This window comes from Pararge aegeria, chromosome 2, assembly GCF_905163445.1.
Source record: "Pararge aegeria chromosome 2, ilParAegt1.1, whole genome shotgun sequence".
In the NCBI taxonomy this organism is placed as follows: Eukaryota; Metazoa; Arthropoda; class Insecta; order Lepidoptera; family Nymphalidae; genus Pararge; species Pararge aegeria.
This window is the reverse complement of record NC_053181.1, coordinates 12860927-13005105: the sequence shown is the minus strand read 5'-3', so window position 1 is coordinate 13005105 and position 144179 is coordinate 12860927. Positions and strand designations below refer to the sequence as shown.

The window sequence follows — 144179 nt, the reverse complement described above, 5'->3', positions numbered from 1 at the left end:
TGATATTTATGGAGTTTAAGCTAATAAAAAAGTTTAATTGAACTGTTAATAATCTGGTAAAAAGCTAGCAAACTATCCCGATTTTAAATAAACCAAAGATGTAGTAGGTTAATATAGTATGACGTAGCATAATTCTGTCTGATAAGTTAAAAAAGTTTTCAATATAACCCATAAGTTTGTTGCGTCGATATTTCTGCGTAGCTTCATCTATACTTATAATTAAACTGTAACTGGAAGATCTCTGTAGATTTAATATATTTTGAAATGTTTGACCGTGGGTGCTTTATAATTGATACTGAGTCCAAAACAGATTTTTATTTAATTACAATACATCCTGCTAATATTATAAATGCGAATGTTTGTGAGGATGGATGTATGAATGGGTGTATGTATGTATGTATCAACTAAAATAATTACATCTTACTAACTCAGTATACCACGTAAAATGATAGTAGCCACGATGATTATGTTTTGATCTATTCCAGCTTCTCGATCGACTTATACGCAGAAGAAGTCGCGTGGCTTTTTATAAAAATAAATATCATCTGTTGGAGATTTTTGGAAATGGAGAACGGATCTTCTTAACAGTCAGCAGCAAACCATTTGCAATAGGCTCGAGACGAGGCTAAATTCGAATTAAATCGAAAAGTTTATAAATCGCTAAAAAACAAATGTGGCAGTTTGCATTCAATAATGGAAGACATTAACATCTACAGATTTTTAGTATTAGAATTTAATAATAAAATTCACTCGGTCCCAGTGACACTGTAGCGTCCGTATCAAATAAATGAGGTCACAAAGGTTCACGCATAAAATAAATTGATATATCATTCTTTATAGTCGGCCTCTAATCTCAACTAGACTGAATTATGGTGTAGAAAATATCCTCTCATTCTTTGCATAACCCATAAATCACCGAGCCACCGGAATCCCTTGAGGCGTTATGGAGGGAAAAATAAGCAATATAATATTAAGTAGTAAATGATACGTAGATTTGTATAGACTCACTTTGTTTAAAAAAAAAAAGTAAATGTTCGTCGTTAAATAATATATTCATAATGATTTGTCAACCACTTTCATGTAGGTATGTTTACCATAACGTAGTATATTTTTCTTAAATCATAAAGGAAAGTAGAGTTTTCTTTATATGTGGAAGATATTTCATATCAAAATAAAGAGCTGACAACAGCAGTTCACTATAATAAGCAGGCCAGTACAGTATTATACGAGTAAAGTTATACGATCAGATAAAACAAGTAGGTATTATGTATTTAAATATTATCTGATTTTATGAGTTAGTAAAAGTCTGTTTTTTAACTTGTTTCTTGGTTACCTTCGTTTGCCTAAACCACTGTATCAATCTTGATGCAAAGCGGTACATAATAAAATTATATGCCTTGAATTTTTCAGATAGATATAGGAAACATTTTATCCTGGAAAAGCTAACGGTTTCGCGGTATTTCAAAAAACTTTGCAAGCGTTCGTGGGCAATAGTATCTATATAATAAACTAAATTTGCCCTGCAGTTTATGGGACGCAGCGGAATGCTCCACCTACCTCTAAGTCATATACCAAACGTAAAGTTTCTTCAATAGTACTTGAAGTGCCAAATATACAAATATAAAAAACTATGATATAAAGTATTTTAAGTATTAATGTTGAGGTGCGGGCGAATAATATATCTGTTCTCGCTCTTGGAGGTTTGACTGACTAACTGACTGACTGACGGACTATCAGATATAATATGACGCGGATAACTTGAAAAAACATTCACAAAAATTGGAGGCAATAATTTTGTTATAATATACTTAAAATAAATAATGTGAAATAACTGTTTACACAAAGCAAATTGAAAATAGCCGTTGCAACTCGTATGAAATATAAAATACACTTACTCAAAAGGGCGATTCAGCAAACACAAAATTTATTTCGTGCACTTCGTACGACCCACATAACGAAATTGCGAGCTCTGGCGGGGGATACTTGGAAAACCAGAACCGTGACGATAAATCGCTTAATTCCACCCAAGCAACTTGAATAAGAGGTGTCATATTACCATCATAATTATTCCTATACATCTAGATTATGCGGAGATTATAACAATGGCCTCGATGTTCTAAAACAGTGTTTTATAAACTTCGGGTCATGAGAAAAAAAAAGAATTATTGTATCCAGTACATTGTGTCAGAAAACAGATAAAACGCCCCCCGTACATCTTACTTTACATCCGCGGAATAAATAAATATAAATAAATAAATATACCTACTACGACAATACACACATCGCCACCTAGCCCCAAAGTAAGCGTAGCTTGTGTTATTGGTACTAAGATGACTGATGAATATTTTTATGAATTATATATACATAAATACTTAGAAAATACATATAAACACCCAGACACTGAAAAACATTTATTGCTCATCACACAAACATTTTCCAGTTGTGGGAATCTAACTCAAGGCCATGGACTCAGAAAGCAGAGTCGCTGCCTACTGCGCCAGTCTGCCGTCAAATGTTGCTAACTCACAAACTTTTTTGTATTTTTACATTTTATGGTGAACGCTTATTTGAGGTACAATAAATACTGTCATTACCTAAATGGTATGAAGTGACTAATTGTTAGTTCGAGAAAATCATTTTAAAGTGGAGTGGTTTTTGATGCTTTGATGCTAGTCGTATACACGTTTTCTGTTTATTCTAAATTCAGTGTCTGTAAACTACGTTTGAGTGAGTTATTACCGAAAAGAAAATATTAGTAGAGACAATTACCTACATAAGAAGCTCTGGTGCTCTCAGTTTAGTGGAACATATTTATTGACTAAAAGATTAAATTGTTAGAATGATAGAAATCTATGTTTGATTGCGTATGACAAGGTTCTGAGATTACTTCCCAGGCCCAGCTAAAAGTTATGAAATATTAATTTTTTTTGTCCAGAAAGTAAATGGACGAGGAGGTTGTTACAAAGAAATTAATAGCATAGTTTTGATTAAATCCCTCACGAAGGCTCTACGTATTAGATCCATGTCCCACGCAGGCTTAAATGGGGCGAGCCTTTTTGATGCCTAAAACTACAAACAACGCCAGTAATTACATGTTTATGTAAATAATATGTTTAGCTGTAAATTCATTGCGACCATCGTTGTAGGCGAGACTGCAGACTTAGTTTAGTTTGAAATGTTACAAGAACTTTGCCTAAGTCTTATTTAAGTTGTGTGAGCACAGTTTGTGCTGTAGCCGCATATCAAGAAATTTTGACAGTGCATACTTAACAACAATTCAAGACTGATGCTGTACTTAAAAGACAGTGGGTTTAAATTACTACAAGCGCTTGATTTAGGAAAATGATTTCATTTCTTAGCGCAAAAAATTAGTACTTATAAATGTTGTTTAGAGTACAAAATATGTCTGAAATAATAAATAAATATTAATATACTACGACAATACACACATCGCCATCTAGCCCCAAATGATATGCATAAATACTTATATTATACATATAAACACCCAGACACTGAAAAAACGTTCATGTTCATCACACAAACATTTTCCAGTTGTGGGAATGGAACCCACAGCTTTGGACTCAGAAAGCAGGGGACCACTGCGCCAATCGGCCGTCACAAACATTTTTCGAGAAAATATTTTTAGCCAGACTTAAGTAAGCTTTTTCCCATATTAAAAGTAATAGGTACTGGTTAGCCACAGACAAAAGGATGGACATATTTTTGTTGAACAGACAAACCCCCTCAACCGACTATAATACTAAATATTGAAATGTTTTTTAAAAAGTTATTGCGACTGCATAATAAACTTTTTGTTGTACACGTATTTACAGTTGGTCAATAGTCCGGTGCAAAATCTTTGTCCAACAAGAAATATATATAAGTGTCTTACTTGAAGCTTCACTTATTTAAATAAATAAGAAGCGTGATTAGAGAAAAAGTGCTGACAAAAAGAAAAATAATCCTCTCCGTACCTAATCCTTCAGTTAGCTTGAGTTGCAAAGTGGTAGAGAGTAAGTCACGGTGTATAGCTTTCTTCGACGACAAAATGCACTTACCAAGCTGCAGCGCCTAGCCTGTTTGGACTAGCAAACGCATTTACATATTGAAATCTCGAAACCCCGCTTGCTGTTTGATTTTTAAGGTTTTGTACCTCATATTAGAAGATAAACGGAAAACCCTTGGGATCTGCTTGACACAAACTGACTGGACGAAAGATATTACTTTTAGTACCTAATATTATATTACCCGTGAACCCATAAATAATAGCGTAATAAACTAGTTCTGATTTTTGGGGTGGTAAAATGTAAGCTAAGTACATTTTTTTATATTATAATTAAAAAGATAACTGCACATGTACATGATACTTCAATAGTATCTAAAGTTACTATAAAGTTTAAATTGTCGAAATGATACCAGATCCACTTCAAGTGCGAGAAAAGAACAATAAAATTGTCTTCAAGAGTCGAAATATCTGTACTGCTGAGTGAACGAAACGTGTCTGAACAACCCCAAGGGATGCAAGTGCAGTTAACTGGCTACATTCCTTTAATATTTCGCTTTCTATTCGCAAGATGTTTATTCGCTGACATAACTGAAACTCTATTGACTACTGTACCGATTTATCTGTTTATTTAAATAAAAAAATTCGAAATTCAAAATTCATTCATTTCAAGTAAGTCTACGTTATACGCACTTTTGCTACGTCAAGTATGTTTGTTTATAGTGACTTTACCAACGGTTCGGAAAGCAGATTCTGCCAAAAGAGCCGGCAAGAAACTCAGTACTTAGTTACTATTTTCATACATCAACATTTACAATCCATTTTCTTTCTTGAGGGAGATGAGAGCGAAGCCGGCTGTTTCCAATCTATCATGTCATTAAGAAATTCATCAAATGTATAGTAACCTCGCTGTATTCGAAGGGTTTTTATACATTGTTTAAATGTATGCATTAGTAGGTCCAGAATACGTTAGGAACCATGTTGTAAAAGCATATACTCAACCCCACAAAGAGTCCGGCACCTTTCGCAAGCGATAAGCAGATATAACTAATTAATGTTCGTTTCTAGTAAGTTGATTGCTAGTCCCAGCTTTTTGTTTATAAAGATTAACATTTGGTCTCACAACGACAAAATTAATATAAATATATTGCGAAGCTACTGTACCTAGTTTAAATAATAAACTACCAGTAATGATACGTAAATGGTACGGAGCTAAGCTGTCTGGCATGGGGTACGCTGGCAAAATAATAAAGCCATACAACTAATCGGTTTCTACGCTAGCTGGTACCGAAATAATAAATCCCATCGAGGTATTTCTGTCGGTATTGGCTAGCTAATACCAGTAGCTAGCCATGCTCAGAGAGAGCCTTACATGAGATTAACACATTTGGCTTTGTCTACTTGTGACTACTTTATAATCAGCGTTATTAATATCACTGACCCTACTTGTTTTATGGTTTTTCTACACATTTCTTTATCTATTTTAACTTATATTACGTATGTTTTATATGAATATATATATATGTTTATATTTATTATATATTATGCATATTTTATATTTAAATAGTACGTTTATTTATTTAAATTATCTATGTACTTGTACCCATACATTTTGGTATTTATGTTTATATTAAAACACTCTTGGCACTATCCCGTTCTCTTGTTTCTTTTCTACAAAGGTTGCCTCTAATAGATAACTTGCAGCAATATGGCCGCCTTTGCATTGTTTACTGTATACTACTTAATGTTTCTTTTCCTGTATGTTATACGTGCAATAAAGTGTTTCTTCTTCTTACTTAATTATTATCAGCATGATAAATACTTATTTCATTGTTGCGCCTTCTCACTTAAAAAAGGATATGTTATTAGATAGGTATTATTTAGATAGTGAATAATTTGTCATTATTTAAATTTCTATACTTGTTAATGTTAATTCACTATTAGCATGATTGATGCCGCGCTGCTGTACAAGCCTCCTCTATTATAGAAAAAAAGGTTATATGATGTTAGTGATACTACTAGGATGCTACAATACAAAAGATTGCGATTAAGTAATCCACGGTTCTTCAAACTTATAGTTGCTTTGAAAACGCTCAGGTAATTTTTAATAATATTGATTTTACAATGTGTATGAATAATGCGTAGCAGAACCATAATTGTCTATCTCGATCAGAAAGAAATAAAAAGAAGTGAAACTTCAATTACGTCTCTCATTGTACAGTTTTTACATTAACCCTCTATTTATATTTATATTGCATGAACAGCTGTTGCTAATCCAATAATAATAGAAGAAAATAATTATCGGAGCACTTGGCTTAAAGAAGGTTTAAAAAATTGTAATTTTCTTTCAAATGGTAACCGTCAATAGTGACGATTTTAATACAAGTTTTTTTTTAAATAGTGACGAATTCTTTACTTGCCATGATGTTTTTAGAAATAAGGCGAGTAACAACGGATACTTGTGAATAATATGTAGCAAAGTTGCATCTTCGCCGAAACTGGCATCTTAGCTTACAATGTCACAGAAACTTCCACTAACTTGTTTAAGCACAGCTTGTCTTGAAACCGCATACCAACAAATTGTGACAGGAACAGCGTAAGTACAATTCAAGAACTGAGAACACTTAAGACAAATCGTCAGACTGCTACTGGTTCTTAAATTCGTCAAAATCGTTTCGTTTAAGTTACGATTAAGCTGATTGGTTTTAATTCGGTAGCTGTACAAGCGAACGCACTTGTCTCGACTATAGGGACTAAATATTATGTAGGTACTTACATATGTTTTAACTATTTATGTAATGAAGAGTAAGTAACTGACGTAGATCAACGAGTCGCAAATTCTTACTCTGAGTTAAGTATAATCTCTATCGGAACATACTCCAAACCATGAGATGGATACAAGGTCATAACGGAAACATGGGAAATGACACAGCCGACGAACTAGCGCGGCTGGCCAAATCACTGAAAGTGGTAGGACCGGAACCAATCATACCAATACCTTTCAGTGAATTTAAAACATGGCTACATAAACAATCCACACACTCAGAGCTATGGATTAACGCAAATGAGTGTAAACACACAAATGAGACCATTCCAGACTTCGACACACGATTAACAACCAAACTACTAAAACTAAGTGGATGAGCATTGCCAATTAAACAAACATCTTTTCATTTTAGGTCGGTTATACCTATGTGTCAGTCCTCTGTGCAGAGCATGCATGGAGGCAGATAAAACACCGACACACGTAATGCTCGATGTAGATGAATAGCACCTTCAGTTTCAAGTAGGAATGTAATAATTATAACGATACTTCATTCAGCAATATATGAGGAGGCATTTAAAAATTATATTGGAATAAAGAATCTTTCATAAGTACATACATACATGAACCCTAAAATCGTTGCATGCATTTCGTGAGGTGTTATGATTTCAATAGCAAAGATAATCATGGCCCAGACCTGAGCAACAACGGAACGTAATAACTTAGTAAACAATAAATGACAGGGCACAGATCTCGAAAGTATTGATAGTAGGTAGGGTTTCAATGTTCTGTAATAGCTACCCCAAATCTAAACACGCAAAATTTTATTTCATAAACATGTTTTATCTCACTTCAACTGGCAGAACCTTTCAAAACCTGCGTTACTATTCTAACGTTATACCACGTTTATAAATAAGGACGACAGCTTTTTTTACACTACTATTAGGTGGACAGATGACATTATTTAGTGCTCAAATACAGTTCATTATGAGTCCCGTAAAAATGGAGAAACACATATTTAAATAAACAAAGAATGTCGTTAAACGAAACGGATCTAACTTAGATCAATCCTTCATTTAGATACTTAGGGCCTTAAAAAACTAGTCTAGAGGTTGATTTGCGGCACAAGACCGTGGACTATGGAATAGTAGCAAGACCATCTGCAGCGATGACAAGATGTCTACGCAAAATATATAAACACGCTTTTTTATGTTCAAAAAAACAAAGATAATCTTCGCTACGAAAAAGAAAAATACTAAGAATTAAAGTAAAAAGAATCCCCCACAAAGTACGACGTCATCAGTCTAACGTAAAAAGTTAAAACTTTCTTTAGAATTCCGCTAAGAGCTCGTGGATGACATGCAAAACTTTTCAAAGTTATGTTATAAATCATACGAACCCACCATACCGAGTGAAATATTAGGTATAAGGAGAAAAACTTAATCCACCTTTTTTTTGCAAAACCGCCGCCGATGTTTAACTTTGTTATCTTGAAAGAGTTTGATAATAAAGAAGAAAGATATTTACTTTCTAAAGTCTTACGATTACAACAAAAAGTGCTAACTTCCACAGCAAATTAATGTCCCACTGCTGGGCACAGGCCGTCTTTCTCTAGGAGAGAGCGTATCATAGCATAGTTCCACCACACTGCTCCAATGCTGATCAACGGGCTTTCACTAGTTAGTGATGATAACATAGTCTTATTATGCTCTTTGAGTATAGGGTTGTCACCATTTATTTCTTAACTCCAAGCTGGAACCGAAGTTTTTCACAGTAAATCCACGTGCTCTTCGAGGCACATGGTGAACCCCACAAATTCCCTTCCCCCTGGGTGGAACTGAAAATTTCTGGAAAGAAAACTAAATTATTGCTTCGACCCGGGAATCTAACTCAGGACCTAGTGATCTATAGTTGATCATACTAACCGCAACACTGGACTAACGGGACAGTTAGTTTTTTAATCTTTATTTTATAATAACATCTTTTCTAAAGCATGTATAACTTTGTTAAAGTATTTAAATATGTAAGTGTTGTTATTATATATATTAGTTTATTTTTATATTTATTTATTAATAATATTATTTACTTTTTATCTATTTGTGTACACTAGTTTATGTATAAGCATGTAGTTATTCGCATGTATGTATTTTAATATTTGTACCACCAGCAGTCTATTCTCCTCTACTTTTTTTTTTCCTAATTCAAAGGTTGCCTGGCAGAGATCGCTATTAAACGATAAGGCCGCCATTTGTATTACTACTTCTTTCGATATGTTTCTGTTTTTGTTATATTTTATATATGTTAATGTTGTGGTATACAAATAAAGAGTTTAATAATAATAATAATACCCATAAAATCTGAGCGAACTTTTAAAATTTGAATTTTTGTTGAAACTTTAAGGAACTTTTTTTTTTGATCTATTAAAATATACCGTAAAGAGAAAAAAATTAAAAAAAAAATCGATTTTTGATGATTTTTGAAACATCAAAAAATTTTGAGCGACCTTTTAAAAATTTTTTTCGAGCTATCCTTTAAAGACAGCTCATTAAACATCGAAAACCGATATTTTTTCACGTGAGACAAAAAAAAAATAGTCTGTTTTTTTGCGGCACCCTAATATATATTATATGTTCAATCACATATCTAAAACAATTGCCGTGCATATGGCCGCAAGAACTCAATTTCGATAGTAGTTCCTACTTAGTTACAATCTTATCAATTTCACCGGGTCATCTAGTACAGACAAATATTCTCTTCGTCGAAACTTTCAACGGGACAACTTGTCTAACAGCGAGTTTATTAGAATTTCAGCCTCAAACCTTTTTTATTTCATTAATGTAAATACCAGCGCTTCACTGTAATCTCATCTGATGGTATGTAGATGTGGCCTAAGATGGAGCGTGTTTGCCTAGAAAATGCCTCCTTACTTTTGATTTGTAGGAAACCCAAATTATAAGTACAAAGAACGGTGATGGAAGCTGGAAGGGATTTTAAGATATTTGCGGAGTCTATTAGAAAGGATAAAGCTTAGCCCTTTTTACATTACCAAACATCTAAATTAGTACACAAAAAAATTGTCAAATAACAGCAACACAACACACAATGCCCTAGTGTCCTTTAGTATGAGCTCACACAAGACGCTGCTGGCACTATTTAATGAACTCCGCCTGTCATTGCCGTAGCACTTAATAAGTTAGCAACAAAGAAATAAAATGAGGAAATATTATCTATGATTCTGTAATCAGGGCGTTAGTAAAGACAAATCCTTTCAGTAATATTGCTCGTTCTAATTGCAGCATTAGGGGAGCGAAATGAGCTATTGTGTACTGCACGCCGCTGCCTGTCGGATCTGTTTTATTTTAAACGTTTCCTGGGAACACAATGGCGGGGTTTTAAGCCCGTAAAGGTTAACTTTTGTTGGGAAATACAATGTTGAAATCTTGCGAAAAAGTTTCAAGAACAAAAATGGGTTACCTTCAACTTAACTTTTACGGAGTGATTCGTTTTTATTTTGATCAGAATATTTCTGGCGGTAGATACATATGTAATTTAAAAAATGTTTGCTAGAAATTGATAAAGAACTACCCACCAGAAACAAAAAATATATACAAAATTACATGCCTCGCAACGCATTTCTATCACCGTAAAAAGTTTTGAGATCTCATGTAAAACCAAGTCAGTTATTTTAATTAGTCTCTAAAGAACGCATTAGTTTTCAATAACTTTGTCATAGATTATTTCATGATAATGAGAAACCTACCAACATTAGTTACACGGGCCATATAAATATTAGATATTTTGAGAGCGGACGCCCTCGACCATATAGAATTTCTAAATTCGTGTGAGTAAGAAGTTAAAATAGGCCTTGCCACCCTGCACGCCAGCGTACTCTACGTCAGCGGGACAAGCTAAAGATAATTTTCGAAAACTTTTAAACATTTAATCCTAACTACTTACTGCAAAGGACAATGTTTATCTTTCTTAAAAACCAGAAGTGTTAAAAGTATTTAATTTCAACCGCCTTAAAAAAAGACGAGATTTTCTATTCGTCTGTAGGTTTTTTATATAAATTTGTTACTCGATTACTTCGCCAATTATAAACCGATTTGTATGATTCTTACATAAATAAGGTGATGATAAAAAGGCAATATCCTGTAAAGGGTTATGAGCAGTTGACATTTGGCTATTATAGATTTTATTGATAATTGCAAAACTCCCCACTACAAAGTGACGAAAAAAATGCGTATAATTGCGATCTATTGTAATTTAACATTTTTAAAATGTTATAAATACATATATAAATATATATCTTTCATTAATGTATAAACGTCTATGGAGGGCAGGATTTTTTTAACCAGCTATTTCTAAAAAGGAAATATATAAACGACCTTGAGACTGTTTAATGTTATGCCATAATGTAACGTCTCTAATTTGAAGATAATAACTTCCTAAAGTTCGTGAAAACATAACTGACAGGTCTTCGAAGACGAAAGTTAATTTCACGGGCTGTGGAGGCTGCCTCAGAGCGCTCGAACAATTCTTGGAAAGTTACCATTAATCACCAGCAGACAAATAACGTTACTTACTTTTCTCTCACTGTGCTGCAAACTGCATACTGATATGTGAATGTAGGAATGTTTCATTAGGATTTACCTGCACGGCTCCTATTTAAATTTCAATATATTCTAGTTTCGTCCTTTATCAAAAATAATTGAATTGATTTATATTACAGTATATCTAATTACTAATTATTATATATTATATTAAATATTATACCTATAACATAAATTAATTCAACTAATTATGATTATAATTGTTAAAGTCAAGTAAAATACGAAAAGTCAGTAAAAATCTTTAAATTCCAAGAGTTGTTTAATAACCCAAACCATGGCACTAGCTTCTTAATGTATTATTTTGTAGTTTAAACGGGAACTTTTCTTTCACTTTGCCTTGTTTAAATTTGTTCCTTAAAAAAAACTATTATACATAGCAATAGTATATTGTACAACATGTGCATAAAACAAGCCATTGACCTTGACCATGTATAACATAAAATAACATAAGCCAAGTTAAGGATACCATAACATAACATAAGCAAATAAGACAATACACTTGTTTTAAATAAGTGTGACAACTTTGAAAATGGAAATGGTATCTATGAAATACTTCCATGAACATTCTTTTAAAATTATGCAGGTATAAAATATTTCTTTGCATTCCATCATGCAGAATATTCTGCATTGAGACGCAGGTAAATAATGCAAAGGTGAATATGAATGTATGCGCTGCAAACAGATTCTTTATATCTCGAAGAATTTGTATCTTGCATACCCGCAACATGAGACGTGATTTGAATACACTAAAAACGCTCGCATAGTTATCTGCAGACTACCTGAGATATTCTACAAAGAAAATAGTACTGATATAGAAACTTTATGTTGAACGGAAGTGCGATTGTATAGGAAATTGGTAAGGAAGGATTCCATATCAAGGCGCAGTATGAAACGCTACGTAGTATCAACATTATTAAGATCGCCCAAATAAAAAAAAAATAAAAAAAAAAAAGAAGTAAAGCTTTTATAATTTTTAAATATTTCTTTAAATATTATTATGTTATATAATGTTTATTGCTACTAACTAACGACTGATTGCTACGTATTATCCGCGTATCTCTTTTATCGCATTTTTAAATCAACTAGAAATAAATTTTATCTTTCTTTTTGAGGTAAAATTCAGCAGAATTTAGTTATACGTAAAAATTCCACAGAAAAGTGATCATTGCTATCGTAATTTTTAATTGAACAACTTCAACAAAGGCTCCATTAAAGCTGCGGCGTTATTGACAGAGCCTTGTGACGTGTACTGCATATCCATTAGTGGCTAGACCGCAATACAGAAATTACTATTGCATAGTCCGTTATCAAAGGCAAACTCCACACATTAACATTATAAACATATGTTTAATAAGCGCTTTATACCCTTTATAAATAAAATTAGAAAAATTAAAATAAACTATATACAACGTGTAAGCGAATTACGAAAAATTTTGAAGGTTGTATAAGTATATTTTACAAGGAATAACCCTGTAAAAATATTAAATAAAAAGAAGTATATTTATTTTTCAATACAAACAAATTCAAAACATTTCAATTGTTTACTTATGACATCCCTGTTGAAGTTAAAAGATAACGAGACTACTGAAGCCAAAATTGTATTTTTTTTCATTTTTCTGTCCGTCTATCTGTTTATCTGCCTGTATCTTGGCCGCGCATGACATTGAACCTACTGAATCAATTTAAATGAATCTTGGCATGTTTGAGTTCATACTACGAGGTACGATAGAATACTTTCTATCCCTAAATTCAGTACGGTGCCTTCGGGAGAGTGGGTATAAGTGTTTGCTGATTTTAAAACATAACTCCGCCAAATGTAAACTGTGCACTGATTAAAAATCTGGTTGACTGATTAAAAAGCTGATTTCCTGGTTAACCTCTAGCATACGAAACAATCAAATTGCGATTTAGATTCCCCCTTAGCATCAGAGGTTTTGCACTACAGTGTTAGAAAAGATCTGTACTTTAGGTTTCTGATTTATTGAATTGAGGCAGGTTGTAGACTATGTAACACTACGCAGCGTACCGTATTTTGCGCGGTTGATGTCACAGGGCACAGCTAGTTAATAATATAAGCCTTAATTTATTAGCATAGGCATATTTTTTCAGTACATTTCTTATTTTTATTATATCCTTAGATTTGCCCTGCGTACCTACTCGCTAGAGTTTATTACGGGACGCAGCGTACTGCTTTACAAACTACACATACATCAATAAATAAAATACAAACGTTAAGTTTTTTCAATCGTTCTGGTAGTGCATACTATACAAACCTATTAGTGCATCAGAAATGTTTGCGAGGGCTCATACTGATGACTTTTTTGCCATCAGAAGAAAACGAATATCATCCTTGATGGAAAGAACGTGGGTAAGCAGTAACGGCATTCTGAAAGCACTAATAAATCGATACGACTCTCCAATTTACAACTTGTATATTAAACTCCACGTAGGGCTGCCTGGACGCAGAAATTTTAATTTGTAACTTTTTTTTAGTATTTAATGTAAGTTTTTTTTTTTATTAATTTTAGTTTTTAATTATTCTATTTATGTTATAGTGTAGTGCGTAGTGATGGGTCATAGATACCAAATAAATAAATAAAATAAATTAAGTACAGATAGAAATTCAACATATTGAAACACACGTCTGAAGTATGGGCGAGTTATATACTTGTTCTTGTTCTTGGAGCTTTAATCACCTACTATTTGAGACTTTCAATCACGTTAACATTGCCAAACGCAAATATCAATGTACAGAATTTGACTCGTTACAGTTTCATTATAAATACAGATATATTGGGGTAGTAGACTATAATAATATGTTACTATGTAGGTACTATAACACAGTTGCCCAGATCAATGAGAGACTCAGAACCGTGCAAACTTTCGTTATAAGTACAATGTTGCAACAAGTGATGATGTGTAGCTACTACGAAAAACATTCAAACCTTTTTCTTCACTAAACTTTATTTTACACCGATACTTAATGTCTTTATGATTTAGCACTATCAAGCTTTGGGTCCAGCATAAAGAGCGAAAATTAATCTTAACAGGAAGATAGATACAACAACCGGATCTAATCCTTCAATACATTGATAAGTTGAACTAAACGGTAATCCGGTGGGAGTTGTACTGTTACTAGGAATGGCCATTGGGCACTAACTTATTTAATTGCGCTATTGGTTGTAATTCTGTAGATCGGATACTAGGGTTTCGAGTTAGAAGGATGTGCGTCATTTTTATTCTCATATATCCCTATCCCTATCCCTACAAAAACTACTTAACCGATCCTCATGAAACTTTGAACACATATTTTTTAAAGTGTGGGAAGTAATATAGAATACTTTTTATCCCGACATTAAGCTCGGTTCCTTTGGGAGAGGGGATGAAAGTGTTTGACGATTTTACACCATAACTCCGACAAATTAAAACCGATTTAAATAATTATTTTTGTACTATAGAGGTTATAATATGTGTCTTATTTTGCCCAAACTGTGGTTGGAGATAGAGGACAGAACTCTTCAGCGGACAACAGCAAACCCCTCTTTTAGGGCTTAGCGACACTGAATACTTTAATTTTTTTAGAACTTCAACTAAATTGAACGCCAAATCAAAAAACAAAATCAAACGCAGACGAAGTCGCGGGCAACAGCTAGTATTTTATATAATGTACAAAATTATTTGATCGGGCGAATAGAACACAAGGACTTATTCTATTTACCACGACACGTACTTATATTTAAATTATTGAATCAATCAATCACGTATTTTAGATTCTAAATAAATGATATTTGGCTCATCCGATGGTTAGTAGAAAACTATCGCCTATAAACAGAGCAACACTACACAGGGCATGAAAGGAACACGTCCAAAATATTATCCTGTTTCTATCGCCCTCATGTGCTGCTTGGAGGCTAAACTAAGCATGACCATGTGACAATAATCGTTGAATCCCTAATAGCAGCATTACAGCAGAGTAAAAGATCGAAGCTATAATCCCACTTTCCTACGAAGAAATGATAATGATAATAAATGACAATTTTATTTTAAGAAACAGTAAACGCAATCACATTTTGCGCATGTCTTAATTAGCAAAGAGAAATAAATTCTTTCAGTATTATTCCTCGTTCTAATTGTAACATTAGAGAGCAAGAGCCCAGAATGAGCTATTATGTACTGTGCGCCCACTGTCTGTCGGATCTGTTTTATTTTAAACGTTTCCCGGGAACACAATGGCATGCCTGTAAAAGGTTAACTTTTCTTGAAATACAATGATTTTGATAGCGTAAAAAACCATGAAAGTACAAAAACATTTTTAACTATTTCAAGTGTTCTGAACTGCAATGCACTCTTAGCTCATTATATTATTATTGCGGATTCAAAAATAAATACCATTTACGGCCTCTAAACTTTCGATTGCTAAACAGCTCGTGTTATTGAAAAGATTCCTAAAAACTTGAATACATAATATATAGAATGAAGTCCAAGAGGTTTTCATTAAATATGTGATACCACATTCGTTTACTTATATTAGACAAGATGACAGAAAATGCGAGGTTATGAAAGGTTACTAAAGAAAATAAATTGGGGTTGATATATTGTCCGTGGAGACCCGCACGGAATGAGCCACATTGAAATATGATTGCTGAGAGGTTGATACTCGAAATCCAAGCGAGATAAATAATTTTTGCGAGTAAATAACATACGCATTTATCGGATGTAATAAAAATACGATCAAGTTATGAGTTTGGTTTCCTTTTATTACATCCCTGGTTTGTGTGTTATCATTTAAAAAAATACCTACCTCATTAATTGGCGTTACTATGTTCTTATAATGTAGCTCTAGTTGCATTTATGAATTTTTACGTCACTTAGTAGTTACGTAAAAAGTTACTTTAGTTTTTTCCAATAATATCGATAACTAATCCATACTAATATGATAAATGCAACAGTAACTCTGTATGTCTGTCTGTCTGCTTGTTACCTTTACAAGATTCTATCCTGGAAATGGACACAGGCTATCTTTTGTCTCAAAAAATAATCTTGAACGGGGAAAAAAAAAAGTTAAAATAGGGGATGAAATTTGTATAAAAGTCCTATGTTTTCATGTTTGGGTATCACCTTTTAAGGGTGGTAAAATAGGGGATGAAAGTTCCAACTAATTTTGTTATAACTAAGTCTACTAACCTTAAATATAGAAAATAGGTTTATTTAATAAAAAAATATAGGGGTTGGAAGTGAGAGACACCGAAATGCGCATTTAATTTAATAATTATACATAGTTATATTATAATAATTATGTTAATAGGACAGAGATGCGTACGAACAACACATGATGTGTGAAATGCGGAAACTGGCCCAGTAGAAGAAGGAAAAGAAAGTCATGCCGACTTAAGATGGTCGAATTAGTACTGCAGAACATGGTATGAACGGATCCTTTTAAACTTCGGTTGTAGTAATTACCCTATAAATAATATATTAAAATAACTATAAACGCCAAAGTGTGCATTTCTGTCTATGTGTAGCCATCTACCGTATAAACTTTTGAACTGATCTTAGGGACATTTTAAATAGGTAGCGGTAGCTTTCTTTATGTAGAACCACGGGGAATCTTCTCATGCCCACGGAAAATCAGAAATTCTAGGCCTACGAAGTCGCATGCATCTGCTCTGATCACCTGAGGTGCACACCAGATGAAGTATTATAAACTTGAGAGTATGTATTTCAGTCTGAGTGTGACCTGATAACGTATATATCATTGAACAGATTTTTAGGTGCTACTGAAGATACGTGGTCCCGTTATTACTTTTAATTTAAGGCAATTCAAAATTTTGTCTCGGTCGATGTCGCGGTCATCAGCTACTTATACTAGGAGAAAATTTAGTTTTTGGGGGGCTGGGCCAGACCATGGCTACCACTCTACTGACAATTACGAGCCACCAAGCGATTTTGCGGTCTGATATACCGCCCATTAGGAACCAATTTGGAGTTATGGTCTACATATAACTGCCATATATACCTTCAACAGGGAGGGCCGCTACCATCTTAGATGCATTATAGTAAAATAGTAGAAATTAAAATTAAAAACCTAAATGGAGCTAACGAAAAAGGTTTAAGCATGTGCCTTTTGATATTATACTTCACCCTTTCTCCACCCTCCGCAATAATTGAGACTTGTTTATTAAGCTCGAAGGAAGTATGCTGTGTATAAAGCAAATTGTACCTAATGTAAAAAAAAACATTAAATCTACGTGCACAGGGAATTAAATATAAAAACGCCGCAGTCCAAAAGGGCAAAGGAATTTATGCAAAAGCATTCCGACGCGGTGAAAAGTAGAAAAAAGTGTTTGAAGTTTTCTTTATTTAAATCCTTTAAAGGCCGCAATGCCAGTACGGTGGTAGTCTGCTAGCTGCTTTCGTCGACAGAATGTAGAGGACCCTACCGTTTTCTTATAAATGGGTTTTTGCTTGGCGATCACGCTTGATGAAAAGCAATAATGATGTCTATGGTCTAATCGGGATGCATTGCCATCATCACTACAAGGCACGGGTCTTTTTCCAGAATGAGAAAGGCTTAGAACTAAGGAAAGCAGATTGGTACGGTGCCTACTTCCTTTAAACAACATCAATTTTTATACTGAAGAAATTCAAGAAATTAACCTTTTATGTACTATTTAAAGTTTGTTAAAGTTACTTATCTGGTATGTATTAGTACATCTGTACATCGATAAAAAGCATTGACAGAAAAGTACATAATTAATTAAAAATAATAAGAGCATTGACAGAACAGATTAAGAACATTCATTAGGTAATAATAAAGGCACGTATTCAAAACCAAAAAAACATTTCTGTTAGTGCTTCTTCGAAATCAGAGACAGCCAGTTTTTTTATTTTTTTATTCACCTGGTCAGTAAACCTTAAAGTTAAGATTATACCCACCTCGCACGGTGATTACCTAGTGTTATCTTAGCTGGTGTAGGAATTTTAGCCAAGTAATTAGTATTAATGCAACTTCCACTCATCTTGCTTGAAATTTGCACAAATGACACTGCAACATCAAGGTAAATAATTCTAATGCTGCAAACAGGATACATGGGGGTGTTATATGTTAAATATAAAACTGTACTCATAATTATCGTTACGTTGCGTCAGTAAAAAAAACACACAAAACTTTTGCTATATTATCTACTACAAGCTTTCTTGAAATGCTCATTTTATTGTTACATCACTTACCTTCAATATCTCGCAGATCCTTAAATCCTTTAGTTTAATAATATCTTCCCACTATGACAATAAATTTCTCGCAGAGAATCCTATTACTGCATGAGACAATTGCTCAGGCTTCCCATTTATCGGAATGAGGTATGAGCGAAGACATTTGTGAAAATTTAATACCCGAAAGTTGTTTTTTTTGCTAATTTTGATTAAGAATAATTTTGAGATTACCGAGCCCGTCAAAGTATAAACGTTTTATTAGTATATCAATGCATAAGTATCAACGGTTTTGGAATATTCTGAGTTCATTGCTAAGTAACTTATAAAAGGCTTATCGATGTATCTTTCATAGAAAACCAGATGGCACGATAGAGGAGATACGAAACATTAACATGTGGAGCTAAATTCAGAGCTCTTTTTTATTTATATCATAGCTTAATATTAAGTAATAGATACGTCTCATTATTATTTACATGATTACTGTAAATAATAAGATAACATTAAATATTTATTAATAAATAGTAGATACTAATTTTTTTTTATGCAAGAAATGTTGTAAAACTCTTTTTTGGCACTTAAGAAAAACTTTTTTGGCTGGATTAATTAAAAAGGCTTCGTTTGTCTACAGAAATAAAAATGTAGTACAAACTTAACTTAATCAGGATAATAATAATTGAACACAGTATGTGTGGTGATGTCAAAATAAAACACGAGCGTTTTATATCTTTAATTATGAGCTTTAACTTACTGTGTTTGTTGACTCAGCGGGCGATTTCAGGAATCAGGAGATCCGTAGATACCAAAGTAAGAGTGGCAATGGGCAGGGCACCTAGCTCGTTGATCCGATAGACGTTGGGGTCCCAAGGTGCTGGAATGGTGAACTCACGATGGTTAAAGCAGCGTCGGTAATCCCCCGACGAGGTAGACGGATGACATCACGTGAGTCGCAAGGAGCCGCTAAACCCAAGCGGCACAAGACCGTGCTATTTGAAACTTCCCACAAAAAACCTATTGCTTGACACGATGATGATGATAATTAATGTTTTTCTTCTGAATATGTTTAATGTTATTAAGTATAATGCATATTCCAAGTAATATTGCTTCCCTCTCTATAAGAACGGGATGGGGCCTATCAAATGTAAGAAAGAGTTTACTAATCCCACTGGTAGTTCCAGAGAAATGCGTATTCAAACAAACAAAAACATTTAAATTTTTATAGTATTAGAAATAAGATCCTGTAGTATAAAACTTTCTGAGTTTTTAATGAATCTACTCAGGTACTAGGTTTAACAAATCAACAAAATAAAAAATCTTAAATGAAGGCCAATAAAAGTATACATGAATCGTTAAAGTGGGTACTCGGTATATTACTTACTTGTTGATAGCTGATATATATAATATAAGCAGGCAAAAAAGGTAAGTACCTTCGTCAAGATTGAAATTTCGTCAAATTAAGAGCTAGCAGTGCTTAAATATTCCCTTTTTCTGTGTGCCGTGACTTTAATGAAACTTAGCATAGTATAACGTATTTATCTACAACGTGTAATTAGTTTCACAGAAATAACTTCGTTGCATGTTTTTCTGACATTTTATTCGCTACTGCAGGGTATTTAAACAGTCATTAAGCTACAGCAGAGCGTGCTTGTAGAATCTTACATGGCTTGTATCTTACATGGGATAAACATTTATTGCTCATTTGTTTTGATTAAAAGTATAATAACACTAACTTAAATTTTACAATTTTCAGCTACATTTATTTTATTGTGCTATTATGACCCTCTTATAATAAACTCGTGTATTTTGGATTTACTTAAACTTTCACAATATGTTTCATTTATCTGTAAATTTACATTATTTACTTATATTGTTCACAATTTATATTTATAACTCTTACTATCTGTGGTTAATTCGTGAAAGGATAAATAGCTATGACTGATTGTGGGTTAAGAAGTATCTATCTATCCTGTATATAGTGGACTCTTGTAAAATATTTGGGTATTATAACTCAACATTTTTTATGTGAAAATAATTTCTACATCAAACAACAATATACAACCTCCACATAATTACTCAGACACAAATATATAATTTTAAAATCAAAAAACTAGCCATTAAACCAAAAAAAGACTTATTTTGGTGAGAGTGCATTGAGGAATCCAACTTTCTTTGGTGAATTCGTATAACCTTGACTGATTTTTTGAGAAATTTTTATTATTATTGAGCATGTTGCTTATCTCGGAAATAACTCCCAATTTAGCTTATTTTTAGGAAAAAATGTTCTCACGACAGATCCAAGACAGAAGACCAAACTGGTAGAATAGGACTTAAATCTGTCAGAGAATTTATGTCTACCTTCTTTAACTATAACTGTGATTTGGATCCAAGTTCCATTTCGCCCCTCTGAGCAGAAAGAAGCTAGGCTGAAAAAAGTGAAACAATACTTCTTTCCGACACTTTCTTATTTTGTAACTAGATAATATTGTGTCATTATAATTATTGATCGTACATAAAAACAATAAAGTAGCTGCTTACTTATTCGCAACAAGAGGTAATGAATATAATAAGACTATCTTAATCAAATTTGAGAGCATATTATAGATGTAAAATACACGCGTACGTAGAATACCAATACATCCAAGATCTGATTTTGGAACTTCGTTACAACCGGGGAATCCTTGACCCCTCACGTGTTTTTTATTTAACTTGGCCATCACAGTACTTAGTTTTATATATCAACGAAATAAAACGCCAAACCATGTACTTTGCATTGAATTACTTTGCTGTCTCAACAGGCACATATTCAGAGTGGATAGCAGTAAATTGTGACAGTACCCTGACCCTTCACAATTGCCGAGTCACCGGGGTGGAATTAAACGATTTATTGTCACAGATTTGGATTTTCGATCGAGGACCGTGTCATGGGTTGCTTTGTTAACAACTGACTGTGCAACTGATTGCACATTCTAGAAACAAAATAAACATTTCTACAAATTATTTATTCGTGTTAGTTTTGCTCTTTGCCGTGATGGTAATTTAAAAGATGGCCTCGTTAATTGATACATATATAAATAACGTTACAAGAAAAACTACAAAAAATATTAAGATTATCTTAATCCACAGATTTAGCTTAATTCGTACCACTTGAATTTTTCCTGGTAAAAGGGTAAGGTAAAATTGGCTGTAATAATAATTTTTAACCGAATAAAACTGGAGAAAATAAATATGTGTTATTATTGTACAAACTTTATCTATATAAGCCGTTGATCCGTCCCAATAATACCATCTCTTTACGTTTTCTGAGAACCGTAGATCCTATGTGATCCGGATCACTGAGATGATTCGCAGTATTTCCTCATCAACGGTCAATTTATAAACACATTGTATATCGAAAAATACCGATGTTTATTTTCTTGAAATGTTAAATAGGCTATATCGGTAACTCCTACGGATCCACTCATTTCTGATTTGATAACGTAGAGATCCCCCTTGGATAGCTACATATAAAGTTATACGTTGTTATTTAGGTATTTACGTATGAATAATTATTAGAAATACTATAGTTTTATCTTTTTTTTACTGAAATAAATTGTTGATTGGTTCAATAGTTTCGGTTATAAATAAACAAACATATTATCTTTTCTCTTTAAAATATCAGTAAAGAAGTATAAATAAAGCGGAATACCAATCCTATTCAGGGATTTTATAATTCTACAGTAGAATATCAGACGGTTCCTTATCTTGTGATACGCTTGAAAATGAAAAACAAATTGCTTTTGCAAGAGTTTTGTTTACAAGATATCTATTACTTATTACCCTTCCTAATGCCTCAAGCGTTGCCAGTTTTCCGCGATTTATGAGTTTTGCGGTAATCCATTGTCTTTTAACAGTTCAGATAAGCAACGTACTCATTTGATGTGCGAAAAGTAGAAGCTAACAAATCTGGTGTTGGAAAAATTCTGACATCTGAATATACTCGTATAAACTTCTTTAATATCGATCTATAAACTAACAAAACTGTTAAAGATTTGGCATTAAATATGCTATTGTAAGCGAGAACCGCCAGTGACTGTAATTTAATTTTAATTGTGACGTATAACTGTGTCATTGGTTCTCATAACTGTTATATCTGTTGTTATGTTGTTGTCATAACTGTTGTTTTCTCATAAAAGCTTTGAGCTTTTAAAAGCACTATAGCTCATACTATAACTAACCAATACAGTAAAGCTTATGACTTGTAACGGAAGTTATGAATATTTCAAGCAATACTGCAAGCAAGTCAGAATGATGAAGCCTGATAGGCTAAACATACCTCCCCTCCGCACTTCTTGTTAACTCCGCACTTCTGTTCTATCTTGATTGGATGCTTCTATTGATCTTGAATTTGAATTCTTTTACAGTGGAAGACTTTTACAATGGAAATTCCTAGGGTACCTAAATTACCAGGGCATAACAGTGCTGGAACCGATCTTTCCAAAATTTGGCACGGATTTTTCCGACAAAGGCTGGCTTCAAACCAAAAGTTATACGAAAAATTGTAAGTGGAATCGTCATTGTATATCATTCGTCACTGCCTGACTTTAAATGCGTTGCGATAGCTTATATTTGTCCCATATTTCCAACTAAAAAGTATTACGTACATCATATTATGATGATCGTATTAATTAATATATCAGGCCCTGTAAAGCGATTTCTCCAAGATGATGGTGCACTATTTATTGGCAATTGGGCAACTAACATTTTGCCTCAACCGGGACTTCCGTGTTTGACGTGCTCTTCAAGGCTTGGAGTTTGACGCCAATTTCGTAATTCCAGGCTAGTGCTGAATTTTCTTAAAATAAATATTTAATACTTTATATTGGCTGGGAATCGAACCTAAAACATAGTAACCCGTAGTGGAACACGCTTATTACTGTACAAAAATGAGTGTTGAATTAAGTAGTAGAAAACGATGTTTTACAGGTATTAGTGAAAATTTATAAAACCTACAGTTTATCGACCTCTTCGATGCACGATGGATGGTAAAAACCAAATTCTGACATCGGATGGATGTGTCAGACAGCAGCACAATAAACTCATTCAAACTGTACCTTGTGTAAGACTTACCTGCGTGACATTTCTTAAATTTCAAATCAGGTAATATTAACGAATAGCATAGAAACACGATGTTTTCCGATAGCGAACACGAAAACTATTAAACCAATATTTATTTCCTCCGATTCATTAGTAAACGAAACGCTGAATAGATTTACATTTTCTTTAGTTATCAATTAAAGCTTTCGTGATTGAAGGTTGTAACCGAAGGTATTATTTGTGCCCCTGTAGCTTTGTTGAGTCAAGGGCACGAATGGTGGAGCAGACGAAAAATTAACTGTCTATAAATTTTAGATTAAGACGTTGATAAAAAATTATGGTAGGTTTTCTTTGATCGAAAGGTTCCATCGAATTAGTGTGATAGAATTAAGCTGTTTTTAACCGCTATCAAAGGAGATGTTATTTCATTCTTCAGTTTTTTTTTATATAGTTGTATGTTCGGGCGTAACTCTTTCATATAGAGACGATTGGAAGCTAGTAGCACATTGTAGTCACCTTTGTTTTACTTAAAATAATTTTCTTTTTAGTTGGTAGGCATACATTCATTTCAGAAGTCGAATGTATTTGATAAAAATATTCTATTGTTATTAAAATAAATGATTGTTTTAAAACCATAACTTGTTATTTAATAAACATGTAGTGTCTTTGAAATAAAGTTATAGCGTAAATGATGACAAAACATGTAATTGATGTTAAGAAATGTATGCGATGCCTCTACGAGCTACTTCAAAGAAAGATTCTTTGTGCTAGATATAGAGAGTCGTTCCACACCTCTCACAAACTGATCATAAGTAACGTGTGCTAACAATATTACTTTTTTTACTACTATTACCCAAAGGAGTATTACTTTTTTATTTAAAAGCCATGAAATCTCATGTTTAAGTTATGAAAAATTCTTATATAGTAGCGGGCTAACGTGTTAGGGGAATGGCAGTTATATGAAACCCATATCCTTCATTGTTTTCTACGTGACATCGTACTGGACCACTAAAACGCTTGGTAACGTATCTCTGGGCACGGTATTTAATAATTTATTCTCGTTAGAAATGGAAGGTACGGGGTTTGATCTCCGGCTCACATCGCTATCGCTTTACCTTACTACTGGGCTCGCCACTGCGCCTGTAGAGCGGTGACGAAACTTATTATGTGTTAACATACTTTCGGAAACACGCAATTCTTATTGTTAAAGAAGCGATGATTTTTTTATAACTTGGTAACTATATGAAATTTTATTTAGTTAAAATATAAATAAAACACAAAATATATGCAGTCTCATTTAATTTATCATCTGTATTTTAAAGTAATATAGGTACATCAAAACACACATGCGTAACAAATTAGATCGGAAGATATGTAAAGAACGAGTGATACAACGAACTACAACAGTTTATTTATTTCCTGCACTCCCACAAACCACCCGCGGACGAAAACCTTCACAGCGGTTAACACCCCTTGCATGGAGAGTAAGCAAATATCTACAAATTGATTTTCCATCGAGTGAAATGTTTTCCGAATCATCGGTAGGATGTCTTACCTAAATCTAGGATTGAAACGATAATCGTTCCACCATGGACAGGGTCGTAGCCAAGGTAAGTAAAGGGGGGATTTTACTCCCCCTAAGATGTAATATTTTCATTTGATTTTATACTGAGAGATGTAACATAGCTAGGTTGTTATGTTACATCTGTCAAACCTTGAAATTTTTACCGTTGCGTGAGTTTATTTTAATATTAGCTATGAAAAATAAATAAAAAATAAAGAAACTTCATGAATCTTACAATTTTAAAACTTTTATGATTGCCACAAATAAAAATAAGCCCAATATTATATAAACTATTTATGATAATTTATTTAATCAGTATAAATATTAATGCTGTTCCTTATTTTTTTTGGCTACGGCCTTGACCACATAGCGCTAATATATTGTAAAAGTAAGTCTAGATGCCATGTAGATATATTAATATTGTCATAGTTTACTTTAAATTAGCATTTACGTATAATATTTTACAAGTACATCGCTAGAGTAGAAAAGACGTATTAGATTACAAAAGCAATTGTCAACAATAAAAGTACCAAAAATCCTTTTCTATTTTTTCATTAATTGGTTAGTAAATGCTGTAGAAATAAAATAATTAAGTTTAAATATCTAACAAATACACGATGTCCAGTATAAATTCGTGTTTGCTAATTTTATTTCAAATAAATAAGTTTCAGACTCAAAAATACCCTTTTGTATATAATTGATAAAGCAGTTTAAAACATAAGTTAATTTATGGACATATTTTTGAAGTAAACTACGCAGCAATCAATCATTGTAAAAATTCTATTCTATAGCCTATGTACATTATATTACAAAATAGAGTTGATTCAGGTAAAATAAAATGCACTTCCCATATTTTTGAAACTAAATGATCATGACCACAAATTATTTCTAAACAGTGAACTACTTACGTTCCGTAAAGTGAAATGTATTTCAAACAAGAAAGCTAAACAAGGACTACTTTGAGGAAATTCTTTTATTTGCTTTAATTTTCAAAGCATAAAAACTCTGCACTGGCTACTCTGGCTACTGGCGACTCATCAAACACGTCAGAGAGTCTGATCTATACAATATTACTATTTCTAGAATTTTTTGTAGAAAAAATTCTAGAAATCAATCTTATCTAGAAATTCTTAAAAATTCTAGAAATCGTAGATTTACAATCTTCTTTTTTGATAAGAAGATTGTAAATCTTCTTATCAAAAAAGCACGGCAAGCGCTTGTTTATGTTGAATTTCGAATTTGATTAATAGTATTTATTATTACTATCCATATAGCCCTCCAAAAACATAAATCGACGTTTTGAATTATATTAGCTAAAGAATAAAGAGCGATTAAATGAAGTTGGGTATTTATGCAACAATTATGTGGGCTTCATAAAAATATTTAAATGATTTTACTTTGCCTTAACAATTTTGCGTAAAAAGATTAACGTTATCATTAATTATACACGTTTTATAAATATTTTGAGTATTATTAATCTGAGTGTGGGACAATAATGTATTCTATAGCTATCATAACGTTAATCTTAATAACGATATATTCCTTAGAAATAAGTCTACTAATAAACTCATGATAAAATACCATAGGAGAGAGTTCAAAAGTATTACATTAAACAAATGAAGATGGGTTTTATATTTTTAAATGTTCAATTCCTCCATTTGATTTTTGTTATCTTTAAGTTCTTATTGCACTATTAAAAAAAATCCGGTGTACTTTTAACTCCCATTATAATTTATCATCAATTTCATTAAAAATATAATATTTTAGCTGGGACACTCCAATTAAAATGAGTCCATTTTATTATCGACAAAACTAAGAATCCGGCAAAAAATGGACTTTCTCCTTTAAAACGTTTATATAATCCAGAATGGGTATGGTAAATACCTTGAGTTGTGACAAAAAAAAAAGATTAAGAAATATTTTGTTAATAAATTGAACTTACTACAATAGCTTTTTAATTATGCTATACCTATTATCTAGTAAAATCATCTACTGTACAACTATGGCACTGTTTAAAGTATATTATTCATTATAACTATGTATCTTATTCAACATGGAATGATAACAATGGAATCGCTAAATTATAAATTTGAGGGTAGGTAGGTTGGCGGCCCTGGCGTACAATTATAGCGCTTGTGCAGTAGTCCGATCCGATTTTATCTAGTTGTAGTGATAAGAAGACGTGTTTCTTCGGATTCAATGCCCTTAGGGCTAATGTCCTAGGAGCACTGAATCCTGGGGCACATTGATTCCTAAGGCATACTGAATCATGGGGCATACTCAGTGGCGTGCACTTCACACATGCACAAAAGCACTGCATACCCAAATTATTACATATAGCTCGCATTGGAGGGGATTTCGAGTTTGGCCGCAATCAAAGGCGAGTCGGAGAGTGTTTTTCAATAGATCGCACTAATGTACAAGCGTTTATATTTTAGTAATTAGACTTAGCGGTCTATAATTCAATATCGGCGATACCCAATTAAATATATATTAATAATTAAAAGCGTTACATTTATAATACGGAATGTTAATATTAAAGCCTTTTCAACATTATAATATTAATCTCAATACCCTTTCTAACATTCAATATTTATTTTCATCTAGAATTTCCAGATGTCCCTGGTTGATAAAGAGACTGTTCTCATTTCAAAAACCAATATTATAATATTAATACAATATTTGCATTCAATAACAATACATTCTCTTTCAGTTTTTTTGTATTTAAGAAATTTTATTCATAATATTAAACCTCTGATGTGTAAACCGAGCACCGATGTAAGTTTTTTTTTAAATACCCTACAATATCTTAAACTATAAACATAAATTATTATGGCAACATTATCTTTTGGTTATAGATATGAATACGTGATTACCTATAATGGAGTAAACAGACAGCTTATAAACCTGTGCGATTAAAGTTGATTTTACATAGGAAATGTATGTATTTTTGATAACCTGTGATTTTCATGCAAACTTGTCAATGATAGACATTCGCCAAGTGTATCCACATTAAAGTTCTTAGTCAAGTCTACGTTGATGACATAAGTGTATGCTGCATAAAACTGCGGGATCAGCTACGTTGAACGTTTCAGAAATGCCTGTGAATTTACCAATTTAAATAAAGAAAGTTTTAACTTTAACTTTTGGCTATACCCATAGTCGTGTGCGTTCAGAACTATCTTGCATCTTCCTTAAATATATCGGAATGTAAGTAGGTGTAGATTGAGCGCCCAAACCTATATTTATTAATCGAGATAGCGAAAGATTAAAGTAACTACTGTCTGATGTATAAATGCATTGATCGTATGTATACGCGCGACGTAAGATGAAAGAGCACGAGAAATAGCTCAAGTCCCACTATTAAACGCACAGTTTCATGGCAGTATTGATTACTACAAAGGTAATAAAACGAGCATGAGCAGGATACGTATCGGTAGGTGTGTTTTTTAGGGCGACTGAATCTATGTTGCAGCGGCAGGTTTGTCGTGAATATGTTCGAAATTTCAAATACGAAACACTTTTTCAGTTTACATAACCTATAAAGTAAACAATTTTATGATTGTTATAATAAATACAAATTTTAATTTGAATCAACAAGCTATCAAACAAATTATATCTTGAACCGTAAAATATTATGGAAACAAAAGAACATCTTCCAAAGATTAATTAACTTACAAACTGTTTTGAGGAAATATTTAGGAAAGTTCTCATGGAAGCGGTTTCGTGTTCTGTTTAAATCAAAACAATATAAATTTCGTACTTTGAAAAAAGATGTTCATAGTGAGATTGTCTGAAGTTATTCCTATAACTAAAGTTTGTACAGACCGACCATCAATCTGTTCCAGAATGCCCACAGATGAAATTTGTGTTGTTAAATAGTTATAGATCTTCCTTTTTATAGGATCACTAAGTTACATGTAACTATGCAGCCACAGATTCATTATTTTGTTCACTTTTTGCCATGTTGATAGCCTTACTCTATTAACTTACTGATTAAACCTTAGAACCATCAGTAGGTGGGTCTATTTATTATTGACTGGCAACATTAAAGTAATAGGTTTTATCAGCATAAATATAAAATAAAAATGACTACATACTATTATGTTTATAATAATTTTAAGGCATTGTATATAACGTTGGCTTCCTAAATAAATAAATACATCATGTCTAAAGTATATTCAACAAAGGTCAAGTTACTTAGAACAAAAGATATTGCTTGTAATTCATCTCTTTTCAGTTTTTTTTCAGCGACTGATATGAAACATAAATAGCTGTTTAAATTTCATTGTGTATTATAATTGCATTTTTAAATATGCTCATATGTTTGGGCAGCCTGGGGCAAATTTCGGCCATGTCCTTTAAATAGAGTTGGTAATTGTAGTGAAATAGAAATTTCAATCATATTCCATTTGCGTTATTCATATTTACAATACTAATAAATACCCATTTCCGTATAAATTGGAAATTATGTTTAGTTAAAGCAGAACACGCAACCATTTTATCTCCTTATCAATAGATACAAGTTAAGATAAAACATATTAATCTCTAAAGCTTTTCAAATAGGTCTGGATATTATATAAACTAAATATATTGTATTTTTATAATTTTCAATTATCATTAGCAGTATGATGAACCTTATTGCCAGTAATGTATTGACGATTGTCAGTTTTACAAAAAAATAAACCCTATCGCTGTAATACAGATACAGGGGAAACAACGCCAAACAGGTACTCTTAGACTATTTATACACAAAAAATAATACTTTCATATTTCACTTTTAATAATCCTCTGAAGATATGGATTGATATTCGTTCTCCGTTTACATACACGAAACCATTTTTAATCCAAGGTCGTAGCATGCGTAATGGGATACACAAATAATCGTTCCCACACCTTTGCGAGTTCATCTTCATCACGGCGTTCCACAAATCCTAGGTCAAGAAAATAGCTTAATAGAGCCCGAACAGCAAAATACCATACAAAATTTGACCCATTACGGCTCATGACATACAGCCCGTTGACGACTAGACGATTGGACAGCTTAGGATAAGGAATAGGGTCCTGTTAGCCCCTTCGGTAAGGAATCCAAAAATGAAGATAAAGTGCAAAGATGTGGGCAACGCTTTAAATTGTTTGTAACATTATTAAAAATTACTAACAAGGAATATCCCTTTACGTATGGTCCGAAAGAAGTTTCATTACATTTGCGTCTTGTACTTTAGCACTTGAAAAACTAAAGCCAGGGTGGGAGCTGTGCGATTTTTTTAATACTTACATTTTGTATGAAACGTGCCTACAGTATGAAGCGTACACAGTATCGCCCCTAGGCCGTGGTTCTCTGAAGTATTTTGTCTAGTATTGCCACAGAACATCATCGCCCTACTTCCACCCTGTGTTTTTAAGCTTTAATCGCAATATCGTATCGTAGTCATTGGACGTATCGGTGCAGTAACGTCTATGTGCCTGCCGCTTGATTTCACGCTCGCTATACAGCCTCGAAACCCCGTATAAAGGGCCGCTGGTAATCCCAATGGCAACGACGGTGATCCGCCTATCGTTGGAACGTCAAATTAATTCACTTCATAAAACAGAATAGAGGGTAGAGCAGAAAAATTCCAGCCGAAATGGGATTTTTGCGCCAGCTTAAGGAAGACTACGATAGGAATATTTTGGTATCTACTTGTTCCTTTGTTGTAAATGAAATAGGTACAATATTTTAGCTTGCTTAAGTTGTATAATAACAGTGGTATTCTACTTTGATGTTTGATGCAAAGAACTTTGCTGTTATTAAAAAATAGCGCACCATTTTCAAAGTTTAATTTTATGTTTTGTTCTAAGCTATGGATTTGTAAAAGACCTAATCTTTATAAGGATAAGTCTTTAGGTTATTTACCAAAATAAAATATAGTTATTAAGCTGACGCTGAAGCTGACTCTAGAAAAATGAATTTGTACAGGAACTCCTTACATGTCTTAACAAAATTTGGATTATCAAAATATAATAAATAACTTGTTTATCTGTTGTATCATTGACTGATAATATTTTAAACTATTTTTAATATTACAGACAACACAATCATTCAACACTTAATAAATTAGGACCTGATTTTTCGAAGAAAAGGGTGAAATCGTGTTAGAATAGACATGACATCATACTTAAATATGGATAAGAAACCTTATAAAGTAAATGCAAACTTACCGATCCATAATTTGGGATTCGCTTTCGAGGGTACAAGCAATGACTGCGAGTAACCTCTCACTGGGGATAAGTCATCAACTTGGAGCATTGCAAGCCTTTTACGTCTCCTCACAGTAGCCGTATGCCAAAGTCCGTCGTCCACTCTGTCTTTAGATTCAACACATTGAAACCAGTCCTCATTTTTAGCTAAGTTCACTTCCTTTGCATCAGTATCTGTGTATATAAGCTGTAGTTTCCCACCACTCAGGCCAAGTCCGATAAAGTCTCGGGGCCGTATACCGATCTTCCGTCTCCACATCAATAGGCCAGAATCGTTATGAGTCCGGAACTTTATTTCATATCTTATACCACGAGGGCCTCGATTCCTAGAAGGAGGCAAAATGCTAAAGTAATTCGCAATAACAAGTTGGAAACGGTAACTATGGAAGTTGTTCTGGAACAGGGGTGATAAATTTGTCATTTTAATAAAAAAAAACCTTTAATTTGTCTTTGACTTGCCACCAAACCATAGTAACCGGTTTGTAAGTTGTAAATGGGTGCTGGAATTTTCAACCCGTCATATACCAACATCAACCAAAATAGATGTACACGTGCGATAGCAAAATTTATTGGGGTAACAAAATTACTAAGATTAAAAAAATTCGTGCCACGAATTTTTTTGTATTTGTATTTTACTATTTTAAATTTCATAAATAATATAATGAGTAATTATTGGCACGAATACGATTATGGTTTACCATCCCTGCTCTAGAAGTCAGTAGTAATGAATAAAATGTAACTTGAACTGCCGCTAGTTTATAACATAGCGTAGGAGGAAAGTAAATGTTTTTTTTAGCGTCATCGAAAACTATAAATACTTTATGCGAGTCATTTCTTAAAACATAATGCACGATACTGAAATCAAAAACCAAATACACTTCTTGTCACAGATATGTTTTTTATGCCGCGATAAAAAATGTATTGTGTTTTATTACTAAACCTATTCTCGAGAACTACAACGAAAACATCTGTATGCAAATAATTAGCTTTATGTATATAAATTATGGCATGCAATACAACCACGTCTAACAGCAAGCAGCAGTTTGAATTTATGCTATTATGTAAATGGATAACATCAGTTCAACTTTTATATGGCGCCCGCTGCGATTCCGCACGGTAGTGTAGGTAAGAATATCAAAGTAGAGTTATGAAATGGATGCTATTTAAAAATGGACGCAGGAAATAAAAGACAATGTGCCTAATAGAAATTCAGAATTGTATAAAAGAACAATCCCAGCGTTATTTACGGAATTTTTAGGCTCCCATATTGCAATGCTATGGAACTTTTAGAGTCCCAGATTGCAGTGAGTTTTGCACATCCCGTTCGTGAAAAATACCCGATTATAAAACTTCCGAGTGGAACAGAGCAACAAACCGCGTCATATAAAATGCATGCAAAATCCGAATGGATTTTGGCAGCGCGTCACATTCCTGCCGCTTCGTTAATAATATACGCACCACTTAACTAAAAGACTAATGGATGTATTGCGACTACGTGCAACTCAATAAAGTGACTATATAGATAAAATAATTGATTCCTCCCATCAATAGTGCAAACAGACTTTATAGTACCTTCGTGTCTTATTCCAAGACTGCAGATTATCGAGGAGTGCGCTATAGATTTTATTGATAAAGACACTGATTTCTGTAGTCGATTTCATTACAAATTTCTATAAGAGATTTAAGGCTTTCTAAAACCTATTAATTTTTTAATGTTTCTTTTAAATTTTGTACTTAGTTCTACTTTCGTACCTAGTATCAAGTTAACAGATGACAAGACTAAACTTGGCTTTATGACCAATAATATTAAACCACTAGTACCAATAGTATTTCCATAACAAACGTGTAATCAAAGATTATATGATGTGATTGAAAACTAGTATAGAAAAAAACAACCCGTGCTATCAAATATAATCCATTAACTGAGAACACTACAGTGCAGGTGGCGAGAGGAAAGCGTGCTTAGAGTCATAGAGATAACAAGTATTGTGTATACCAGTGTTGTTTTCCTTTATGTATTAAAGTGGGGGAGAAGTAACAACTATTATATTGATGTTACTTAGGTACGGAGTTCGAGCTCCCCCAATCAAACTATACATTTAAAGCATATTCCAAGTAGTGAAACTTCATTAGCCTTTGTAAATTGAGTTGAATTTATCAGATCACGCCAAAGTGCTCGTACGTGACTTGTTTGAACCGATGGTTTATGCGCAACTCGTAACGTCCTTTCAATGACGTCAACGAGTGTCAAACTGTTATTTCCTAACTTCTCAATTTATATTAATGATATTACAATTTCAGTTGATCAAATAAATTGAGTCCTTCGGTAATACTTTTTTCAAACAAAGGGAATATTAAGAATAATAGTTCAGGTGAACCATTGACAGTTACAAAGAAGATGGTGAGAAACTGGCTTAAATGGAATAGACAGTTTATAAAATGAAAATAAGGCATTGACGTTAATGAAATAATGTTATTTATTGTTTGACGGAAGAACAGAAGAATAAAGAAACAAATCAAAAAGGAGATGATAGATTGCATGGAAAATGATAACATAATATGTAAAAATAGTGGATCCAGAAATGAGTGGCTGATGAGGACATGTTTGTTTAATTGTTTGAAATCTTTATTGAACACACACATTTTATACAAAAAAGACACATATACAGAGAAACTTAGAATAGAAAATAGAACGTGCAAAGGCGGTCTTATCACTAAAGCGACATGCTGTATTGTCCCTAAAAACCATAACTTTAACAGGTTACTATCGTAACCTAAAAAGCATTTGAGAGAGGCAAAAACAAATATAGGTACAAGAGAAGACAAAAATTTTTTTTTGAAACACAATAAACATGCAACTAACAGATTTTGTTAATATGTTTACCTAATCTATCTTAACACGACGGTAGTTTTATTAAAACTTATATCTAAAGGCTTTACTGATGGCCTTTAAATGCTATCTTACATCATAATGTCCTTCACCAACATCAGTGTTAGTTTGTAAGCTAGAAAAACATAAAATTAGTTAATTAAATTCATTTAAAATATTTTTTTGAAGTCAAAGAAAAGAAATTTTGTTTACAAAGTAAGGATAATTACTTAAAGCAATAGCTGTTTTTGCATTTAATTATCAAAAGCTATTATTCGCTACAAAAATGTAAGAGAAATCTGTATTTTTCGGAGGAAAATCGGATGCCGTAGATCGTCAGCATTTTTCGCTAAAAAAAACTCAGATATTTAGACACGTATATTTTATGTTTGTGTGTTCAACAGCAAGATGTCATACTCCATAAATCAATAGGCTTACTATAAGATTTGTACATTCTTAAAAGAAGGTCGATTTGGACTAGCGATTCTCTGAAACCTTGGAGTAAAATGGTACGATCTTACCTAGTTTTAAAGTTCAAATTCAGCTTGACTTCTACAGCAAGTGGCCAAATAAAAGACAGGATCACAATTAGTGACACTCGAGTGGTATTAGGTTCATTTTGTTGTAACGTTTTGTTTTTTCGATGCTCCAAAATGACTTCACAATTGCGAGCGTTCAAATCTTATACGAGCTTAAGTGCATCAAACATGACAGAACCAGCGCAGATTTAGGGCACATTTCGAGAACAAAAGATCCTGAGGTGTCAAAGTGCATCCGCTGAAGCGGGTCCCACCACAAGATATAAGGGGCACATTTGAAGCACAAACAACCAAACCCAAAAAATTTTTTTTTACGCATTGTTATATTTGATAAATAGTATTATTCCCAGAGCTCAGTATTCAAACCAAGTCGGTAATATAACCAAATCAGGACTTGTGAAACGTTGCTGAGTCTAGAGGTAATCAGATTACACAAAATCGATTGAATTCACAGCTTCAAAAGCTATCTTTTTGGTTAACATTTTTAATTGTTAATTAGCATTTTAATAAGAGATACATAAAAAGCAATTTTAGTTAAAACATTCTATTACAATATGAATTTAACATAATTTAGTCCCACTTACCTACGGCCACCCCGGCTTCTGTACGAGTAGTAATTATTTCCGTCGAACTTAATAGGCGCGCCGTCGTTTAACATCTCTACTTTTAATTGCACCTCGCAGTTCCTTCCTTGGTAGCCGTCCGGGCATATACATTTGTATTCGTTCAGCAAAGGTATGCACGAACCATTATTTTTGCAAGGGGTGAGACCTAATGAAGTAATACCTTTTGATATATCAATTAGTTCAAATTTCCAAGTAAAGTATTTTTATTACATTACAAAAACATTGTTTGTTTTTGTAACATTTTAGTGTAAAGTTTCTATTTACTTTTTAAGAAATAACAAAAACAGACTTTCATAAAGAAAATGTAATTTTAAATTGTTCGTTTTTATTATTTTCGTCGCGCTTGTTTTTTTATATTTTTAAAGCATAGTTTTTTACACTATAAATTAATTAAAAGATTGTTTATGTTTATATTATAAGACCACTTATTAAAAATGGAGGGGAGAGATTCGTTTATACAAAAAGCTTATGAAAACTTGGCCAACCGATATATTGCGATAAGGAAATTGAAGCAAACGTGCTTTTTTATGTTTATCGACGAGCGCTTGACTGCAATCACTCCTGATGGTAAGCGATGATGCAGCCTAAGGTGGAGCGCGCTTGCCTAGAAGATGCCTATTCACTCTTGATTTGAAGGTACTCATATTGTAGGAACTGGGGAAAATGGAAGTTGGAAGAGCATTCCAGATCCTAGCGCTGCGGACCCGAAAAGAAGATGCGAAGCACTTCGTACGCGTCCGCGGTATATAGACCACGTACGGATGCTGATCCTTACGGTGCCTCGCGGTTCGATGCTTTACCATTAAATTAATTTTCTATGTACCTAAATAATGTACCTAAACAGGTTAAAGAAGTAAGGGCTAATCCGTAAGAAAATAAATCATTTGACAGCTTAAACACTGTAAGATTTACTCACTGTACATATGAAACATAATTTTATTATGGCTTGGGGTTCTAAGATGCTTATTTCGTTCGCAAACCAAGCGAGAGCGCATATGAGTTGCATACTTTATCTTTGTTATGCAACTGATGTTATCATATACTTTCGAATACTTATTCATACTTTTTCTATTTTAATATAATTTCACACAGTACCAATTGTATAAACAGTACAAAAGAAATTTGGAAGCAGCTCATCAAATTGAATGACCATTCAAATATTTCTTCTGCTGCATAAAACGACCACAATCGATTGAAATGATACCACCGCCGTACCCCGCCGCTGATATTTGATATGATGCTTCGTATACAACGAACTATAAATTTAATTTCCCTAATATTAACATATTTATTATCAAGACAGACATTTAACACATTGATTGTACGACGAAAAATTTATCCATGATCAACCTTTCACAATCAGTTCTTGGTTATAAATTAATGTAGACAATTATTGCTTTCGAAATGAAACTTTGGATAGGATTATATTATTCTGTAACAATATCACGAAAGCAATTGTCCAGGAGAACAGTACTCATACTTCCTGCACTTACCATCCCCGCAAGGCGGTCCAATGTATTTAGAAACACCGCTCGTAGCGCAAGGCAGTTGATCTTCGTCGGCTACAATGGAACACTTGGCCGTCTCTCCACCGTATAGAGTCAGTGGATTGCCGTTCACGAATACCTGTTGCACCGCGCCTATGAAACTGCTGGTCACCCCGGACATTTTGTGGGGGCGGACGTAAGCACTGAAAATATTTCTTACTTCAACGACAAGTCATATATATGTCTACGCTCGAGTTTGATAAAGATTGATGGCTTCCCGATATTTCCGATAACATTTTAGCGAATATTTTCATTTTAGTTTAGAAGTTATTTTAGAAGTGTTATGATGATCACCAGTCTTTTATAAGTCCATTATAGGTCAAAGGCTTTTACACTTTTAAACCCTTTATGTTATTGTCTTAGCAAGTTAATTTCAAGAAATATATTGTTTAGCTATAGAATTGTCAAGTAGGGAGGTTACAGATATGTCGGACAGAATATTCTGCTATAAATTTCCCATACTTACGGTAAAGATCCGATGAAGAGTGGTAAGGTTAATTCCAGATGTGTAAGGGGCGGTGCAGAATTCCCTCGTTGTGTAGCATGATGGTCTAGTTGAAGGCTGCCATGACGACCAATTCGAGTAGCTCGTGCTCTATGCCAACGGCCTTTTGTTATTGGTACAGGAGATCTATGCCAAATATCAGAAACATTTACAAATTTTAAATATTCTTTGAAGCGACTTACAAAATGGGCGCGAATTATATTTCGGCTTGAATTGAAGTTTCACTGATCATGATGACTGTGTCTGAGCAGTATTTTAACTGCCCTGAAAATGTTACTTAACCTACATGTTGAAAACATTTTAATAATAGCACCATCTTCATAGTTCGCTATATGTGACACATATTTATAAATAGGAATATTCAATGGCAGATGTAATAAACGTGCTTTGGAAATTAAAACTCATTTTCTTTAATTCAATTACTACCCGCTATTATCAAGTCTAATTAATTGTGCCTTCGACGTTTACATACAGACTATGTTATGTTTTATAATAGCAGTCTAATGAGCACAGAGGGGAAACGTATCATAGAGTTGTTTACTTGTATATGACTAATAGCTTGAGTGTATACATGTATCTCGGTCTACTTAGCAAAGGCGTGGAAACTGCTCCCTTGGCGTAATTATTATTAGGGCCGTTACTCATTACGCTGTTAAACTATTAATTTTCATCCCAACTCCTCCTAAACTGTAAACTGGGTGAAATTCTATTTGCGTTAAGAATAAATTATTGCCCGTGGGGCTTAGCTGAGTTCACTTAATTCGTTAAATTAATTCTTCGACCCGTAAGCCTTACTTACGTGATATTGGCGATTCCGCTCCCCAAATTGTACCTAAACTGTAGGTATCCATTAACTAAGTTAATCGCTATAAAATCCCCCTTGGCTTTATTGGACTGGCCGGTGTAAAGGAGCATTCCGGAAAAACGGTTCGTTAAAAACCAAATTTCAATGCGAAACGCCTTCCCTAGTCCTTCGAGTGGCTGTAATTCGATGTAACTCGTCCCATTGAACTGCGGCGACCAACTTTCTTGTATCACATTTACATCTGAAAATAAACTGGTATCTACTTACTACGAAAACTAAAATAAATAAGATTTAACTCTTATTTATAGCAACTCGTTTAATTCTGTAAGATAGGTAGTGACACTGGTACAATCTTTACTGAAGCTATGATTTTCTAGGTTTTCTAGGTATAACACTGACATTTAGGTCAGTGAGGAATAGCGATTCTAATATGACGGTGATATCAGTGATGTGAAAGCCGCTGCCGGCGAGGGTACGTCAAAAGTTTCATATACTCGTATAATTTATATAAATACGAGGAAAATAGACCTTGAACTTTTATTAAGCGTTATTAGTGTGCGTAAAAATAACAACTATCAGAAGGTAATGGAAATGAGGTGAATAAACGGCGCGTGGCGCGTTTGGAATCCTCGTAGCATTAACTTTTAGTTTACAAATTTAGTTATCACCCATTAATTCACTACCATGTAGACCTTTTTTATGTAACGTACGCATCAAAAGTGCCATCGATAAGCATATTTAAATAAAATATTTGACTTTGACTTCGAAATCATTTAAAGATTGCGTTCTATCAAAGGTGTCCAAGTAACTTACCACCATTGGAGAAACGTAAAACTTTGCGGCACGGATATTTGACACTATGTCCGTTGTCAGTGGCGTGCATAGAGAGTATACACAGGGTATGCACATGATATAAAATAAAAAAAATACTTAAGGGTAGGCTTTTTACAACTCTTACAATGCCTATCCTTAAGTTTTTTATAACTCGTAGTGGAGGTTTTCTTCATTTTATATCATCTGCATACCCTGTGCATACCATCTATGCACGACACTGTCTGTTGTATTCCATACACATTTCACTCAACGCTTACGACCACTACGCGGTAGCACCGCATTTCTAGAAAACTGTAGCTGTACCGAAAACCCAAATATCTCTTACCATCTCAATACAGAATCAAATTAGTTTATTTATAAAATGCCATCTGAAGAATTCAAATGATTACTTAGTTACAATAAAGATAAAAAATCTGAAGTATTTACCATTGTTGCAGGCATTTCCGTTGGAATCAATATCACCGCCGAACAAACAGCGACAAATGTGTCCACCATCCGGCCTAATATCGCACAATAGTCCCTCATCGTGCCCGCAGGGATTAGATTCGCACGGATCTAATCTTTCGTCGCAATTGGCTCCTTGAAATCCGATAGGACAGCTACATGTATATTCAGTCGCCGAACCTTCGACAGACCTACACGTGGCCCCGTTTCTACACGGCATACTCATACACGGATTAGATTGACACTCTCGAACGTTCTCTATAGACACCACTAATGAGTCCGGCCGACCCAATTTCTTTGTCACTTGATGGCGTATTATCCTCAGATACCTTATACAGCCAATAAAACCACTTCTCGTTCCTATATTATCGAATACCCTGTATGAATAGAAATAATCATATTAATTTTATCATGATCGTCATGTCATTCAAACGTCAATCTATTAATTTCCCTTAGATAGGAACAACCCTTATTTATCAAAGAAGAAAGGGATTGAGAGCTGAAACCATCAATTCTGCTACAATGCCGGTTGATCTTTAATGATTATAAACACATGATAGTGCCGTGAACATAATGACCCAGACGATTAGTCGGTTTTCCGAGGCACTACGGTGAACAATATAAGTTACTAAGTCCGCCCTAGTAATATTTTTTTTTACAAGAAAGAACAATTTCTAACAAGTTTTGGTCCAGCACGTGGATTTAACCCCCAACAATGTGTTTAAATTTAATTCAAATATGTATAATTTTCGATAGCGATGTGTTTAAATTGATACATTTCATAAAATCACCAGAGCTATTATTAAATTTAACAAATGACTAACTTCATTTATAACATTGTTTGTTAATTTAGTGTGACTCAAATATCGTATGATTCGATTCATACACTGCTGAAATGTTTCGATATACATAATTTTTATATCAGAGTTGTCCGTAACGTCCACGATTAACTAAATATAGTATATTCCAAACATGTGTTAACAGGTTCTCAAGACGCTGGCTTTTAACTCTTTGTATTGCAAGTTGGAGTCACCAGAAGCTTTACCAACTTTTGGTGACACGACAATTTTGTGTCTAACTTGTTCAAGTTTTGTTTGACATAATATTTCAAATAAATTAATTGTTTGTGTAATGGGCATCAGTAAATGTATTACCTTGAATAATTTGCAGGCACACTGCCAATATACGCATCTTCAGAAAGATCCAAAGCCTTTAAATTGCCGCTCGATTGTCCAGCTACATCCTCCATATCGTCCACTGATAGAATGCCATCCCGGTGATATCTTTTTGCAGATACCTTATGGTATTCATTTAGCGTAATCTTTTCGAGGGACGTTAATATTATTACACCATTGCCGAGATTGTACCTGAGAGTAAAAATATCATAGATTCTAAAAATACAGCAAAAACACGAGTGGTTTGCTGTATTTTTAACGCGCGATAACCGAAAGGTTTTCTTCGTTAAAGAGTATCCTTTTTTTTTGGCAGGATAAAAGCTATATCTATATGTTATACGCCAAGATTCGTTTAGCTGTGAAGCCATGGTAACAAATTTTTTTTTACTTTATCCCTCGAGAATGCTAACTTGGTGCTTTTCTTGGCTGAAAGTATCCTATGTCCATCTCCGTGTTGCAAACTATACAGGTTTAAATAAATAATACCAGAGCTCTTTGACTTTTCAAAATTCAGTATTAATTTATTTCATACAAAAACTTTAACAAATCATCTTATTTCGTTAAAGTGATATTGCACTGTGAAACTAACTACATGTGATACGACAATGTCGCGTCGGGTCAGTGACTGCGCGATAGAGTTGTAGTTTGCGCGCTGGTGCCGATGTTACATTACATAGAGTACAAAGTAGTTACAAGTAGAGTATTCATGAAAAATATTTAATAATTTACATACTGTCGAGCAAAGACAAAAAGTTTTAGATTTTCTTGGTTTTTCTCGGTTTCAATTTTTAATTTAAAAACTACAGGCAGAAAGCTTTCGTATATGTTTTGTTTAACATTGTAATTGGCCAAACTTTATCAAGATCACTGTAGTGTTTCAGTTGAACATAGGTAACAAATAATTGAAAGAGAGACCCATTTTCGAATTTAAAATTTAAATATGAGAGGTTGAAATTTTTATGAAAAACTAAATGTTTTTTATGCTTCTACTGCTTAACATTTTCTTTAGAAGTAAATATGTATTTATTTTAGTAATTGTCGGAATTCGTTATCAAATAATTTGCAATATTCAGTAAAATATTGTAAATTTTATTTCACCGAGCAGATCATAATAATGTACTATTTATTATTCTACTATCTCGCATCAAAGTTGAATTGGAATTGGACCCCAAATTATAATATAATACGAGAAATACGAACAAAAATAAAAATGCCTCACCTGAACTCCAAATATCCATTTACCAGGGCGAGCGAAACGAAATCACCCGTACCGTCGGGTTTCTGCTGATTGTACAATATAACCCCATTTTCGGAGAATGCCTTAAATTCGATATCGATGTTCAACTTATGGTAAGCCTTCAGTGGTTTTAGGCGAATATACGAGGTACCGTCAAACGATGGAGTTTCGATGTAAGTAATTGACGAGCCGTCTTTGATAAGAGATTCACAGTTAACACCCGTATATAGATCGGAGCACACGCAAGTGTAGGTAGAGCCGGGTAAGTCTATACATGTGCCGAAGTTATAGCATGGTTCTGATAAACATGCACTGTATTCTTCAGTTGTTTCTTGCGTTAATTGTTCTGTAACAAACGATTTTTAAATTACCGAGAACGGGCTGCAGCGTCCACTGTATCGCGTGCATGGCTGCGTGCTTGATCTGCCTAGCGTGGTGAATATGGGCAAACTATCCCTTTTGGAAGAGAACTTTGGTTCAGTAGTAGAGTCATGATTAGGCTAGGATCGCACCTGGGATATCTCATCTCAGAGATAGCTGCGCTCGCTTCTTCTTCACCCCGGAAGGACAAAAACAACTGCGGCAGAAGGGTAAGGGACGACTGATGGAAACAAAATGAGACTTGCTCTTTTTAACTACTCTATATCGTAATTAGCTTCGATTAAAAAACACTGTTTAAACATACACATGTTTTAATAACCCCTCATTATGCCAAAGTTTTACAAACTACTATTTCGATATTGTAACAATATAGTAAACTATTATCAGTTAGCAAAACTAAACTATAAGATAGCCCAAATAATAAATTTTTTAATTATAATACTCATAAGCGAGGTTACAATGTAATTGTATTGTACATGAAATTTATGAAGTCTGGTATGAAAGCTGGTACGGTTTCATCAAAAATTCAAACGCAAATAACTGTGGCAACAATAACGAATAGAAAATTATAGGATAGAAAAAAACACATTACTAAAAAATCGTGCACCGAGTTTTGTTTACTTTTAAAGGAAATGTATCATTATATTTATTACTTATTTGATTCTTCTGGTTGCTGTGGTGGGAGCACTAAGGGTTTCATCAGAGATTGGGTGCCGTTTGCGAGGAAGGTCAACTTCTAGTCTTTGGTGCATGAAAGGGAATTGGAACCTAAAAGGTATATCCCACCTTTTAGGTTTCCTTTCATACGTCAAAATATGCTCTTGGTGTCTTTTGATCGTGCTTAATTAGAAGTTTTTTTTTCCGTTTTTAGAACTTCAGAGTGTTGCATATTCAATTCTACTTATGAAAAAAGGCATTTTGTTTTGGCACAGACAGTCTGACAACTAATTGATCCTATAGTGGTTGATTTTTTCCCCTTATATGTACGGAACCCTATTTACACAATATTATATAAAATACAAAGCTAGTTGAGATAATTTTATGGGTACAGTGAAAAATAATTCGTTTTACTCAGATACTTATAACTATTAATTACTATAGAAATTACACTGAAGGCAAATTAATTTTTAATTCAAACACTAATAAGAAAAACATGGTATCATTTAACTGAATATTGACCTACATACAGGCATAATAGGGGTACCGGACCTTTCGAAATAACCTTTTCCTTATTACAATTCGGAACACGAATGGTCGACGAGCAAAATGTTTTTGTTAAGCTAACAATTTTAATTTACGAAAACGTATTAAAATTTTATTTGTATTAAGCATTGTATCGCTACATAAGATAACTTTGGTTCTGTGTTATGAATTTATTAAAAAAATTTGTTATAATAGAAGGACCACCGCTATATTAAAAATTAATTATCCAATTTCATTTATTTCTGAACTTTGTAGTGATATTAAATTCTGCTAAGTATTAAGGGCCACAGTTGTCAAATAAGACTTAAGCTGATTAATAAAATTCCAGATTCTAATCGAGCTACAGCGTGACCTGCGTACCTATACGTGCGCCACATCACGCTAATACAAAACTAATTCGGCGAAAATCCTGTTGAACTTAAGAATTCAAGAGGGTTCAAAATCCTTAGAACTAAAATAATGTTGAAAGCAGCTAACGTGCTGGTTACGTGAAGCAACCGGCGTGTTTGTTAATAATGGATGGAAATATCCAAAAGATCCCATTGAGCAACAGTGATCGGTTACGCGAATATCCGTACATTTATTGCAATTCGTCCCGTGCTAATGTGCGTGCACGTTAATCATGAATGTCCTTTTTATTGTACATCACATAGAAAATTCACAAAATGCAATAAATAGAGCGTTAAGGTAAAAGGTATAATTTGGCGGCCTATTCGCTACGTATAAATTCCAGGCAACAAAAGGCGTAAAAACTATAGATGCTAGGTGGTACACATATAAGTGTATGTTTACATATTATATACTTCTCAGAACTAAAATAACAAAGAACCAATATAAACAGATAAATCTCAAACTTACCAATGCAAGCTTTTCTGTGTACAGTGGGAGTGTACCCCACTCGACATACGCAACCTCCTCGCGCGCAGTACGCGCCCGGTAAGGCAGCGCAATCGGCGTCTTCTGTACAAAGATCCCCCAATAGTGCACCCACTGCTCCTACGGTAGCCGTTGTTGCCGTTTGTGAACCTGGTATAAAGGCGGTCTGATCTAATATATGAATAACACAACAAAATAATCCTTTGGGCCTTATTAATAAACGTGGCATAACGTCGGAATACTTTTTCAGTGTTTTGCCACATTTCCACTGAAAACCCTTCCTGCTCGTTCAGTTTAATGATAAAGGTCGATGAATTTTCTAATCGCACCAAATTATGCATACCATTAATTGTTATACGTTAGTACCTACAACTTGTAGTATCACTCATCAAAATATGAAACAATACAACTGTACATACAGATTTACATTACACATAAGGTAAGTTTGATAAATTGAAGAGTTATACTATTAGGACAGAAGTAAATCACGATTATCTGCGTAATAATATAGTTTTTATGAATTCAATGGGGATTTTTTACAATATCCAAATGTACATGGTATAAGGTTGGTAATAAGTTACAATGAGAAGATGTGTAAACATGTACGGTGTCTTGTCAAAGTATTGTTATAATTTCATGTTTATAACTGATTTTCTCCAAGGCAACACTACCTAAGAAGAATCAGTTTTAACAAATTATATATAATTATGTTGGACCAACAAATAAGTAAGATAAATCGGCAACTAAGTTAAGGATACGAGGAACAGTGTCACGCAGTGACAAGGGAAACAGCTCACACTACAAGCCAAACTGTAATCTCCTACAAAATTAACGTGATTAAGATGAATTGAGACTTTACCGAAATACGCTGGATTACAGTGTAACTAATTAAGTCAAACAACATTTAAAACTTTATTCAGCTAAGTAGGATTCAGTATTAGAAATGAGTTAGTATTGTCTACAAATAAACAAACGAATATAAAAAAAACATTTCTACTAAATATTCTTAACAGTATAAAATGTCAAAACTAGGCAGTCGACTGTAGTACTGTCGTGAGTAAAATAAGGAGATATATTCATAGACTAATTGCGTATCTATACCAGCAAGCGAGGTATGTTAACTCCGTCCAAACGAGATTCAGCCAGAGCTAGTGATCCTTTGCAGTTTTCCAGAGGTTCACTAGCAGGCTACGATCAGCAATTGTTTGACGTCGTACAGACTTCCATAGTACTTTTGAAGCTATAGTTTAAAGTTTTACATGATTCTTTTGATACAAATGCTTCAATGTGCTCTTTTGAGATTCACAACGTCGTAAAAGCATCCACATCTGTCGCGCGGAAAAAATACCTAACTAACCATGCGTACGGAGTACTGGCGATCGAAAATTTCATGAGTTTTAACCAGTACTGCTCGTGATTTTTTACTGGGATAATATGTGTACCATTCACTGCCTTATTACATTAAGCCCAAAAGCCTTAAGAACTTAAGAGCTACACTACGGGCATAGAAACATATAGTAAATAACAAGTAAGTGCGTATAAGAATGCAGTGTAGTACATGGAATATGGAAATGGATGTACATGGAATAAGGTCATGGGATTTGCACCATTTGCTTATTGAGAAAATGTGTAAAAGAAGAGTGGCATGTCAATGATAGAAAAGTAAAAAACCCATTTTCCTACAACTTTCGAGACCTTATAACTGTAGCAATAGTATAAGGCTTCGACGCTCGCAATAGTGCAGTTGTTTTCGAGTATCGAAACGTTACGTTGCCCAAATAAAGTGGACTTTATTCAACTCGTTTTGGAGTCGCTAATTATGTCATCTCTGTTTAGTAAACTGCCTGAGGAAACATGTAATTTAAGTTTAAACACAAGTTTAAACTTAAATTACATGTGCCATTTTACTCTGTCGTTACCATGTTTCAATCATTACGAGCGTGTAAATCTACGACTATTGAAAACTATAATATATAAAAAATACTAAACGCTGATTGAATCTTGGCAATCTAAATAAACTTCAACTGTATAAATAGGGACAATTAAATTAAAATATCAATTAAGGCGATAGAGCACGAAATTGCTTTACTGGGTACCCATTGTCTTAACTCGATCCCCCACTTACCTTTTAATTTCTGTCCCAATAGAATGTTGTCGAAATCACTGGGCGTCTCCTTCCTCGTCCAATCATACTTATTGTAGTACTTATCGGGATTTAGTAAGTGTCTTGTTGATTTAGAAGCCGCTCCATCATCCTGTTGTGTGAATTGTATTGGAGACGAGGGTCTAGGTGGGCCGGCTGTACCAGGTACTTCAGATAACTTGCAAGGACCAAATGCTTGTACCACTATATCCTCCTGCGTGCGACACGCCTGCAGTTTCAAATGACACTCCGACTCATAAGTCTTTCCGTCGCTACCGCATACCTGTTGATTTTCATTGCATTTACCAAAGTTAAAGAGCATTTCGTTTAACTGCAGTAAAGTTTTAATGAGTTCCTTAAGGAGCACCAATAAACTAACGACACTTGTTGCATTTCAAGATGTTTCTCACGTCCATGGCATTACGAGATCGAGAGTTTTAATTTTGTACAGAGTTCGAAAGCGGGCCAGTTTTTTAATGTTATTTAATATCTTATAACTCCATATAATTGTACATCTACTACCATCACCATTATAAATTCATATACGGCCTACTATAGGGAACGTGGCAACTTTTAAATGTAAAGGGGTTAGGTCGTGGGCAACTAGGCTAGCCAAGTGCAATCCCTTTCAACATTTTGAAGAACTCTCAGGCCTGCAGGTTTCCTCACAATGTTTTCCTTCACCATAAATCAAGTGACAGTTAATTGCTTAAAACGCATAACATTTTGAAATCTAAGAGTAGCGAAACGGGGATTGAACTCGGTCAACCCTAAAGCGAGTACAAACTCCTTTTTAATGGTAATAATTAGCGAACCGAGCAGATGGCTTACTTCAAGCTTACTGAAAAACCTTCGCAAGGTATACAAGGAACACGTCCTTAAAAGTGCTGCTATGTAACTATCGCGATCAGGAGTGCTTTTTAACCTCATAGTCCTGTTATTGCACCGTTAAATCCTGACCGAAAAGCAATAATGCTTCTTTGCAGCAGACTTAAGCTTGGTGGTAACACTTTCTCAGGCGAGCTCTCACAACTCCTACCAATCACAAAGGGCATCGCCGCTTCCAATTGTATTGTACATTTTTTAATACTCACCAGCATATTGAGGTCGTTATCAGGACATGGTGCAGCAGCACACTCGCAAAGTGCGCCGCCAGTTCGCTCAGTGCATACCGCTCCAAAATAGCAAGACAAATCTGCGCATGATTCTAATATGCCACCAATTTCCGCTAGAATAAAAAAGCTATTTTAAAGACGCTCTTATTAAAGAAGTCGAGAAGCTTCTCGGCATTCTTAGGCTATTCATGTCCCATTGCTGAGTACATGCCTCATGTAGAATAAAGTGATGTAGAGCTAAATCCAAGCACGCTGCCTAAATGTGGATTGGTGGGTTCTATATTATCACATTACTTAGTAGTTTAGTGACTATAAAATAGACTTAAACTTTACGTGCTTTTCAAGGCATGGGGGTAGAAATTGGCAATGTACATTCTCCGGTCTAGTATAATGAGAACTTTTTGACAATCTACAACCGATGCTAAATAATTATTTTATCATAGTCGAACATGTGTACGACTAGACCGATAAGGCAGTTATATTGACGTTAACACACTAAAACTATTGATTTTCTATAACGATTCCATAAGAAGTCCATAACAAGCACAAACTACTCCATAAAATCATGAAACCGCATATAATATTACAATTTTTTTATTTATAGAGATTATACTGCTATTTTGTGATGTGTAGCAGAAGTGATGCAATAAATTTTAATAAACGCTAACGTCTTTATTCCTTACGAAGCTATATAAGAGGAAATAAAAGGAATAAAAAGTGGGTTCGTAGAGGGTCGATATCCCAATATAAAAACCAATATATCAGGATTATCGGGTACTTACGATCTGAGCAGCCGTTAGGGCCTAAGCGGCGGCGGTGGTCGGCGCACACAGTACACTTCTGGCCTTGTACGCCAGTTCGGCATACACAGCGGCCAGTCATTTGTTCACAATCTTCTCTCACTGAACCGAAAGCTGAACAGCCACAGGCTAAATAAATAAATAAAAAAAATATTCAAATTTCAAAAAACACCGACTTTAATTAAATGTACATTATTCTGTTAGTGAAGCACTTCCATTTGACATTTATATTAAGGGAGTTGTTATAAAAATTGCAATTCGCTACTTTATGATGGTGACAATCTGGGATTTGAAATTTGTCGTAGTGTATAGTATTCTACTAGTCAAGCCCTTTTATTTGAAGTCATTATTGAGGGAGTAAAATATGTAATCTGCCATGTTAATTTTTAAAAATATAGCTAAGAACACTCCCGGCTAGTTCACCTTTCAAACAAAAAAAGGGTTTACCGGTTTATCCATTCGCTAAATATACACCAAAACACAGACACGCACACATACACACGTCGGACTTCTAACATTCTGTCGTTTTTCGTTGAGAGTCAGATTCAAGACTTCTTGAAACAGTAAAACCCTTTATATAATTATTTCGCGAGTACACTAAACATAAATGAAGTTACAATGTTAATTATTAATATTTCAAACCTATAATATTTAGACCATTTCTAATACCTCCCTTAACTTTTCCACGATAAATATAACTGTTACTATGCGGGACTTCGCAAACTGTGGAGATTTGGTGCTGCTGTATTTCAAATGCTAAATTAGTAATTGCCATTTTATAATGAGCTACATGAGATATTTTAAAACAGTTATATATAAAATCACCCTAGAAAACAAATCTTAAACATGTCATATTATATTCGTTCTTTGTTGATCGTAATTTTAAAATATTGCCTATATATATATTATAGAATATAGAATTTCAATTTTTCAAGCTTAGGCTGGTTTTCGAGATGGTCTAGATATACCCTTTAGAAGGTTACAGAATATTTATATCGCGGAGAAATAATAGTAATTGAACTAATCAATTTATATAATAGTAGGCATATAAAAGATAGAGACAGTATGTTAGCAAGTGGGTGTGATACCTATAATCATAAATTTATAAACATACAGAACCCTCTTTGAGCCGTTATTGCATTGTCCAAAAACAGTGAAAACGCCGTTTGCCGTCGCACACGTCTGACTTCACAACCGCGGAAAATTGCTAGCTCACAAACTTTTTTCTCATTCTCACATTTCTAAAATAATTTCTGTCAACTCCTAAATGGAACTAACTACATGTTCGAGAAACACGAGTGGAGTGGTTTTTGATGCTTCAATATGAGTCATGTACACGGTTTCTATACGTTCTTTATTATGTACCTATATTATATATTTAATAAGCTAGTAACATAGTAATTGTACACATAATGACGGCAGTACTTACGAATGCATCCCGTGTGACCAGATCCTATCCGAGGCAGTCCCCAATATCCGGGCTCGCATCTATCGCACTTAAGCCCTCCCACCCCCGGACGACAAACACACTGGCCACTGTCATCGCAACGATCCGACACCGATCCCAGACGATTGCAACCGCAAGTCGAAGTTGTAATTGGGCAGCCCTCTTCGCCCGGGCCCGATGCGGCGGTCGATCCGTCCGAACAACAACCATAAGCACTCTCAGAGCAGTGTACAATCTTCCTTTCATCCACTTGTTTTGTATCGTCTGTATAAAATTCAAGTGCATAAAAAACAAACTCCGTGTATTTTGAACAGTCTTGGAATAAAGCGGTGTACCCATTTGAGCAGCCTCGGGTCTAGCAGGTTCAACTTGAGCCATATTGTGGCTGTTAACCTCGAGGCTAACGCGAACTATTTAAGAGCAAAAGCGTGATGGCTGCAGACGTTCGTAGTGTCGATTTTTAAGAGCAAACTGAGGTGATCGGTAGGTCCATCCATATCTACGCACGGCTCTGCTTTTGAGCGCACTAATAAAGTGACATATTACAACGTACAAATTTGCCTCATTGCGTGGCGTGCCTTAGATTTGAGGCAGCTGCTCCACTTGCGATGCCGCGGCTCGAGGCAGACCTGAGGCTGTCTCTAGTGGATATAAAGCTTTTAACTGAAGTTCCCAACTCAACCCGAAGAAATATTATATTTTATAGGTTATAATTTAGAAACAAAAATACAAGCACATTTCAACATTAAAATTTCTTGTGCTTTCAGATAGTTCTTGTCTAAAATAGAAGGAAATATGGTAAATATTATGTTATTAGTTGGTGGTGTCAGCTATACAACTTCCAATGTATTAAATACCTTTTTCTACAAACGTAGAATAAGGCAAAAGACAAAATTTTTGCTTGTTACGCCAAAGGAGTATAACTTCTAACGCGTGTAGATCAGTACACACACTTTTTTCTTTTATTTTTTGTTTTCTGAGTCGATATAATTTGAATGTAGAAAAAGTTTTAAACGAAGCAAATAGCATCATCCTAAAGTAATAAGAGGAACTATAATTACATGACACCAAATTGTCAATAAAGAATTTAAACTAAAATTTTCCTAAATGTAGAAAAAGTTTTAAACGAAGCAAATAGCATCATCCTAAAGTAATAAGAGGAACTATAATTACATGACACCAAATTGTCAATAAAGAATTTAAACTAAAAATCTATATTATTATGGCCATAACATGTCATCAGGTTATTTACAACGTAACATAATAAGTTTGTTTTAAGTATTTTTAACAGAATCAATTTTATTTTATTTGTCACTTTCTGTACTCAGCAATTTGTGGATGTCAAATTGCGTAAGTATACAACTACTTTATGACATTTACATTTTACAAGGAGATAGATTGTACATTAATTCTTAGGTAAGAGAGTGAAGCGGACCGATGTTATCGATAAATAAATATACTGACTATGCAATGCAGTAAATTTTATGAGATGCGAAGAAAGGACTCAAAGCGGTAACAGCTAGCGTGATTGTATCCAATTTAGAAACAGCGTCTTGCAACTTTACCATCCTTACTACGGAATTTCATAAATAAGTAGTTCGTTGTATATAGAATGTAGTATTTTGCTGTATAGAATACAAGACCTTCATTAAAAATTTACATAACATGCTACGCTACGTTCGGAGGAGTATTTCCACGAAATACGAAATGTTCTTAGTAAATTAGGCGAAGTGATTATACATGCCCACAAACTTAAAGTACTATAATTTTGTTCGACGATAATTTTACAAATTTAGACAAAATTAATACCACAAAGAAACGCCTTTTTATTTGATTAAAATCCGCTGAAGCTGGGTTTTATTCTTTAAATTTCATTAAGGTGCAGCTAAAATAGAGCTTGAAAGTACCTACACTATTTATAAAATCTTAGTTGAACTTCATAGCGTAAAACATATAGTTCTCGATCAAAGAGGGCTTAGTTACATATTAAAGTTGTTAGAATGAATTATAAAAATACTATAAAATATGTAATGAAAAAAAAATATGAAAAATTATTTATTTGTTATCTAAATTTCATTACAATACAATAGACCTCCATTTAAGTTTGGAAAAAACCTGTATTTGGAGGTCTCGCTCTTTCCGATATAAAGTTTACACATATACTAATAACATGACTTAACCAATTTATTACATTTTATAATTTTATACTTTTTTTTTTGTTTAGAATTTTTCAAAATCAATCAACCAAGCATGCAAATATGTGAGTGTGTGTGTGTAAGTGTTTGAGTGTGTGTGTGCGTGTTTATGTGTGTGCTTTTACTTTATAATCAGGAAGAGAGATTCTGTCTCATCGTACGTTATGTATACGTAATGTAGACATTGACATAAGTATTTTGGTTTCTTAAATTTTTTTTAATTACTAATTTGTTCTGTTATTTGCAAGTGTAGGTTAAAATACTGTAATGTATATTATATAACAACCGGAATCCAAACTCTTAGTAGTGTGTCTGGGGCACCTAGCGGACAACGCCCGTGTCTCTAACTCCGGGCTGAAAATTTGTTGCAAGAAATATCCAAGTGCGATCAAATCTCCGGAAATCGAACCAAGGGCCACATAGCATACAAGAATTTACATAATATTTTTTTATAAATTTAAAATGCATATAAAAAATTTCGGAACCGACAGGATTTGAACCTGCGACTCTCGGGCAATCGGTGCCTGAGCGCTTTCACCAATTAAGCTACGGCTCTCCTACTGTCGATGCCGAAATATAATATGCCTTTCACATAAGTCTGTAGCGTCATCTAGTAGGAAACGTTGCATTACATAATAATATGTAAAAATAAACGTTATTTGAAAATAAGTATAAAACAAGTAATCGCTATTTTAAAACCAACAAGCTCAAAGTACACTATCAGTTACTTAAACCGTTCAGTTAATAGACCCTCATGAATTTGAATGTTAGTATAAACTCACTTTTCGGGCAACATCTTGCGGCAGTTAACGTTATATGGCAGTAACTCCCCGGCGGGCAGTCCTGGCGATGTGGCCCGTTACCGCAGTCAATTTCGAGCCCCGTTGACATATCTATCATTGCCTTGTTATTACCGCAAGGCCTCACTTCCATACCTGCGTGAGAATATAAAGTTATTATATAAAAGCTTTATAAAAGCATATTTTATAATTATTCTTAACACCTTTATTTCAAGTTAAATAACAAGATACAAAACATTTAAAAAAAATAGTACATTTCTAAGCTTGGTATTTTATTAATCAATAGTGGATACAATATTGATTATCTATACTTAGTTTTCACACATCCGCTAAAATTACATTATTAAAATATGTTCACCGAACGACGAAAGTTCGGTTGTGTGTTCGTATGTAGGTTTATAAGCTGTTTTACGCTCGTATTTTTGCAATATTTTGTTCAATGATGCCATATCCACATAGCTGCTTATGCATCGTAAATATTTCTTATATATATATTTCTTATGTGCGATTTTATGTCACTGAACTCCTCCTAGACGGCTGGACCGATTTGAATGAATTTTTTGGTATACGTTTGGGTGGCACCCTGGATTGTTTATATTCACAAATTAGCCTGACAGATGACGCGGGGGTCCGATAGTACACATATATATTTTTTTAAAGTACATTTGGTAATCAAAGATATACAGTGACCCACCTTTACACAGATCCAAGGGCCTTAATCTAAGCTCCAGTTGCTTTTGACAGCCTTCCTTTCGCATGGCGCATAAACTTGGGTAAAGTCGAAAGTCAGACGCGCACACCGGAAAATATTCATCATCGGTCGGACACTCGAATAGGCAAGAGCAACGTGGGTAACCGTCGAAACCAATCTCACAGCTGGCGTCGAAATCGCAGCGGATATCACGGCAAGCCGATGGACTCGTGGTACCACCATCAGTTGCGCCCAAGGAATCCGTTGAGCCTTCTTCCGCCTCAGTTGTAGTCATAGCGGTCGTAGCTACCCAGACGGAGCCAAATATTTGCGAGTTAGTCAAGCGTAAAGCGGAAAGTTAGTTAATTATACTACCATGTGTAAGGGTTATCGGACTTATACCCGTTTTCACTAAACCTAGGAAACTCTTAAATTGGTTGCCTAATGATTTGGGCGTAGATAAAAAAAAAGTTTAACAAAGTTAGGTGCCATCTAAAGTTACGACACCAATGCGGAGGTGCGTTTAAATAATACGTAAGGCGTTCTTTATGTTTATGGAACTCGTAAATTGACACTTGACATACAAAAAAATGAATTCGTTTTTTAATAACTTAATAACCATATGAAAAATGAAAAATATGATGATTCAAACACAAAATACCACACCTTGAGGCAAGAATCACAGACAAGTCAGGTTATATGAGTTGCCTAGTAGAAATCGATTTGTGAAAGGTAAATGTATGCCTAAAATTTTTCTTTGATGAGCTTGTTCGTCGTTAGTCAAAACGGGCATTAGTATGTAAATAATAATATTTTGTTAAGATCTGCATGTCGTTAGGAAATCTTACCATATGTAAATATTAAGCAAGGTGACTTTTTTTCGTCTAACATTAGGGACCCAGTTAAAGTGACCATTATCTAAATTAGTAAAATAAAATTAAATCAATTAATAAAAACAACTCACGACAAATATAAAAAAAATAATAATAAAAGTTCTGTACGTAATATGCTTGCTATGAAAAAAGCGAGCGATGTATTGCGGCGGTATCAATTACTCTTTAGTGAATAATTATTATAGTAGGAACTTAATTCGATCAGCTGTTGTAAAACTGCATTTAATGCCTCCATTTTTATCACTGGTTCAGAAGCATACTAAATTCATTTTAAATATTGCCTAGAGATACTAAAAACCGAAAAGGGGCTGCTGAAGAGATAAGACGATAAAAAGTAGCCGGGTATATATAAAGTTAGGACATTTTAATTATATTAGTTTAAAAACTGAATATTAAGCAATCTTCACTCCAAAACCGCCAGCCCGCCGGACTAAGCCGAAGGCTTTCAATTATTATGTAAACGTTGAGTTTGCTGCCTTGAGCCGTTGACTTTGGTGTGTAGTCTGCTTTATATAATATTGGGAGTGTATGTTCTTGGATGTTAATATAGATATTAAGTTTGGCTACAGGTTAATACTCAATATTATGAAATACGTACTCATTGCGATTGGTGGAACCACGGCAAGCCTGTCTTTGCAGTCTCCGTAAAAGATAACGTGAAGTTTGCTTGGTGGCTGAAGCTTACAAGCTGCTTTTTGCAATTCGCACTCGTTGGGGTATGTCTGCATAGTGCTTCCGCAGACTGGCTCGCGCAGCGCACTGGTGCAATCGGACGGGCACACGCATTCACCAGCCACGCAATGCGCTCCGTGTGCACATTGGACAGGTTCACAGAGGGCTGCAACAAAGACTGGATTGAATACCTAAAGCAATAGCCAACAAAAAAGTATACTATTATAAACGCTTAAATATGTTGTTGGTTTGTCCGTCTTCACGCAACAACAGAACAACAAACCGTAGCCACTTTGGACCCAACTTTAGATAATATAGTATATTTCGTTTCATCTTTCATCACTAACAACGAATAGTAACCATAAACTAAGGAGAGAAGATACTAAAATACGAATTCTGTGAATAGCATTCAATTTGGGTTGTTCTAGAGATATTTTTAAGAAGTGTATTATTGTAAAATCGGGTGTATTGTTTAAAAAGAACTATTTCAATAAAGAGTAGCTCTAAACAAAACGCTTTGGCTAGGTGTGGTTGGCTTACATTTTATGAATTCTAGATAACTTTGAAATTAAAAGTCCAATGTTAAAGAAATAAGAAGTGTTTCGCTGCATAAATGTCCTTGATAAAAAAAATATTTATTTGAATAAGAATTAATAATACGACTCAACTGTAAACAAATTTGTTTCTACCCGCGGTCTAATAAAATTCAAGATGGCAAAAGCTGCTATGGCGACCTAAATATTATAGTTAGATATACTTACTCCTTTCGGACTTTTTGTAGGTAATAATTACTTTAATCGTGTACTACATCATTTCTATGTATCACCAACAGTTTTCTCAGCGCAAGCCAGAAATGCAATTCATCGGCAAAATTTTGCTACTTAACTTTAAAAAAAAAAAAGTATAGCCTATGCTACTTCTGGATGGTTAAGCTTTCTTTTGTTGAAGAAATGGCTAAAATCGGTCCAGTACTTTTGGGGCCTATTCGGTACAAACAAATAAATCTCTACAGAGGTTAAAAAGGGGATGAAAATTCATTTGTTAAAATGTGTTGATCTCTAAAACAGGCTATTGGATGTGAACATTCTTTTGAATGAGAAGCATTTGATATATATAGATTTAATTAATGAGGTATGTTATATTATAGCCGGCTTTATACATATCTCGGCAACTCAGCGAGTCGCGAAGCTAAGGTGGCAATGGTTGGGGCAAATAGCTCTGAGAACTGATAGACGTTGGAGTCTTAAGGTGCTGGAAAGGTGACCCCGCACCGGTAAACGCAGCGTAGGTTGGCCCCCATCGAGGTTGACAAACGACATCAGGCGAGTCGCTGGGAGCCGCTGGAGGCAAGCGGTCCAGGACTGTGAATTGTCGACATCAATTGGTTTAATTGATGATGATGATGATATTATAGCCTATTAAATATCACGCCTGGACTTTTACAAGTAATCGAAGTAATAGCTCGGGCGAGTGACGACACACGATGTTGGACCATATATGTAGGGAAGTAGGCATAAAACAAACGGGCGAACAAAGACCCAGGCCATATCTAGATAACGATAAAAACAGTTCCTGTTATTTAATATATTTTAAGTAGCAGAAATTAAACAATAAAAATAATCATTACACTCAGTCTGTGTTTGAATATCTAAAGGGAAGTAATTGTTACAAACATAATATTTCCATTCAATTTGAACGGAGAAACAATACTTTTGTATAAAGATAAGGACCAGATCCTTCAGTTTAATAACGTCCAATAGAACGATAAATTTCTAGCACACAATCCTATTACTGCATGAGACATGTTCTTGTTCAGGCTTTCCATTTAACGGAATGAGGGATGAGAGAAGACATCCGTGAAAATTTAATAACGATTGTTTACCACTTCTGCGCAATATGAAAGCCTCGTGAACGCGGTCGATTACTAGCCACTGAGAAAATGGGTGGCTGAAAGAAAAATACGTTTTTGCTTGGGGGCAACAAAATAAAAAGAAAAGAAGAGTAGATACGGCGGCTAATTAAAAAGTTTCAGTAAAAATATGCATACAGAGACTTGATTCCAGTTTGTAATTAAGAAATGTGATTAATGATTTCTGTGGAATAGTTTACAATTTCATTATGCCCCAAATATCTTCACGTACCGTTTGCTGAATTAAGAAATTAGGGGCTTCGTCAAAGAACCAGACTTGCACACAAAACTCAGCGAGCTGAGAAGCAGAGTGGTAAGCAGTATGGCGACAAGTGAAAAAGACACAGGGAGACACGTGAAATTTGATAATCCCTACATTATTAGTTAGACGTCCAACGGTTGGTATGATAATGACCGTGTGCCCTACACATTGACCAATCAAAGCCTAACCTAACCAGCAATTTATAAACGACCAAGCTCTAGATCGTTCGTTCGTTCGTTATATTATACGTTCATAGTCCAATCATTTATGGCTTTAACTTGGTGATGCCAAGTAAAAGCTCGATAATAGATTGCCTTATTAAAAAATGTTTACCAATCTTTGTCGCTACAAGACTTATAACAGTACATAACAATTACGTCATCGTTAGAACGAGAAACGTGGCGGAGTAAGCAAAGCACGCAGACCGCGATTGTCGGTGAGATGCGGGGTCAAGTCCAGTCGGTTCATTTTTTTCTTCTACAAGGTAAAAATACTTTGGTAGAAATATAGGATACGAAGAGACTAAAGAAGGAGGTCACATGCCTCTCAGTGTTTAAAAGGCATTATTTTGGAGAGTGCATCCAAGAACTAATCGATTTAGCTACTCGCCTTTCTACTATCGACCGTATGACATTGTAAAGGTGTACACTAGTACTTTGCTTCCACGACTCAAGTTCTCCGCTTTCGATACTGGAATTTAAACCCTAAAATCAAGAGTGAATAAAAAGGAATCTTGTAAGCGTTCACCTAAAGTGACTCAAAATGGCTCCTATCTTTAATCCAAAGACACTAAAAATATTGGGCTGATAGATTAGAGATTTTTCTTATTATACTGGCTTATATACATACAAGTAAGTACAGTGGAGACATGGTGACGTTTGCCCAGACATTAAAGGATACAAAAGAAAACCAACAAAATGCCACAGAATAAAAGTTGTTTACTCTAAAGACACATTGTGACACTCAACTAAATTATCTTAGCATTTGATACATACTGTACGATTCTGCGAAAAATAGCTCGCGCGACGTCAAAGAGCCGACTTACTTTATCTGGCTTGGTTTTGGGGACTCCGATGTGGGGAGCACTTAAATCCTTTATCGATCTGAAGCCCCGTCGTCGCAAAGGAGCAGACGTCACGCTTTTAAGGGAAACACGAAACATTAGGTTGGCAAAAACGTCTTTGAAAAGAGCCTTTTTATACAGCAAAACATAGAAAACGGATGAGAAGGCGATACATGAACTTCCTAATATAAATTAACGACCTTTAGTCTCACCCCCCACACCCACGGTATTATTAGGTCGAACTTTAATAAAACAATTAAAAAAGAATCCTAACACCCTGCCTTTTTTTTGCATGCTTAGCAAGCAAAAAAACACACATACGAATTCATTACTATCAATAGAGAAATTTTGGCTGGATGGATGTTAGCTAGTTTTAGTCATTATAAGTGAAACATCATGAAATTTTATAATAGATACTTATCAAAAGGTCCAGAAGCTGTAAGCAACATTCGTTTTTTGCGCGAGCGTTTGCCACGTAAGCAAATTAATTCGCTAACCCAAACATTTTTTTGTGAGCACAACTTCAGGAATTTGCTTCTAAGTAAGTACATCGAACTGTGTTATTTGCGAATACCACTTACTTGCTTGATAAAAGCAAGCGCAACAAATGCTCTCAAACGATTGTTTGCAAAACGAATGCTCGCGTTTAGTATTAAACATTAATGTACTTTTGTGATTTCGTTTTGATTCTTTAGTTTTGTCAATGTTCTAGTTAAATATACGATGGTTCAATAATAATAATGTTATGTAGTTAATAAATACATTATATTATAAATGTAAAAATTAGGAAAGACCATAAACTGAATAACAAACAATACTTTCTATGCAAAATGTTTTACTCCGCCGTATACCAAAACTCTACGCGAATAAAGTCACGAGCGGAAATTTTAAATGCTCTACAAAAATCTAAAATGTCAAACATAATATTTCAGCTAGGCACCTCAAAAATAACGTTTCAATATAGAACACTATCCTCACAAGCAAATCTAAATAAGCTGTTATATATGAGAACTGCAAAGCAAATAATAAAAGTAATTAGTGTAGTACGATATTACTGTATGTTTTCAGACATTTATCCGCTGATGCAGGTTATTTATAGGCCATTAAGCGACTACGGAGCACGCTTGCTTAACTGTACTGGAATCTTATACGAAATAAACAGTTGTAATACAATTTTCAATTAAAATAAATCGCATCCCTGCATAGAAAAAATAATTATACTTTTACCTCGAAAATGGTTATAATAAAGATCGAAAGAAAGATAACAAGAAAAATTACACAAAAATCACGTTAATATTTTTGTTATACATGCTTTACAAATAAAATAATAGTAGAGGAATCACTCAGCAGTATAAGATTCAATCACTTATATCAATCTACATAAAGAAAATTTCTAAGCATATTAAGTCGTGTAATAAAATGGTAAAATATTATGTTTCATATTAAATGTAAGTTCTACGAAACGCTACGCCTTGCTACGAGTAGGTAAACTGTGCTACAGATTAAAACGTTCGAGCGTTACTGCGTATTGACTAAATATGATAAAATCTGTAGCTACCTCATTTGATTTCTATATTTCAGAGCTCGAAAAGTAAATATTACCGAAAGGGATACAACATACCGAAATTTAACACTAAACACCCACGTCAAATTTTATGTGAATCTCTTTGTTCACATTGCAAATTAATATGTGATCAAGTGTATGTTTTTAGCCGTTCAATAAATTATGGCTCTTATTAAAGTAACTTAAAGTGTTTACTTGAAGGCTAATTTGATACTTTGTACCTCTTACGTCATCTGTCCTCAATCAGGGATTACTACAATATGTCAATAGTCTTTTGTCTCAGACATTTTAGTAAACCACTAACGAAAATTTTATGTTTGGTTTTGGATATTATTGTAATATTCGAAGCTAGAGCGCACCCATTTGACTGACCACAAGACGAGTATATCGGACTTATCCAGCCATTGAAAAAAAAATCAAGCTGTGCTTTCCGGTCCGTGCAGGTTTCCTCACGATGTTTTCTTTCAGCTTTCAAGCAAGTGATATTTTACTTACCTAATTATTTTACATGTCAAAGGTTACATGTGTGACAATGATGACATTTTTAGTAGTTCTTTGACCTCATTCAAAAAACATGTCAAACATTTACTTACATAACTTAAATTAATTTATTTTCCGTTTTAATTTTATATCATCACTATTCTTTGCATAGTATTTATTGCAGGTGTTAAGTTTTAAATTTTGCTTTATTTGATTAGCTTTTAGATTATCTTAATTAAGCATGCTGTGGTCATTTCTAGAAGGTTTTAATATCCTGTATTTCTCTTTTATTTATGTTATTCTTATGATAACGTCATTAGTTGTTACCAGTTTAATGATCCAATAAAAAAAAAAAAAAATGGTATAATTAAATCGTTATTCTGTGGTCCATTTGATTTCTTTAGTGATTCGTAGTCAGATTGGCATTTTGACATTGATTTATTTGAAATTATGTGATAGAGCAAAGATCTTGGGCAGAGACTACTGAAAAATATGTCGATTGTAACTCAGTTAACTAGAAATTGTAGCTCAAAAATATATTACTTAGCGTTTTCATCACGGTATATTATTACTCACACAACAAAAATCTTATTGATGATTTTTGTGTTTTACTTTATTCAGTATTTTTAGTTAGTTTGTCTCGTTATCTTGATACAAAATATTCTAATGAATAAAAATATGATACCATAGTACCTATGGCAAAAGCTTATAGTTCTTGAGTACAGTAAAAAATCTAACACACTGGTTGCTAGCTAAAATTGCACATGGAATAGCTAAATACGCAAACCATTTCACTAGGATTTGCACAACTTCGTGCTCGAATGCAATGTAATCACACAATAACGTAAGGTGAATCCAATTGTTTCTGTGGAATTATTCCGAGTGCTCATAATTTGTTCCCAGCATTGTGAACTAACAGAAATTTTAATGTCTCTATAATTTGAGCTGCAGATTTCAAAACAGAATTATTTTTGCTTACGAAAATATAATACGAAAGTTAATCCTTTAGTGAGTTACATTTTTGTTCCATAAAATGTAATGCGTTTTGGCGATTATTAAGGTTTCACAGAAGAGAAAAGATAAACAACAAAACATTCCTTAATTAAACTAATATTTATGCGAATGGTTGCACATACATTTTTAAACAAAACTAAATTGGCAGGTCTAGTAAATAGTAGTACAAGTAGTGCTCTATTTTTCACAATATTTGTAATGAAAAAGGATTTGTTGACATGTCAATTTAGTTTATTTACAGATTTAGTTATTAGTAATATATTTTATTTACTAATAATATTGTGATAATCCTTAAAGTGCAGGTATGATACAACTGGAGTTTTGCGTTTTTTCTGTCTGGATGGAGTTAAATTATTACTGCCATACAACAGGTTAGCCTACCCTAAACTGCATTATCTCTTACCATCGAGTGAGATTACCTTTAAGGGTTTTCTTGTAGTGGAACAAAAAAATAACTGAAAATAAATGTCAACGTACTATTTAAAAAATACTATGTGACTTATCTGAACGTGCTGTCACCTTTTCTAATAAATCAACTGTAAATCAATGACATTAACCAAGCACACATATTTAACAATGTATCTATGGGATTGGACATTGGACATATTTTGCATATTGCTAGAGTGTGTAATCTTAAACGATATTTTAATTTTAATGAGTCGTCCTAAAAATTGTATGAGACATAATAGCGTAGGGTCCAGTTTCCGAAACATAAGCTATCAAAGTTGTACTAAAATTAAACAATTCTAGATTCAGATTAAAACCCATAGAGAAAAAACGTACCTTAAAAAAATTAAAAGTACGTTGATCCAGGCTTTGATCACTATACAGCATTCAAAGCTAATTCATTCGTTAATTTTATGTTTTAGTGTATATTTAATAAATAAAACAGAAAGTCATTGATTTCTTAGAAAACTGCCTTTTAGGAATATATTTTTCTATGTCATTTTGCCAGCTATTTGCTTGCTACCTGGTAGTATCGTTTCACTTTGAAATATTCACCGTACCACCAGAGGGATGGGCTGTGGTAGATCAACAGTATACAGATTCCATGCGAGTCTACAATTAAAAAAAATATATAATGGCTGATAGGCAGGCTCCGTACTAAAATATTCTCATAAAACTTATGCTAAGTTTAAAAATATAAGTAAAGCTTTAAATTGTGACGAGGTGACGTCGCAACTATATAAATTTTTAAATTTGCTCTAATCTGGTCAGGTGGTTTAATGAGTTTAAAAAACACTGCCGTACAAGGCCCAATCCGAGGACGTTCGTAAAGAAGGCAGGAAATTTTCAATTATATCTCGTAGGACAAATTTGTCTTTCAATCACTACTCAACTCACAACAACATTTTGTCTTTACCTCATTTCATTTTCCGTTAACCTATGATTTTAAGGTCGACTTTTTTTAGCTAAACATGCTTCAAGTATAAAATAAAGTCGTAGCTTATTCATACTATATACTATTGGTTTTATTAATTGGTTCTAATTTAATTAAAGAAATGATGAGCTAGACTTTATGTTTAAAATATAATTCATTTATTTCGTATCACTGACTAAATTTGTGCAGGTTTGCTCTAATGTGCATTAGGCATTACTCCTACAATGTCGGCTACGAGCAATCTGTAACATAATAATATGGATTTACTACCGGCCTATTCTGTCGATGGGCAGTGGAGCGTATATTATTAGGTTCAGCATGACATGAGTTGTTAGACTTAGCTAAGCTTAAACACATACACCGATCGCTATGTTATTATATAGCCAGAAATGGGAAATGGAATAGTTTCATTATCTACTTTATATTAAAATTAGATAATGAAACTGGTATTTATTTTTTCGTGTTTCAATATCAAGCCTAGAGTCGCATTAAATAAATGCAAATTGTGCCTACGCGTGGAGAAAGTCACGAAGAGTACTCCTCGTAAGAATTTTAAGAATAACAACTTATATAAGTCTTAGTGTGATTCAAGAATGTTTATAATAGCGTATATAATATGTTATAAGGGGGGGGAGGAAGTATTAGTTCACAGGGTTAGAGGTACATTATTTACTGTCTCTGAGACTTATTTGTGAAACCGAAACGCTAATAGTTTATGAGTAAACATAGTTATATGCCATATTTTGCCATAGTTGGTACTATGGGCGCATCGGTATTTTATCATCAATAGGTTTGTCATAAACAAATACTTAGAATGTTTTGAATTAGTTTGTATGAAAAAATAGATATAAAATAAATAAATATACTACGACACTACACACATCGCCATATAACCCGTAAAAAAGCGTAGCTTGTGTTATGCGTACTATGATGACTGATGAATAGTCAAAGTCAAAGTCAAAGTCAAAAATATCTTTATTCAAGTGGCCACAGGTGGCACTTTTGATGCGTACATAAGAACCACACGGTAGTGAGATGATGGCGATAACCACATTCGTAAACTTAAAACTAAAGCTACGAGGGTTCCAAACGCGTCCTGGTCTAAGAAGAAGCCCACAACAAACTTAGCCGAGTGTTTTTTTTTTGTTATCACCATCTCACAATGTCATTTTAAATTATTAGAAGAGCAACCTGGTTAGAGCAATAATTTACACCCAAGCTTTTTTATCGTTTACGTAGTCCTTTATACTATAATAGGACTTTTCTATAAGCTTAAGTTTAATACAAACTTTGAACTTTTTAAGAGACATATCCAACATGACAATTGGTAGTTTATTGTAGAATTGTATGCAATTTCCTTTAAACGAATTATGAATTTTATGTTACCTAGTATATTGCACTGTAAGTTTATTCTTACTTCTAATGTTTAAATTATTGCAGTCACATTTTTTCTTAAATATAGAAATGAACGTACATTAAATTTTCAAATATGTACTGACTATACACTGTCATTATTTTAAAATCTTTAAATTTATCTCTCAATGACTCTCTCGGACCCATTTTGTAGATAGAACGAACAGCCCTCTTCTGCAGCACGAAAATAGTGCTAATATCAGCAGCATTACCCCAAAGTAAAATTCCATATGACATAATGCTGTGAAAGTAACTAAAATATACCAGTCTCGCAGTTTCTACGTCGGTCATATGGCGTATCTTCTTTACCTTATAGGCAGCAGAACTAAGCCTGTTCGATAAATTATTTACATGAGGGCCCCAATGAAGTTTAGAATCTAACGTTATTCCTAGAAAAACTGTCGTATCCTCCGGTTTCAGTTCCTCATTATTAAGTAGTACAGTGGTTTTCACGTGTTTAACATTAGGTAAAGTGAATTTTATACACTTGGTTTTTTTTCCGTTATGAACCAAATTATTAGCTTCAAACCACTGTACCACTTTAGCGAGAGAGTTGTTTACGTCGTCAAAAGCTATAATTAATAATTTTATGAATAATATATATAAACACTTAAAGAATAAAGATAAACACCCAGGCACTGAAAAACATTCATGTTCATCACACAAACATTTTCCAGTTGTGGGAATCACACCCACGGCCTTGGACTCAGAAAGCAGGGACACTGCACTGCCCACTGCACCAATGGGACGTCAATATAAGCATATTGACGGCGGCTTTTGATTTAATATTTTTACAGAGTGATTTCCTTATGAAATATACTATGCATCCTTCAACAGTATTTCTTAATTCGGTTACACGTTGTACATATATCTAATATATATTTAAAAATTATTGCTTATTATAAACTACTTATGTAAATTAGTGTGTAACTGAAAGTATAAGTATTACATCTTTTTACTTGTGCACCGACTTTATATATATGTAACTTGTATTTATATATATGTAATTTGTATTGTATTAGGTTGATGTAGCATTTCCAAAGGTAGAAACGTTTTTATTTTTTACAAAGAGTTCGAACGTCTGTCATTTATTCACTACATCTAGAACTCATTAAAAATTTTACCTCATAAACATCAGAATTATTTTCGGTCAAGGTTACATTAGCTCAATTGAATAGTTTGTGATTTATAATATAGGCTCGTACTAGAAATATGTTACGTTATGATATGAGAGCGAACTAGGCATCGCAAAACATAAGAACCGAGGGCGAAAAATTGGTGTTAACTTATGTGGAAACGAGTGGTCATCTACGCGGGCGCACTTCTAAAACTGATCTTTTTTCTTTTGAGGGAACACATATGATGTCAGTGAAATTGGCTAGCATGTGTACAATTATACACGTTTTTTGGCCATTTTATCGATTCATAAAATTATAATTATTATTTATTTAAAAACTACAGCCCCAAACTCAGCCATTAGCGTCCCACAGCTGGGCGCTGGCCTCCTCCATCGTAGACAGGTAAATGTGGTTAAGCTTTGAATTCCTCTATGTTGCTACATTTCTCCAACGATGGTTGGCAAACTGCTGTTGGTGTTGGTTGGCAAATCAAAGTTGCCATACTAAAATATTGATATATAGTATGTAAATTTAGAATTAATTTATATAATAAATTATTTCACGTTGAGTCGTATTTGCTCTGCAAATGGGATAGGCGTGTGTTGCAAATGTGTTTTCTCCGAAGCTCAAAGCTGGAAAATTTTATTTTCTTGATCCATATTTGTACTAAGAAATTTGTTGACAGAAAAGGCTAATAATCTAAACAACAAAGTTAAAAATGACAATGTTAATTGTAATCATGACTAACAATTGAACCAATCACTCACCGCAATCTCCTTTGTAGGCTAGCCGCAGTTCGCTTTGGTCGCGACACGCTGTCAAATCGAGCTCGCATTGTGACGGATAAGTCTGACCATCCGTACCGCACACCACGTCTGAATCCTGCAGTAAAATGATTTAATTATCCAGTGCCCTAGTTATCTAGATATAAGTATAACTTATTTTATTACGTGGCTAGGACTTTTACAAGTACAATTCACACCGGAAAATTCACAGCATTTTTATTTGGTGTTGCATTTATTGCACAACTGTACTCTATGATAAACCATACTCTATAACTAAGAATATGCCGTTTTTTATTGTGTTACAAACAGAGTCAAGAACGTACAGAACCCTGATTCAGCAATTATGCATATATTGCATGTAGTGCATTGTGCCCAAATACAGTGAAAACGCCCCGCGCACTTGTCACTTGACACCTGCGGAATGAAGCTAACACTTTTCCCATTTTCTCCATTTTATGGTAGATATTTAGAGCATAAGAAATAAAATAATTACTGTCAACTGCTAAATGGAATAGAGTGACTTACCGCCTGTTCGAGAAAGACTACTTAAGTGGAGTTACACACGGTTTCCATATGTTCTTAGTTCTGTGGTGTGGTGTTGTGACTTAACGTTATATCAAAGACACATAGATAAACTTACGCGTGGCGTCAAGAAATTGTGGTAGGTATATAGAAGTATGTAGGTATGTAGGTAAAAGTAGAAATAATGAAAGTATGTGAAACAATAAAATTTATATGTAGCAAAAGAAGACAAAACTTAAATTTACTTAACGTAAATTCTAATTATTTTAATACTAAAGTAAAGTAAGGACAAACAATAAAAAAAAAATTGCATTTTTATTTGATTTAATAAAATATTAAATCAATATGTATTAAATAAATTAATAACATTGATTTACCACAGCCTGTAAGTTATTTATCATATGAATTGTCATATGACTGCTTAAACATTCCAAGATGTACAAGTACGTCCCTTAAAATGAAATGGAACGCCCAAGATATCTGAAGTGAGCCTTAAAAAATAAAATTTTATTATTTTATTTCAGTAGTAGCTGTTTTAAATGTCAATTGTTTAATAAAAATTTCAGTGAACTATTAAAAGAAATTTCAGAGGAGTTGTTCATAGTTCTGAAATTCCAAGATAGTTAAAACAGTGGTGGTTTACAAAATCGTTTCAGTGGAACGTGCTAAGTAGATAAAACTTTAAGAAAAGTAATTCTTCCGCGCCGCGAATTTGCGACGGGTTGTAACTTGTATTTTAACAATCTTCCGTCACGCTAACCGCTGTGCTTGTTCTACTTATCTGGTATAATTCGTTTTCTACTATTTTTTATGAACTTTAATGTGATAGTGATAATTATGTTAAAAAATTTAGAAAGGTCTTTGTTCCAAGATTTTTTAATACTAAGAACTAAAAAGGTTATAATTAATAGTATTTATATGCTTTAGTTGTTTAAGCAGTTTCAATAACAAGAATGATATTGTCTTTTGTATAATTTTCCAATTTAAAATTAATTGTATAAACTTAGCTACTTTAAGTATAAATGCAGGTGTGATAAATCATTTCGTTTAGTATTTTAAGAAAATATAAAGCATTAACAAGTATTCATAAAATTTCTCATTTAAATGAATGAATATACTTTTATTGCACACCACAAAAAGTACATAGAAAAAAAAGAAAAGTATAACAAGATGTGGTTTTCCCCTATTTATGCTGACAGCACTAGGGATAGTAGCATGGCAACCCTCACTCTCGTCCGCCTCAATCACCTTAGCGTCAAGACGCTTTCTTTTCCCTTGCTTATTGCATAACATTAAAATAGCTTGTAGAAGTCATAAGAAGAAAAATATCAATAAACAGTTTATTTGTGTTATTATTCATACACTAAGCTAATCTTGACGTAATTTTGTATGGAGATAGACCCTTGTGGATATTTATAATAAAATATAGAAAAGTTATAAACCTCCCTTAAGAGTTGGGTTATCAAATGCAAGAAAGATTTTTCGATAGCATATTGTTCAACTACGATTTATAGGGATAAATTTTCGGAAGTCATCGGTTTCAGCGGAATTTATAAAAAAAAAAGTAACGCGGGTGAAGTAACGTGGCGGAAATCAATAAAATCGTATTTTACGTACTACATTCAGGCACAGATTAAAATAAATTAGAAAATAAATAACACAAAATACAATCCAACCAACTCGTAGTATCAACAAACTAAGTAAATAAGAAAACCAATTGTACAAATTAACATTATCTATTTGTAAACAAAATAATACCTGAGCATTACAACAAATTTAATTCAGTAACATAAAATACTGTGTAATTGGTATATTTACAGGAATTGCTAACTTGTGTAAAGCGTAAATAACCGCAAAACCAAATTTTTTATGCCTTTTAAACTTAAATATGAAATCAACCATAAGTGCTCTTTATCTGTGATACTAATCTAAACCAGACTAAATTGTGAAGTCTTTAAACTTCTGAAACTTCCAATTCTCTTCTAAACGTCCAGTAGAGTGAATGGCACTTTCAGATCGGAAATATTAGGTTGGAAACAATTACAGTGAAACTCAGAGTGACTTTTATAACTATAAATAAGTAGGCACCCAAAGCCTAACTTTAGATTTATAAAAAGATTGACGAGTTACAGGTTATTCTCGTAAAAACACGTGATGGTATTCGGGATTTACTGAGCGCGTCTGAATAACATAGGAGGGGAAACCTTGCACCTAGTGAAATGTGCATAGAAACAAATCTGACAATTTGAGGGTGACATAAGGAAATTGGAGAGTGAATAAGTTGCAATCCCGAAAAACCCGCTTTGCCTCTCTAACTGTTCTTTATTTACGCAAACAAAAATGATACTTAAAACTTACTTGAACATCAGTGCAATTATGGTTGCAGTGGCAAACTGGGCGGCCGATTTCAGAGTCTACTTCACAGTTTCCTCCACCCGCGCAAATCATATCGGCACATGTTTCTGTATAGGAAAAAAAAGTATTGATGCAAAACAATTTAATAGCTTAAGACTAGAAAACAGGTTAACCTATTTACAGCATTTTTCGTAATATAATAAGTACATATTGCAAATTCGTTTACGCTCACGTAAAGGTGTCCCAATTTTAGGGTTGCTTGTATAATTTTGGTATGAAATTAAATGGTCTGTTTCTTCGCAAATACACGTTTGCACCTACCAAATGAATCCGCTAAGAAAATATTTGTATGTAATTTTTTATTCTTACTCCCAGCATCCTCGTTTAAAATTTATATTTAAAGACCGCGTGTTTAAGCAATTCTCTAGGGGATTAAAGTCAGAGAGCTTAATCTCGATCCGAGGAATACAGTTCCTACTAAATGGTTTTCTAAGTGCGAAATTGAAATTCCCTGAAAGAGATCTCATTAAAATATGAAAGCGATTATAACGAGACAGCGCTGTCCAATATTGATTCAATAACCAATAAGATTCTGTAAAATTAATCCTTTGTATACTTTCATTAATCTGCGTCTCGTTCCATTATTCACTAGAGATGTTTTAATCGACATTTCCAAAGAGGAACAGAAGTTATAAATACATTGTTAATAATTATTATAATAGCTCATTTTATTTACATAATTGGTGAATCTTTAAAACCGTAAAAGTCTTAACCCTTTTTTCGAGTAATGTTATTTTGTTTGTATATAACTATATGAAATGTGTTTATAAAATTTTGCACACTGAGTAATTAATACAAAAAATTTTATATCTGTATTTCATAAAACAGTCCTTAAAAAAGATTAAAATATTTCTTTAGTAGAATATTATATAGAAATTAAGCGGTTTTTTTATAAAGGCTTTTCACGGCAAAGGAATCTTGAGATTCTATTGACAAGTTCATAAAAGAAAAAGACTTTCATCACGGGAAATTGATAGCGATTTTCATAAAGGACGGAATTTTATAATTGATTTCATCTTTACCTTCAAATTCATTACTTTCAGACTTTTGCAGCTGATAGAAACATTCCTTGTGAGTTAAAATGTGAGGAGAACATTATTACAACTTTAATAAAAGCTCTTTTCAAAACTTTCAATAAGAGTATGACAAAAATGTTATGTACCTTGTATGGAAAATATATAATAAAATAGTAACATTATTTATAACCATCATCATCCTTCTAATGTCCCATTGTCTATGCCATAGGAACCTGTTACCAATAGGCTTTCTATATCATAGGAGCATTGACTATCTACATTACCCAACTCGGGGATTTAATAGTAGATTATGAATCAAGTAATGTCACATTGCATTTCGCAGTCGAGGCGGTATTAGGAGCATCAACTATTAGCGAATGTGCTAAGAAAGCCGAGAGTGTAACAAGTAATGTACCGTACGCGTTTCATACAACGATTTTCATCACACTTGCGAGGTAAAGAAAAAGGATAAATTCTTAAATACGTTCTCAGAAAATTACTGACCATTTATTGCTGTTCTTCCCACAGACTTTAAAACGTACAGAACCCTTATTCGGAAATTATTGCATGCAGTGCATTGTGTCCAAAAACAGTAAAAACGCCCGGCGCACATCTCACTTCACACCCGTGAACTTACTAACTAACTCACAAACTTTCCTATTTCCCCATTTTTTGGTAAATGTTCTAAACATGAGAGCTAAAAAACTGTCAACTGCTAAATGGAATGAATGTCTGAACCTGTTCGAGAAACACTACTTAAGTGGATAGGCTTTTTATACTTTAATTTTAGTTGTGTGCATGGGTCCTGTATGTTCTTAATTCTGTGGTTCGTCCACTATATGTAAGTTTCGAAGGCCACTCTCTAGATTTTGGTTGAAACAAGTTAATCACTAGTGCCACGATTTATATTCTCTGCGGAGTAAAATCTACTATTGCTCTACTTTCCAATTTAAGCTAGACATTTTCAATTATTAACAAAAGACCAAAAATCGAAAATATTAACGAGATATTAATAACGGAAAATGGCGCGCGGTTATTTTCTCGCGCGCCAAGGTAAACCGATATACAGCCAGCATCTTTCGTTGCATAAAGGCCTATATTAAAAATATAGTACAGGGAAAATCATCGTATTTAAAACATATTTAAACATGTGAATAATTTGATAAAACTTAACGTTCATTTATCATAATAATTGAGAAGGCAAAAATATTTGATCATTTAACGAAATCCCTTTTTAGGCACATAAAACTTTCTTGGTTGTGAAGTAAAATAATCTGTATTACCCGGCAAAATAAAAAAAAGGCCCATCATACATATAACTTGTAGTCAAGTACAATCTGAACTTCTTCTCCTTCTTTTGCTTTTTTTGGCTTAATCGGGTCGGCTTAATAAAGCCTTGTGCTTTATTTATGATGACTCGATTACGTGACAAGTACGGTAATTTTCAATAAAACACGTGTGTCTAATATCTTGGATTCTGAGTCTTATATCGATGTGATAAGGTCGACGTTACGAGCAAGTGTGACAAAAATTATTATCACTACATCGTCATGATAATAACCGCGCTAGTTTTCTTTTTTCAGCTTTACTAAGGAACCAAGCCCAAGACTTAGATATCCGTATATATCGCATTTAAAATGCTAAATACTTCTTGCATTATTCGTCTTAGTTTTAGTAATATATAGATAATTCCAAATGGTTCGTTCAAAGCTAGAACGTGAAGGTAATAAAAATGTTTTGTACGATGTAATAGGTACTTACGACAAGTTCCGTTATAAAGCACTCGAAGTTCACCGTCCCTAAGGCTTGCTTGGCACGCGTGCATACGCATTTTGCACTCGCTGCCATAGGTGTTGTGGTCGGAAGCACAGACCGGGGCCAGGGTAGAATCGCATACGGGGCATGAGCAATGCGCAGACCCACCGCGTGTTATACACGCGCCGCCCCACGGACAGCTTGCCCGGGCACAAGGATTTTCTACACCTACGGCAATGTATTTATAACTTACATCGGCTACTTAAAAATAAAAGTAAAAATATTAGAGACTTACTTCAGTGTACAAAACACTGCGTTAAACAAATAACTGTAACCATTTTATTACATATATTAAAAGCATACCACCAATGGTTTCTACGCGTCATCGTACCGGAAACCTAAACCGCTTGGCGTCATTGTCGTGATACCAGACCAGAGAGAGTTCAGAAATTATAAATTACCAAATAGCCCTTGCCGAGGATTGAACCCGGGAAATCCCACTTAAAGCCACAGCATTCACTGCTCCGCCAGGGAGTTCCCCTGGTTTCTTGTAGAGGCTCTCCAAGCTAAAACCAAACTAGGGCAACCAACTTCCGACCACGATGGTGTGAATAACGATTAATCACAAGCTATTTGAACAGGAGTCTTGTGATTAGTGGCAAGTTGGCAAATGCAATTAATCGCCATTGCAACCACAGGTTAGAACACTCCGGTTTTGTGTTGCCTTAATGCAAAATATTTTATTTTAATTGAGTGCCACATACCCATATAAAGCAAAAAAAAAATTGATTACGTAAAATCTTCTTTAAATGACACATTGTAAAAATCGATATTCCAAAAAAAAAGCTAAGTAAAGTTGAGATTTACTTAAACTAAAAGTTGGTACTTTTAAAGCCAACTTCTCGAAGTAGGTCATACTAAAACAACGTACCACAAGAGCCCATGTACGAGATCCGTATGTCGCGATTATCCAAACACGCTGTTCGATCTAGTAAACACGGGCTGTCGTACGTGTGGTCGTCCGAGCCACACACCGGCCGGACTACCTCTTCGCAATCTGGACCACATCCACACACGGCCACTCCGCGCGCGTCCAATGTACATCGCTCGCGAACACCACATTTTACCGACTCACAAGGGTGTTGAGCTGTAAAAAATATGACATTAAAATAGCTGTAAAATAAAAAAAATCGCAGCAACCTATCCAAATTCAATAAACGGTGAAGGTTATCGTGAGAAAACCTGCATGCCTAAGAGTTCTCCATTATATTCTCAACGGCGTGTGAATTCCACCAATCTGTAGTAGGATAGCGTGGTAGACTACGGCCTTAAGCCCTTCTCATTCTGAGAGGAGACCGATGCCCTGTACAGGGCCGGTAATTGGTTGATGGTGATGACGATAACTCACATGTTTGAAGTTTCAACTTTTTTATATAATTCTTGAATACATTTTAATCAAAACAAACACTCAGAACTGTTGCGTCTGACACTGAAAACTTACGTTGTCGCCAGACGGCTTTACCTTTAGAAATTTGAGGAAAAATCTATTAAAATATATTACATTACTCAAGTCAAGTCAAGAGCTAGGTTATACTCAATAGAGTATAAAATAGCTGTATTACCTATGCCAGGTAATAAATAACCTGGCATAGGTAATACAGCTATTTTAGGTACCTCGCTATGATCATTAAGAGTCAAACTATAATAAAATTATAGTATCCCTTTCCCCTCATGACCGTTTGCCGTGACGAATAACGTGTTTATTATAAGGATTAATTTATAATGTTTATAAAAACAACATCACAAATAATGCATTATTATAAAACTAATTTTATTAGCATAATAAAGGTTATAGATATTCAACTTTAAAAGATAAACACAATATCTTTATACATTATATCCTATTTGTTATTCATAAGAATATGTTTACCCTATATTACTGTTTAGCTTTAGCAAAATCCTTTCTGTAGTTTTTGCGTGAAAGAGTAACAAACATCCATCCATACAAACTTGCGTTATATAAATATAACTATTTATAATATTAGTAGAATTTGTGTTTGTTTAACAATTTACAACTTTTTTCCCCTTCTATTATGCGTTTATTTCTCTCTCATGTTATAAAAATGCATCTTAACGTGACCTTGCAATTTTTGTCGTATAATCCTTTTTTGAATAAAATTATTAAGTCGCGCGCTATCCGAGAAATTTCGTTTTGATAACTTTATAAAACCATAGCAACATAATATTCAACTGTTAATATTCGAGTTTTGAGTCGTTTTATTCGATTTAGTTGATAAAACTTATATATCTTGATGGATTTCTTGATGGAGTTAAATTCTACTTGAAAAGAAGGTATTGTGATCTATAAGTATAACATTTGTCATTATTACTTTGCAAACTTCAATTATATAATTTGTGCAAATAGAAGGTATTCATTTTATTGATAAAAGGATAGATAAAATGATAACAGCTCTTCGAATATTGAGTTAATAACTCTCGAAAATTGAATTATATCGTAACTGTCACAATTGCTTTTAGGAAAGACTACGCTTCGCCGCTCCTGTTCAATTACTTTCTTTAGAACAAAATGTCTCCTCAACAGGAGCCCCAATAACGGTGCCTCTGTGCGTTTCCGAATAAAGATTTAATTTTAGATTAGGAGACCAGAGATTTAGGTCACTATTTGTTATTCAAAATCGAAGACTTTTAGCATATCGTTTATTTTTATGAAGGTTTCTGTTAAAATTGCTTTAAATCTGCAACTTTATATAGCTTGTAGGTATGGATTATAAAAACTAGCTGTTGCCAACGACCTCGTCGAGTATTATCCCGGGAAGCAGTTTACAAGGGATGTAAGAGATGGAATCCTATCATCCGTCTCAAGGAAAAATTATCCATGTGAAGTTCCTCAAAGATCACAGTTTCACAGTTTAATTTAAATTACAAAAGGTATTTTAAAAAGTGGGAACATATCCTGTATTCATGCAGGATGCAAACATTTGACACGCATTTAAAATATAAGTATCAGTAACGCAATATTCAATAGACCCCATTGATTACAACTTATATTAATAGGATACTAATAAACTGTTTTTTTTTTATTTAGAAGACATCTATTTTAGTTACCCGCCTACGATAACCTGGTGGATGCCATAACGAAATATAACATCACCTGAGAAATTTACTTGCGAATTTGCTCAAGCTAAGCGGTTAACAAATAAAAGAAAGAAACCTATGAGTATATCGAATCGCCTGAGACAAAGTCAGATTTATTTGGTTCTCCAGAAACTAGTCTAGACATAATAAAAATCGATTTACAACTGTCGCTTGTCTGATAAATATTTCAGTTATTTTTTTTCGTTTTATAAAACAAACAAAAAGCTGCGGCTATAATTTTTTTGTGAGATAAATAAAAAGGCATTCGCTGACAAAGCTGTCGTTATAGAACCAAACATGTACAAACGATCAGTGCATATCCTTTGTGCGAGTCATGAAAGTACCTTTTTTTTTTTCAGACTTCATGAATATAAAACAGTACCAGTTAAATATTAAGAACGCTTTCTACCAAGAACATTAATGCATATTACTACTACTTAAAGTGTTTACTTAAGTATTTTTACTCTTTACGTAATTCTATTTGCTATTCTTACTTAGCAATAGGCGCTACGATTTTTCAGATTCTCTTAGATTTACTTACTATAACATAGTGAGATAAGCTATGAAAATAAAGCAACTCTTCCCGCTAACAAAATCACTACGCATTATTGCTTATTGGTTTGGTTATTTAAAATATTTTTTTTATGTATGTATATTGATTTATTATACTAATTACATGTAACTTTTGACTTTCATACCTGAAGCACATTCTCCCCTGTAGGCTATCGAAAGTTGTTGTCTCGTGCGGCAAGACGCTCTACGCAGCGCACATTCACTCTCGTAGTCTTTGAAATCAGAGCCGCATACCGCAGATCCTGATCGAGGTATCAGATCGCAAGGTGGGCCGCATCGGCATACTGGAGCACGTACTTCATTGAGTTGGCAGATCCCACCATCAGCACACTCGTGGTCTGCGCAAGGATCTGCGCAAAAATATAAACTGTTATCCTCTATGTTTTAACATTTTGTACAATTCCGACGAAAGAAGGATTCAATGAAAGAAAGTGGTATAGCGTTAAATCTCCAAATGTTTTCTTTTGGATAATGAACGAATAAATGCTGCATCAAGTAAAGTGTCACAAATACATGACGATAAATGCAAAAGGCTTCTTTGGCTTCTTTGCAATCTTCATCAACATCATAGCCAACTAACTTTGTTCTCTTTACCTATGCTCTAACATAAAGTGTAATATTAACAGTAGTTTCTGCATTTTAATGTTTGAACTAACAAAAAGCCGCAGAACGCAGCAGTCCAATCAGCGCACGGAAGCGATATAAAAACTTTAAAAAATAACTATTTTACTTCGCTTTAAAGTTATCCGCTGCGCCTGTTTAATAGAGAAATTCTCGCGTCAAAAATGTTTTGCCAGTATAAGGTCGCAAGTGGGGCTTTTAATATTTCAAACAGTACATACAGTAGTCTAATCTAGGTTTATAATTTTTTTTGCATATTTAATTTCCGTTTAGTATTTTTATTTCCGTAAAATTATTTTTTTAGCATTGCTGCGTTAATTTATAATTATTTTGTATCAAATATTAAAATGTACGTGTTATAATGGTATATAATCAGAGTACATAAAATGAAAATGTGTTTTTTAAAAGTCTGCTATCTTTAAACATTTTCGAATTATCATTCAACTACTACATTTCTCTCCTCATACTACACGAATTGAGTATTATTTTTTATAATTTCAAAAACGTGAATCTAAAATCCTCCCAAAATTCAATATTCTAAAAAGCTGCGTCTGTTATTAATATTTAAAAATAATTTCGAATGTTTTCCTGTTAAATTATATTTAACCCTTCTGCCACGGTTAAAATCCGCCCTGATGACAACATAGAATTTTAAAAAATCCAATTGATTCTTATATGAAACGAAAAGCAATGTTCAAGATAAACATTTAATACAAGTACGAGTAGGTATAAAAGCGAGCTAGTAAAGTAAACAGTGAAATTCACAAACGATGCTGAAATGTCCCGCACATTTGGTCTTGTACAAATTCAGTCCAGATCGAATGTTCGGGGGAAGTTTTGTGAAAAGGGTTCACAAAACGTGCACAGATAAGAGTGAAGCAGATTAAATTACTCTCTAAGAAAACAATTTCTGGAAGTTGTTTTATTTGTATTATTAAAAGACCTACTTTTGTTGGAAACCTTTTTCTTTCGGATTTTCTCGAAAGTTTATTTTTATCTAACGACAAATGAAAATAAAGGGACACTTTTTAACATACTGTTAAACAACTTTTGCGCGCTCAAAATGTAGTATATTGTATGAAGAATTGCAGTTAATTTTCAATCACGTGTAATAAGCAAGAGCTTCGTAATTGATCTTCTTAATTTTATAAGTCAGAAACAAATTTATAAACTCTCTGTATAGAATCGTTCTTATTATAGCTTTAGGTACTTAAAACCAGTTTTATATCTAGTAAATATGATGATAGTTTGATCTGCTTGTACGTTAAATATGAGAGTTCCTTATTCATAAGATATAATTTCGCACTTAACACTGAAAGAAAATGTTGACCCTTTTGTGTTCTCCGTTTCTTTTATAAGGTAACGACCCCCTCATAACGAGGTCCGTTCATATTCTTAAACTTGGGAAGAAACAATACAAAATAATTTGTTCGTATAATTTTCATTAAGATGAGTTAAAAAATAATTTGTTTTAAAATATTTTCAACTTCAAGTTCAATATTGAGTTCACTTTTTTCTTTCTTGATGTTTGAAAAAAAAACATATTGCTTACCATACCAAACTGCTATGAAATAAAATTAAATTTTACTTTAATATAAATAATTAGGACGGTATAACATTTATGATACGTACATTTGAATATTATCTTGTTACCTATTTGTTTTTTATTGCTATGATTAAATTACTGTTGCATTTTAAATTATGATCGATTTCAAAGGGTTCATTCGTAATATGTTTAATTGTATTAATAGGATGGCATTGTATTGTTCTGTCTTGTATTGTCTACACTATGAAGTGTGTTATGTAAGTGCGCCTTTGCCGAGAATTCCATAAAAACTGACAAAAATCAGTAAGAAATTTATTCGCAGTGCGTGGAATGCGAAAGTTCGTACGCCGAATATGAATCGCAAGACTATAAATCGCGTGGATTTTTTTCGCAGTGCGGGTGGGTACAATTCTTGCTGTGTGTCAGTTTGCAAGTAAACAAACACCCGTTAGCATAAATGTGTTATTTGGTTATTTTATGTGGACAATTAAGCACTTGATAGAATGACGTAACTTCCGCGTTATGTTTGTAAATTGGAAAATATGCACTAAAGTGTAGAATGGAGGTATACGTATATTGCCGGTGCGCCATTCACGATGTGCATCTACGGGATGCCAGTGAGGGTCTTTCTCGGCAGACGCAACCACTTAAGTTTTGTTGTGTGTGAAAGCGTTTTTCAGACCCATTCAAAACGTGGTTTATTAATTCATTGGTCGTGTATTACTTGGTAAAATAAGCCTATAGGCGTAGCAACAGGTAACCCTGAGATGTCCACAAAAATTAAAGGGTTGTAAAAGGTAATTGCTTTTGCTCTTCTAATAATTTAAAATGATATTGTGAGATGGTGATAACAAAAAAAAAAAAAAAAACACCCGGCTAAGTTTGTTGTGGGCTTCTTCTTAGACCAGGACGCGTTTGGAACCCTCGTAGCTTTAGTTTTAAGTTTACGAATGTGGTTATCGCCATCATCTCACTACCGTGTGGTTCTTATGTACGCATCAAAAGTGCCACCTGTGGGCCTACTTGAATAAAGATATTTTTGACTTTGAATTGAATAAAGATTGATACTGACCGCATTTGCCGTGATATTTGATAGTGATGTTTAGCAGATTTTCGCAGGCTTGTTTGTCGAGATGGCACGCAGATGGGTAATCCCGGCCGTCGCTGCCACATACTGGTTTTCGTCTTTGGCAGCTGCGGGGACATCGGCATTCAGCTTGGCCGTAGGTCACAATGCAGCGAGACCCCGTCGGGCATGTAATTCCGGAGCACGGGTCTCCGGCTTCTTTGGACAAGAAATATAAAATGAAACAATCAAAACCCTCAGCCTGTTTGTTTACTTAAGGGTCTAGCTTTAAAATCTAAGCCACTATGCCTCCAATTTACTAACTCCGGGCTGGTTGTGGTTTTTTAACAGGAAATTCCAATACGCAGCCATCTTTGTCCAACTCGGGAATCGAACCCCAGGACCTCGCAATCCGTAGTTAGACATCCTAACCGTTATGCAACCAAATAGTGCAGGCAATGATTTTAATATTAGATACATGCTTACAGCCCCGCTGGTTTATTGGTCTCTTTGGTCTCGTAGAATTTTCTACCAGGGATCACGAGGTCGTTGGTTCGATTTCCGGGTCTGAACAAAAACTAAAAAAAAAATAGGATATTAGCGGTGTCCATCCTACTGTGCAATTTTCGGTCCCATTTAGGAATTCAGGACTAGATCATGAATAATTGAACTTTATGGGAAAAATTAAATACGAAGTCAAGTTATAAAAATGCACCTTATTACATTTTTATCTATTTTACAGACGTTATGTTTAAAACTAAAACACCTCCGACTAAAAAGCGTCATTGTAGTAACTAATGGTAGCACTAACAAAACGCGTTTATTTCAAAAGCTTTCCTGTGTTACATTGTATATTCTTATAGAAAAGCTAAATATAAAACGAAGCATACAAAATGGATGCATAAACTAAACGCCCCGTCGGTGCTCCGGGAGCATTGAATTTTTTGAAAATTCACCCGAGATGTTAAATGAACTAAAACTTCAGTTCAATTTACCTTGGCAAAATACTCGCAATTGCTGTCGCGAGGCGACATATTTTATGAGATGACTTGGGGGTAAAGGGTTGTTCGTGTTGTGTTATTTACCCACCTACGCTAATTTATGTTGAATTTATGCAGGGACGTAATATACCTACTTTTGTAATTTTAACGTGAGGTGTGACTTTTCATTCAGTTAATTTTTGAGAATATGAGTGCAGTAAGCGCTGATTTAAAGGTTTTTACATTAGTTTATCTTTAAAAGATTTTAAACGAAGTGGTTAATCCAAATATTTTTTATGCTGATAAAAGCGGGTAAATTGTTTCGGTCTGTAACAACCAATCATTTTCATGTCAAGCTAATTTGTATAAAAAGAAAAAATCGGGACAGTAGATGTTGTAATATGAGGTGCATCCGGGACATACTGACAGCTCATAGCTTTCGTATTATCTGTCAGTATGTCCCGGATGAATATGATGAAGTACATCACCAAATCGCGAATTAGCGAAAAAGGCGATTTGTTTGTATAAGATATGAGTACAATGCCTCCTTCTCGCTTCTTAGTGTTCTTTTTCTTAAACTAAATATGTCATTCAACATTTCCTTTGAATTTTCATTAAAAAAATATCGAGTTGCTGCCCAATTCAATGTCATGAACACTGATTATTAATCAAATATTATTTTAATTGTATGAATTTATAGTTATCAGAAGTTTGGTTATTTACCCACTTTATAAAATCACTGTAAGATAATGATTTTTGCACGCCTATCTTGAATACGTAGATCACGAATTACGCATAACATCTATTTTATTTGTACTGTACGGGAGCTATGGGTTTGGAGATACGCTCGACCGTAACAATAGGAAGATCTTCCTCCGAGCGGGTGATCGTGCTCGGGGACCGAGGTCCGAACATTCATTTTTGGAAGTTGTATATATAGGCATTCTTCGCAAACACTTCGCTAGCGATGCAGGATTTTTGTAGCGCCATCTAGTTATGCAATGACCGCTACAGTACCATGTTCAAGCAAAATTTAATAAATAAATAAATAGATAAGGAAGCATGGCACCCGGACGCATCCAACACTGTTTAGATAACTAATATATTTGTACTCTTACCACATTCACCCTCATGCTTGACGCGTAAGTTCAGGCGTCGTTCACAAGCCTCCTTACGCAAGTGGCAATGATTTCGGTAAGTTCTTCCTGCTGTAGAGCACACAGGCGCGCTTGAGGATGGGCAGCTAGTAGGACACGCGCAATGGGCACGACCATCGCCAAGTGAGACGCACTCCGCTCCCCAGCGACAAAACGTCTTCTCACAGGCTTCTGAGAAAAATCTTAAACTATTATTCACTCAATCCAGCGGCAATAGAAACTACGAGCAAAACACTGCACTGATGTTATAACCTAAGTTTACAACTTAGGCTATAACATCAGCGCTATGGTCTTATAAGTTTGGGTCCCATGTTTGATCCCTGGAGATTTGAAAATAATATATAACTTATGTATTTTCTCTGGTCTGGTCTTAAGGAAGGCTAGGTACAAAGAATAATGTGCCACCAAGCGATTTAATATTCTAAACCTCTAACATGTGACAATACAGCCAATATGGCTGACTGGTCGTGTGATAAAAAAAAGAGTTAGGAACGATGCCGTTTGAAATGGATCGGCCAACCATATGATATACAACCTCTGTAAGTCATTTCAAGTATTCAATTGGTATATTAAGCCCATGAACTGCCTGGTTGTCTAGATAGTATGTCCGACTTGGGTCACGAAGTCCATGTTGTTGTTTATGGACCGTACTCAGCAATGTGTTTATTCAATCTTGATTAAATTGTACCTTGATAGCGGAATTAAAGGGGAACTGGAAGAGCTAGATCTTTGTTAGACAATAAAATTTCACTCCAAGTATTTCCGCATAATATTAGTGATGCAGATACCTCTATTACTCATAGACCTAAACTCCCACCCCCTAGGTATTTTAGTTGTAATTTTTTTTCTCATAAACTATCGTCGTCATAATTGCGCTATAAAGTGCAAGGTTGTCTTTATTGAGTGGGCCGGATGATAACATTATTCTTCTTTAGTAAGGACTAATATTAATATGCCTAATAATTACTAAAAATCGCCTTTAAGCTTTTTTGCTACAATAACGTAAGATACGATGAACTTATTTATAACATATAAATTTTAAGCGAATTTTTTTTTAAAATCGCTTGCTTTAAAATACTAATCGCTAATAATTTTGAATTGTTGAATATATCTATGTTCTAGCACTTTTTTTACGGCTTCCTTTACAGCTAGCATTACTTCAGGCTTACTTAAATATAGTCTTTGTTATTTCGGATAAAATAACTTTGTAAAAGTGAAAAAATTTACAAATGGATTCAATAGTTTTTAACAAAGAAACAAATCCTTCCTCTCTTAATAACGAAATAAAAGTATAGATCGTATAGATTGCAAAACAATAAATGGATGGATAAATAATGGATATTTTCTTCATTTTATATCATTTGCATACCCTGTGCATATCCTCTATGCACGACACTGGTGCCCAGCAGTAAAAAAATTTATAACCTGAGGATGATGATTTAGCAACCATTTACAGACAGTCAACTAAATTCGTATATATATCCGTTTGTATTCAACTCACCGGCCCTTTTCATTTATAGCTTTAAGGAAAAATATAAACGAAGCTAGGCACTTATCGATAATTTATACAGTTGGAGCGCGGCTGAGAGAGCGGAGAATATCCTAATTTTCTTCAATTCACGAGGCATCCGCCATCATTTTTATCGCCCCTCCTGTCTCCATTTATATCAGCCGTCTACAGCGAACCGCGTTCTAGAATTTTGTTTGTTTCTTTCGAAATTGTTATTTCCGCCTGCTTTCGTTTCTGTAAGCGGATTCGTCTACAGCCTTTATAAAAGTCGAGGAAATGAATTCTCGGCTAAATCCCGACGCTTGATCTTATTCCGTGGGAGATAAATCTAATGTATACGTCTCTGGTGTTGAGGTGATGTTTTTTCGATTTAGTTTATATACAAGCTATTTTAACCATTTTTCTTAAACTATAGCTCAGTTAGGAGTAGGTAAATATAAGTTTAATGATGCAGTATATGCAATTACCAAACTGACATGAATAAAAAATAAAACAGATTCGATTTCAAATCTTATTTGTTTCTTTATGTGATTGTCACGACGAAATTCTGATTTTCCCCTGAGACTACCATAAATTCATCTCCACATTCAACTTTTAAATACAATCATTTGAGAAGATATCGATATTGATGCCTAGACCGTCCACCTAGGTTCAATGTGGATTATTGGGCTTTCAAGGTTTTACTACATGTAAGTTATAAAAACAACTAGAGACCACGTGAGTGAACTACTCTCAGGATTTGTTCTCAACTTGCGTAGTTTAAGCTAATAAAACAGTTACTTAATTAAAAAGAATCCGCCGTTTTTATCCCAATCATGTGTTATTATATTTTTTATTAACTATTACGTGAGCCGTAATAAGTACAGAGCTGAAGTTTTCACAGAGTATGTATTTATATTAAGCGTCTGAGTGCCATTGAAGCAAAACGAATTTTGTATGGGAAGATTTGAATAAATAGGTTGAGCTTTCAGCTGTCTTTTTAATTTTAGAATGTCTGTATGGATCTAAATTACTTTGTCTTTTCTTTACATGTAAGCAAGTAACGAAATGTATAATTACGTGAACGGAAAACTTTGCTTCGAATCAAGCAAATTGTGCGGATGAAGAGAGTTTGGCTTAATTAAAGCTTATAAAAAAACAAGAGAAGAAGAAATCAAAAAGAGTGCATGTACCTCAAATTTAAAAGAATAAGTCGAATTTTAACCCGTGGCCAATTATCATAAAAGAGTTATTTCTAATCGGATAGTGAGTTTCAATGCGTTTATTTAGTTTTATTTTTGTCCTTTTCTACATAAAAATTGTGTAGGTATTATATCAATAAGTAATATGTTGAACTCTTGAAAGTCGAGTAAAGTAAACATAAGCTTGACGTATGAAATGTGTGCAATACAACCAAGAGCATTTTCAGCTTCGAAATCGAGAAGAAAATTGTAAATTAACTTTTGCTAAAGCGTTGTGTGAGTTCGCGCTCGACAATGTCTGCTCAGAATTTTAACTAGACGATAGAGATCGGTAATCCCAAAGCCAAAGCCTGCTAACACAATGCGGTGGTAAAGCGGATATTCGCGTCTTATTTAAGTCCGCCTTTAATAATTTAGTCACGGATTCAACTCCTCAGGTAGAAAATTGGGTATTGTGCGATTGTGCGAGTTTGGTTGGGTTTAATCATGCTTTCTAAGACTTGAATATTTTTATTAAAATTATAGTTTTATTGTTTTGCAATCTATACGATCTATACTTTTATTTCGTTATTAAGAGAGGAAGGATTTATGCACGCCAATGGTGCCCAGCAGTGGCGTACATAGAGGGTATGCAAATGATACAAAAGAAAATATCCAGTACGAGTTATAAGAAACTTAAGGATAGCATTGTAAGACTTATAAAAAAACTTTGAGTTATAAAAAAACTTTCCTTAAGTATTTATAACTCGAACTGGAGATTTTCTTCATTTTATATCAACTGCATACCCTGTGCATACCCTCTATGCACGCCACTGCTGAGTGGGCACAGGCCTTCTCTCTGTGTAGGCCTGTAAAAACGTGGGCTGGCTTAAACAATTTTTAGCACTACATCTTCTTTTGCAACTAAGCGTTATTACACTTAGATTCCACGTCTGTTTCCAGCAGTGTCTTGCCCACTTGGCCTAGTCTCAAGCATTACATTTTATGATTTTTTAGCCACAACTGTTTTTAGAACATGCTAGATTAATAACCACAAAAGTTGTCTTGCTTTCTGGGGAACGTGATGCCCTCATCACAAATTTGACGAGCTGGTAGTGATAAATTAAGATAAGTTCAGCTACTTTGGTTCTATTATAAGTTGTAGCTAGAGTAACAGCTGATAAATATTAAGGATTATCTAATAAGCGAGTGGACAAGGCCTATTCCCAAAAATGGGCAATGGTATGCATTGACATACAACGGTTTTTATGAATGACAACCTAAAATAACAAAAAAATAATAACAAGTAAATTATAGTACAAATTTTGACATACACCCTGACTGAGATTGTAAATTTATTAATCACTAGCTGTTGCCCGCGACTTCGTCGGCGTTTGAATTAGTTTTTTTATGTGGCAATCAATTTAGTTGAAGTTCTTAAAATATTTAAACTATTCAGTATCGCTAAGCCTTAAATAAGGGGTTTGCTGCCGTCCACTGAGAAGTTCTGTGCTCTATCTCCAACCACATTCATCAGATCTTCACAAATTTTGGGCAAAATTATACACATATTATCACCTCTATAGTACAAAAATAATTATTTAAATTGGTTATAATTTTTCGGAGTTATGGTGTACAATCGTCAAACACTTTCATCCCCTATCCCAAAAGAACCGAGCTTAATATCGGGACAAAATGTATCTTATATTACTTCTAACACTTTCAAGAATATGTGTACAAAGTTTCATGAGGATCGGTTAAGTAGTTTTTGCGTGAAAGCGTAACAAACAAACTTACATTGATATTTATGATATTAGTAGGGATAGGGAAGTAGGGATTATGTACGAGCGCATATATTGTTATGTATAAATACGAATATGAATGTTCTACAGTTGGAAATAAATTCTTTATTTATTTAATAAAGCGAGTGTACCTTGTTCAGGGTTCTACAGTCAAGCAGGGAACCCTTATAAAATATTAATCATGTCTGTTTTCATTTTTGTTACTAACATATTATTATTCAGAAGTAATCAAATATGCTGAAATTTAGCATACATAGGTAAAAAGTGGTGTCCTCGTTGAATAGGTATTCTCAAGTCGATTAATGTTTACAATAAAATCAATTTCCCTTCTTTTAACTACACTGTAATAAAAAGTTTTATTTCTCGCCAAAATTCTAGTACCACAGCACATATTACCAAATTGTATATTTTTTTATCACGATTTTCAAAGGTCAATATCATCATGAGCCTACCGGGAGGATATTATTCTACAGTTAGCGTTCCTGCTTTGCAACAACTCTTTATTTATTTCTCTTCTGAACTCTCGACGGCTAAAACAACTTTGTTTCAAATAAATCCTGATTTTAGGTTAGGTACGGTTAGATGCTTTCTTTATTACCTTTTACTTAGATTCTAATAAATTACATGTGGTTTGCTTCAAACTAAGACTTCGCATTGGAGAAAAAAAAAGAGTTCTAACTTTTATACGTAACTTCTTTTTTATCCTTCGAAGCGAATTTATACAAAAACTATATTTATTCAAAGATGGTAATATACCTACATAAACTAGTCATATGACAATGCATCGCAATTTCACACATAATGATTTCGTAAATTTGATTTACACTTTTTTGCCCTTTTCCTTTACAGGTAACCACAGAAAGACCCAATTAACTTCTCGTAATAAGGCCCAAAGGTAAAACGTACGTTTACGTTGTTACTTTGATCAGCGAAACATTTTCTGATATTGCCTGTTTTATATTTTACAATTTTAATAAAAAGACAAGAACAATATATCCCAACAACAATATATCACATTAAATGTGATGCACATTTATAAGCTACTGTTGGTCCACCTTTTTCGTGATTTATTACTCAATACTCAATATGAGGGTACATACGTGATAGAGTCGTGTTCCCTTGGGTCTGAACAATGAAACTTTTTTATAACATTTTTGCTAACCTGTGTGGTTAAGTTAGTAAAAATTAAATCAAAATAAATATAAATAGGGTGTTTTTATCATATAAAAAAACCTCTACGTATCAGTTACAACTTAAAACAAGTAGAAAATAGAATTAAGATTTTTTTGATGACTATTTTACGGTGTGGCTGTTAATTAAAATGGCTACTTTTATTTAATTGCGGTTTTGTCCATAGGATAAACGGAAAATCTCACTACAGTAAAATGTCGTATCAATTTAGCTTTGTCACTTTTACCATCTTGGCATAGAATAAAAACTATATATCTCTCGTTTTTTTTTGTTTTAAAAAAACAAAAATTTACGCAAATATATATGTTAACTAGGTACTCAAAATATTATTCAAATGGTAATCAAATAATATTGCGCCTATACGACTTAAAAGATTTCGGATTCGGATATAGTTACTACGCCCGCTACACCGCCTAGCTATTTGGTGTTCTTATATAGTACCGCGAAGGAAACGAGTAGGTTGATTAGTAAACACTTTCCAGCCTTTTTCATTTTACCTGTCAATAAACACACACATACATAGTTCGGAGGGCACATAGTTCGGAGAAAGGATGGACGTTGGGGTCTCAAGGTGCTGGAACGGCAGCCCCGAACTGGTAAGCGCAGTTATGTCGTCCGTCCACCTCGTTGGTCGACCCCCAACGAGGTGGACAGATGACATTAAGCGTAGCCGTCGCAGGTAGCCGCTAGATCCAATCAGCACAGAACCGTGGAATTTGAAACTCCCTACAAAAGACCTATGTCCAGCAGTGGACGTCTATCGGTTGATATGATAATGTTAATAAACAGGGAACAGTGAGATATATTAAGCTAAGAGGCCTTAGTCATTTCTAAGAATCTCCCATTGCCTAAGAATTTCCATTTTGGATGAAATTACACAACGATTCTCCATAACAACGGACTGGGCGTACTGAGAATTTCTTAACATAAATAATTTAATACCTAACTATTATTGGTCTGAACCAGAAATTTAAGTTCTTTTAATCTTAGATCCTAAGATCTTAGTTTGATTATTAAAGTTAGCCATGGGGCATTCGCGTTGCGGTAATTATGGCACAGTACGACTGGCAAAAACTAAGCTAAGACTTGTAAATATACTAAGCATTCCACGGGTAGTGATTTTATACTGCATTATTTCATCATATAAACTATTATTATATATATATTACTGGGCACAGCCCTCCTCCCACATTGAGAATGGTTTAGGCCATAGTGCACCGCGATGGCCTAGTTCGGATTGGTGGAATCCACATGTCTTTTAGAACATTATGGAGAACTTTCAGGTATGATAAGTGATATTTTTATGGCGTAAAACGCACATAACTTAGTAAAGTAAGAGGTGGTGCTGGAATTAGAACTCGGCACCCCTAAAATGAAGCTGAACCTATAACCACTAGGCTATCGCCACTCTTTTCTGCATTATTTACCATCAGCTCATATCGTTGCCAAGCACTAACTTGTCATCAGACTAAAACGACATACAAAGACTGGTAAAAACTACCCAGCCACTCCTTATGGCTATAATGTCGCCGTGATGTAAAATATGAGCATTTTCGGTACGTTAAATGATGTAGTATTAGATGATAAAATGTAATATGGGACGGGCTTAAGAGGTTAATGTGGGCCGCGCCCTCCCAAAGTCTGAACAAAGCAATTTTGCTGCTCTCGCAGTAGTTGGCATGTCACCCGCACTATGTACTCGTGCAGACCAAAGATAAGGCTTGTAAAGTTACAAACACACTGAACCAACCATGTGACGATGTTTAATTAGGATAGTTTGACAATTTAGAAATTTCGTTGCAGTAAATCGCATTATTTTAGCAGACTCGCTTTGAAATACATTTTAAGTTGGGTTGTATTGCATGTTTAATATCATTATTATTTTATTGACAACATCACAATTACCTATGAGGGTGGGATTTAGAGTTTAAAATTGACACTGCACCGACAGCAAAACGCGGAAAAAGCTAATTTTGTAATCTGGCTCTGGACTGGTTGCGGTTTTTAGAAATAAATAACTACCAAATTTCCGGACATTGAACCCAGGACCTTCGCTTATGAGACCATAGCTCATCACTGCTGCAGTTATCAAAACTATGTGTTTACTGTGGAAATACGATACAAATATTATTTCTATTAATGACTTTGTAGCTTATAATAAATTAAATCCACGTCACTGAAAATGATGTATTATTTATAGCTTACCTTCCGGAGCGGGCGGTCGTGGTTGATAATGTAAATCTGAAACAAATTAAAACAACATTTACTTATCATTTATTTATACAAGAAGGTAGAGACGTAGGAGCGCCGGTCTATACATTTAATAAAACTGCGTTTTCATTTGATTGTATTATTTGAATATATAAAGTAACTATATTACCTTAATACAAACAATTTAACCTTAACATAGTCAACTTAAGAAAGTTTATTTCTTAAATTAACCTATCCATATCCCGATTCTCTATTTTAAATGTTCGTTTTTATACATAGGAAACATGTGTCACAATTAAAATGTTATCATATTTTCAAGAAACTTTTCATATTATGTATATAATATGAAAAATCGGTATTTTGGCTTTAGTAACACTAATAAAAAAAGTACGATTTTCACGATTTCTTTAAATTCCATTTCCAAGGCAAAAGTTTGTATAAGAATATGTTGAGAGCTAAGGAAGATTCCATTGCTGTGAGGTATACACATAGCACGGCCCCCTTGCCTACGGTTACAGGTAGACCTAAACGTTGGAAACAGCGGAAGAGGCGAGCCCTGTTACAAAGGTGTAGTTATTGTGGGTAGCAGCGGTCTCAGTATTGGCTTGAGGACAGAACTATAGTAGTTTATAGGGTTCAAGTCAATCCGTGAGCGAAGCCAGGGTATTGCACGACAGTCACGAAGCTGCAATAGCGGAAGGCAACGGGAGACCACCAGCTCAGCTAGATCAGCTCTCATGAACAGTACAATAACAGATATTGCCCCGAGTCTCCAGCGTCCTTTTAATGGGGCAGGGGTGCGAAGAATCTCCGGAGGGAAACTTGAAACGTAAGAGACATGATGGAACACGGGAAACTTTCTAAGATTATTCTGGAGATGGAGCGTCTGAAACTTGACATTCTTGACTTAAGCGAAACAAAGTGGCCTGGTCAAATAAATATGAAAGGAAAAATTCTTCATTACTCCGGCAACAACCAGTAAACTGACTTTCTTCTTATGTTCAAAAAAATCTGTCAAATCGTGTTATGTTCTGAATGAACATAACACGATTTGACAGATTTTTTCGATAAACCATTGGTTGAAATTGAGGTTTTTTATGGCTAAGTTGTAACTTTCTTGCAACAAACGGGCTGACGATCTTTTAACCTGCTCATTATCAACATCTTTAGGGGCACAAAAAGAAGAAGAGAAGAATCGTACTAGAAAGGTAAATCGCTTGGCGACACAGCTTTATCGGAAAGTGATAACGAGTCACGACAGAAGCCACCTACTAGACAATTCTTCTAGGGGATAGCTTATAAGTAAATATAAATGATATCTAGCTAACTCTACATTTATATTGCCCTGTGAGATATGAGATATTACTTTTCTGATAATAATGAATAAACCAATTAATAAACTCAAAATTTAAGTTAAAAAAAGGCAAAAAATTCTGTTAGTATAATACAATTTGGATACAAATATAATATGAAACAATTCACAAACTCGCGAATAAAAATCATATAGACAAAATAACTCGGTTGGCTGCGCAGTTCATTTGTGAAACCCATTCGAATTGTTATTTAGAGCAGAAACCACAATAATCTAATTATTAAGCCAACCCATACACACCCCAACGTTTTAACTCAACTAGTACACAGTTCCATTAGTTTTTACTACTTTCTGGTGCTAAATGTAATGTATTTTCGTTCGGCCATGGACACAGAAACAATGCGCGTAATCGAATTCCAGGAAAAACGTTTGAGTGTACATTTTAATTGGTTGCTGTAGGCAAAAAGCATAGAATGCAGGACAATGATGCGTAAATTGCAAGCATTTTAATCAATAAATTGTTTATCAAACGAGTGTTAAAAAATAAAAATGTTAAGTAAGTGAATACCTACTAAGAAAATGCGATTACCTTAATACATATTGTGAAGACTATACACATCTTTTATTAAAAAAATATGATTTATCTGCTATTGAAAGTATATTTATACTACAGAAAAGAGCCGTACGATCAATATATAAACTTAGATCACGCGAATCGCTTCGTGAAAAATTTAAACAAATAGGTATTCTTACAGTAGCTTCGCAATACATTTATAATAATATAGTCTTTGTGATGCAAAATATTTCTCTTTATAAATCAAAAGCTGAAATTAACAATCGACATACCAGAAACGGTCATAAATTAGTGATATCTGCATATCGTCTGCGAAAGGTGCAGAACTCCTTTGTGGGGTTGAGTATACGCTTTTACAACATGATTCCTAAGGAAATTCTTGACCTACCAATGCATACATTTAAAAAATGTGTAAAAACGCATCTAGTACAGCGAGGTTACTATACATTTGATGAATTCCTCAATGACAAGGTAGAATGGAAGCAGACAGCCTCGCTCTCATCTCCCGCAAGATAGCAAAATGATTGTAAATGTTGATGTTGGAAAAGAGCAACTACTGAGTTTCTTGCCGGCTCTTCTCGGTAGAATCTGCTTTCCGAACCGGTGGTAGAGTCACACAAACATGCATACTTGACGTTTCAAAAGTGCTTATAAAGTAGGCCTACTTGAAATAAATGAATTTGAATTTTGAATTTATTAAATCCATCTTACACAGGGAATCTCAAATCGTAACTAAAAAAAGGGTATTTGAACATTCTTCTGCTTTCAAGATACATCATCCTCAATATCTAACTGATGGGCAGAAGTCCCGAAATGTATAATAAACCCAAAATATTTTGTATCACCACAATTTAAAACAAAATAAAGTACCTATAAGCACTAATTCTGTTTCTATTATTTTATGAATGGCCAACCTCTTACTGAATTGTATATTATTCCATTGTTTTATTGTTTCCATTGAAGTTATTGCTCAAAGGAAATCATTTGTTATGAAAAATTGATTTTGATTATTTTATTATAATATTGTCCTTTTTTCAATAGAATTTAAATATAGCATAGCTACTAATTTACCTATATACCTAAACTTTAACGAAAATACTTTATATTGGGCAAAATATTTTTATAGAAACAGAAAACAGTAGTTCCTGCCACGTAAAACTTAAGGCAACAGTGAATAGGCTTTCTCAACCTAGACCACATCATTGCTTTCTAACAGGCATGATTGTCGTCAAGCGCTGGCCTAACGTTCTGTTTTTTTTACACTTGATAGACTTGCGCTTGACAACTATCATGCCTGAAATAAGCAATTATGTGGTCTAGGCGCGCTTGCCTATAAAATGCCTATTCACTCTTGCCTTGAAGGCATTCAAGTTGTGTGAATCAGGAAAGAACGAAGCCTGAAGAGCGTTCCAAACTTTAGCAGTCCGTATCAGAAACGTAGATGAAAAGCGCTACGTAGATTTAACGTACTATAAATTGTTAAATTTGTTTATATAACTTAACTCAGTAATAATTATCTAAATTGAATTAAATTATGTATTTAATAAGTAAATACTTATTTTTTCTCCCAGGTAATTATGATACAAATATTAAACTTAAATAGACGTAGTAGTAGCAGTAATATGTTCAATGTATAAAAGGATCTTTATTAAAAGAAGGATTTTTTAAGTTACAATTATACCTACAGAATACACATACGTACGTATTTACGATGAAATTAACTTGGACAGAATTATTACTAGAACAAAACACAACGTACAAAAGAACCAAACATTAGCCGCGAAACTCAAAACTTAATATTTTGGTACGCGACAGCGACACAATCACGACCCACCTAATGGGTCCCACAGTACTGATAAATATAAAATACAACAAGAGGTTGGCAAAACGCGCGGTCACAGGCCGGGTTGTTCTGGGGTGCCATATTGTTTTATTGCAAATTGGTTGGACGTACCACGCCAGTCCTTTACATATACGAGGCTATTAAACTACGCTCGGTGCCCAGTCACGTGTTAAAACGAATCCGATCGCTGCAGAATGTTAGACGGACAGCAGCCATTGACTCTCATCATAGTGAACTCCACAGTATCAGTACAAAGTTTTCCAGTGAGATAAGTTTTTGTAATGACTTGAATACTTCCAGTACCGATGAAATTAGTTTGACAGCCGATTGGCGCAGTCACCAGCGACCCTGCTTTGTGAGTCTAAGGCCGTGGGTTCGATTTCCACAACTGGAAAAGGTTGCTGTGATTAACATGAATGTTTTTCAGTGTCTGGGTGTTTTTATCTATATTATTGGTATTTATGGATATAATTCATAAAAATATTCATTAGTCATCTTGGTACCCATAAAACAAGCTACGTTTAGTTTGGGGCTAGATAGCGATGTGTGTATTGTTGTAGTATATTTATTCCTTTGAGATTCGCAAGTTCATTTGCTGATGTGTCAGGACTAGAAATCTCTTAATTAGGGTATCATACCAACGCCGAATGGTTGGCTTCTTTGTTGCAAACAATCGAATCGCCTCGCTAATTTTTGCAATCGATTGCCCTATACGTGAGGACGATTATAGATGTAATATAACGCTACGAACGCTTAAGGGGTTAAAAAAACGAAGTAATATCGGTATAATTTAGGTATATTGTATAGAAAAGTTTTAATGTAATTTAGATATATTGTTCGGAAGTTTTACGTGGGCGAAGTCACGGGGAACCATTAGTCCTAATATAAGGATACCTATAGCTTAATTAAACAGTAGGTTAAAATTTCGAAATTAATTTAAGCTAAAATTTTATATCGAATTTTACATCGAGTACATATCAAGAGAATAACTTAATATTTGTGGATAGTCGGAGATATGGGTTGCCAAGTCAATTGCCACGGAACCACAATAAACTTAGGTGAGGATCACTGAAAGTAAACTATATTTAATACTAGAGTTTTTCATGGCTGGCAAGTCCTCATCACGGAGACCGTCGATAAAAATATTAGGCAAATATCCAACTCGATTCAATATCAAAACTGTAGCTATTCTGTCGAAAAAATCGTGTACGTTTGGCAAAAACTAAACGATTTAAAGCGTAACTGATGTTTTGTAGGAAGTGTACCGCTATTTACATAAAGTTTTCATATGTATTTTTTTTATATCATCAGTTATCTACGGAAAAAATTGGAACTATGAATATAAAGATATAATACTGTATACCGTTGGAATGTAAGATTGAGTTACATCATGCATATTACGTAAAAGGAAGGTTACGAGGACTATTTCAAACATGTGTTGAAGTTACATAGCATCATATAAGATTAGGCTTAAGCGCATTGGAAAATGGATGGACTAAGTAAAGTTTAAACATAACATTTTTCTAATATCATTAAATTATCGATATTTGACTAAGCAAATTCTCAGTAATCTCTTATTAAAATTAAAAACAATGTAAAAAAAATCCTAAAATATTTTTACCGATATAGCGAGTGCGATAAAAAATCGTTTAAAAGATATCGGATAGAGAATATTTCAATCGAGTCCGAGATTAAATCCGGTAGGGAGGCAACAGGAAACTGAAGTGGTATCGATTTACAAGGAATCGAGGCGGCCGGTACAGCCCGCAACAAATTGAAATTGATATCATCGGTGGGCAGCCACCGGATATTACGGGTGTCAAGCACAATCACGCACTGGCTTGCCTAGTTGCAATCTATATCGCAATTTGCTCAAACATATCTATCTGATTTAAGAATGGCATTGTACCAGGAAAAAAAGACAAAAGTAAAGTAGGTAAACCTTACTGTACACCAACTAGCGCATTCATAATAGATAACATTATCAACCCATTACCAGTATACTACAAGGGACAAGTCTGAGAAAAAGAAGGAGCCGTAGGTCGTGGCAACGGTGTGGTAGACTTCACGTGGCTTTCAGAAAATAATCGAGAACTTTTAGGTGCACACGATGTTTTCCTTTGTCGTTTCATCAAGAGATATTAAATTGCTAATAATAAATAACTAACAGGTGCGAACCGAGGATCGAACGAAAAGCCTAAGTTTCACCTGATATGATATCACCGAAAATCACATTGAATCACATTTGTACAATTGGCGGCCTTTTCAAGCTGCGAGTACAGTTCACATGTAATAGGTACCTATACGTCACGACAAATATTACCAAAGAATGACAGATTTTGGAAAATTGTTGTGTATATTACACGAAAACAATTGCTTATCCAACCTCACTAATTCGCTACTGTTAAAATTGCCCACCGCGCAAGTATAACGACAGCAAATATCTTTTTATGTGACGCTTCCTTTACTCAGTCTTTTTTTATAAACGTTCTAAACTTTTCAAGCGAAAGAGACAGCAAATCAATTAAAAATGAGGATATTTATAGGATTACAACTATTCGGTAACTTTTGCGCGACCGCAGAAAACCTTCAGCTCAATGAAGTGCGAAGCTAAAGTGACAATGGGAGGGTACAAAACTGTGAATATTTATAGACCGACGGGGGTTCAAAGGTGCTGGAATGGAGATACTGCACCGGAAAAAACAGGACCCGCAAACTAGATAAAATACATCAAGTGTGCCTTGCACTAATTAAAGTCGCTGTAACGGTATGTAAACGGCACAATACTGTTGAATTTAAAAAACTGTATAAATAACCTAGCCTAGCACTTTCATTGTTGTGCATTGCTCTCCCCATCACTATGAGGTAGATTATGCTTTAGAACCCTCCCTCATATTATGAGAGGCCTATTCCCAATTTTTATACATTAAGAAGCTAATATAATAAATAAATAATAAAATAAATATACTACGACAATACACACATTGCCATCTAGCACCAAAGTAAGCATAGCTTGTGTTATGGGTACTGAGATAGCTGATGAATATTTTTTTATGAATGTAATACACATAAATACTTATTATATACAGATAAACACCCAGACACTGAAAAACATTCATGTTCATCAAACATTTTCCAGTTGTGGGAATCGAACCCACGACCTTGGACTCAGAAAGCAGGGTCGCTGCCTACTGCGCCACTCGGCCGTCGATATATATAATTCATTAGCAAAGCTAATTTTTTCCCAAAGGATGATTCTTTTAGGACCCAAAATAATAAAAAAAATTTAAAGCAGAGATCAATATTCATTCCTTCAGCTTTCATACTTTTTTTTTTTTTTTTAAACACAAAAATTTGGAGGTATGCAAAGATGACTTCTTACAAACTACCGCCCTGTGTCCATTAACCTAAGTCGTAGATGTTTAAATTCAATCAAAAAACCGGAAGTTGTATTCATTACGTACGTACCATTACAGCCTTAGTTACTTCAGTTGCTGGGTGGTACTTATTAAGGTAAAACCTGCGTGTTTAACAACCGTTAGTCATTTTCACTATTGTATAAATTATAGCTTTATACTCAATTATTTTACTGTGCAGAACATAACCGTTGACTGTGGAGACGTGCGTGATTCAAAAAAATACCGACAAATACTAGTCGTTTAATGATCTAAAACACATAGCTCCATTATTTTTGTAATACATTACGACTGTCTATTGTAACGTGATTAATGAAAGTTACAAGACATATTTATCATCATTATCATCAATTGTTAACGACTTGGGACTTTGGGGTGCTTTATCATCATCGACCCACTACAGAGCACGGATCTCCTCTCAGATTGAGAAGGGTTGAGTAGGCTGTAGTTTACCAGATGGGCCAATCATTGATTCAATACAGCAATAGCAAATAAATAAGCAATAGAAGAGTATTCATCATCAGCGTCACTTTCTTATTTTATTTTGTTAATTCTATTATATATCTTCATACCATTGCCGGCCCACTACAGAGCAGCTACAGGTCACACACTTTTCTTTCCGAGAGTAGACCTCTCGAAAAGAGAAGTGTGTGACCGTAGTCCACCACGCTGCCAAGTGCGGATTGGTTAACTTAACCTACTCTTGAGAACATTATTTATTTATTTATTTATTTATTTAAGAGCACTAACAACATGCATATTACACGTTTTTTAAACATAGGACACACACGAACACATGGACTGATATGCACGTCAATGACAAGTGCACATAGCATTGACAAAGCGTCATATAAACTTAATTTGCAAAAAATAAAAAAAATTTAACACAAAATTTAACTCACGGATAAATGTTCGGTGAGTTTTTTTCTAAAAGCTGTGGGTGAGTCATGGAAGATATCGATGCTAGGTATCTTTTTAGATAAATCGTTGTATTTCGCACAAATAAGTATAATAGGCGCTTGTTTTCCGAGATGGGATTTAGTAAATGGTATATGAAAAAAATTTGTGGATTTGCAACTTCTGGTGTACCGGCGCGGGACAGTCAGAGATATATGATTGAGAAGGTTGTTACATTTAATTTTGTTTTGTAATATGGAGAACTAGTAGGCATGCACTATGCTTCTCGACACCTTTGAACCACGTGATAAATTCCACAAAATAAAAAACGCGTCGCTGGACTGAAATTCGGACTTCCGAAAGGGAACCTGAAGTCCACTCTCAATTAAACGCATTTATTACCACCACATTATATAATGTTTATCTAAGCAAACTGTAATACAGCTTATCTTATACAAAGTATGTTGATTTGGAAAACAATCAATGTTGCAATACACATTAAGTGTACTACATTAATTCCGAAGCATTTGTAAAAGTTTGAAAATAACATGTACATTTATTATTTAAATTTAAGTATTTGTTATATTTTGGTAAGGAAAAAAAAGGAAAACAACTTTTGAAATGTGTCATTATTGCTATTACAATAAGAGGTTTACTATTACCTATACGAGAGAATATTTTTTTAATATTGCTAAAACGTCAACCTACATTCTGATAACTGAAGTTGTATTAACTTAGAAGTATTTTATTACGGAATCCGGTCGCTGACGCGAATGCCTCTGTCAGTTAGTTACGCTAATGTGATTGAAGTTTACACAAACATTTGCCAGTTGTGCTAAATTCCCCCTGGATTTAATCCTTTTAGATTAACAACACCGCTGACGGATTGACTGAACAGTAGGATACCATAAATGATGTGACCTATGATCTCAGTATACAGGTCTCTGTAACAGTCAAAATTTGCAGTTTGAAGCAAGCCGTGTATCTTTACTTTATTTATTTCTAAAGTTTTATTCACTAGCAGGCATCAATAGTCGTCAATAGAATGAAAAGCTCCTGGGATCGATGTTTGCGTCTATTCATTTATTATGATTTTATTTCAGTGATAAGTACAAAGTTTAACTAGAATATCATAACAAATATGCCTTTGCACGATCTATTTTCTATTCTTAGTTTCTTCTGTATATGTGTATACTATGTATATTATGTGTGTGTGCAATAAAGCTTTCAAACAAACAAACAATACATAGGCACGTTCATGAGGCGGCCTTATCGCTAACAAGCTTCTGTTATACAGTTTTACGGATTTGACGACCTCTCTAGCGATGAGCGCTGTGTGAGGTCCTGGATGCGATCCTAAGCAGAGGAAGTGGGATATTGTAAAATCTGAATTTTCTCTGGTCTGGTCTTGTGAGAGGCTTAAGCCGTGGCTATTTACCACCTTATAGACAAAACCGTGCCGTTAAGAAAATTGACGTTCCAATACGATTTCGCGTAGAAACCGATTAGGTGTCCGGGTTAATAAACTGTCATACCCCTAACAGGTTAGCCCGCTACCATCTTAAACTTCATCATTCTTACCAGCAGTGAGATCGCAGTCAAGGGCTAAATTGTAGTGGAATAAAAAAAATAAGATGTGTTAGACGGTTTAAAAAAAAATACTTTGCAATATACACCACAAAAAAGTTATAGCAAGATAATGTCGCCCTTGCACCTTGACTCTAGAGAGTATTACTTGTTGTTTTCTTTGTTTTCGTGTTTTGTTGGACTAAAGTCTTTCTCCCTATCTTTGTAAATATAGTCTAGTAATACATCCTATTCGCATCTTCTTACACATTTTATGGATATAGCTCAAGCAACGTTAACGAGAATGTGATAGTATTACAAAACGTTAGGTGGAAACTCCCCATAAATTGCAAACTTGGTTCATATATTCCGCAAGAATTTTGTGCTCGAACAGCGTGAAAATTAATCGATCGATTAGCCATTTGCTCCAAAGCTAAGGTTGAACGAGACCCGTGAATCAGTCCCCACCCCCCACAGTTAGGTCACTGCTAGTCGAAATTAATTCGCTTGGCAAAAAAGCACTTGTAACGGTATCAGGTAGTACAATTGATTGACAATTAGTTTATTACGATGTTTAACTTTTGATCAGCCTATTGGAGTAGGCCAACAGGTAGAAGGTCTGCTCAATTATGCGAGAGGGTTGTGTATGATTACTTTTTGTTTTAGTTCCTGTATAGGAAGTAAAGTTTTTTCTCGTGGGTGAAACTTTTGTAGCGCCGTGTCTTGACATATATTTCTATGTTGTAGCTGTACGTACGTAAGCACCGGTTTAGCAAATATCCGCATGAGTACGGCTTCGTTACCGGTGAATCAAATGTTGTCATAACCTACTTTTATTGATCAGTTGAATTACCATACAGTTTTATACGTATTCCATCTCGTTCGGAATTTTATTTTACAACGAGTTCTGTATGGCTGTAATAAAACGATATACAAATACGTTTATATTTTGTAAATAATGTAAACTGTTTTTATTTTATACTATTTTTAAGGTTTTGCAATTTTCGGTGTTTATAACTCAAGTAAGGAACATTTCTCGAATTCAATACTTCACCTGATTAACATTTCTGAAATATTCTCATTATTAATGAGTTTCTTCTTGTCTATTAAAAAAATAAATATAGTTGTTGTAGGCATGAAGTAAAACAGCTACAAACAGCTCTTTTGAGGGGAGCGAGTTCGATTTCCGGTTGGTACAAACAATTAGATTTTCAGCGTTATGTGTGCTTAAGAAAAATATAGTAATGAAACCTGAAATTACGGATCAATTATCTCAATTCCATAGAAAGTCAGCCGTACTTGCCACGGTTGACTTGTTGTCTGACATATTTTGAAGAGTTCCGTTGCCTGTCTCTGAAATTCTTCATCATATGCAATTGAAATGGGACCGTTTCGAAATAAACCACTTTCAAACGAAAATATTTTGCAAATCCGTTTACAAATAACAGAGTTATGACCATACATAAGGAAACAACCGAATCTATAACCTCCTACTTTTTGAATTGATGAAAAACGCATTTTTTTGCTGACCGCCTACTATTCTGAGTGCGGTAAAAAAGTTGCTTATGTTTCGGATTAGCGTTTAAATTTCGTCCGATAGTTTCGTTGCAATTTGAAAATCCCCTACGTGGCGGGCAAAGTGCCACTAAAATAAATGTTCTGTCAGAGAGAAAAACGAGCGGAGCGGCGGCTCCCGCACCCACTCGCTCACCTCACTATTTCATTTCAGCAGAATCAACTGTGAATTAAGGGCGTAGGCCATACAAACAGCACTTATCATTTATATTGCTTTGGCAATGCACGATTTAAGTCCTCTGTTTATACGCCTTCGTGTTCGCCTCGTTTTATTTAACATCAAGTTGTAAATTCGACCGTACCGTTGAACTATTATATTTGTCGTATACAATGAAAGTTATGACTTTAGGGTGGTGTTGTTTATATGTGACGTTACCGAAACAAGCGATCCTTATTATTAACAAGGATTATTTTTTAGTAGATAGTAGTTTTCTTTACGATAAATTCAATCGTTTACACGTAAGATTAATTTATCATAACAGTAAGTTAGTCTAAGGAATTAGTTTTCTGTACTTTTGGTCTAGATTTATATCTATGGGTTAAATGAAACGGCATCATTGGAAGCAGTTTCTTTTTCAAAAATCTAGGACTATTGCAAAAGAGCAGATAATTGAAAAATAAACAAATTTTTCGATATCCAAAAATCTTCCGATAGTTTTGAAATAGTTATTAATTACTTTTTCAATAAAACTCCAACTTCCAATAAACATTTATGCTCTAACCCAAAATCACTTTAGACTTTGGTAACAAACTGAAGTAAGGAAGGCGAAAATCTGAATTCGTTTCAAATTTTATCCATTCAAGTTGCAATATTCTTGGGCAGGTATAATTTCTCAGAATCTATTGATTAAGCGATAAATATTTAAAAAAATGTGTTTGCTGATATGATATTTGAAAATATATAGCATTATTGGAAATATGTCGGTAATCCGTTAATCCGTTAGGGTACATTTTTAAAGTGGCGTACTGGAAATTCTTCTAAAACATAAGAGTTAAATTAATCAAAAATTGTTGACTTTTGCGTAGTGGTTATTAGAGATTCCCCCTTACCGACATATAACCAGTGATTTGGGAATTATACTGTAGAAGTAATTTAGAAAAAGTACTTACAATTATTTGTTAGTAAAAACCCTGTTGAAACGCCCAACAACACTAGAAAAAATAACAATAGAAGCACTATAAGTGTCGGTTTACAGTAGTGTATCCAACAATAGTCTTCTGAATTCGCGGCTTGGGCATTGGATGACCACGGGCAGCACTTGCTGCATGACGTATCCGTCGAACTCGCTGGACGCACTACGGCACTGTTGCCTTGCTGATTCACTATCACACCCTGTACCGGAGTTTCATTCCTTTGGCTGTAAGTGGCGTTCTTTTCCGATATGCGTGCAAATCCTGAGCTGTCATCTTCTTGAGAGTTGCCATATACGCCGTATGATGCCACCATATCAACACCCGACAGCGACCTGGTCGTTTCGTTACCTGTGCAGTCCTGCACGCCATTATTGTCTGAACTAGGCCAACACTCGCACGAACACCGGTCCTCTTTTCTCCTCTGGCGGACTTGCACTGTATCGGATCTCGCGATTTGCACATCAGCTTTTTTCTCCTCCTCCTTTTTAATTTTTGTCTCCTGAGACACGGTTTCGTGAGTGCCATTGTAGTTACTTTGCAAATTCTTATGGTTTTCTATATACCAATGTCTCTCCTCCGCTCGGAGTGTAGTATCGTTATTACCCTCATACACATCAGCGTAATTGGAGAGAGGATGTGAGGAGGGGCTGTAAAGAGGAACCGGCGCAAGCTGCCCGTATCCCCGCTCATATTGCGGAGGCCTTGAGTTTGTCGCATAATAGGTAGTAGATACAGGCACGTTGTAATCGTAGCCCGACCTGTTCATCTTCAGTCCTTATTCGCCACATTTGAATTTATTTTTTGTCAAAAACGACATTACTGATAATAAAACAGGGCACTCTAGAAACATTAAAGATATAAATAATGCTATCGACGTTGACTGTCAACTACGCACATATTAGGGAAACGTGTGTGATATAGTGAGGATACAAGGGGAGCAAGTTGGAAGATAAACTTCGTTGATTTTGTTTTGTTACATTAAGAGGCTGAAAGTTATAGAAATAAACATCTGTTTATCTCAATTACTTCTCTTGTTCAGAGACTGTATTTATCTTTTGTATTAGGACAAACGCCCGTAGCTCGCCCGCTACCGGATAACGTAGACAAGGAAGTAACAACGTGAGTAAACAAACTTTCCGTGTTTGTTTGCTCATAAATCTAATTTTCACGTGTGTCTTTATGAAAGCACAAGTGAAAGTCAAGAACACGCTTGTTAAGTAAAGACTGAATTCATTATAAATATTAGATTTTATAATTTATTTACGTTTTTGACTGTTTACGGCACAAAAGTAGAACAATTATTTAAAAGGAAAAGTTCAGCTGTCCTTTCGTAAAGTTATTAATTTAATGGAGTGTGAATCCCTGAGGTCGGTACATTCATTCGGTCACAATTAATTAAATTAAAAACAAACATGTCAACGAATTCCTAACATGAAAACAGGATTATCCCGTAGATAATAGGTAATGTGATAGTCAACACGTGGGTTTTAAATCTAATTGCTGATTGCTAAGTTGTGATTTCTCTTTTATTAATTAAATTATAAAAGTTCGGGTTTTTATTACAATAGGTAATAATAAATGTAAGTTTAAATTGTGACAAAGAGAATCAAAGTTTAATGATATGGCATTCAGTCTGTGACACTATTTTATAACATTTTCACCTCATTATGTTACAATATTTAAGCGAATCTAATTGTTTTGTCAACGCGATTATTTCATTTATGTAATTTTGTAATGATAACGTTGTTAGCTTTATTCACTGTGTTGAACGCATTTGCGAAACGTTTTTAGTGTGAATGTTCTCGTCATATCTATGCATTTAACTATTTTCTGCCATTTAGTATATTGCTAGCTGAATAATATATCAGTATGAGCTGGCACCAATGTAGGCTTCAGTATATTCAATTCATGATACATTGAGTATTTTTTATTAAAGATTGATCAACGATGGTTTAATTTTATAAGTTGCTAGCTGTGCCCTACGGCTTCACCTGCGCAAATTACGAGACGCAGATTTCTTCTACATACTTTATAATCTTCTGCAAGAAATCATATACCTAACTTAAAGATTTTTTTCAATCGCAGTGGTAGTGCAAAAAATATAACCCAACATATTAAAACAAACAACTGAGGTGTGGGCGAATAAAAATATATCTGTTCTAGTTATTGGAGCTTTAATCAACCAAAGTTATAAATTAGAATCACGTCAACATCTTCAACCACAATTAACCGTACCGGGGACCTATCCCTTTTTCGCCTTACCTAAAATATTTTTAGTTACCTTAAAAAATGTCAGCAAATAATGTGTGTGTGTAAGAGCAGCACCATATATTAGTCGGTAGCGCCAGGAAAGCAACGTTGACCAAGGTCAGTAAATGGATGGCGTGCATAAAAAACAGAATCCAAATCGTATTTTAGTTCCTTAGGTTGATATTCAGTATACGAATTTTAACCAAAAAAATTCCAAACATTTTTTTATTCAGTTCTAGCAGTGAATTAATCATATACGTTGTAAAACTTTATAATTACTATGTATTTAGGCCTTACACGAGGAGTTATTTGCTGCCCACTGAGTTCTGTATTTTGGGCAAAACTAAACTAATATTACAACCTATCCAGTCCAAAAATAATTATTTTAATCGGTTAATACTTTACGGATATGGTGTAAAATCGACTGATCTTCATGTAATTTGGGCAAAACTTAACTGATATTACAACCTATCCAGTCCAAAAATAATTATTTTAATCTTTACGGATATGGTGTAAAATCGTCTAAACACAACAACCGTCCTTTCATCGATTTATTTCAATTCATTTAGTAGTTTCCATGTGATGCACGGCTAAGGTGCAAACAGATAGACATAAAAAACACATACGTGTATATGCAATTGCCCGTTATCCAAGTGTAACGCTGCAATTGTTATAACAATACACTGCAATACCGAAACCTACCTGTCATTTCGCATTCTTTGGGTGATTACTCCTTGTTTCATTAATTAATTAATTACAAAATGATGACCCGCAGAGCCTTAGCGCGCCAGGAGCAATCCAAATTACAATTGGCCCTGAAAGAATTAAAGGCAAGCAAGGAGCTATGCACCCAATTGAATAATGAAAGAGACGAAAACGAAAAGGAATTATTAGAAGTCCTTGGGAATAATAATAGACTAAAATTAGAACTATCGGATTTGCACATAAAGTATGTAGACATTGTAGAAGAGCGGGATAGACTTCAGTTATTAGTAAATAGGTTTGATGAGTGCCGTGCTGAGTATGAGGAGGCTCTGAGCCAGATTACTACCCTGCAGCGGGAGCTAAGTGATGCCCACCACCAGATCACCGAACTGGAAGATGCAGCCCATAACACAACAGCAATACACACTCAAAGCCTTTATGAAGAATTAGTTGATAGGGCCCCGCAGTTGGTTACTGCTGCTGCTGACATGTCTACTGCTAATACCAACTTCTCTAATTTATTGAAAGTCAAATCAGATACAGTAGTCAATCCCTGCAGCAGTAGGAAACTAAAAAAGTATATCAAAGTTAACCGATATATTAAAAAAACACAGAAACTGTTAAAAGTACATAAAAATTCTGTTAAATCTCTGAAACCAAAGAAAGAACGTTTAGAATTATTGAATGAAATTAAAATGTATAGTTCACAGTTAGAAAGTAATAGATTAAGTTATGAATCTGACACACAAATCCTAGAAGCACAAATAGCCAGATTACAGACTTCTTTACGTACACTGGCAGTAAAGTTTGATATGTATCAAAGGCAAATGATATCTGAGTACACACAGACTTCAGATGAATGGCATAAGACAGAACAATCCAGTGGTAAATTAACTTCACTATCTACCCATAGTTTTGATAGTATAGGCAGTCATCCCCAGTTTGTGTCATCAGTGTCATCACCCTCTAATGTGAGAAAGGTGTGTGTCAGGTTAAGTAACTCAAAATCACAAAACATAAATATTAATAATAATTCCTTTATTGAAGCAAATGCTCATAGTAGCAGTTCAATAAAAACAATTATGTACAGCGATGAAATTGGATGTAACATGGGCTTATATCTTAACTCTCAGTTGAATGGACACACAGTTTTGAACTACTGTTTACCCAACTCAAATTTAAAAGCTATTGTAGCTGCAATTTGTAGAAATAGGAATATGTTTGACTGTAAAACTAATTTAATTATCATAATGGGAAATAGAGGGAATGTTAACAAACCTGAGCTGATTAAACTTATTGATTCTTTAAATACATTAAATGTAAATAGTATTGTATTATACACATTTCCTTATTTTCATAACTTGCCACACCAAGAAAATACTATTAGGTATAATTTAAATATGACTTTGTACAATTTATGTACATATAATAAGAAATTTCATGTTATAGACTTTAGCAAATGTGCTAATCCTACTTATAATTTGTACCGAGATAGATATTACCTATCACACTATTTTAAACAACAGATAGCTGTTTCGCTATCGTATTTTTTTACCATAACAGCCAAGAACTTGGCTAAACCAGCTGCTTTTATTGAGCAGTGTAATAGTTTTGACATGAAAACCTTGGAAATTATTCCAAGTCATTTTAGTTTAAACTAGTTAAGGAGACAACAGAGGCTTTCTCTTGCTTAGAAAAGCAGACAACTGAGTCTCCCTCAGGCATATATGAAAAAAATTATAGTAAGGGGTCGCACAATGTACTATTAAACCAAAAATATAATAAAAAATCTAATTCTAATTATATCAACTTGGTTCACCAAAATATTCAATGTATTAGAGGAAAAGACTTAGAGATTGAATTATTTTTAAATGATTTTAACATTAGCATTTTATGTATAACTGAGCACTGGTTGAAAACCCATGAATATTTGTTTAATTTTGGTAACCACCAGGTTGGTAGTTCGTTCACCAGGGTTACAGCGATTCATGGAGGCTCTTTAATTTTATTAAATAAAAATTTAAAATTTAAAAACAGAAACGATATTGTTAGCCTTTCTGTTGAACGGACAATAGAGCTAGCCTCGGTTGAACTAGAGCAATTTATAATTGTTACTGTTTATAGGCCACCCTTGTCAAACTTTGAACTTTTTGAAAAGGTAATGGATGAAGTGTTATTTAAAATATCAAAGTGTAATAAAAAGTTAATAATATGCGGAGATTTTAATGTAAACATTTTAGAAAATAACTCTTTAAGTATCAAGTTATTGAATTTATTTAAAACTTACAATCTATCAAATATGTTCATGGAGCCCACAAGAATAACTGCTACTAGCGCCACCTGTTTGGATAACATCTTTACAAATATAATTCCTATAAGCAAAAATATTATTAGTAAATTAGACTCTGATCATTGTGGTCAAATTATTCAATTTGAAAATGTGAAGAAAAATGTTTCTAAACGTAAAATAACATTTGTTCCTGTAACATCCAACCGCATAGAGAAAATGAGATATAGCCTAGTAAATGACCTCCCATTCCTACCCTCAGGGGCGACTCCAAATGCAATGTACAGCTCCTTTTTCAATACCTTTAATAGACTATTTCATTCTATATTTACTAGTAAGTCGGTTGTGATTACTGATACATTAAATTTTAGTGAGTGGGCGACAGTTGAACTTCATAAAAATAGGCAAAAGCTGTACGAATTGTATGCTGAACGTCAATTTAACACTGGTGATAAGTTTGGGGATTATGTTAAATTGTTTTCCAAGAATTTTAAACGCGCTTGCCACTTAGAAAAGACGCGATACATCAAAAATAAAATTAAAAATAGCAGCAATGCAATCAAAACTACTTGGAACATAATTAATGAGGAGACGGGAAGAGTAACACCACGAAATATTAACTTTAAACTTAATGTAGATAATAAAGCCTTAACAACAGATTTCGAGGTGGCTACTGCTTTTGAAACCTTCTTTACCAACATTCCCGTCTCCACAACAGAATCATTAAACTCTTCACCAGATATGGCTCTCTCTCTATTAAAGGAAAATGTGCCTGAGTGTAACCATTCTTTTAAATTCACGCATGTTAGTGGCTCTGACGTTATTAAAGCCTTTAAATTATTAATTAATAAAAAAACAAATGATCTGTGGGGCATTTCCGTAAACGTTGTCAAATCATTAATTGATATTGTTGCACCCGATTTAGCCTTAATATTTAATAATTGTATAGATTGTGGTGTGTTTCCTGACTTAATGAAACTTAGTAAAATAGTTCCATTGTTTAAATCGGGTAGTACTTCTGACCCCACTAACTTTAGACCAGTATCCGTACTACCCACTTTCAGTAAAATCTTTGAAAAACTCATTTTAAATCAATTACTTTACCATTTTCATAAGTATAATTTACTTCATATTAAGCAATTTGGTTTCACACGGGGTCGCTCAACAATCGACGCAGGTGTTGAGCTAATACAAAACATATTTGAAGCCTGGGAGGAGTCACGTGATGCACTTGGTGTGTTCTGTGACTTATCTAAGGCGTTTGATTGTGTTCAACACGAAACGTTAGTTAGGAAACTACACCACTATGGAATTCAGGGTGTAGCTCTAGACTTAATGAGTAACTATCTACGCGATAGAATTCAGAAAGTCGACGTGAATGGAAAACGGTCTAATGGATCAGTTATGAAAATAGGTGTCCCACAGGGGTCTATATTAGGACCATTTCTGTTCCTTATTTACATTAATGACCTTCCTTACCTTGCCAAGGATAAACACGGGGTAGTTCTGTTTGCCGATGATACATCACTGACTTTTAAAATAAATCGACGTGAACTAGCTTTTGACGACGTAAACAACTCTCTCGCTAAAGTGGTACAGTGGTTTGAAGCTAATAATTTGGTTCTTAACGGAAAAAAAACCAAGTGTATAAAATTCACTTTACCTAATGTTAAACACGTGAAAACCACTGTACTACTTAATAATGAGGAACTGAAACTGGAGGATACGACAGTTTTTCTAGGAATAACGTTAGATTCTAAACTTCAATGGGGCCCTCATGTAAATAATTTAACGAACAGGCTTAGTTCTGCTGCCTATGCGGTAAAGAAGATACGCCATATGACCGACGTAGAAACTGCTAGACTGGTATATTTTAGTTACTTTCACAGCATTATGTCATATGGAATTTTACTTTGGGGTAATGCTGCTGATATTAGCACTATTTTCGTGCTGCAGAAGAGGGCTGTTCGTTCTATCTACAAAATGGGTCCGAGAGAGTCATTGAGAGATAAATTTAAAGATTTTAAAATAATGACAGTGTATAGTCAGTACATATTTGAAAATTTAATGTACGTCCATAAAAACATTTCTAAATTTAAGAAAAAATGTGACTGCAATAATTTAAACATTAGAAGTAAGAATAAACTTACAGTGCAGTATACTAGGTTACATAAAATTCATAATTCGTTTAAAGGAAATTGCATACAATTCTACAATAAACTACCAATTGACATCTTGGAGATGTCTCTTAAAAAGTTCAAAGTTTGTATTAAACGTAAGCTTATAGAAAAGTCCTATTATAGTATAAAGGACTACGTAAACGATAAAAAAGCTTGGGTGTAAATTATTGCTCTAACCAGGTTGCTCTTCTAATAATTTAAAATGACATTGTGAGATGGCGATAACAAAAAAAAAAAAAAAACACCCGGCTAAGTTTGTTGTGGGCTTCTTCTTAGACCGGGACGCGTTTGGAACCCTCGTAGCTTTAGTTTTAAGTTTACGAATGTGGTTATCGCCATCATCTCACTACCGTGTAATTTTTATGTACGCATCAAAAGTGCCACCAGTGGGCCTACTTGAATAAAGATATTTTTGACTATGTTTTCAGATCAACCCGGGAAAGTGGCTTTGATGCCTGGCCTCTATAAAAGCACTCTAGCTCTTCTGAAAAACAAATTGAGATTTTCCGTACTTGGTTTTACCAAGAGGTGTATTATTAAATACTTACATACATAATTTAAAATATCTACATAAACCGTAGGGTAATTGTAATCGCATCAAAATATGAATCCATAAACCCTTAAATGAACCTCTTTTCCAAGTATTGACACGGATTAAAAGTGTTTCATACCCAAGTAAATTAATTGGCACAGAAACACTCCGACATAAGCCCTTCGGATTATATTCCGTTGAATATGTATTTGTTTATAATAATTTTGTCTTGCAATAAAAACACAATGTTTTGTTAGGCAATCACGCGGACAACTAAGAACCTGTTTTTTATTTGAAGATATTTTATGTATTGTTAAAATTATCCGGAGTACAGTATAATACCAAACAAACCTATTTGATTTTGATTAGATAAAAATACCAAAATAATAAAGAGGAAGTAATAATTGACGGACTAAGTAGATGGCTGGTTATTGGAAAATTAGCACTTTTATACAGAGCAACATTCACAAAAAACACGTGTTACAGAGTGCCGCACTGTGTCCAATAACCTAAAGCCTCAAATGCCTTTAATTACACCGGCAACCACGTCCTTCTGACCAGAACGCAGCTGCTACCTGCTTTGGAGGTAGTAATAACCATGGCGCAAGTACTTCTTCGGATGAGCTCTGACACAAAAAGCTCTACTACTACCTGCGAGTTAACGAAAAGAAAATTACCACCAAGTTTCATTTATTTTGTTTTTTTAGCAACTTTCATAGCAAAAATCACGTGACTGCGTGACCATTACTTTACAGAAAAGAGAGTTTAAGCACGCGTAGTATTTGTGTTAAGAGTAACAAACCTGCCTCCGAAATCATTACAGCAAAGTTAATTTATATTTGAGGTTGTATAATTTCTAGGTTACATTGATATTGTTATTATTAGGCACAACGTACTCTTAACTAGGTTTACTATTGTAGCTTTCACGAGTTAAAAGTTGAAGTCATATTATTGCAAGACCGCACGCTATACAATCCTACCATAAAAGTATCATAATAGTAGTTCACAGTTTCGAAAAAGCTGTGCAAATTCATTACGATTTAAAAGAATGTGAACAAAAATAAGTAAGATTCAAATTGTAAAAAAATTAACTAACTGTCAAAGTAAATAGATACGAAACATTGGTTTAAATAATTTACAATACCTTCACCTTGTTGCCTTTTAATATTATACGAAGAAAAAAATCCTATTCGAAATTGTAAGATGAACGTAGCTTTTTTTTTATTCGCTTTCAACGGTCTATCTTATAAAAAAAATCTTGAACAACGCTTTGAAAATCTAAAGCAGGTCAAGCAAAGGCATGCAACACTTCCAAGACTGAAGTCTCGAACGCAGAAAGACATTGAAACCGCCTTCTATTTACTGTGAGCTATTTTTTTAGCTTCTTAAGTACTTATAAGACTCCGAGCTTTATGCATTTTGCAACGTGAACACTTTCTTATGCAAGTCAAGTAGCTTTATTTATAAGTAAAACAAAAATCTTCTAACAGCTTTCTTAATATAAATAGCCTATGCTAATATACAAAGAAATTGATACCATTTTATTTAATTTTCTGTGTGCGTATATTTTTATAGTTCGACAATGAAATATCAAGGTATGTTGGTCAATAAATCTCCCTTTAAATTAACCTGGACTCATAAATTAGGTCTCGTTAGTTTGGTTTCGTATTGTTTACAACTGGAACTCTGACAATGTAGCCAACTTGAAATGCATGTATAATATAAACTTAATTTCTTGAGCCGAAAATAAAATCCTCTTCCCTCTTCAACAATCCGATTATTGAATGGATCTAGTTATAAAATCTTGATTTATATATTAAAAAGTCTCACTACCTTGTCCCCTGTATATCCCCTATATACAGGGGACAAGTATAATATATTATATTATACCCCTATTTTATTATACTCTATAATGTAGAGGACAAGTTACTACACTACAAGTAACTTGTATGTTATATTGTAGGTAATATAGATATCGAGTTATAGTGAATGGACTGTAAAATATTATTTATAAGCAGTATCACTGTCTAAATTACAAGTGCTAAATTACAAAATTAAAGTATTGTTTAACAATATACTCCTTTTTCAACCGACTTAAGTGTTTTTGTTGTGTATAGCAATGTAACACTAAACGCGATTACTCGGAAGAAAAACTGTAAAACAGCTAAAAAGCAACAAAAAATATATTTGCTACAACATTTTTAAGTACCTAAGTAAATATACTACGATGTGTGTATTACTCATCGCCATCTAGCACCAAAGTAAGCGTAGCTTGTGTTGTGGGTACTAAGTTGACTGAAGAATATTTTTATGAATAAAGAAGAACTTATGATATATAGATAAACAACCAGACACTGGAAAACATTCATGTTCATCACACAAACATTTTTTACCTTGGACTCAGAAAGCAAGGTCGCTGCCAGCTGTGCCGTCAAAATGGAATGTAAAAATTTCTAAGTATAGATATACTTTGTATACGGATTCCCTTTTATATTGGAAGAGACCTATTATTTTTCTAAAATGTTGTAGAAAATATTTCTTTCTTGATTTTTAGTTGTTTTGCAAAGTTGTTTTTGGTCAAAATTGTTTTTTAGTCTTCACTGTACTCATGTATGTTTTTTCATAACTGTATCTTTACTTTCTTTTTTTCGCTAACCGTTGCGCCAGAGAGGTCGTCAGTTCATGCGAAACCTGGTGTTTTTAACAATTACGTTTTTTTTTAACTTCAATTAGTAAAAGTATTTTGCTTCAGCTACCTTAACTAACAACCAACTTTCTGGTGTAATAACAAATAACTTTCGACAATTTGTTAAACTTGTCAATTTTATTTTGTGGCAATTAATATAAACATGCCAAGTCATTTGCGCAACCTTATTCAATGATTTTTCCATAAGGACCTTGGTGCATTGTGTTTAAAACAACTAAGGGGTTGCCGCCTCGTGCATGCTACTAGCATATTTATCACCACAAAGATAGCCATCTTTCCGAGTATTGCAAAACAATTTTGTTCCTTGCATACCTCATATGGGCGTTTTAAATATAAGATAATAAGCTATATACCACCTAAAAAATGTTACACCCACAGGTTAAATAAACGACAAGACTTGGCGAATAATAAAATTCACAGCGTGCGTTTAAAGGCTGAATTCCAAATTTTATTTGCGAAGGTCCGTTTTAAGACTAGATTATAAAAGGTAACCAATATTCGTTACCATATACAGTAATACTAGAACACTATACTACTTATATATGATAAAATATAAGGTCATTCAAAAATGGGGTTCTAGGACATCTATAAAAAACATTATCCTTATCAGTATCTACGTGTCATCGTACCGTATATCTAAATAGCTAGGCGGCACATGTTTATCGATAAGATTGTTACTAGCCCCATGGCTAGATTCCAACCAGAATAATAGAGACAATTTTAAAATTACTAATTCTGCTGCTTAAAATTGCATCATACCCGGGACCTCCGACTCATAAGACCACAGATATTTTTCCACGGCGGCAGAGAGGTTGTCAAAAATGTTTCGGTCGAAGAGTGTTTAAAGCTCCATGAAAAAGTTCATAAGTTTAAGTAGTTTTCACAACGGCTAAGCTCAGACTTTAAACGTACCGAAAAAGTTTGTGTTAAATTTATTAAAATTGAGCTCTTTTTACCCGACATCATTGTATAACAACTTCAAAATTTTAACTACGTTCAATAAAACTATCCCAGACCAAAAAGTATGTAATGATAAATAAAAAATTAGGTGGGCTCATAAACTAGAAGTGGTGTTAAAATACCTTTCATAAGCTTAATAGTACCTTACATAGGCGTAGATATAATATAGATGATAATAAACTTTTTATTTGATGGACTATTAAAGTAAATTAGAGTAAGTTCTTTCGAGGTATCACGGACGGGTTTACCTGAGTAGCTGTAGCTATTGCATGGGTTAACCGAACTATAGTTTAGCTGTAGTTTAACTATTAAAAATTATATTCATCATCATTTCAATTACCGGCCATTACCGGCCCACTACAGGGCACTGTAACGTATTTAAACATGATTGAGGAAATTTTCCGTGAGCACATTTTTGGACCGTTATGACATACACTCAACTACACTGAATATAAAGTGAGGTCTTAATATCGAGCTATCACGAGAAGATTTATTTTTATACTTTCATCGCAATTGGAAACTGTTTCTCTTTGTATCGCTGCTACAATATGATATTTTCCTACGTAAAGCTTATAATTAACTTATTAATATCTATATATTAATTAGTTAATTATAAGTTACTTAGTATATTGATAATAAATCTGTAATTGGAAGAAAATTTTGACCGGGGGATACTTTATAATCGATACTGAGTCCGGAACAGATTATTATTTAATTTTTGTCTGTCTGTCTGTCTGTCTCCCTGGGCATCAAGTGAAAAATACTGAACGGATCTAAATAAAATTTGGTATCGTTGTAGCTGATATTCCGGGTCAACATATAGGATACTTTTTATCCCGACAAACAGTAAGTTTCCTCCGCGAAATGGAATGAATTTTTTTATCAATTTTACTTCATACCTCCGTTAAATTTAAATCCATTTTATTAATTCTTTTTTTATTTCAAAGGGTATACTATTAAGCATGTATTGTCTAATTTTATTGAAGATCTGATAAATATTGTCGGAGATAAAGGACATAACTCTTCACAGATAACAGCACGTCGCAAGGCATATAGGACAACGATCGAATGCATGCGTACCATCCTGGAATATATACATAATAATTTATTTTTATCCCGGAAAAGGAAACAGCTCCTACGGGATAGCATCTATATTTTTCCCTCATTAGTCTTACAAAATCTGCACAATAGAGTTTTAGATTGACGTGGTTTTTTTAGATAGGCATAGACGAAATATTAACAATTTTTATTTCGTTTTTTTTTGGATTGTTAATATCAATTAAAGATTAAATAACGCTACGACCAATGGCTACCATAATTAATAAGAAATGTTGCAAAAACTGCAATAAATATCCTTTTTGAAAGATTCCGATGCGTGCGATGCGTGAAGGGTAAACGTTACGCCAAACGATGGAAATATGTAGTTAGTATATCGGAATTGTTTCTTTAAAGTTCTATAAAGTCCGCGACAACATACGACTACTTTTTGAAGTTGACTCATTCGCGGAAGAAGTCACGCGGGTCCGCTAGTAATAAATAAAATACTCTTATCGCATGAAAATTTACTGGCAGGTGTAGATTACCTACCAAGTGGAGAGCATCGAATCGTAACGCTAAATAACCTCCAACCAACCTAAAGATGCGTATACCTTGGCGGGTTAAGTAGATAAATAATTCTGTATTCAGACCAAGTGTACCTATCAACACAATTTGCGGTGTTAAAGGTCTCGCTCAAGTACTCTCTTTTTGATGCCCGCCTAATAAGCGAAAACACAAAGCCAGTCTTCAATCCACTTTCAGCGTCTGTCAGCAATATCTTGCGAATGTCAGTAGACGGAGAATTTAAGGTGAGTACCTACAGTTACGTTGACAAGTTACGAAGTTAATATTAAATTAAATTAAATTCCTTTATTTTAACACGTTGAACTTGTTTAAATTGTATTAAGTTGATATCGTGCTCAGTTATTGCTTAAGGTATAACTTTAACAATAAACATTTACTTCGCTGGTTGTACCTACAATATTGAAATGAATCCTTACTTGCTAAATAATTTTATTTCAGCGTCTTCTTTTATATGAGAATGAAAATAAGCATTTAACACAAAAGCTACTTATTTAACGATAGAGATAATAATATTGCTTAAACTGTAACAATTTATTAAATTTAGTACTTAAAATTATGAAATAGCCACTGAAATCCATTAGATTTTATTTGTTTTACAAAGAAATAATTAGTTATGCGCTAGCAAAAATATATATTATTATAGATTAATTGTACACCTCTTTTTCTAAGTCGGTTAAAAATCATACTTTTGAAGAAAATAACTTATGCGTAAAAAGTCAAACAATAGACGGGTAATAATTATAATGATATAATAATAAAATGTAATGTTTAACAAAAAGAACGATATACCTTAGTTAAATATAGTATAAAAGCGTAGAGGAAGTTATATATTAGAGAATATATTCAGCAGTTTGGTCAAAACGTTTTGGGTCTCAAATATTAGAACGAACGTGAAATGTATGCAAATATCCAAAACATTTAAGCCACCCAAGTTACCGTGGAAAATGCGTAGTAATAATGCGGTATAATATTCAATTGAAAAGCGTGCTTGATTCTCTTGTGTTTACTCTAATAACGTAACACCATCGAATGCCATTTGTCATCAAGGATCATACTCATTGGTATTACAAAACCTATTAATTAAATGCTAATGGATCATAAAATGTTATATTTTGGGCCAGCTAACCCGGCTATATACTCTTCGTAAGTTAATTTTTACTCACATCGGAACGGAGCCGATTGCGGTTATGTTTCTATGAGCTTGTTTATTTCAAAAGCCTTAAGTCTCGATATTTTGCGAAATCGTATTTTAATGTTTTAAAATATGCCTTCACTATTACGTCTATTTAAGTCAAAGTCAAATATTTCTTTATTCAAATAGGCACATAGACGCCACTTTTGATGCGTACATTACATGTAAAATATGACATAGGAGTGAGTTGACGGCGATTAATAAATTTGTCAATTTAAAACTAAAGCTACGAGGGTTCCAAACGCGCCCTGGTCTTAGAAGAAGCCCACAACAAACTTAGCCGATTGTTATTTTTTTTGTTATCACCATCTCACATTGTCATTTAAAAACTATTAAAGAAGCAACCTGGTTAGAGCAATAATTTACACCCAAGCATTTTTATCGTTGAAAGAGTCCTTAATACTATAATAGGACTTTTCTATAAGCTTACGTTTAATACAAACTTTGAACTTTTTCAGAGACATCTCCAAGATATTAACTGGTAATTTATTGTAAAATTGTATACAATTTCCTTTAAATGAATTACTTATTTTATGTAGTCTGCGTTATATTGCACTGCAAGTTTATTCTTGCTTCCAATGTTCAAATTATTGCAGTCACATTTAGATATATCTTTGTGAACATACATTAAATTTTCAAATATGTATGTCATTATCTTTACATCTTTAAATTTATCTCTCAATTTCTTAAAATGACTTTAAAATGGTTATCTTTATAAAATAACATGTTTCATAGCTGGCTAGCTAGACCATCTAATATTAACATACGTAAACTCTCACGAACTACCCTGTTTATTATAAAAAAAATATCCATTCGGTACTCTAGAGATAAGCGATTTCAAATATAACTTATGAGCCAGTGATACTGATAATGATACTACCATTTTACTGGCTACAGTACTCTATGAGTCAGGAATTTATGATCTATTTAAATCTATTAAAGGTACTTAGCATATGTACAGATTCTAATTAGTTGAATGAGATTTTTTTTTATAACTTACTTAGTTTCGATAGGATGTTTTTTTATAGCTTATTGTATAATTAGGGTTGTTTCGCAAAAATAGCTCAAATAAATTTATTTAAGCATACAATTCCCGTATATCGATGTGAAACTTTCATTATTTAATTATGAAACCGTTTGTTAGAAAATGTAACATTATCTTACATTCTCGATAATGTATTTCATTTTCTAACGAACTGTTAACAAAACATGATACTAGATATACTTAATTATACTTTGTTATGAGACCAAACTTCCAAGATAATGAAATTAACACATAATAATATTAAGATTATATACAAATACGTCAGTGAAGGAACAAGCGGAAAACTTTTTTGAAATGAAGCAACGTCATTTCAACCAAAAACATGTTTTAACATCATCTTTATAGGTTAACATGTTGGATTACTGATAATGAAGTCTTGCATTCAATTCACAGGGCAGCCAATAATAGTCAGGTATAGAGTTCTTGGGTCAAAACATTTTTAGTATCAGCTCGGAGTTAGGTAAATAAAGTTGTAAATCCCATTCCACGCAGAACACGTAAAGTCGTCTGTTCCAGTCACTAATATCTAATGAGCTCATTTACTATCGTCATTCTTCAAACCTGCCAACTTGTATTGAAACATCGTTGTGGGTCAATGCTATGAGAGAGAAGGCCTGCTTCCGGCGATTGGAAGTTATACAATTTAAGATGATGATGACCATGACCTGCCCTAAAAAGTTACAAGGATACCTTTATTACAGACGTACGTAGATGTACTAAGGATATTCCCTAAACGTCTATTATTGAAGTAGTGAATATGTTGACAACCACACATTTATCTCGTGGAATTGGACAAATAGAGAATATGCTTTCTATATACTAATACACACACTCACACACACGCACTAACACACACATAATTCTGACATGGACAATTATGACACGTACAAACGCAACCACGAGTACTTAGGCATACAAGTGATCTTAATTTCTAGTAGTAAGCTATGTCATCGAGCGGGTTAGCCCTGTTTTCCGAGACACAGTCTCAACTAGTTCGGAGATCAGGTACACTTTTTATCTGTGCAAAATTAAACAAAATTTGTACATATGTTATGTGTTATGTTTAGGTACTTTTGATTTTGTTTTGTTCTTCTTTATGACAATAAAGCATTTTTTAATTTTTTTTATATCCTAAGACGATTCCAAAAGAACGGACGATTGGAAACTAAGAAAGTCTACGCATGCGGTTCTTTAGTTTGTGACCACAATCTGAAGATACGTAAAGTTAGATAGAAATTAAATATTCATCATAGGCTTTATGGAATAGGTTAGGAACCCATTAGAAACTTATTTGGATGATTGCGGATGGCGAAAAACTTCTGTCGAAAAACTGGCAAAGTGTAGTGGATAATAGTCTCCTATTATCAACTAATTTGCCATCCTATCTAAACTTGAGTTTTTCAGAAAAAAAATTATGTTTCTTTATTGACCTACGACAGATATCCTCTTCAATTAATTACCGGTCCACTATACGGCACGGGTCTCCTCTCAAAAGGTCTACCACACTGGCCAAGTGCAGATTGGTAGACTCCACTCGCCCTTGAGAAAATCATGGCGAACTCTCATGCAGGTTTCCTCAAGATGTTTCCCTTTACCGTTAAAGCAAGTGATGTTTAATTACATAAAAAACGCACATAGCTCCGAAATGTTAACGATTCGAATTGGGTCCCCCCGAAAGGGAAGGCGATGCCTTACCCGCTAAGCTATTACTACTAACTATGACATATACATGTCGTAAACATGGAGTATAACAAATCTATGATTAGCAACATCATTACCATATCGAACAATAATTTATTTCTGCTAGAAATAGGTTTTTTATAGGAGTTTTCAAATTCAAGGTCCTATACCGCCTGTACTTTTGGGTCACTTTCGACTCTTCTATTGTCAACTTTTCACGATGCGAGATTTTTAAAACACTGGGTTTTTTGGACACCATAATCTTGGGTATCCATCCTTGAATAGTCTGCCAAGCTACTGGTATCTACCACGATTTAGCTTTGTAACTCACTGTGCTATTCTGGTAACTCTTGTAGTTCTACGGATTCCCTCATTTCTGATTTGATCCCGACAAGAAATTTCGAGAATTCTATCGCCTGCTGAAAGTTTTTGAGCTTTCTCATGGAGCTTATAGTTATTGGCTATGCTTAAAAGTTGGTTGTATTTGATACTTGATGTAGATTTCGTATCTAAAACTTTACAGAATGGTTAATGAATACTTTAAAAACCTGCAGCGGCTAGATTTAAAAGAAAACTCAATATTTCTTTCTACTTGTAAAACTATATCTTTCTATCTTAGCTAGAGTCGCAATAAAATTCCCTCAACTTTTACTGCAGAGTATAATATAGCACTTACATTAATAATGGCGTACGGGTACCATTCTAGAATAATGGAATTTGAAATGAAATGAATATTCTAAAATAAAACTTTTTTTAAAGTTTGTCGCACGTTATAATAATGACGCTATTAAACAGTACACTGTATCGTGAATAAGTGAAATAATTATTATTACCTTTCAGCTGAGTAATTTTTATAAAAAAAAAAAAGTAATTTTTGTTACATAACGAATATTCGCTTAATAATAAACAACAATTATCTAGAGTAGCAGCTTCACCCCGTGGTCTAAAATGCTGTTTAATTTAAAATAAATCGAGTATTATAACCTAACCGCCTGTAGCGCTAAACCCACCGCATCATATCGCCCGCCAGAGTTTTTGGCTCGACTCGTTAGTGTTGTGGCAGGGTGTTAATAAAATGATTTTGGATATGAAATTAAAAAATAAAATGATTTTAAAATCACACTGCAGACAGTTTTTCATATTAGCCTCTACCAGGTTAGCCTGTTACCATCTTAGACCGCATCATCACTTGCCACCAGGTGAGATTCCAGCCAAGGGCTTACTTGTAGTGGAATAAAAAAAACAATAAAATTTGGCGGTAACCCTTAAAGTTTAATATAATAGTAAAGATTTATCAAAATATAGAAAGAAGCTTCACTTCGGCTTAAATATTTCCCTCTCCCCTCCAACTAAGGCTACATCTTGTGTTAGAAGAGAGCAGGGCAATAGCCTAATTCTATGATACTAGATCTCCATTTTAATTTAAACCGAATAGATAGGCTTTTGGGAATTCAGTGAAACTCCTAGTGTAAATTTTTTGAACATCTTTTTTGTCAGATCTTAGGTCTCATCTTTAGCAATGTCTAGTAGCAAAACCTGAAAAGGGGTATGGAAGGCATGCCTTATTGTTTTTTATACGGCATCTTACCTGAACCCTTTATACCTAGGTTTCCTACTACTACACTCGAAGCCTTATGTTTTGATTTTGGCTTTGCTTTTTATGATGAAATTACTTTATTTTAACTGTTTTATTGCGATTGGTTATTTAAAATATTTTTAAACTTCTCCAGACAATATAACTAAAATCTGATACTTGTTTTGATAAACAGCGTTATTAGCATTGGACTCTTTTAGAATCTAAAGTAAAATTAAAAGAAGATGTACACTATTTTAGTTTTTATTATTTATTTTAAATACTCATTTTCAGAATAAGATCTTTTTGTAACTATTGTGTATTTAATTGTAAATAAGATAAGAGTAATTTAGCAAATTATATGTTTAACAATATTAGTAAGGTTCAGTTCAACGAAGATAGCATCATATTACATATATTGTATGTCATCGCGATAGTAGATATAATATAAATACCACGAACTAGGTCATGCTAATCATCGAAAGTGACTAAGGGACCGCATAGGGCGATAAACGAATGCACCCATATAAACGAAACTATCAACTTCACATACAACGAGTGGCAACACATCCGTGAACAATAAACACATATAGTCCCTCATTTTTTTCTCACTAGAGTCCTCATGTTACGGTAGGGACACCGGGTTTTCGAAATGTTAATGACATGTGGTTCGCGGACTCGATAGCCGGAGAGCGGCGTAGCACCGACGTAGCTTCGCCGTAGCGCGTCGCGGACTGGCAAAGCGGCACTACGACGATCCCCGCCCGCCCTGCCCCCCTGTCACCGCCACTTGCCCAAATCTAGACGAGTTTTCATTAATGTTGTTATCGGTGTAAAGTTCAGCCGAGTTAAACTAAGAACCTACAGCTTTAATTAACTGTCCGTAAAATAACAAACAATGATCCGATAACTTTAAGCGAGCAAATATCCGCTTCAACTTCTTGAACAAAATTGATGAACTGAGTGATTGGCTTTAATATTTATCCTCAATAAGTGTTAAAATCAAAACTTTCAATATCCATTTTTCTTCGAGGCAAGTAAAACGCAAACCGAGATCCGATAAATTTTGTCGGTCCGTATTATACAAGCTGTTTTTTGCCCGCGACATTGTCCATGCGGTATTTCTGATTTCTCCTGAGACTCAGTATTATACGGTGTTAGAAGTAGAGTATATGTTTCTTTATTATTTTGTTCAATTAAGGTTTTAATAACCTTAAATCTAAGATCACAAAAAGGTTTACCCACGGAGAGCGAGTTTACAAATTTTAAGCACTTAAACACTAAGTATTCTACAATCAAAAGATTATACAGTATAAACAGATTTCAAAATTAATCACTTTAGTAGGTAGAGTGTCACATTTTATTCATATTAGTAAACCACCTTTTAGGATTCAAAATAGATTTGTTTGTAGGATTTTCCAACAAAACATATTCCTTATTTTTCTAATTATCATGCCTCTTAGTTATACTCTCTTACTAATATTATAAATGTGAATGTAAGTTGGTTTGTTACGCTTTCACGCAAAAACTACTTAACCGATCCTCATGAAACTTTGTACACATATTTTTGGAAGTGTTAAAAGTAATATAATAGTATACTTTTTATCCCGACATTAAGCTCGGTTCTTTTGGGATAGGGGATGAGTGTTTGACGATTTTACACCATTACTCCGACAAATTATAACCGATTTAAATAATTATTTTTGTACTATAGAGGTTATAATATGTGTTTAATTTTGCCAAGACAACATATTAGTCTTTATAAACAAAAAGTATATATAAACAGTCGACTTACAAGAAATGGTCATAAATTAGTGACATCTGCATATCGTCTGCGAAAGGTGCAGAAGTCATTTGTGGGATTGAGTATACGTTTTTATAATATGATTCCTAAGGTAATTTTGGACCTACCAATCCATAAGTTTAAAGAATGTGTTAAAACACATTTATTACAGCGAGGTTATTATACTATTGATGAGTTTCTTAATGACAAGGTTGCTTGGAAGCATCAGGCTCCGCTTTCATCTCTCACAAGATAGAAAAATGAATGTTAAAATATAAAATGTAAATTTTTGATGTTGGAAAAGAGCAACTGCTGAGTTTCTTGCCGGCTTCTTCTCGGTAGAATCTGCCTTCCGAACCGGTGGTAGAGTCACTACACACGGACAGACTTGACGTTTCAAAAGTGCTTGTATTAGGCCTACTTGAAATAAATGAATTTTGAATTTTGAATTTTGAATTTTGCCCAAACTGTGGTTGGAGATAGAGGACAGAACTCCTCAGCGGACAGCAGCAAACCCCTCATTTAAGGCTTAGCGATACTGAATACTTTAAATTTTATTAGAACTACATTGCCTACATAATTAATTTAATGCCACCACAAAAAACAAAATCAAACGCAGACGAAGTCGCGGGCAACAGCTAGTATAAGATAAAGGTAAAAAATTCTAGAATCATACACTTATAACATAAACCATATAATCACAAACCAAATACTTTGTAGGTCAAAATAATAATTATACTCTGCTTCAAAATATTTTACAACACGGATGCCTACTACTAATTGAGTGACCTGAACATATTTATTAAAAAATTCTAGATTTATAGTATGCTTTATTATCATCAAGGTCGTTCTATGTAGGATGTTGGAGACGGAAATTAATAGGTATATCATGTTTAACCATTAGGAGCGCCTCTATTGATATAGTATTAGCCGAAGTAATATTTGTGGAGCCTATTGCGAGCTCACATCCCCACGCAGTATTGTCTACATAGTTACAGAACTTCAATAGATAACATAACAATAGGTAACCGATAAGACAATGTGTTTAATCTATCGTTGTTATCACTGCATTGTTTAGACTTCGTCTTTTTTATTTTTCCAATAAAATGCCCCACAAAGTAAATAACGAAATGAAAATGAATGAATGACGGATGTAAATCTTTTTAAACCACTCTAAGATTTTTTTAATTTATTTTCATTCAAGACGGTTATAGAAAATGCATTTCGTGCATTTCGTAAAAGTGTCTGTGCGTTTGTTAAGCATAAGTCTATTACCATTTACAACCAACTAAAAAAAGGAGCAGGTTCTCAATTCGACTGTATATTTTTTTGTATTATTGTTACTCGATTACTCTGCCAAAAAATTTTAAACTGATTTTGATGATTCTTTTTCTGTTTGGTACGTTATACTTCAGAGGTGGTCCCGTTTTAATTTGGCGAAGATTTATTGAAGGAGTCCTGGATAAAATTGAGTATATATATGATAATAGCAATTTGAGTAATTTTTCTCAAAGAACTTGTGTATTTTCTTTTGAAAAGCACCGCATGGTCAAGTGGGACTGAAGACCACGGATGGCAACCGGAACAATACAATAATTAGTATTACACGGGTTGCCTCGATTATGCTAAAATGTAGAAAATCACTATTTAGGTACTTTCCTTGTTAGTTTCTATAAACTTAGTAATTTTTCATTTTGCTTGGCACCGACTTAAAAATCTTATAGCAAACATATTAAATAAAAGCAAGTTTCCTCACGATGTTTTCCTTCACCATCGAAGCAAGTGATAGTTTAATTACATAACTTAGAAAAGTTAGTTTTGCGTGCTGGGATTCGAACTCTGCCCTCCTAAAGTGAAGCCGAAGTCCTTACCACCAAGCTATCACCGCTTCAAGATAATAACAAAATAACAAAACTATACCAACTTGGATAGTTTCTATAAGGATAGTAAGATGATCGTTTTGTAATATAAGGGCAGAACTTTGACTTTTAATATCGCGAAATAGGGCGACCAATATCAACTGAGACGCAGCAATAGTAAGAATTATTGATATCGCGTGGGTAGCTCATACAAAAAGTTTATAAAAGGAAGTGGAGCGAACAAACTGGCGGGGAACAAACTTTTCTGCCGGGACGCGACGCGAACGGGAACGTTACTTATCTGCCGCCGCCGAGCTGACAGCTGCAGATGAAAAATTGAAATTGTGTGAGATAAAACTACCTAACTGCCGCTGCACTGCGCGAACAATGTGACGACAACAAGAACGCAATCATTTTGTGTTGGTTATTTCCCAACTGCAATATTTTGATTTTGACAAATACATTTTAAAGAGCGTACAATACACGCAAAGTATGTTAACATTTTTATTACATTGTATTTATTTTCCTTTTGCAATATCCAGTATTATAAATAGCTATTTAGAGTCCACTGCTAGAGACTACAGGTCTCTCGCAATGGGTTGGTCTGCTTAAAACACGCACGCCGCCGAGTAGACGGGTTGGTGAATGCAGTAAATGGTAGAAGGAGCATAGGACGCTGATGCCCTGTTCTCCGTTACATTCCCTTAATGGAGTCAAACGTCACACGCTGGAATAAGAACGATCATTATATCCGTATAAACAATAATTAATCTTCATTTTATTGATAAATGTCTTTAAATAGATATTTTGTGAATATATATTAACAAAATATCTATTCCAAGATGGAAAGGTAACCAAACTACTTATACTTAGAATGTTTAAAGTAATCAAATAAAAATTTGAAGAAGACTCGTATAATAAAGCAAAAATTAGTATCCCAGGTTTTTTCTATTTCTTTTATTTTTTTGTTGAAGTTAACATTTATAAGCTATTAATAGACTCTATCTATCTTTAACAATATTCCCGAAAATAAAAAGTATAATCAAATTATATATGTCTCGCGCCTACGCTATTTTGTTATCTGTAAATAGAGTTATCTTTTTTCTGCGAGACATGGGTCGAAAAGTGAACAATATGTAAATTCACTCCCGTATTTATCCGCTTCCTATATCAAATTTGCCACGGTCGATAGAAGTTGAATAGTGACAAAAGCACTTGCCCCTAACATTCAATAATAACGGGCTACTCAAAAACTGTCAATCGGGAAACGGTTTTACTCGGGTAAGTTAACCTCCGGACCGGTTGTGATTTTAACAGTCTTTTTTATTTTTTTAATTTATTGGAAACTACCTGGGATGAGTAGATTTCGAGTTGTTCGTTGAAAAACACTCAGTTCCGAAGAGGTAACTAATGGCAGAATTCTTATCGCGTGTTGCCAATAATGACTTGACTCTAAAAGGTGGTCGTTAACTATGGGTCCTATAAAAAACTCAATGGGTGATCGAGTTATAAATGCAAGGAGCTTCTGGATACAAACGGCATAAGAGCAGGAAGTTTAAAAATACTTTAAATGAAAAATACTGATCAAAGTCCAGCAGTGGGGGCAAGGTTCCTATGTAAATATATTTATTTTATTATTTTAGCACTATATTTTCTATTGAGTGACTCAATCATATCATGACGCATTCAACATAATGCATATTATGATTGACAAACCCACTCAAATAAATCTCTTTAATTTGAAATAGGAAACTTTTTTGCTTCCACGCCAAAAACAAAATTTCTTTACAGATATTTACAACTTTTCCAATATATTTAGCTTATTCACACGGCGGTTGCGAAAACGCCAAGTGGATTCCCCTTCACCTGCGTAGATAAATCAAACACCGGTCAAGAGGTTGTGTAGTGAGGAGCGTGAAGCAGGTTGGACCCCATCGTGCAATAATAACGCAATACTCAAAAACGTCAACCTTTTTATTTACCTATCTGGCAGTCCAAAAAGGGTCACATGGAGTTTCCGTGTAAATTAAGCTACTGTCACTAGACGTCGAACACTGACAAGCGCACTGGCTCCTATCGTGCAATAATAACGAACTCAAATACGTCAATCTACGAACCTTTTCTATTTACGCAGCAGGTTTGAAAGGGCCACGCGAAAGTTTCGCGTAAATCAAACTAATAAATTCCCCTATCTTGAATGAACATTTCTCTTTCGTGTGGACGTCTACTGGCTGAATGGATAACGTCGACCCTCGCTCACGGGATCACCTCTATCGAGTCATTTGCTTTTGTTCTCGTGCAATTAATATCTAGCAGAAGGGGCGTTTTGAAGCCACCGGCTCTATCGAAATATCTAGCGAGGCTTTCCAACCAGCGTTATATTCGGAAATATCGATTTGTACACTACCTATAATATCCACATGTAAGAACGTAATAGCCTAATATAATAATATTATCATCCCTAATTTTGTCACAATGCAAATACCTACTAACCAAACAAGTAAGTATCATTAAATTTTTGATTAGCTGATAATTAAATAGTTAATCAAATACATTAGTTTAATTAATCGATATTTAGGTTCGCGTTCTTGCGCGCTTTTTTGTCTTGAATTTGTACATAGTGCTTACAACGAGTATAAATAAACACTGTTGTCTAACGAAAAACGACAAATTGTAAATCGAGATAATTTGTCAGCCATTCAACAATCTTTCATGATAAGAACCCCGCGTCATACAAAAGTTTTGTCATCTTCGAAAATCAAGAGCACACTTAAATAAAGCCAAATTTCCAACTATTTATTTACTTTGTCTAGTAAATTTAATATGACATTACAACTATCTGAAATGAAATACCAAGCAGTTGAATTGGTTAGAGTTTTTCTTTATCTTTGGCATTGAATAGTTGCGTATATGCATATCAAGTATTTCTGACAAAATGTTAACACCTCTTCATTCCAGCACGTACTGTTATATATTTTTACTTCGAGTAAAGTTTCAGGTTCATTCAACTCATCATTGCACTCCGCTTTTTCAGCCACGGAAACCTTCAGATTTTATAATACGCATTCCTAAACGCAATTTAAGTTAGAATATTATTAATAATATGTATATAATAACACAAAAGCAGTGTATATAACACGCAATCCTAAACGCAATCTAAGTTAGAATATTATTAAATACGATGTATATAGATACACAAACGCGGTGTATATAATAGCCTAGTGGTTATTATATACACCTTTCATTGGCTCCCATTTGATCCCCAGGACGCACCTTTAACTTTAGGGAGTGGTGTGTGTTTTTAATTGAAATAATTAACATAGCACTTGCTTTAATAGTGAAAGAAAACATCGCGAGGAAATTCTCAAAGGCGTGGTGGCCTTAAGCCTTCTCATTCTGGGAGACTCGTTCCGTGTGGACCGGTGATGGGTTAATAACGATTATGATATTTGAACTATTTATTCCAAGAAATTAAACAACAAAATATACAAAAATAAACTGTTTATTAGTGCCCGATTGTATGTAAGCACTTTAGTAATTAACAAGCAATTCATTAATCGCATAATCTTTATGTAACATTTATAGCAATCAAACAAAGTGCTTCTTTTGATAAATAATAAAAGTGACAAGAGCCATCGAAATACATCATCGCGTGAATATTCCGTAAAGAATTAGAATAGCTAATTGTTAAATAGCGTGTTCTGTAAAATTATGGCGTTGATTGCTACGCTAGTAATGGGTTAAATATAAAGTAACATCGGCTATACATTATGATATTTGATAAGAACATTCGTGGAATCCTCAATATATAAATAATGAATAAGTTATTAGTGAAAAGTAACAGGATGTATACAAGATATGTAATAAAATCGCAGAAGTCAGTGTTTTTTGGGTTTTTAATAAACCGACTTCAAAAAAGGAGGAGTTTCTGAATCCAACCTATGTTTTAATTTACAAATGAGTACATGTTAATCAGACGTGTAAAAAATGAGGGATGAATGAGTTATCTATGTTAAACCTCTGCATCTAGCTTAACGGACCAACCCAGATTCTTTGTTTCGTATAAGTGATGCGAACAACCCTTTAAATAACCAAAATAACACCCGATAATAATAATGCGAATAATAATCCAAGCAAAGCGAAAAATTTTATGAATACAAAAATAAGAACTGAAAATAAAACGACTTTCTGAGTCTCTCGAGTATTAGCTTAATTTATCAATAGAAAAGTTTTAAAGAACGGCGAAAAAAGTTTCATAACACGATCTTACACAAAATTTGGGAGAGTATTTTTTGTTTTCTTCAATTCAGTCTAGTAAGTACCTTACCACGTGCCAATTTGTCCATGGTTGTTTTAAAAAAACAAGGGAAAAATCATCATCAATCATCTTTAACTCATCAAATATTTCGATCAAATTAACTCATCTTAACAACGTTTCTATTTTATTTGATACGATATCGGTAGATACCTAAATAAATACCTTAACAATAATTTGGTTAGAAAAACTGGAAAATACCGGTTTTTATAAACTGTGTAAATCCTACAATACGGATTTCGGACTGTATTAAAGGTATTCTGAATAGAAAGCGTATGCTACTCGCTCAATATTTACCACGATATATGGTTCCCGCACTGGGACAACGAAAATTAAAGCCTAATTGGTTATAATACACGTCAAAGAAATCTGTAGAACAACAAACGTTACAGACATAGTAATACGACAGAATACTAACAGATGAGATGATATGCTGTGCAATTTATAGACAATTTAATCACGATATGAAATTGTATATTCCCATTTCTGACCACATTTGGTTGGAGCCCTGCGCTACAAGTTCTTTGTTTGAAATCGTTAAAATAGCCTTATATTATATGAATGAAGTAAAAAAGTTAACTCACGCCCACAAATTTTTAATATAAACAGAAAACTAAGCGACAAATTTCAAAATCCCTCGGGTAACTGTTTAATTTATCACTAGAAAAGTTTTACATAACAGCAAATAAAGTTTCATAACACGACGTTTGACAAATTTTCCGGCGCGGATTTCTTTCCATTTTTCGTGTCGCATTAGGTAGGCGCCTAAACACATGCCAAGTTGTATATTGTAGTTTGCGGTAAACTTCGAACTTAGAACGAACAGTTCAACTCATAAATTCCCTTGTAATAACAGCTTACGAGTTCCCCTAGACACTTGTAGGAGTACCGCAGTAAGGTACTGTATAATCTAGTCACAGTTTCGATACATTCCTAGTGCACATGCTGGATTAATGGGCATGCAGGAACTATATTTGAATTGGATTCCATTTTGGTAACTCCAACGGCGGCCGGCATCAACCACCGTAGTGGACAATACGTACATTATTCGGATTATTGATCGACAAATTTGCATCCAACTGCAAATTTGTTCAAAAAACCACAATGTGTTCTCCTAGTGTTATTTCTTGCTTCGTTCGATTAACTAAAGACTCAAATCAGTCTGGTTTAAAAGCGGTTTCAACTGCATATGATTGCTTACCTACTTCGAAATAGGTACCAGCAAGAAAATAAAGGGTTCCTTTACGGTTCAGTATAGAAACCGCGAAATAAGGGTTTAATATTCCTGCCACATCTGCCAAACCCCTTCCAAGTTATAATGTTATCAAACACATGGTCATCTAACATTCGGTGAGTTAGCAGTCAAGGATTAACTTACGAGTATTGTTAACAAAATATGATTTATTCTTGAATGTTATTAAAGTTTTCATCATCATCATCATCATCTCAACCAATTGACGTCCACTGCTGGACAAAGGTCATTTGTAGGGAGTTCCACAATACACGGTCCTGGGCCGCTTGCCTCCAGCGGCCTCCAGCTACTCGCCTGAAGTTATCTGTCCACCTCGTTGGGGGCCGACCTACGCTGCGTTTACCGGTGCGAGGTCGCCATTCCAGCACCTTAAGACCCCCAACGTACATCGGTTCTCCGAGCTATGTGCCCGCCCATTGCCACTTCAGCTTCGTGACTCGCTGAGCTATGTCGGTAACTCTAGTTCTTCTACGGATCTTCTCAATTTGATTTGATCACGTAACATAGCTCTCTCCATCGCACGCTGAGTGACTCTGAGCCTTCTTATGAGGTCCATAGTTAGCGACCATGTCTCTGATCCGTAACTCATCACTGGCAACACGCACTGTTCGTGGGGTGTATGGGAGAGACAAGTGCCAGTCCCAAAATGCCAACCTCACCTGCGCGTGGTGCACCCTGCCGTCTAACCGACGAGGCTCTGGCGCACGAAAAGTGGCGGTATGACCACTTTAAATTGACTGAATAAATGGCACAGACCGGTGTCGGGCAGCAGCGACGCCGGTGCGATCAGTCTAGCTCTGTGATAACCATCCCGCCTGCCCAGCGTGGTCATTACCGGGCAAATCTTTGTAAGGATTAAAGTTTTAGTTCTCTGAAATTGTGCAGATTTTAGCGACTATAGGTAAAAACAATAAAAAATCGAAGTTATACCAAAATATATACCAAAACTAAAATTCGGTATCTCTAAATTAAACAACAAAAGTTTGAACTACTTAAATACGAAGAAATGTTTTAAAATATGGGATTATATTCAGTAAACAAATTGCAAAGGAATATGTTTCTTTAATCTTCTTGAGTATCCCAAAAAAGTAATCGGAAGCCGATTACTGTTAAATAAACTTTTATTTCAGAAGCGTCTATAGCTTTTAATCATTTATTTGAAGACTGAAAACATCGCAGCGAACGCTTTAATCACTACATAAATAGAGATTAGCATTTTAAACTTGTAGACTCTTTTGAAATGCATGTTGAATAAACCTTGGCGGGCGAGTGAGCACTAAATAAATCTGTACATTTAATAATGATTACTTTTCAATTGCTGAAAACGACCTCGTAGTTATGTCAATACTAAAAATACAATTGCGAACTACTCTTAAACGATATTGTGGGAGGAGACCCGTGCCCTGTAATGGGCGTTTAAATCATAATGATGATGAAACGATATTAAAAACTAAAATCCAAATTAACTAGCTATTGCTAACGACTTCATCCGCGTATATTTATTTTACATAATAAATTTTCCCACACAAAGTTTCATTCCCTATTCTTACCCCCATTAGAGTTGTTATAAAAAGTTATCGATTTCTATGCCACCTAGAACTAACTTTACGATGTAGAATTCAGGTGTCGGTGTATACATCGACTATTGTGAAGATATTGGACTCACATGCAGTCTGACTCTAAATCCCCATTTCAACTGGTGGTAAATTTACGAAATAAAAAAAATTGTAATTTACTTCCTCTCTACTCTCCTACCTTTCTGTAAGAATTCCGGAATTGAGGTTTTTTTGTTTTGTTTTGAAAAAATAGCCTTTTTTAGAAATGTTAATAGATTATGGTATAATAATTTTATTTATATGTTAAAAAAGAGGTTGTTAATGCGAAGTCACAAACAGATTCATCAATTTTACTTATTTGTATGAGGGTAAGCTTCGCGACAGCAAAAATGAGTTTGCACTGCTTCAGAGAAGTAGATAAAAAATCCAAACACGAAAACAAAGATTTTAGAATTATTTTAGTTTCGTGGTGTTCTATACCATTTCAATTCAAGAGTGTAGCGGAATATTAAAGGTATGCTTATGAAAACTAGTATTGAATAATAAATTTGTTTTAATTCTTTGTCGGGATCATAAAATCGTGCTGCAGACATTTTAATATTATGAAACTATATACCAAACTCTATGAATATGAATATTGCCTGATACTTTTTCTATTTCCATTCTTCCTTACGTCCGCCTCATGCCAAAAGTTTCCTTTTCTGACGCTAAACAACACAAACTTTATTACAAGTTTCAGTAGTTTTATGTTGTGATATAAATATTTTCAAACGAATACAAACTTAATATATGCAACACACTGTGTGTATATCTCAACGCTTCCCTGCTTTAATTGAGTATTTTAGTAGTTTTCTACAACAGAAATCGAAGAACCGCAAGTTATTTAAATTTATTTTTAGTAGCGGACGTTTATCTCAGAATATACGGTTATACACTATTAGGTAAGATCCAGCAGCTTTCAGCAGCTAACGTCAAACTAAGATTTTTAGTTTACTGAAATAGCAATCAAAATAAAAAAAAATTACCTATAATTTATGACAGTCCATTGCTGGACTGGCCTCTCCCAGCGTGAGGGTTTGCCCATAATCACCACGTTGGTTGGACGGTTAGGTGATTTCAGTATGTAGGAGTAGCACTTATACGTACACCTATAAAAATCTTATATGCAATACACACTCCCTGGTCTCAGCGATCCTTCGAACAGTGCGTGCTATGGAACCATACAAATTGCTTGGTCCGGGGTCACGTGGGCTAAGAGGGTAACGAAGCGGCCCATGCCGCAGCCAAAAACCCGGCCGGCCTCCACTGGGCCCCGGATTTCGCTACCTGATATCTTTTGTGAAACATAACATAAGATAGCAAAATCACAACACCTGACCGAGCCGATAAGAGAGCAAGGCGCAAGGGCAGCTGCCTACATCCGCGAGCTCTTCATGCTCGGGAATATCTCATTCGCGATCACGCAGGCTCTGCATGCATATATCAAACACTACATACACCGCTTCCACATCACCACTTACGATAAGTGTCCGTCCCTGACTCCACCGGACCCTTGACCAATCTATTCCGGGAATGTCCCCGCCTCGACCGACTCTGCCTGGACTATGAGGTCCTCTGCGAGCACCTTGGGGGTCTCTAATGCAAAAAAGAACTGCCTTGCAATCTTACACCGGCATGCCAAACTCTATCCTGAGTGGTGTCAAGCGATTTAATATATATATATATATATATATATATATTTATTTATTTATTTATATATACAGCTAAAACAAAATTTAAGGCTTCCCTCATTCTCAATTAATTCCCTATTAAACAAATACAAACAATTCGAGACAAACAATTCCTCTTCCCGTCTAACTTTCACGCACTTTATTTTGACCATCAAATCATATTTAACGTTATATCAATCATTCGCTGCAACGTTAAAACGCCACACAGAATAGCTATGTTTCGCGCATACCAAAAAAAAAAGCGCTTTTTTCACATCGCGATCAATTTGTGCAATTTATTACACACGCATGGTGAAAAATGTGGCTCGCGCGGATTTTAAATGCAGGACTATAGGAGTTAAACATTTTTCCAGTGACCATTTCGAGTGGAATATTCACGCTGCGCCAGTGTCTACCGCCGGACAACGCTGGCCGCAGCATAATTAGCTAAATATGGCTTTCAAAGTAAGAGTATGCATGACAGAAGCCTTTTTTTGCACCTTTTTTACAGTATGATTTAAAGCCGTCAATTTTTTTCTGCACTCTAAGGTGGCGTTTGTCAGCAATTAAAACGGAATGAAAGTGTTGAGTTTTAATTTAAGTCATTTAAACTCGCTTTAAACGGTGAAGGAAACCTACATTCTTGAGAGTTCTCCTTAATATTTTCAACAGTGTGTGAAGTCTACCTATCTGCTCTTGGCCAGCCTGGTGTACGGATAAACCCTTCTCATTTCTCATTCTAATCCATACACTGTAGTGGGCCGGTAATGCGTTGATAACGATGGTAGTAACCGGCAATGATAATAACGGGCTTACCTGTTAGGGTACGATACGATGCCGCATACAAACCGATTGGAGATACTGCCGTAGTCCTTATCTTTTATTGCACTACAAGTTAGCCCTTGACTGCTAGCTTACTCGAGAGCATAGCACTCATATTGTAAATTCTTTGCTCGCTACCATCTCAGACTGCATCATCACTTAGCTATAAAAGTTAAGCAATACGGAAGAATCCCTACGTTTTCTACGTGGCTCGCACCGGAACGCAAAATCCTCTGCGGTACGTCTTTGTACGTAGGGTTGAAACGATCAGACTAGAGACTATAGAAATAGTCGCATTCAAAGATTTTCATAACAAAAAGAATTGCTGAACTTTCTGAGGTTAAACTTCTTAAAATAGATATTATTCTTACAAAAACTATGTTTTTTATAATGTCGACTTGAGTGGGGAAGGGAAGTTTACAAAGTAATGACTTTTACGCTCTAACCTGGTTAAATATTCCGCCCTTAATTTTTACAGAAAATAGTTGAAAACTATATAAGCGTGACCTGTATTAATAACATTATTTTAGAATATTTATTTTTATCGCAGCATAGTAGCACAGAGCACAAAAAACATCTACAAACGGACACATTTGCCTAAGGTTTACTAATATTACTGATTTCAGTTGTTAGTGGAACTGGGTGTCTGTAGATGCTGAGATCCAAGCAAAACCCAATACAATTTTTTTGCCTGACAACCCTACGATGCTACCCAATGTTACCCGTATTTGGACATTCAATCTACTAATAAGTACATAAAACTAGGTATTTAAATATTAAATGTATAACGTATTTATATAAACCTATGTATACCAGTGATGACTTACGGATGTGAGACATGGGCGATAACTATGGGCCTCAAAAGAAGGCTCAGAGGCACTCAGCGGGCGATGGAGAAAACTATGCTAGGTGTATTTTTACGTGATCAAATGACAAGTGAGGAGATCCGTAGAAGAACTAGAGTTACCGACATAGCTCAGCGAGTCACAAAGCTCAAGTGACAATGGGCAGGGCACACAGCTGGGAGAACCGATGGACGTTTGGGTCTTAAGGTGCTGGAATGGCGACCCCACACCGGTAAACGCAGCCTAGGTCGGCCCCCAACGAGGTGGACCGATGATATTCGGCGAGTCGCTGGGAGCCGCTGGAGGCAAGCGGCCCAGGACCGTGTATTGTGGAACTCCCTATAAAAGACCTAAGTCAAGCAGTGGACCTCAATTGGTTGAAATGATGATGATGATGATGATGCCTATATGTATATATATCTATAAATATACCTACTATGTATATAAATATACCTCCTCTCATCCATTTTGATTGTTGATGACAATTAATGAGAATTCTATTCAGTAAAGGTTTAAAAAATATATATATATTATAAAAAACGGGAATTTCCTGGGAATTTTATGTACGTGCTTACACTTTCAGTGCGAGCACTTTTGCTAATTTTAATGTAAAAGTAAAATATTTGGCTGCTACAGCAACTATTATAATTTGTGGTGAACGTTTTAATTTCACGTCACGTCCGCGCTGGGAGCTGACCGTAATACCCGTTCGTAAAGTCCAACTATAAATCATAACACCATTTCAATTTACTAAGCCGAACAGTAGTAATAGCCGAAAGACCTCAACCAAAAAATCGGAAGCAAAAAATTTACCTTTTAGTTTACCAATTATTTTCATTATTAAATTATTAATAATAAACCTATAACCGCCTTGTTAGTCTAGTGGTTAGTACTTTTTATTGTGATCACGAGTTCCTGGAATCAGTAACAAGGCAGTCAAAAAAAATAGGTAGTAGGTAAGTACTAAATATGTTTTTCTGTTCACAAATTCTTAGTACTATCCCAGAATCAAAAGGATGGCGCTATCCATTCCTAGATTATAAAAAAAATATATACTACGACAATACACACATCGCCATCTAGTCCCAAAGTAAGCGTAGCTTGTGTTATGGGTACTAAAATAACTGATGAATAATTTTTATGAATAATATACATAAATACTTATAATATATAGATAAACACCCAGACAGTGAAAAAACAGTTATTTTCATCACACAAATATTTTCAGTTGTGAGAATCGAACCCACGGCCTTGGACTCAGAAAGCAGGGTCGCTGCCCACTGCACAGGTCGGCCATCTTCCAATTATGATCATTGTAAATTATCCAGATTCAGAGTCCGGGTTATTTAAAAAAAAGTACACCGGGTCATCTAGAATATTAAATAACAAGCAAAACATAGTCACGCGTTTAAAACGTGTACTGTATAATATCGCTATAATATCGCCGGTATGTGAGTTTTCCACCACTTCAATGCACTGGTTGTTAATTAAAACACGGCAAAGCCTACCGGCGAACTTCGATTGCCCTGTCAAAAATCCCAAGAATTATTCCGGCAGTAAAATAACTTTAGCGATTTTAGACTTTATCGTGCAAGTTCAGGCGTATTAGCGAGTTTATACATTCGAATGCAATATCGACGCGGACCGTGCCGCTAGTTCATCGTTGTGCTTTTATTAAAAAACAGCTTTTATTTATTGACGGTTTAATCACTTTAGAGCTTTAACTAACATTTTCAGGTATCACTCAACTGAACACCTAAAATTAATAAATAATCTAATCTGAATTTTATCTCGTGGGGGGCTTCGGCCGTGGCTAGTTACCACCCTAAAGACAAACACGTGGCGCTAAGCGATTTAACGTTCGGTACGATATCGTGGAGAAACCGATAAGTAGTATGAGTTTAGTATAACTGCCATACTCCCTAACAGGTTAGCCCGGAACAATCTTCGACTGCATCATCAATTACTATCAGGGGAAACAGTTGGCTAACTTGTACTAGAATAAAAAATAAAAATCTTCGGATTGCAGGTTGAATTCAGTAGCGGTATCCTTTTCCTAATCTTAGCATAGATAAGGCAATTTAATTAGATTTATTTAGATTTAGCAATACTAAATTCAATCTGCCATCTGTAGATTTTCGATTAGATTGATTATTAGCATTGGACTATAGTTGTTTAGGCAGAACATGTGTATAATCAGTGCGGGGTGTGGAGTAGAAAAGTACACCTAAAGCATATAAACAACCAAGCGACAGCGCTTGGTTGTCAGCATTTACCACGAGAGAGATCAAAGGCGTTGAACTACTGCATCACTTCTTTATACTGCGCTGAAAATTTAAAATAAACCTTCTATCTTGTAGCTAAATAAATAACACTATAAGCTTAAGCCATGTGACCCGTTTTCCACCAAATTTTATCGTTGCGATTTGTATTCTATACTTAACAATAGGTAAAAGGACACCTGTGCCCCCTGTAACCTATAGATGTACAGCGTTTTTCATAATGTAGAAATTGTAATTTACTTTAAGTTGTAATAAAACAAGATTAGCTAGATAGGAGGCTTCGGACGAGGCTAGTCACCCTCTTACCAACATATACTTGCCGCTAAGCGATTTAGTGTGCCGGTACGCTGTCGCGTAGAAACTGATTAGGAGTATGGCTCTATATATATACTCTCTAACAGGTTGACTCGCTAAAAAGTAATGAAAAGATTATTTACATAATAAGACAAGTTAGAAAAATTAGTGAAATTAGAAATTAGATTTGTTGTAGCAGAGTAACCAAAATTCTATTACAAGTCTAGTTTTAAGCCTCTTAGATATAAGCAGGAAAGTTTGTCTCTTCGCTTTTGCTTCTGAAGTACTCATAACGCATGTTCGAAATGTGGAGTGAAATCACAAAAAAATAACCGAGCGAGCGTGCAGAAGCGGTTTAATGTTGCTTAGACAAAATTTCGTCCACCAATCCGCACGGACCCCTTCTTTTTGTGAGAGGAGGAACCCACGCCCTGTGGGCCAGTAATGGGTTGATATGATGATGATGAAACAAATATCTGAAATGTGAAATATCCATTTTTTTGTATTTAAAATTGTAAGGTATGTTTTTATTAAAGAGCAAAATATTTTTGGGACTTTCGCATAAGTTCCAAATATAGACGGTTTATTAATTCATTAGGAAAGGCACAGTAGAATATTTACCGATATAAATTAACGTGCCCGCTGGCTAAAATATTGTACCCCTAAGAAACAGTTTAACGAACAGGCACCTTCAAGATAAACCAACCCCCTTGTAGAGTGAGCTTCCTCATCCTCCTTTAAGCAATCCTTTTCGACTCGATTTTATCTTATATTTTATATGCAATCCTTCTTTCAAGTGATATATTATGTAGTAGTTAGTGGGTAAAAGTTTTTGATTAAATAATATAATTATTGTATGATAAGTACAGATTATTATCTGTCTGATCCGATCACCGTATTCATATCACCGGCGCGTATTGTGATGCGTGGACACGTTCCTACGTACGTTTCCTCGGTACGCCATTTTCATTCGATACGCAATGCGGTACGTTCGAGTCGGTTTTTCCAAACATCAAAGGAGAACTGACACAAAACTGAATTTGTTATGTGATCATGTTATGAAATGTAAAGCGCAGTGAGATAGAGTGAAAGATACTGTGATATGGAGACTCTTTGATCGAACTGGAAAATTAAACAAATATAAAAGAGAAGTGGTTGGTAGGACATTGGCTAGTACCTACAGATATATAAGCTTTTTAATGATTACATTTTTTAAGTTTATACAACCAAACAATCAGACAAACAAATATAATAGATGAATAGTCAAATATAGTCATTTATTTAAACTGACATTAATTTGTATTTTCGTTACTAGGGGTACAGAATTTATAATGAGGCTTAATGACCCTCTTCACGAATTTCAAAGTGATTGATCGAGGCGGTCTCCAAAGAGCGTATACGAGAATAAATGGCTATTCATTCCTTAAACCAAACATTATCCCAGTAGCCTGCGGATAATGATTTGTTTCCGATTCGCTCTTGATTTTGTTTACAAGCCGACTAAATTGCGCAGGTATTTTAAATATCTTTTGCAAACAAAATATCGATTTTTTCGAGGCTTGCCATGTTACTTTGAAGGAACACTTAATCGACAGAATGCAGGTCGGCAATCGTATTGAATGAATGAATGAATACACTTTTATTGTACACCAAAGAAACAAAAAGTAGTTACAAAGATATAAATACAATCAAGAGAGTACAATTTGGTGGCCTTATCGCTACATAGCGATTTCTTCCAGGCAACCAATGGCGTAAAAGGAAAAAACGTAGAAAAGAGGTAGGTGGTGCAATAAATAAGATTTAAAAATTATACAAATATATAAATATAAATAAAAAATATATATATATATATATATATATATATAAATATTGTTTGTTGTCGTATTGATATTGTTTATTCATCTTTCTTCTTTCCCTTTTTTCCCTATTGGTTGTATGCCTTCGACTTTTCTTTTTGCGTCCACCGTCTTACAAACAGGTAAAGATTTACAGTTACGCCAAAAAAAAAATGTGAAGACAGATTTTACTTGCCTGTTGTTAGATCATTAAAGGTCGACAACCGCATTGCAGCAGAGTGGTTAGTCTAAGCTCTGTATCTCTCTCTCTTCTAAAAGATCAAGCCTAATGATTGGAGAATCAATAAGCTGTTAGCTGAGGATAATTACGATGAAAGTCTCATCTTTATAATAATTTTCCACTATGATGAAGTATTAACGTGAAAGTTCGTAACCCTGATCTCTCTGAATTTTCTTAACGATTGATGACGATTGTTAAAAATGTTCGATAATATGTTGGCAATACAAATTCAATTCATTAATTACTGATTATTCGCTTTATAAATTAAACCATAGCAGCTCAATACAAATTAACATTTATAAAACGGCTCAATCAACCGGCCGACACGCTCATTAATAAGCAACACTTAATTGGACGGACCAATGTAAATTATTAAAATTATGGACAAAATTATATCTACCTACTACTCGTGCAATAATGAAGATCGCACATTACAGCACAGCCGTGCCGCTGCCGCATGTGGTGAATAGTTCACACTTTATTCAATATTCGAAATCGTGGATGACATCATTCGCAATTATATCTAGTAATGGAAATTGCATTGCTTGCAATGGAAATGCCAAGTATTGCCTATAATTTGTCACATATATTTTTCAAGTATTTTCGGAAAAAAACAGATTCACAACTACTATACAATACTTTTATTAGTTAGGTTGTCATTTTAAACTGTCGGTTGAAGATAGCAACTGGGTCCAGTCAAATAAATGAAGCCCTCGGTTACCTTTGTGTGAATACTATTATCGTTCTATATAATTATTTTGCCTTTGTCCACTTATGGACAAAGTATGGATGACCAAAGTCCGAGAGTATATATTTTTATTTAATTGAATAGTACATATTGTTACTAGTAATATGAAAGCGAAAGACTGTATCATGATTTCTTATTTTCTGAGCTATACAAAAATTTACTCTAAAAATAAATAGGTAATAAAAACTATTTTTTTCATAAAAAATTGAATTCAATGTAACAAAGTTTACGGTCAGTAGTTAGTGAAATTATTTTCCTGCTCTGTACACGAATAACATCACCGGAAGCGATTTGAACGGAATGAATAATATTTAATAATTGCTTTTGGCGCCTTGCTCTGAAACTTAGTTAGACTACTGAACTATGATTATACTATGATCGTTAAAATTGTACTACCTTAATTTCACCGCATTTATACAGATTTTATTGGAAAGAAATGAAGTACATATTGATATAACCTCTAAAATATTATTATGACTGACTACGTGAGACATCCTTGAGATGTTTGATATTTGGACAACGCGTTTCTTGATATATTCATATGCGTTGCTAACATAATTTATAATCTTGAAATCATAAAATGGGGTAGATATAATTGAAAAGAACGAAAGAAAAGACGAGTGAGAGAAAGAACGCTAAAAGGAAGTGCCATGACACGTTTAGCCTTTGGAAATATCTTACTTACGACCCCACGCTACCTACCTAGCGTATAAAAGAAATAAATACCATCTGAATTTTAAAGCCCGTGATCCGTAGTCAAACATACTTACCACTAGACTCGAGAGAAAGTTATCACCCTTAGATGGGAAGCTAAAGGATATAGTACATATTCGATCAAAAATATAATTTAAAAAAATAAAAAAGAGTTACGAATATTTTTCATTATAAAAGCAATGTGAGCAAGGGTGTTCCGTTAATAACTGTAAGCTTGTCAAAGTTTCAATAAGTTATTAGCCGAAGCTTGTGTCAGTTTGGAACAATGCCAATAAAAAGATTCAACCAGTAAATAAACCAGATTTAAGACCAGCGCTAATGGAACTGTTTCAGGGCAAATTTAGAGTGCCTACTTACTTTTTTGTTTACAAAGTTAGATAAACATTTGAGTTTCTAGATTACTACATAAATACCTAAACAATTAATGATTCCAGTTGATAATATGGGCCTACAGTATTCATTATATTATAATTTTAGGAACCAGAGGTAAAATTTTAATTAAAAAAAACAAATCATGACTACACACACATATATGTTTAGTAGAAGCAAGAGTTTACACGGAACTAATAAAACACTCAACAGATAACTTATTTAAAGAAATTCAATTTATAAATCTAATTTACAACAAAACCAAAATGAGCAGGTTAACTTTCCAAACGGACAGGGGTCCCCCTTAAACTAGTTGAAGGTACCCGAAGATTCTCTCGAATGAAGCGCGCACCGCCTTTTATAGTCTCTAACACCACCACTACGCGTTGTCCCCTCCACGATGACGTGTTGTGACGATTTCTCCAACAATAATAATTGAAATACAATATTATGTTTAATACTAATTTAAGTACTCGATTGTATCTTGAACCAAATTTTGAAGTAATTTTGATTATAAATTAGAGGATTATTAAATTTACGTATACCATAAAAATTGAAAAATTTAGGTCTCATATTTTATTTACAGACATCTTTAGTATCAATAAAGCATTATTGATATTCTTTTTACAAATTAATGATTTAATAACGGTAAACGAAGAAAAATCTGTTAAAAGAAAAATCAAGAAAAAAATGTTACCAAGATTTTATGAGATATATACAAACATACAGTACCTACTACAATTAAATAATGGTGATACAAATTTATAATACTTGAACCTATTTGTTTTTCATGTTAGTTTGAATCTCATAATATAATTACAAACCTACAAACTAATAAGTCGAGTATAGCCGCATACAAAATAAAGAGGGGTACATTATAACTAACTGAAACCGGATCTAGTTGGATCTAAACTATTTTTTTTCATTCGATAGCCCAATTTTTACAACAGGTTATAAGTAACTAACATAGCCCTTAGTAGCCGAGAAGAACAATCAATGGCGCAGGCGGGCGTAGTGTTGGGCATTAAATCGGATAGTGTAAATAGCGGATGAAAGCTTGAGAGAAAAATTTATTTACCAGACGTTAGAACAAAGTAACTAGGTATTATATTCAAGATAACATTGCATACACATGTGCTAATATTAAAACCTCTCCTACTTCGTTTACGTTAACTCATACTCATGTGCAACATTTGTTCTGTAGTTTTATGTTATTAGGTAACAATTATAGAAACTGATATTCGACTAGATATTTCTCCCGCTCCACTCTGCTTTACGGCGTGTTTAGTGCTGGTCACCCAACAAAGGACTCAACAGCGAAAATAAGTCGTTAACTGGAAGATCCTGAGATGCACCGCAGGTGTAACAAAATTCGATAAAGAACGCGATGAGCACATCAGAGGTCAGTCCTATTTACTGACAAAATGCCGATGTCGGTGGTACGAGCACGTTACGCGGCGCGGAAACGATCACGTCGTGCCTTGGCACTTCCTGAAATTAAAGGAACAAGAGGTAAATCTGCTTACAAGTGGTGGACGATGATGGCCAAAGATATAAAAAACAAAAATCAGATAGTGCAAAACTCGGAGAGAACATAACAAAGAGAGAGCCTACCCCAAATTATGAGACAAGAAAGATAGTATGATTATATTTCAAATAGTTATATTTTAATATATTGGCGTTGACTCAGTGATGCACCTACAACCCTAAAGTAAATAGAATTGACCGGGAAGTTAACCTTACTAAAGACATTCATGTTTACCCAACCAAACCAATATGGATGCTCAAAATTGTGTCATCTATAGCTGCAGTAGAAGCAATTTGGTTATCTATGATTTTACCCGCGCTAGGTCTCACAGTATCATCGTGTTCACTTGAGCGTAATACGATCAGCGGTCTCGAAGGCACGGCTTCAGGAAACACGTACATGTAATATTATTGATTACAGTGCGGCGGTACGGGCGGTTCGGTCCGATTTGAATTTCCAATGAGCTCGTTAGAACCGGGCGCGGATACTGGTCTCGGACAGCCAGCAAAACGGTCGTTCTTTCGAGCTGATTGTACTACGTTGCGATTCCGCCTATTACTGTAATCGGTCCCCTTTTTTGTAAACTGTTACATTTCCTCACCCATTATTTTATTTACCTCAATTTTTTTCAGAATAAGCACAGTATCTTGAAGCATTCTTTAAGAACCTTAGGGTCAATTCACATTGTGTCGATGCTCGCTAAAACAATAGTCTGAAACTGAGTCTTTTAAACACGTTTGCCTCGTAAACCACTTGGCATGTTTTTTTAGATTTGTTAGAGCTCTAGCCTATCTAATATTAAATATTTGCCATTTCATCAAAATCTCCAGGAATTATTGGCTGCAATGAAAATAAGGACTTGCGGTTAATTGTCCTATATATCTATATATTTGGACCTTCAATTTCTATTGAAGGAATCTTTTGCAGGTGACGAACCGACACAAAATAACGGAAAGAGACCAATATGAGAGGATGTAGTCCTATTCGTTGGGCAGATCAAATCAATACCACACTCGGCACACCTGTCCAGGTATTCCCGCACCATGCCGCGGACAGGTCAAGATAAGAATAAACAACACGGCCTAGGTCGAGGTCTGAACACGTTTTTACTTGACCAACGAGATAGATACCTATCTTAATTTATGCATAGCAAAAACGTAATGCATAGAATTCTGCAGAGTTAAAATAGGCGGGCGCTTTAGTACGAATTCAGCAGAACAAAACAAATTTAATTTTTCAACAGAAGTCTGGCCACAACTTAATGCGCTGATTTAAAAGTCAGTTCTATTTAAGCCATAAGCCACTATAAATAACTCACAACTAGTTAAATACAAGTTAAACTGGTCCATCGTCGGTTGGTGCATTTTTTCAGTCAAAACTTTATGCGTCTTTTTTTTGTGAAATATGCATTATTGGAAATACGTACGGTACACTTAATTTAACTACTTAAATAAATAAAAATAAAAACACGGTTTTATTTAATGAATGTTATATTTAATAAGTCATACACTACTTTTACCAGTATTTTATCACTAAAATCTAACGTTCATTAAGTAGGAGTGTTTATATATAGTAGTGTGAATATTTAGTACAATACGTAGTGTGTTAGTGCTAGTTGCGAAATAGCTTTTAATTAAAACAATGAAACTTCGATACAACTGTCAAAAATGCCAAGAATTATTCCAGCAGTAAAATAACTTCGGCGATTTTAGACTTTATCGCGCAAGTTCAGGCGTATTAGCGAATTTATACGTTTGGTTGCAATATGGGTGCAAACTCGGTGGCGGTAGGTAGTTCGATGCAGCGATTTTATTAAAAACATTTTATATTTATTGACGATTTCAGGTGAAATTTCGCATCGATAGAGAATTTGGACGACGTGTCTGCAAGAACAACGAAGATAATTTAAGTTGACAGTCAATTTAGTTAAATCGGTAAATGATAGAAATTGAACTTATTCATTATTATTTTCTTTCAACGAAGACAGTTCAACATGGAGTTAAAAAATTTACGATCGACATCTCCTCAAAGAGTACGATATCT

The 144179-nt window shown here is 34.3% G+C and overlaps 1 protein-coding gene across 1 annotated transcript; it reads right to left on the bottom strand.

Moving 5' to 3' along the window:
• Positions 1–30547: 30547 nt before the first annotated feature.
• LOC120634669 (agrin-like) lies at positions 30548–120559 on the bottom strand. Its single transcript, XM_039905424.1, has 27 exons — positions 120538–120559; positions 101227–102090; positions 88928–88963; positions 81021–81230; positions 78929–79141; positions 75815–76039; positions 72892–73107; positions 71967–72188; positions 69133–69236; positions 66235–66349; positions 55190–55429; positions 53702–54004; positions 52990–53142; positions 49995–50276; positions 48548–48694; positions 47745–47878; positions 46633–46933; positions 44490–44657; positions 42030–42393; positions 40790–41002; positions 39618–40012; positions 38352–38598; positions 37514–37678; positions 36994–37190; positions 35459–35645; positions 31428–31792; positions 30548–30780 (listed from the first exon to the last, which is right to left on the bottom strand). The coding sequence occupies exons 2-27, from the start codon at positions 102014–102016 to the stop codon at positions 30635–30637; spliced, it is 6138 nt and encodes a 2045-aa protein (XP_039761358.1). The 5' UTR covers positions 102017–102090; positions 120538–120559; the 3' UTR covers positions 30548–30634.
• Between the last annotated feature and the right edge of the window lie 23620 nt (positions 120560–144179).

What these genes read in the sequence shown, in the direction of transcription:
- LOC120634669 (XM_039905424.1), bottom strand. Translation starts at nt 102,016, where the DNA reads ATGAACAGGTCGGGCTACGATTACAACGTGCCTGTATCTACTACCTAT. An exon ending in CTCGTACATGGGCTCTTGTG is followed by an intron (nt 72,189 to 72,891) that starts GTACGTTGTTTT and finishes ACATTGCCGTAG; the next exon opens with GTGTAGAAAATCCTTGTGCC. An exon ending in ATAATTGCACTGATGTTCAA is followed by an intron (nt 66,350 to 69,132) that starts GTAAGTTTTAAG and finishes ATTTTACTGCAG; the next exon opens with GATTCAGACGTGGTGTGCGG.